The sequence below is a fragment of the Aphis gossypii genome, chromosome X (assembly GCF_020184175.1).
Source record: "Aphis gossypii isolate Hap1 chromosome X, ASM2018417v2, whole genome shotgun sequence".
Classification (NCBI taxonomy): Eukaryota; Metazoa; Arthropoda; class Insecta; order Hemiptera; family Aphididae; genus Aphis; species Aphis gossypii.
This window is the reverse complement of record NC_065533.1, coordinates 49,014,026-49,135,921: the sequence shown is the minus strand read 5'-3', so window position 1 is coordinate 49,135,921 and position 121,896 is coordinate 49,014,026. Positions and strand designations below refer to the sequence as shown.

At 25.6% G+C, this 121,896-nt stretch overlaps 2 protein-coding genes across 3 annotated transcripts; one reads left to right on the top strand and one right to left on the bottom strand.

Annotated features, from left to right (window-relative positions):
- Positions 1-11,822: 11,822 nt before the first annotated feature.
- LOC114124433 (integrator complex subunit 3 homolog) lies at positions 11,823-93,731 on the bottom strand. Of its 2 annotated transcripts, none has more exons than XM_050205571.1 (6): positions 93,564-93,731; positions 89,264-89,608; positions 30,050-30,146; positions 25,322-25,495; positions 19,510-19,896; positions 11,823-13,324 (listed from the first exon to the last, which is right to left on the bottom strand). In XM_050205571.1, the coding sequence occupies exons 2-6, from the start codon at positions 89,273-89,275 to the stop codon at positions 12,207-12,209; spliced, it is 1,788 nt and encodes a 595-aa protein (XP_050061528.1). In that variant the 5' UTR covers positions 89,276-89,608; positions 93,564-93,731; the 3' UTR covers positions 11,823-12,206. The 2 variants fall into 2 exon arrangements, with proteins under 2 accessions (XP_050061528.1, XP_050061527.1); XM_050205570.1 differs by having other exon boundaries at positions 19,504-19,896; positions 93,564-93,730.
- Positions 76,618-80,760, top strand: LOC126551652 (uncharacterized protein DDB_G0289917-like). Its single transcript, XM_050205572.1, has 2 exons — positions 76,618-76,939; positions 77,038-80,760. Exon 2 carries the CDS (start codon positions 77,596-77,598, stop codon positions 78,901-78,903), a length of 1,308 nt encoding a protein of 435 aa, XP_050061529.1. The 5' UTR covers positions 76,618-76,939; positions 77,038-77,595; the 3' UTR covers positions 78,904-80,760.
- Positions 93,732-121,896: the final 28,165 nt, after the last annotated feature.

The window sequence follows — 121,896 nt, the reverse complement described above, 5'->3', positions numbered from 1 at the left end:
TGATAAAAAGAAATGCAAAACCCGTAGCTTGTTAAAATAGTTTTTAAAAATGTATATAAAAATATATACTGAAAATTCATTTAAATCTAATGGTCTTAATTATAATTTTATTTGATACTTTTATGAGGTGTTAATGTAAAAATATTATTTTAACTATGGAACTTGATAATTTCTCTCATATGTATAAATTATTGAAAACCACTGTAAAAAAATAATTTTTATAATTATCTGCCCCAAACGAATATGTTTAATAATAATATTATGTTATAGTTTATAATTTATTATGAATTGACAACAATTATAAAATTGTTTTGTAATTTCTATTTATTGATAAGTGATAATTGTTTCTACCCTTCGCATAGTTATTGACTTAAGAGTGAATAATTTCTTTATTTTATAATTACTGTAAGATAATTATAATCGGTATAATATTATTTATCTTAAACAGAAACTCAATAAATGAATAACTATGATACCTCCAACTAAAATAAGTATAGTAAAGCCTCTTTATAGTGGATAGGGTTAAGAAATTAAAATATATTCATTAATTAGGGGTGGCCGCTATTAGGATGGTTATTTTTCTTTGTATCGTCTATTGTCTACCCTACCCTATTTAAGGAGTTTTCAAAAAAGTTTTGGCTATGTATTTTTTAAATTTTTATACAGCTCAAATCAAAATTCATAAATATAACTGGGTATTAAAAAGTTTAATTTTAATATTTTTATAAACATGTAATTCATTTATTCTAGGTAAGTATGCTAGGTATAGCTGCAGTTGTTATTATTTTCATTATTTAAATTTGGGAATAAAAAATAATATTTTAATATTTTGATATTTTATAAATTATCTATGGATAGATTAAAAGAAAAAATGTATTTATAATATTGCAAATTTAATTTCTTCTATTAGATACAGTCTATGTAAGCATTAAAATACTATAAAGTTAAGTATGTAGTCACCTAAGGCATAGTTTAAAAAATATTTAAATAAATAAAGTAACAACTTTGTTAATTATTATTTTTATTTAGAAAATTTCTGTATGAAATTTTTAAAGCTAAAACCATCTTAAACATTTTTTTCCCAAGTATAACTTGTTATTATATAATTTTATAAAATCAGTAAGTAGATACCTATAACTTTTTTGCTCCTAATTACAATTTAAAATAAAATATTTAGTATTGTACATTTTTCGTAAATAATGTCGTATTACTAAAAATCAAAATGTATAAAAAGTTAAGAATACATGTTCAAAATTAATTTTATCATTAATTTTGTATGTTATTATTTATTTTATATTAATGTATTAATAATGTAATACAATTTAAAAGTTTTAAACCCAATATCTATGTATTGAATCTTTAATCTTTTAAAGTATTATTACTTTTTTGTTTATGATACATTATTATATACCTTGCTAATACTTATAAGTTAAATATATTTAAAAATATGATAATCTAATAATGTGAGTTATTGTAGTTATTACCAATTGTCAATTACTGTGAATATAAAACATTTAAAAAAATTATTTGTGGGTTTTTAAGAAAGAATTAATGATAAAAAACAAAAATCATTTGTATTTCTGACTTCTGTTTAAGTCCAATATAATATAATTGTTATTAACTGTAATATTTTCTAATATTAATTTAGAGCACCAACATAACTAATATGAAATATTGATATATCTATTCTATCTAAAGATTCATATATTATGCACTCTACTTAGCTAGATATTACATCTTGTGAACTTAGAAGGAAAGTTAGTGATCTAATTATTTTTATATGATTTGATTAATGGTATCGTAGATCGCCCTAAATTATCAATGGTTGGCCATCACTCGATTTAGATCAACTTCAGGTTAAATAAATTGTTTTTTGTACCATTTTTTTACATCTAATTATAGCTCAGCATCATATTTTCCTCGAGTATTAATGTTGTCAAACAAAATAGCAAACTTTGTTGATTTTTTTTTTTATATCTCGTGAAGTTTTTAAATCTATAATGTTTTGCCTTAACAAATTGTAATATATAATTTATTTATTTACTGTTTAATTATATGTAGGTACTATTATTGTAATTTAATTATTTTTGTTTAAATCTTTTTTAGTTATTTTTGAAAGTTTTATTTGTATGGTGTATATTATAATACTCAGAATTAACTTATATCCATGTATAATGTAGAGATATTTTGTTAAAGTGTTCACATTAGTTCATCACAAATAAACAACTTGTAGATTTAATCTTTATTTAAAATATAAAATACAATATTCTCAAAAAGAATTAATTATTTATTATAATAACAAAAAATCATTTTATAAACTCTGTTTTTATACCTTTTAGAGAGCTAACCATAATCCGTAGGGCGTAGACTCGTTTGCAGGTACTTGAACCTTGAGGTATTCCTTACATATAGTTTTGATGTATCGTCGATCATTGTCACGTGCAGCTGTAGGCAGATGACTGGTATATTATATCTATGTACTAAATATGAATTTTTTTTTTTTTTTTGAATTGCATAATGAAAGTCTTAAGTTATTTTAACAACTTACTTTTATAATTGAACTTACCTCTTAATTCGATTATTTTTTTATCGATTTTTTAATATTATAAAATCTTGATGGATAGAGTATTTCTGTCTATAATTATTAAGTATTCAAAAAACGATGTAGGTACCTACTTATCCATTGTAATAGATATTAAAAAAAAAAAAAAAAAAATCAGTAGGTAGTATTTATTTTTTATAAAATATTATGCTATTTAAAAAAATGTCTAAATCACTATTTATGATCTAGATAAGACAGCAATATATAATAATAATAAAAAAAATAATTAACTTTTTTTTTATCTGTGTTACGTTAATATTTTTCTTCACTTTAACTTCAAAAGTTAAGAGTTAAATATACTATTTATTCATTAATTACTCATAACTTAACGTTCTTAATGTTAATTTACTTTAACTAACTTATGTTAATTTTTTAACTTGCTCGCATTTGCAAAATAACTGATATATATTTATTTAGACTGTATTCAGCTTACTTTAATTTTTATTTTATAATTCGTATAAGTAGTAGTAAAAAAAAATTATCTCAAACCTGTGACCAGCTCTCATTCTTGGCATGGATAGATCTAGAATAGAACTTCTAACGTAGGTACTACGAAATGTTGATCTATATTTGGTTAGAAATTATTGGGTTTGTTATAAGTTATACTTCAGAGCATGAACAATTATTATCACCCTTTAAAATATCTCTAAATCTTATATTTATAACTATAATTGTTAAATATAGTTTAAATATTTAGCCTTTAATATTTTTTCTTCTTTAGCCTACATGGCATTATTATAATATTCTATACTATATTATATACATTCCTGATTTTTCGTATAGATTACAGTTCACTGTATGAAGTTTTTGATGCAAAAATATGACGTGGTGAATAAAAGTCACTCGGAAAAAGCCTTTAATTATTAATAATAATAAAATGCGTAAAGAAATTTTTTCTTTTATATTACGACCTAATTATTTGAGCTATAGTAGTTTGAAATGCCTGTTCTGTCAACAATAAAACGTTGGTATACTATATTTTTTAACTTTTCTATTTCTTATAAAGCTCTTCCATATCACCTGATGTCAACATGTCAATATATTTGTATAATTCACAATTAGTGTCATTAAAATTTAAAAATAAACAATTTATCATTGATCTGAAAAATTATTTTTGATTAAAATTTCATATTTTTCATAATAATAGGTATTATACTATAAGATCAGTGTAAAATTACATACTGAGAATTTAGTTAATATTAGGAGGTACTTCTGCAGCTATGGTAAAAAAATTTCATTAAAGTTAGTAATTTATTGTATAAGTGTCACACAATTTTTATTTTTGAAAGAATAATAAAAAGCAAGTCACACAAATATTTTTTATTAGCTTACGAAAATTAAATTTTGATGAAATTGGATATTCTTATAAAATAACTCAAACGGTTTTATGATTTTTTTGTGGTAATACAAAAAATTTTAACTATAGGAACTTGAAATATTTAATTGCTACATAAATTATAATTTTTTAACATCAATGAAATTTTAAAAATGTTTAGACTAAATTTAAATTATTTATTGGAATTAGTACATTTTTTTTAAAGTTTTAATTATATTTTTAAGTTTGAGAAAAAAACTTGGTACAATACATTCCACATAAATTGTTCTTGTAGAAACATAAAATATTAAAAATATATAAAATTTTTTTTTTATATAAGCATTTGAAAAAAAATCTTGACTACCTTTTATCAAAGTAAATTATATAAAAAAAAAAGGAATAAAATACTTATTTTTGATAGCTATGAATTGAATGTATAACACAAGAATCCTCATTAGTAATTTACAAGTTCTTACAGAAACTTAAAAAACTTAAAAATGTATTGACTTTTTTATGATTAATCAATGAATTAAAATTTAACAAATTCTTTATAGTGACATACTCAATTTGGAAGTACACGTAACACCTATTGTACAGCGGAGTAGTAAATTACTTGTCTGCTTTTTTAACATACAAAACAAACAAGTATACAAAATAACTAATGATATTTAGAAGGGTTAAATTATTAACTAATGTCATAGAATGTTGTATCTAAAGTAGTCAAAAACCAATTGGACTGTTATGGGAGGTTCATGGAAGTACCTATACAATATATGCTTCCTGTCGGCGAGTTCCTAACAGAACCAATTAGACTTTTATGGGAAATGGTTGGTAGTATGGTTTGCGATATTTATATTAAAAAATGTATTTCCATCGACTTTTATTCGGTGTTTTATTATTTTTCACTAAAACTTTTGGGATCCAATAATCTAATAGTTTCACAATTATTTGTATTTTTGTATAATATTTTTTTTTCTTTTGTATCGAGAGTGTATAATATTTAACATGAACAAATTTAAAAGTTAAGAAAAAAAAAATTAGGTAGGTATAGAAAGTAGGGTAGTAGGTAGTACATACTTATACTAATATGTCATTAGTTAATTACTATTTCAGAACAATATGTTAATATGTAGGTAAGGTATAGATAAAATTCGATGTTGTTATCAAAAAAGTTGTAAGTTAGAATTAAAAATAGATAATATGATTCGTAATATTAGACTGCCTGGAGAGGGGAATTGTAGTTTGGCCGGTATAGCGGTCGTCGAAGGGCGATGATCCATTTTGCGCCTGCCTTCCCGACGAGTTATTTTAAGTTTTATAACTAATATGTTAATTAGTGAAAATATTAATTGTGTTTAATACTTGACAGGCACGTTTTTACGAATACGTATTTCGTTTGAGATTCTATACAATATTATGTTGTAATTATTTATGTCGTACCTATATAAATTATGCATAATATAGTACCTACAGTAGAAATCAAAATACCTTTATATGATGGTGCGGCAGTACAAGATGAAAATAAATTATAATTTTTATTGGAAATGTGATCTTTAATTACGTATTTTATTCATCAAGCCAAAACGTTTGTTTTTATATTTTATCAACAACAAAATCTAAAACAGATTGCCCGTACATCATTATTGTTCATCGCATAGGAAAAGAACTATAGAGTGGTTTTATTGTTATTACATCAAACTATAATATTACAATATATTATAAATTTATAAGTGTACACTTTTTAATCTATAATAGTCTGTCATAATATTATAACTGATTCTTTTTAATATATTAATATTATAATAAAATTAATGTATTATATAATAATAAAATTTAATATCTATATATAATATAATATATATTATTCTTATATTATATACGTATACATTACACATGTGCATTATATGACATTATATAATATGACGTATTGTATTTGTTATATATGTATACTGCTGTACATACAATAATTAAACGAAATATAACAACATTATTCCTGTCGTATAAAACAACAAATAAATATAGGCAGTGTAGCGCATTGTGCATATAATCGACAAACCAACCAAATCACTGAATACATATAATACCTATTTTTTTTTTCACAAGTATAATGTATAGTGAATTTATGAGCTGGATGATTAGAAGTACATACATTCAACATTTCGTTTATGCCTATCACTTAATACTCTACACAGTGCCGCAGCCAGGGGGAAGCTGAAACAGGCTTAAGCCCCCCTCTTCCCCTAATGGAACAGGACCATTAATTTTTTCACACAGTGAACTGAAAAAACGGTTTTTTTTCTTCTGGCCATTGAATATTTGAAGCATTTTCCAATAGAAACAATTTTGGCCACGGCACTATGTACCATATGTATAGATATATACCCACTGCTATAACTATTAACAATCATATTTAAATAACTTAATAATATTTTAAAACAAAATTTAGTTCACTAAACAATTATTATCTTAGTCCTTATTATAATTTTTATTTAACGGTACAACATTTTTTTTTAAATAAAATTATATAATATAAATATAAATATATTATATATTATTTATAATAACATTAAACATTAGGTATACAATATTATCAAAATATCTAATCTATTGTATATTATTTAAATTTATATTTACTGTAATAGTTATAGAAATTATAATTCTAAAACTGACTAAATTAAATTAATTTATTGGTAACTGCGATGATAACAAGTTTAAAGTAAATTTAGACCTTTTGCAATAATAGTTACATTAGCTCAAAGAGATACTGTTCAAATGTACGTCATGCATAAGTAATTACAAACCTCTTGCTTGTAAATTTCGTTGCAAATATTGTGAATGTCTTATGAATTTGGACACTTTTGCTCAAACCAAAAATATTATTTCCTATAGTTTTTTCTCCTTTAATACTGATAGAGTTAGAATATTATAGGTTATTCGTCAATAGGTGAATTAAATTTTAAAGCATGTTTTAATGTCATGTTTAATAAACATTGTTTATCCGTTTACCATCTTTATATTTATATTGATAGATTATTATTGATTAATTTTTACACAATTTTTCGTAGATAAATATAAAACTCCATTTTCTGTTTTTATTATTTTGTATTTGGCATAGAATAAGCTTCCGATCGTCACGCCGATAGCATTGTTTTATTATATAGCATGTTTAATGTGTATAGAATATTACTGGAGTTGACTAAAGCTTCGAGTTAATGACTCAAATTTTTCAAAAAGAAGTGGCGTCAGAATTAAGATATATATATATATATATACCTACTACTTACTAATTAAATTTAACATCATGACAGGCTTTCGATAAAATGTGTTTAAGAACGAGTTGTAGAATACGTTCGTGACAAATTATGTTATTAAAGGATAAGAAAATAAATATTAAAATCGTCAAGATAAAATTTAATGATTGAAATAAAAAAATAAGATGAAAAGTCTAAAATTAAATGGAAAGAAAACAACTGGATTTATAAGATTGAGAGTAGATATTTACAATTAATTAATTTTTTAAACTGTAGAGATAGTAATCATAGTTTTACACATGGATGCGGAGATATAAGTGAAGATGAGATACAGTAATTTAAATGATTATTTCATATTTAATAATCATATACAAGGAACCCAAATAATAATTATAAAATAAGGTACTTCTTGTAAACAAACACCATCGATTTTTAAAAACGAATAAACATTATTAGTTAATATTATTAGGTAGGTACATATATGCAGTGTAATTTTTAAAGAAAGCAAAATGTCTATGAATTTATTAAGATTCAGTTGAATTATTGTTTGCATATTATTGTTTTGTGATTTATATTGATCGATATCAAATAGAAAATGAGTAAAAAATTATTGTAGTACTGTAATTTAGTAAATACTCTAACAGGGATTTTAACTCTTCAAAGTTTACTCCATCTTTCTATTTTAAAATCAATACTTATAGTATATTTAATAAAATAAATCAAAGCCAACCCGAACTAATAATAATTTGGTATTAATGTGATATAATCTACAATTGTTTAAAAGTACATTATACCTATTACCTATATACCCATTCGATTTGCGGATAAAATGGATTGACAACAATATATTTTTTATACACATGTTAATAGTTAAGTATCCATTTTTGGCTCAATATAATAACATTTTTTATAGTTTTAGAATTTTAATAAGGCAAGCACTTACTTAGGTCTACGTGATACTTCGAAAAACAATACTAAATTGCTTGAATATAACCATTATCTCAGATTTATATCTTAGCTGTGACAGATTATAATATGTACCTAGATGTATATATTATAAATATTATTGTAGTTTCTAGTTTGATAAAGTAGATATAATATTTTATACAAGGCAAATGAGAACCATCTTGATTATGATAGTATTTCTTGGAATGAAAAATAGTTTTGTTTGAGCCATGACATTATTTAGGTCTTCATGATTATTCTGCGCAGAATAATGCATAATCTATAACGCAGTATCATTATATAATTTATAATGAACGTTGTTCAAAGCCATAAATGTACGCTAGTAGAGTGTTTCTCCGTGCAAATTTATACAGTTCGCCAAGCCGTATAGATAACTGCCCACGAATGTCAAATTACCTAATTATTTGTTTAGGAAGACTTCGGTATCTCTGTCAAAAATAACGTATCGTTTTTCAATGAAATAACATGTTTGTATTGAGCATGGATCTCAATTTGTTTTTCTACTTAAAATTCCATTTATTTAACTATAGAGAATAACTTTACTATTAGATTACATTGTTACTATTTAAATTTAAATTATGATTTGAGCGGAGGGATTGCACATTAAAATTATTTCCCTGAAATATATTATATAAATATAATAAACTACTTAATATTTTTCCTGTTAATATTTTTTTTTTGTACGACTATAAAAAAATAGCTTAAATATTTGAGTTGTAAGAAATACCGATAATATTACAAAGTATAGTAAAAAATTAGGTTTTGCTGAAAGTTTTTAATATTATTAAAAACCTATTGTGCGCATGGAAACAATTATTATAAACGAATAAATGAGAATTTAAAAGAGTAGGTGTAACGTGACAAAATAATGAAACCCAAAACAGCGAAATAAGTTAGTTAAAAACTAAACAATAGCGATATTTATCATAAAATAATATATAGGTACCTATTTGTTTTATAAAGTTATACATATAATTTGACTGACGTTCGTTGCTAAATTTATAAATAACCAGTAGATGAATAACATTTTTAACTCTCAAATATTTCCAAGAAATAAAATATTCTTTTTTTTTTTAAGGAGAATTTTAAGCATGATGTGAATTTATTGTAGAAAATCTAGAGACCGTAATTCAAATACGCTGAACAATTGTAAATATATAGTATTAATAAACGAATGTACAAAACTACTGAATTACACACAGATTCTTCTGACAAACATTCCAATGTACCAGAGATAACAAATTTCGAATAAAAAGAATGAATTGAACAAACGAAACAGTAAGTTCACAAAATAATCCAGTTAAAATTATATAAAATCCAACAATTACGTTAGATGGTATTTTTGCTTCTTATATTTTATAAATTCTTTTATAATTTTCGTTCGTCTTCTATAATATTTTGCAGAAGTATTAAAAAAAAAATTAAAAATTAAAAACACTTACATTACTTACCTCATAACCTAGCTCAGTGAAACACAAATTATGACTCACGAGTGTGACCTATAATAGTAAAATAGGTAATAATTATTATTATCGCGATTATTTACTTAAGATATTATTGTTTATTCATCTATTTTGGTTTCACTATTTTGACATTGCTACTTACGTCTTGCCATTTTATAGTACACCAACTAAAAATGTTTTTAGGAATCAAAATTTTGTTTTACATCCTCCCAGACAAAACCATCATTTAAAAATGAATTACAAAACCTAAGATTTAGGTGGTTTTAATATTAAATAGTATCTTTCAAATTGCATAGTAGGTACTAAAATCGTAATTTGAACACAATGATCTAATTTTTATCACTTTTGTTACGTGAAATTTGGAAAACTGCATAGCCTTTTTTTTGAAAGGATACAAAATAACTAACAGTTTATTTCTGTTTTCAAAAATAAGGCTTTTGTATAGATCGCAGCAATAACAATTATGTATTGTAATATATTGTATTTAATATTAATATTAATAATAATAATAATAATAATAATCCTTAATAGTAATAATAATAATTATCATAAAAATAATACATACTAATAATAAAAAAAAATCTTATCACCATAATAATAATAATAATAATAATAATATATAAACAATAATATTAATAATAATAATGGTATACGCATAAACGACGTTTAGTTTGTTCGTCAATGTCGGAAAAGATAATTTTTATATAAAATGCGAAGTACGCAATAAGGGAATACTTCTATATAATGTTTCATCTAAACAAATGAAAAACCCTAAGCTGAACTGTCTTTTTAAAAGGACACTGACAGCCTGTTTGTCGGTATCGAAAATAGTACTTCGGGTTAGACGTTTAGTCAAACGTTTTTATTCTTGGTTTTTCCTAACAAATAAAACTCTTATGGCTTGATAAATGTGTGTAATGTATAATATATACGAGTATAAATAATATGTGTGTTTGTGTATTATTTTTATGTGTACACGTATAATAATATGTATGTTGGCAGTCACGACGGCGGTTAGTAATGAAAAAAACAACATATATTATTGGAAACGCATGAAACGAAACCGCGACATCGCGTGTCTGAGGTATCATGATGTGGTAGCAAACCGACAGCGACAAATATAAATACGAAAATGTCGAGTATGACGCTCAACAGGCACAATATCATAAAATAATAATAATATAGGCACACTAATATTATTATCATCATCACGTAGTACAACGATTATTGTAGTACCTATTTGTGTCCGTTTAGGAGTTAATATTACGAATAATAACAATAATAATAATAATAATATAATAATAATAATAATAACAATATAATAAATATTAATAATAATAATGGTATACGCATAAACGACGTTTAGTTTGTTCGTCAATGTCGGAAAAGATAATTTTTATATAAAATGCGAAGTACGCAATAAGGGAATACTTCTATATAATGTTTCATCTAAACAAATGAAAAACCCTAAGCTGAACTGTCTTTTTAAAAGGACACTGACAGCCTGTTTGTCGGTATCGAAAATAGTACTTCGGGTTAGACGTTTAGTCAAACGTTTTTATTCTTGGTTTTTCCTAACAAATAAAACTCTTATGGCTTGATAAATGTGTGTAATGTATAATATATACGAGTATAAATAATATGTGTGTTTGTGTATTATTTTTATGTGTACACGTATAATAATATGTATGTTGGCAGTCACGACGGCGGTTAGTAATGAAAAAAACAACATATATTATTGGAAACGCATGAAACGAAACCGCGACATCGCGTGTCTGAGGTATCATGATGTGGTAGCAAACCGACAGCGACAAATATAAATACGAAAATGTCGAGTATGACGCTCAACAGGCACAATATCATAAAATAATAATAATATAGGCACACTAATATTATTATCATCATCACGTAGTACAACGATTATTGTAGTACCTATTTGTGTCCGTTTAGGAGTTAATATTACGAATAATAACAATAATAATAATAATAATAATAATAACAATATAATAAATATTAATAATAATCAAACGTCGATTGGAACTATTTGAAAACAAATAATAGTTTTTCGTCACAATATTTTTCCCACGGTTTTCAAAACGCTAACCTCGTGGGGGTCAAACAAAACAACCGTGAGTGTATTACGCACTTACTAGGTATGTGTGTGTGTGTGTGTGTGTGTGTGTGTGTGTGTGTGTGTGTGTGTGTGTGTGTGTGTGTGTGGTGTGTGTGTGTGTGTGTGTGTGTGTGTGTGTGTATAGACGACATTTAGGAGGATGTGTATGGGGGTGCAATGGACCCCATACAAGGTATTATTCAAAGGTGAGAAATAGATACCTTTGCCACCACTAGAAAAAAAAGGCACGAGGTGGCAAATGAAACTGTCAGCAGTTGGCTACCTTTTTACCATTCAAATTTCCAAAGTAATTTTTTTTTATCAATGGCAGTTTAATTAACTCGCATTCGTTCATTTAAAATATTGTATTTCTGCACCCTTTACAGTTTGATTTGGTCGCCAAATGTCGCCCACGTTCGTGTGTGTTTGTGTGTGTGTCTGTGTGTGTGTGGGTGTGGGTGTGCGTGTAACAACGTGTGATTTAATAATAAACTGTTTAAATGTTAACCTCTTCGTCGGCTCGACGTCTGTGCTGAGCTCGGTCTTCTCTGCCGGCTCCTCCACCGCCGGCCGCCCCCGCAGGAGCCGCAGACGTGCCGTCAGCTCCGGCGTCGTCGTCGTCGTCCAGCGCTTCCTCGTCGTCCTCGTTGGGCAGCTCCTCGTCGTTCTGCCGGTATCCCGGATGTTCGGATATGCCGTAGTAGTTTCCGTTGTATATGATGCCGTACTCCTGGAGCACGTCGCCCCTGATGGTCGCCTTGATGGTCCAGTTGTAGCAGTCGGTGGCCTCGTAGTCGCGGTCCAACCGCTCGACGTCCACGATTTTCGAGTTGAGCCGTTCCAGTATGATGCCGATGTCCTTGACGGTCAGGTGCCGGTCCTGCTTGTCGACCAGCTGGTCGATGAGCAACAGGAACTTCTCGCTGGTCATCGAATCGTCCTCGATGACGGTGGTCTCGGTCTCGGAATCGGAGCTGTCGGACCGGTGTTGCAGCGGCGGCGGCAGCGGCGGCTGCGGCTGCGAGGGCGGTTGCTGGCGGCGGGTGGGCGACGCGGGCGGTGACGGCGGAAGCAGTGGCGGCGGAGGCATCATCGGCGGCGACCCGGCGGCGTCCAGGAACCGGACGTGGCCCTTGGGCGACGCGCGGCGCGTGCCGTCCGACAGCGAGGACGAAACGGGCTGGCCAACCGACGGCGGCTGCGGCTGCGGCTGCTGCTGCGGCAGCGGCGGCGGCGGCGCGTGGTGGCACTCCTGGATCGGGGACGTGGCCACCGACTTGTTGTGCACGGCGATCCGGCGGCCCTCCTCGTGAAGCGCGCAACAGTGAAAGTCGCACTCGAACCCGTGATGGTCGGCGGCGGCCGCGGACGACTGGTGCATCATCGGCGGCGGCAGCATCCGGTGGTCGGCGGCCTGCAGCTGTCCGCGGGACGGGCTGTTCGACCGCGACGACCCGCTGCCGCCGGCCGAGTGGTGATGCGACGGCGGCGGCGGTATGAATTGCGCGCACTCGGAAGTGTGCACGTGTATGGCCGCCGCGTCCATGGAACTGCTGCCCTGCTTGGACAGCCTGCGCCCCTGCGGCTGATGCTGCTGATAGTGCTGCGGCTGACCTGTCGGACACGACGCGCGGTTTAGAGATAAGCGACGACGATGTTAGCGGTTACTGTAATGCGCCTACGGTCATCTCAGGGGCGGATCCAGGAATGTTTTACGGTGGGGGCGCAAAATTTTATTTATACTTACGACTAAGCTGCCTGCATTGTAACATATAATAAGCAACAATAAACCTATTTTAGGGATTTTATTGGGGGGGGGGGGGGTTATACTTATTACGTTTTACTTAATGTATAACGTATAAATATTTAAAATTTAGATGAGCGTAGTAGGGGACTAACTCGTCTAAACTTTATCTATATACTTATTATAACTCATAAACTATATAGTCGTCAAAAATGTTTAAATTTTATCGAAATTCTTGAACTATAGTTTTTTACAAATAAAAATGAAAAATGCAAATTGTCACAAAAAAATAAAAGCAATAACAATAAAAATATGTTTTTTTAAAGTTATTTAAGAATATATTTTTCTATTTTAGAAAAACATTGTTTTTAAATGATTTAAAAATGTGAAAAAAAAATATTTTCAAAATCGTTAATCATCTTTAAAATAATGAGTATCTTACGTTTAATGAATTACTTCTTATTACAATATTATTTTAATATGCATAACTATAACCTGTGGAGTTCGAACTGGAATAATTACATCTATTTAAAAAAAGTGTTTTAATGATACTGCTGTATATCGAGTATTAAATAGTGAAATAAAATTACATGGAGCGTAAATTCATAAATAATAATTTTTCATATTTTTTCGACTGATTATATTGTGACAGCTTGAAAATCTAATTTTAAAACTATTTAATCAGGTTAAATAATTTTTTGCGAGTACATTTTAAAAAAAGTCAAAGAAAATGGAACAAATCAAATGTTCATTTTCATTTTTTATTGCTGTAAAAATATTAGAATATTAGACTTATCCGTGAAATATAATTTATGTTAAGTAGACTGTTGTATACATATATTTATGTATTTATATTTTATACAGTAGTAATTAACTTCTTTTATTTATTATAACTATAGTCTAAATATTTAATGTCTAAGATTTTTATTTTTTGAATTACAAGAAAATAGTAATTTTATTAAAACTATTGTGTTAAAGGTTTTTTTTGAAAAAATAAAATCTAACCTAACCCTCTTAATTTGGTCTATGAATTAACTAGGTACAATACTAGTCGTTCGTGTGGTCAAAACGGTGGGACTATAATATTTTCGTGTCTCTAAAATTATATTCTTATAATTTTTTTGAACATAAATAATGATTATTAGCATAATTTATTAGATTTAAAATTTCAGTTTTAAATTTAGTAAAAAAAAATAAACTATTAGACGCTGCTAATGAGTAATCGTAAATCAATTATTTTAATAGGAACCATAAATAAGTTCATCAAATTTTAATAAATCCAGGTAATTTTAAGTAATGAACTTAAATCAATGATTCAACCATCATAATTATTGGAAAACCTAAAATGACCAATAGACCACTAATCAATAAATAGCTGTTAGTATTAAAAAAAAAAAAAATTAGTTTAAACGTGAATAAAATGGGCCGCTGTGAACAGTAATTCAAATATAAAATTTAAAGGGTAGGAAATTATAAAAATACCTTATTTATGGTGTAATGTTGATCAGAATTGTAATTAAAAATTATAAACAGTATCTTGAATTTTCAAATATTTTCTTTTATACCCATCAGTCTAACAATACTAGTATTGACGAATTAAAACTTAAAAATGTTTGTAGTTTCTTTATTCATTTTATTTATAATTTTAATGAAACAATTTACTTTTAAATTAAAACTTAATCTTATAAAATTACTGTTTTTACGTATTTGAACACAAAATAATATTGTGCTATCTTTTACCATCGTAATATTATACTACAACATCATATATTAAATGCCAGTAAAGAAGTGTTTCTTTTAACTTTCAACTTCCATTACCCTTCAAACTTCAAGAGCTATTTTAGATTATTTTATTGATATCCCCTAAGGTTAAATAATGATTATTATTTTGATGGTATAACAACTTCTAAGTTAATAATCTTTTATTTCTTTATTATTTTAAATTAATATTGGTTAAGGAAAACGTATTTTCATTATGTCTTTTATAGCTTAAAAATGTATCCGATCGTTTTGATCAGAAAATATTAGATCTAGTTCAGCGTTTCTCAACCTTTTTCCCTCGCGGCGCACTAATCCCAACCCATATTTAGCCGTGGCACATTTGTCAAAGATTTATATATGAATTTAACCAATTACCGAAATTTTAAGTAAATGTTTATTGATAATCGTGAAATTTCGCTACACACCAGTTAGGAAATCCAGATCTAGTTGGTACTTAAGTGTGTTAAAAGTGAAATATTATAAGTAATTTTCAAAATGAGCGGAAAAACAGGAATATTTATATAAATCTAGTTTTTGACAAAATTGATTTTATTATTTTAAAAATAAGTTATCATAGACTTGAAAGGTTCACTTTTATGCTGATTATAGAAATTTGAATTTGATATAACGTAAATCAATAATAACAATTTTCTTTTATTATAATTCTAAAAATATTTATCATTTGTATTTCACCATTATGTAAATATAATTGTTTTTACACAGTGAATGCATAATTTTAAACTATTTATATCCTAATTTCAAGTTATTTATATCATCAACTTATTCATAATACTTATTGACTTAAAAGTGAATTACAATAGTATAATATTATAATTAAATAATTGTTATATAATAAATACGAATTTTTGGTTAAATTCAGTTAAATGTACTGAATAGTAATATAAATAAATTATAAAATATCATTAGAAATTGATGTCGAGTGAGCTACCTATAAAATATTTATCATTGAATTCAAGTTTAATGCTTCCATTACAGTGATCTCTACTCAATGACACATCCGCTTCGGATGTAACAGAGTGACTTTGCCGATTTTTAAATGTGAATTTAATCTTTTTTTTATTTATAATTTTATTTTGAATTTCTTTACATTTTATAAAAGTATATTTAAATAGATTGATCTATATCCATATTTACCAAATATAAAATAGATTTATTTTTTTAATTTTCCATAATAAATTTCCTTTGAAAAAAATTATATTTGGGATACCTACCTATATAATATTATTATCTTATGCAATTGTATTAAATATACATTTAATGAATTCTGTAAATTGTAATAATATATTCGAAATTCTTACTGAATACTTTATGCTAAGTTTAAATTAATTTTTATGTATTCGAATTTTTCTATTAACCTTGGCACCTGAGATCTTATTTCTAAATCTGAAAATGCTGAACACTGTGAATACGTATGAATTACAAAGTTTATTGTAGTTTATTTAAATAAAAATTTTAATTTGATAGTGATATATTTATTAAAATAATTATGCATACAATAAATTGACACAAATAAGTAACTAATAGATCATGATCGGGGTAAGTGGTTACATGCTCTTTATTAATTGTTTATTATATTATACTTATTATACAAAATTGAAAATATATACATTTTGCTATGTATGAATTGATTTTTATCATATATTTATAAGTTTTTATGTGCATTTTTTAGTTAATAATTTTTGGTTCAACAATCGATGGTATTTTTTTTTTTTAATTAATAGTTTTTTTTAACTGTCATATTTAGATATTTGACTAGTTATATTTACATACTACAACCTATTATTAAGTAATAATCTGAAAACTAATCCAAATACGTTTTGGAATGCTCGACGCATAGTAAATAAATTATGTTTTTTTTTTCGTAAAACCTTATTTATTAGAGAAATACTTAATTTTTTTCTAAAATAAACATCGATAGTCATTTATTTTATTTATTTCAAAACAAAAATGTTAAATTTCTAAAATTTCTAAAATGTTTTTTTTTTCATTTAAAAATGTTATGATACATAACATATAAAACGAATTAATACATTAGAATTTTCTAAAACAATCAAAATACTACCATATAATTAGCAAGTGTCAAAAGTAAACCTTCAATAAGTATAGGTTACTGTAATGGATGTGTTTAATTTGAATTTAATAATAAATAAATGTGTAAGTACGAAAAACGAGTTTAAGCTTTTAATTTAATCTATCTATTTGTTCTTCTAAGAATATTTTAGAATAAATTCATATTGCTATTAGAATTGTATTTCTTTATTAAAAATACGGGTTGAACAAACTTTTGTATTAAATAAATCACTTATATTAAATAATACTAAAATATTAAAATAATATTTAATATTATAATATCACCAGCTATTATTAACTTTTAAGTCAATATTGACGTACCGTTGGTCCATAGAACAGTATGAATAGGTTTGTAATATAAATTGCTTTGCTTAAAATGAATATAGATATTTAAAAAATGACATCCTGTGTTGTAAATAATAATACAGTCACTGGAGAAAACTTTCGAGCTCAAACGAATAATATTTTTTTAATTACAGCAAAATAACTTAGATATTTTTATTTTTATTTAAATATTTCAATTTTGTCAAAATTTGAATTTAAATTATCTATGCAAAAAAAACAAAATGTATCACGTACATCCATAATGTTTTTAGGTTATTATAAAATAAACATAAAGAATGTTGTACTTTATTTTTATGTTTGAATTTTTAAAATTTAATACATTTTTAAGTACAAAATATTTTGTACATTTAAATAGTTTTTAAGAAAATTATCCAATTCTTATTTTTAAACAATTATAAAAAAAAAATTGCTAGTGTACTTTGTTTATTTTAAAAACAATTAATGTTAGATATTTTATTAAATTGTAGAACTTTCTAACCGATCCTAATTTATTGAAAATTTTAATTTCATGAAAAATGATAATTTGATTAATAGTGAAGTATTAAAATTTTCTACATTTAATATTTCTTGAATTACAAAAAAAAAAAAAATAAAATAAAATAAATTTTCTTAAGAAGTCGTTATATTATGTGTGAAAAATGTAATATCATCACCACTTTAAACTTAATAAGATATTTTTGGTTCAACTTTTAAACAATTTTATCTTGGATTCAATTAAAAGAAGATTTTGAGAATCCTTACATTACATTTTCAATTATTTCCATTAAATACACATTTTCAATCAATATTTACAGGAGAAAACTAAAATAAAATTAAAAATATTAAATATCTAAAAACAGAAAAAAATGATTTAAAAAATGATTGCGTGTTTAAATAATATCTATAAACACGTGTTAAACATTTTAAGTAACTATTACTACGGTTGTTCATTTTTGAATTCTAATAAAAATCATTTTACCAGACGATTTTGTTCGAAAAATATTCTTTAAATATAAAATGATTTTTTTTTTATACTTTAAAATACAATTGTATTAAATTAATACAATTAGTTATAAATTTTATAGAGAGATTTAAAGTGTTTGATGTTCTTTTTAGCTGAGAGCCTAGAATAAAATTAATTTATAAAACATATTAACAAGTGTGTGTTTTTGTCTTTAAAGTTTAAATAATATGAAAGAAAATCAATTCTTATAAAGGTAGGTGGATAAATTAATAATAATTAATTAAACAGATTTGTTTAAACTATTATACACCAGTTATTATGTCTTAAAGTAATAAAATTAGTAAAATTATCTATTGCTTAATTATGTATTCTTATACTGTTGTTTATAAAAGATGTTATAAAACTTTGTTAGAAATGATAATAACTTCGGCTTTCATGATCAAAGAATAACTTTTTAATCAAAAGAGATGTTAATATTTTTGTAAAATGATAAAAAGTAATTATAAAGGAAAGAAAATGTCAAATATGCGTACAACAGTGAAAATTCCAAGAAAATTATTTCGGATTTCTAAAATTCTTCATGTTCCTAAACAAATTAATTCCAAGATATTATTAAACAGCAGCAAGTTTTGTAATTTATAATAACTAGGTAATGAAAAACCACGCTCATGAATTAAAAATATTATCAAAACTAGGCGCTATATAATTTAGCCGAGTCATAAACGCCATTTAAACGTATATAGGGTAGGTATGTATATAATATACATATATAATAATAATGGGTAAGTAATGATAAAATATTATTATAATAATACCCTTAAGTTATTATTATTATATTGCATTTTAAAGATTTCAAAGAAATTATCATAAATTCAATTATATATAATAATATTATAGTGTCATATTTACTCGAACCGTCGTGCATTGACGGCGGTATGGCGTCGTGATGGATGACCGTGATCTGAGGCGTGGAACCGTGTCGATAAACGTTCGGCACGGGCTGTTGCTGTTGTTGAAACACTTGGTTAGGTTCCCTCTTTAGCGGACCGATATTGTTGTTGTTGTTCTCCATCAGTAGACTACCGCCGACACCATTTTGTTGGTGCGACATCGTTTTCTTGGACGGCGACGTGTCCATACCACCGCTGTTACTAGAACCACGGTAGGTTTGACTACGATGGTCCCAGTGCAACACGACCGTGACTCGGCCTTTGTTGTCCATTATTTTCCACGATGGTGTCTCGTCTTGCAATTCCAATGCATGAATTGTTTCGCAAACGATTTTTGGGATTGCGGCAATCGCTGCAACATTTTCGTTGGTTCAGTTTAATATTATAAGTAGGTACTTGAGTACAACAAGGTGAATCACGAAACACGATGTTCACACCCCTATATGTTTCCTTTTGTTAAAATGATACTTTATTCGAATTCAGATTTTCGACGTTTACGACTGAGCGTCTTAAGGACAATATAATTTACAAAATACCTATGTGAAGTTTTGCATTCCGCTTAAAATGTTAAACAGTGCCGTGTGACTAATATCTAAGCTACATTTATTCAAATAAATCAGTATTTTTTTTTTAACTGTTCATTTTAAAGCATATGCATTTTTCGAAAATGTTTATGTATCTATTGATTCAAGTTCGAAGTGGTAGTATTTGAGTTTTGAATTATTAAAATACCTATGTCCTATACTATATTTATTAAAATTATTATTTCCTAATATTTTATGAAAATATAAAATAGGTGTACCATTGGATCTAGTATTAATAATTCTCGTATAATGTTAATAACACAATTTTATTAATATTAATTACCTACTATAATTTTCAAATTATTTTATCAAAAAACTATATAAGTAATTGTTTGAATTTTGTTTTATATATATATTTATATCAACATTTTGGAATGTTATCTAATTAACATTTATAAAAAAAAGAAGTTTTAGGTATTGCCAATAGACATTCCTTAAATAATATAAAAATATAAATAATTGAAACAATTTCTCAGGTAAATTTATAAATTCCAAAAATCAGAATTTGAATAAATTTATTATCAAAAGAAATATGTTGGTGAACATGCTTGGGAAATCATTTTGTATGATAGTCATGTGTGTCACAATATTGGCGTGCGCGTTAAATCACGAAGAATGAGTTTTTTATCTGAATATTATCTGTGCGCGTGTTTTGGGCGAAGGTACATTTATTTTATTTCACTGTAACGCGTGAACGTGTGAATGTATAGAAATGATGGTGTGAAACATTTATAACTTAAAATATATATATATCAAGTTTGGAACGTTTAGAAACACCTTTGAGACTGTCTATGTAATCATTTACGCACCAAAACCCGCTGTACGGTAGCTACAAAGGGTTTCAAATTTGATTTGACAGACGAATTTCCTGGTCTCTTTATATATCTTAAGCGATTATAACGGTGGTATCAACACAAAAGTTGTTTATATAAATATAAATAGTTTATTATAGCAGCATTTTCCATTTACGTATATGTGTAATCTGTATAGTGTATTTAAAAAATCAGTATATTTCGAATATCACTAATAACAATTTTAGTTCTCTGAGAACAGTAATAAATGTATTATCGTTTACATTGATGGCTTTTTTTTTTGTTTAATGATTTTAAGTTTTAATAACAACGTCTTTTTTGTTGTTGTCAGAAGCGGTCTAAATACTATTATTTTAAACAGCGTTTGGATATTTTTGCCTTTTTTTTTAGATAACAGTTGAACAAATTAAAAAAGAACTGGTATTTAAAATAATTGATTTTTGGTCACTTTAATACGTTTTTGAAAAAAAAAAAATAAATTCTATAAATTTGAAAATTTCCACTGTAATTTATTATTATGTTATATTGTTTGCAGTAAATTATTTTTAAGAGAAGTATAAAACATAATATTATCCAACGTATCTTTAAAATCTTGATTTATTCATTTTTTTTTTTATGTATAACGACTGAGAACGTTCTGAAATAATTGTCAGAAACTAAGCTGAGCTCATAATCGTTTTTAAATGCGATGATTAATCATTATTTTTAAATTAAAAATAATAATATTTCGTTTACAATATCTACGTTAGTTCTGCGTAAAGGGGTTTTAAATATTTATTATATAATGTCTATGATAATATTATTATATGTTGAACCTTCGACCTACGCGTTGCCGGTATAATATTAATTACTTATATTGATTTGTTTAGTGCTGTAGATTATCACGCATTGTAAATGATTTGTTATATTATATCAAGATTAGTTTATTTTTCAATAACTCGATAATCCACTACTCAATTTATACGCTTTTTTTTCGCAAAAAAAATTGTATACAATAATTTCAAGGACGGAATTTCATGGACTTAGAACTCTCAACTATTGTACTTCTTAGTATATAGGTATACGATCTACTGTTATACATATATTATATTTTATTCGCAGTGTTTTAAATAAACGTATTTGTAAATTCAGGTTAATTACGTTGACGTTCAAATTTTTTGAACAAAAACGGCGTGAACGCAAACTATATTTATACTTTTTAAGACATTCAATCGATTTATAAGTAGGTACATTGATTAGATGAAATTCATTTTTAATAATATTGTTTGCTATGTTTTTAATACACCAAAGTTTTACAATATACTATTGTAGTACCTATAAATTCATATTATATTTTGAAATGTTTATAATATTGCACGAGAAATTCGATGAATGATTGTATAAAAGTAAGGCCTCTAATATAATCTATTAGTATAAATAAAAAGTGATATTATGTTTATCAATTAGATTCATTTAATTTTCTATTAGGTACATCTAATAGATAGATCGAACAATATTCTAAAACTTATGCACGTATATTTTAGGACAGAGTAGTTTGCATTGTGATTCGGTTGAACTATATCTCCATAACCTCCAGTAACCTCGGTTAAAGTACGGTAGGTTATCTGTACCTATTTAGAAGTTTGGGTTATCGGTGCGACTGCAGCCACTCTGCTGATTTTAACGATTGTTTTCATAGCCATATTGTACAATTAAACGACAATATTTTATTATATTAGGTATTATTTTAAAATATTATTGACTGTCTTCGGGTGTACCATATTAGTCCAGTTCATATCTATTTTGCCAAATCCCAATTCTAAGACATTCCAGTTTATTGAAAATTAGATGTATTAGTTTATCATTGCCGTCACATTTCCAATATAATTGATAAATCTATTTTTTGAATGAAAATGGATTTAGACAAGCAAGATGAATCATTTTATTTAATTTTTAATGACATGATTTACACCAGTTCGTGATGTGTGGAAAAATTAGCCCACGTATAATGATTGGGCAGTATTGATTCAAATATTAATCTAAGTTTATTATCGAATAAATACTCTTTCGTAAATTGAATTATTTGTCATTAATTCAAAGTATTTAAAAAAAATCTCTCACCTCAGTTCATTGGCTAGCGTTAAAAATAGCAAATCAAATATGTATTTTAAAAACTGTTTAATTTTAAATATCTTTAGATATTTTTGATATTGGAATTGACTATAGTTATAGTTGTAACTGTTAAAATAAGTGCGTGAGAGGAGAACATGGGTTTTGTGTACAGTGACAATTTTTATGAAATGTAGGTTTTTCGTAAAAAATAGGCATTATTTTGGAGTATAATTAATTATAGTGTTATTATATTTGGGATAAGGAAAAACATATCTCACCATGATATTATATGAAAAATTAAAGTACATGCATTTATTTGTGTTTTTATAAAACTCAGGCACGCACGTCGATGGTTCGGGACTTTGGGTTCTATAGTGATTAGGTTGCATGAATCAGTCATACATTTTGTATTTGAATCGTAACCCAAGTAACCTTAGTTGGTGAAAAGGTTACTTATGTGACTGCAGCCGGTCCATATGATTTAATTATTTTATTCATCGACTATGATAATATGATATAATATTAAAGTTTAATAGTTTAATTCTAAAAAAATTACAATTCCGTGAGAACACGTGTATAATAATTATTAAGAGGCACAATCACTCGATTTGGCCAGTCATAAACGACCATTAACAAATTTATGATAGGTATTTGTCAAATATTTGTTTTTCATTAAAACACAAGTACCTTACAGAAAAAACTCAAAAAATTTAAAATCTCCATAAATAGATCAAAATGTTAAAAAATATTTTGAAAATGATACCATGACCAGAAAATTGTTTTGTAAATATTTGATAATAATTCTTAATATCAATTATTATTAGATTTCTTAATTACAAAACAAAAATAACGAAATTTGTTTGTTAAAAATTGTGTTATGTAAATATTTCTATTTTTCCATAATTTGTTTTTGGTTCTTAATTTTAAGAAATATATATATTATTTTTACTTTTATCCTCTCTAGAAGTGGAAAGTTGAAGTAATTCAATTCAAAAAATTCTAAAATAAAAAATACACATACACATAATATATCTTTTAAAACCAAGTTATTAAGCTTAAATCAAAATTTAATAGCTATTATGTATAAAAATACAACCATAGACTATTTTAGAACAACGACCATCTTTGTTTATGGTGTGCAAAATTATATTTTTTAATTAATAATAATTGATAAAAAAAGCTTTATTACCATGTTCCAAGAGTACTTTAGTTATAACAGTAATTGTCTTTAAAAAAAAAAAAATACCATACCTACTTTTCATGATTCTGTTTTTTTTTTCATTCACTAAGTTTGTAAGAGTTATTTTATGATTACAATTGCTTATTTTAAAGAACAAATACCTGTATAAATAATAACATAAACATTTAAAAAACAACACAGCTATATAATTATTTAGGTTCATACAATACTAGTTAAAATCCACTTATTTAATTGTGTTGGATGTAATTTATTCATAATTCAAATAATTTGATATAATAATTATACTTATTTGCATCTACGAGTAGCAGAATTGTACAGAACTTAAAAACGTATTAATGCAATAAATGAAATTTTGTATAAAGAAACTCTTTTGGAATTGGATTTGTTTATTTAATCTTCGCACTTTTATTGATACTGTTCATTTAATACAAATAAAAGTTTTGAACTTCCTTCAGTCTTAAATGTATTGTTTATATATTTTTTATTTAATTTTTATTTATTATATATATTTGTATGAGAAAATATTATACTACATTGTTTATTAGTCATCGCACATACAAACGAATAAACCATCGTAGTTTCATCTTTTGCATTATTCAAGCTATTCAGATAATATGTGAGTGCGCCTTGGGAGAACTGAGTTAAAGTTTATTAAACTGATTTGTAGACCGTATAATTTATCCCATGCACCGGTAAATTCCATTTTAGTCGAATATTACTTATACGATGTATTTTCTTGATTAGTATAACTTAATATTACACGTGGTTGTATCAAATTTAATTTTAGTTTTTATACTCTAGAGTCGATGAAACTCTGTACACTTTTTGCAAACATAAAATTGATTTGATATTATTTTCATAATTATTAGAAATACCTATAATACAACACTTTCTTTATGACGTAGTGGTAGAAAAGGCCATGCACAATACCCTGAAGTCTCTACGCATAGATTGTACTTTATTGGTTATAATAATGGCGTTAATGTTGGTTGAATAATTTGAGTATAGATTTCGCGTACAATTTTCAATAGTTATGCAAATCTTTGATGAATAGTAATACTGATTATGAGTTATAAAATTCATAATTACCTGTTTTAATAGCATCAACTTCAGCTGGGTACCAGTACTCGTCATTCCTGAGCAATAACACAGTAGTATTGTTTGGCAGTGTTTTGAAGTATTCGGGATCTTCGATTTGTGTGCCGTCAGTTTCGAGTACCAATCTAACAGACTCATTCGGCGCAATATTCAGTTTCTCCTTGCCTGTCAAAATACATGCCGTTATTGAAAGATTTAAAAAAAGAGAGAATACAAATTATTCACTCATGTCAAACTATATTTATGGTGTATTTATATAAGTCATAACTCTATGCGTGTGAAGATTAATGTAAACGCAATAATAATAATATGATATACATGATTCATCATGGGAAATTCAATAAAATGCTACTGAATGATTAAAATATATTTTTGATATTTAAGAAAACCTAGAAAAATTTACTTAGTGTTTTAACGTTCTTATGTTGCATAAAATAAAATTAGAATTCAATACTAAATCAATTGCGTTGATATATTGATCGTATACGATCAATTGGATGTTAGTATAATGGATTATTATATTCAATGTGTACCACTATTAAAGTTGTATATCATAATTTCAATATGACATTTGTCACTTAAACAAAACTTGTACTTAATAAGAGTGACTAAATTCTAATGAAATACTATTTTAAATAGGTAAAAAGTTTTTTTTTTTACTATAACATAATTAAGTATGATTGTAGAGATAATACTTTACTAAGTAAATGTTGGTGGCTACATTTACAGCCACTTTAAAAATTGTAGTATATTTGTGTAATTTTTATTTTTTTAAATATACAAACCAAATTTATTTTTAAATACCAATCATATTAAAATATTCACTATAGTATTATATTTTATGTTTTATAAAAGGAATTTTAGTTTAAATAATATACATAAATTATATTTCATTTTATGATTGATTATTTTTAAGTAAATATGAAAAGAATCTCAAATATATCCATTATAAAAGTATTCAGGAATAAAATATACGTCAGCAAAATAACTTGTTACAAATGAAATGTGTAAGTTAATTTTGTAACCTTAATTTAGTTTATATTATTTTAAAATATTTAAATGAAATATTTTTGTTCAACTCGTAGTTATAACTTTCGTATTTATTTTAAATTACTACTTCATAAAGAATTATATATATATATATATATATATAAATAATTATTAGTATTCTTTTTGATTTTTTCTTAAATAACTAATACATTTTGATGTTTTATTTTTTTAATTACTGTCTTAAATTCGATAATAGTTCAATGCCGTCATTGATAATATAAAAACACTGGTATCGTAAAAAAAGAAAATAAAATCTTTACCAACCTGTCATTATACTTATTATATTTCTTGTTAATTTTGAAATGATCAATGTTTTATTTTTTTCATTGAATTTTAAATTATTAAGTGTCGACTATATTACACTCAGCGATTGATGGATAATTTTTAAAAAGGCTAATATTTATATTTTATCTAGATAGGAGATGGAGATGTTTAATTCCAAACGAGCGAAATGGTTGTTTTTATGGAGTCTACTGTCGTTTAAAACTATTCCCAAGAAATTTTATATTGCCGTTTCTTTAATTTAAATACATATTATCAAAATGCAAAATAATAATACAACCATCTGGTTACTATTTATCATGTAGTACTACAGTGTATATGATTATTTTACTTAACAAAATGTATCTATTCTGTTCTATTTCTCTTTGTTTATTTCTCACACCAGATCGTTTACTGTAATGAATTTTTTTTAACAACTATAACTAAAAACACTGTATAAAGTTTTCTTTGATCAGGTTTAGTGTGCATATTATTACTGAATTATATGAAAGTTAATGACATTTCTGCGGTTGAAACTTTCTCTATTTTAAGTTTTTAATCAATTGCCATATCGTATAAATTTGTAAGAATTAATGACTTATATTTTATAATAGTTGATTAATAATATAAGCCAGATCAATTGTAAACAATAAGAATGTCAACCTACAAATTAGAAACGTTAATTTGAAAATATTATAATTTATAATAATACATTTTTTTTTTCATCAACATTTTAATACAGTATAAAAAACTTTAGTTTTGAACAAGAAAAATTCATTTCCATAAAATAATTATTTTAATTTTCTTTATTTTTTAGAAAATTCTGTATAGTATTTACGTAATTATAAAATGTAGGAACTAGTTTATTATTATTGATCGGCATTGAATTGAAAGTTTAGGGAAGTGTGTATATTGTTAAATGTATATTCTATTCTAAAATCCTCCTACTATATCTTAACCTATGAAACTTTTCTTATAGTTTAGTGATCATATTTAAATAAATAAATATTTATCTCTAGATATAAATTACAAATAAAGATTTAGTTTTTAAAATAGATAAATACTAAAAAAAAATCATTATATAGTCTTATAAATTTAAAATTGTTTAAGATTATAATTCGGTTAATGAAAAACCTTAAGATTATTATAAAAAAAAACAATTTTTTTATGTGAAATTACGTTCTCTGAAATATGTATTTTTAAATTTTACCATTGGATATGTTTTAAAAACAATGTTTTTCAAATTCTATTTTACTTAATTTATGTTTTTATTTCAATAGCTATTTTAAATTATATAGTGACAAGTTTAAAATATTTTAAATTGAAGTGTAAAATGTTCATCAAAAATAATTAAATATATAATATCATTATAAATAAATCATCTTAAAGAAATTTGACTACAGTTTAATGGAAGAATTTAAGTAATTTAATTTTTGATTTCAAGTGAAGCAGAGAATGTATGTTTATTTGATAATTTCATACTTATATTTATACATCATTATTTTCCTGGTATTTTTTTTAGAATTTTTTTCCAAAAACAGTGCTCTAAAATTTAGTGTAATTCTTTAGAGTTTAAGTACATATAAAATGGAAATTTAGTCGTTTAATTGAATATTGTAAAATAAAACCAGGTAGATAATAAAAATTCGTTTATGTTATTTTTATATGATTTTAAAATAATCATTTAAAATATATTGATATTATAACCGATTATTTAATTAAGTAAGTATTATTTTATTTAAGGAATCAAACTATTAAATAATTTATAAGCTAAAAAAAAATAAAATAATAATAACAATAATAATAATATAGTCAAACGACATCAGTGAATGTTAAGAATTAGTTTAAAATGCGATAATTAATTTTCGTTGGTTGCAAATTTATAATATGTAATAATATTATTTTTGTATCGTACTCGGGAGTATTTTCGTAACTAAATTTATTGCCCGGCGCATTGTGTAGGCAAAATAGGTACATTATTGCATCGAAGAACATAATATTATTATGTATTATAAAAACGTGCAAAATGTAATATTCTCCAATTTTCCTTGGATTATGTTACATTTTTTGTTGTATGTTTCGTGGAATTGCAAAAAATGTTTAAATCATTGAATAATAAATGTTTTTTTTTCTTTGTATGATATATTATTATTATGTTTTAATTACTAATATGAATTTAAATACAAAATTTAATTTAACCATATTATTTAAAAATCTCCCAATTAAACATTTTTTTTTAAAGTTTAAGTTATGTTTATAGCTTAATAAAAATAATTTGTTGTCTATTATTTTTTTAACACATTTTATATATTTACTAGTTATAATAATAATGTGTTATCTAACTTTAAAAACTACATTTGAATTGTATTTAATACGCAATCTCAAAAATTCTTCAAATGAATTAAATCGTTTGAATCTTTTATGTTAGTTTATTATTACATAATCTAGGTTTCAGAATTTATGAATAAATTAAATATACATTTATACTTATAATAATTATTATAATTATAATATATATTGTGTTTATATTTATGACACAGTTTTGAATTAAACAATAAAAAACAACGAAAAATATACAAATCATATGTAGCTTTAATTACATTTTTTTTTTAGAGTACTCTGTATATGATATTTTAAATATGAAATGTATTTTTTTTTTGCTTCACAATGGCATAAAAAGGTATTTTAACTGTATAATATGAATACTATAAATATAAATAATTAATTGGTCATTTAAATTTTGTTCACAGATGAAAATTGTTAATACATAATAAACTTAATTTTTAAAATAAAAATAACATATAATATAAATAAAAATGAACATAAATATAGATGTAACACTACATTGTAAGGTTAGAACAATTAATTGAAATCCTTTAATTTTTCTGAATTACAACTTAAAAAAGAAACTAAAAATGCATTTTTTATCTTAAAATAGAAAAGTTTAAATAAAATATCTATTGATTAATTACGTCTATACTTTCAATTTTTTTTTTAAATTTTTTTCAAATAAACAAATTATTACTATATTATATATATTTTTTAATTGTAATCACCATAAAACTTTAAAATATTTAATTTGCATCAAAATAATGTTTATAATAATAAAACGAAAAATAATCACGAAATGTTATGAATATTTTGTGTTATAATTTATAAAACAGTTTTATAAAGGTATTTTTTTCTCAGAAATAATTTTTGAAGAACTAAAAGTTCCTCAAAATTTTTATACAACCATTTAGTTAATGGATAATAATATTGTATACTTGAATAATAAAAATAATAGTTGAACATGTTTGTTAAGTTATTGAGAACTTTTAATACAAGAACATAATATTCTTTTATAATTCTAAGGTAACTTATATAGATGCATGCTGATGTTAATTAATAATTTATATTAATACTTACCACGTATCTCTAAGTCTTTTAAGCTGGAGGCCAATAAGCTTTTCCTTATGTTTCTAAAACCATCCCATATTTTAAATGGTCTTTTTCCTCGAGATTCCTAAAAATATAAATTTAATATACATTAATATTGGTTAATTTCTTTTTTTTTTTTAATGTAAAAAAAATACTTAAAAACCTTTTTTTTATAATTTTTTACTTTGGATAGTATCAATAGTTATTCTTAAACTAACTCCGAATCAAAAAAAAAAAAAAAAACTAATAATTTATAAAATTGTATACCTATTTTAATACCAAATACGGTGTAAGTACTTATTTACGTATATTATATTATATATACAAGGATTATTAACATCTTGAAAACGAGTATTATTTTGGGAATTTAGTGTATAAATGATATTATGTATAAACACATAAACGTATATACAATTAATGCATTTGATTTTTCATATTGTTATCTACAATCCTGGATTTTTTTTACCGTGACTCGAGTTATAATTTAATTTTTTTTTACCTTGGATACATTTTTAAGTTGTTCATATTATAAAATATATAAAACTCAATTCAATTAATTTTGAAAATATTTAATTACAAATAACTTTGATAACTAACACACAAATTTTATAAACGTCATAATATCATTACTTGCAAACTGAGCTCAAATCAAAATTATTTTCCGAAATCTATTCCTTTAAACTTTAAATATTAAATAACACCATTATCTAAGTCCTAGGTGAGCAAAATAAGATGAATCCTATAATACCCTGGTATTCTATCCTTTTTAGCTTTTTAATAAATGATGATATTTTTGAGAGATAAATGAAAAAAAATGTGGACATTTTTATTATTTTACCCAAATTAATAGAACAAAAGCAATAAGTGCGTTTTTATGTTAATATTACAAAATCAGATTGTCCTAAGCATGATCTAAAGTTTTTCAATTTCACATAGCACAATCGATAATTTCATTCTTTTGAACTTTCATGGAAAAATGTTAAAAACAACACTCTTTATAGTAATTTCAAAGTGATGGCAAACAGCAAATATATACGTGTTTAAATTCTACCGTCTATGAAACTCTTTTTTTCACGTAAAAGTTAATTTTCTATTTTTTCCCATTTTGTTTGACCTAATTATTTTTATTTTCTCCTTATTTTCTTCCGGTTTTGGTTGTAGATATAATAATTTGAATATTATAAGAAAACTTTTAATATTTTTTCTACAGTCGTCCTTTCAATTTTTAAGGTCTCCGGATTAGAATATTGTTATGTAAGGTTTGATTTATGTTTCTTTTCGTGAGTCTTAAGTTTTATCAAATTTAAATAAATAAAGCATTTTTAAAAACAATATGCTATGAATATTATGATGAAATATGACAATGTTCTATCTATTTATTATGTTCTTTTTTAATTACAACAGTAATTTGTGTGTTTTTTGGGGGAGGGGGGGGGGAATTATGCTTACTTTAAATGATGTTTCGCCTACATTTCTTTAAATAAAAATAAGAAAAACGAGTTAATTAAATTTTACATTGAAATCTGTATTAAATTGATAAAATATAATTCATTTTAATTCATTCTTAATTATTATTTGTTCTTAAATTTACTTAATTAACTTAAAGAAACTTTTAACATTATTCGACTTTTAAACAGTTTTAAATTATTTAAAAACAAAAATAATATTCTAAATATTAGATTTCCTAATTCTATAAGACCATATTTTTTTGTGTGGACAATAGGATATGTATTATATGATATAGAGATTCGCTTTCCAGTATAATTTTTTTAAATCTTATAAAACATATAATATGATTAAAAATGTATAAGCAAATAATTAGATAACTTGTATCATGTTCATAATTTCATCAAACAATTACTAAGTGTATGTATTTTATAATGTTAAGTATACATTTTGAATTTGAATTCTAAGTCTATGTAGTTGGGATTTCATTTTACAAGAAAAATATTGAGGAAATTATACAGTCAAAATGTAATTTTAATGTTAATATCGCTGTAAAATACGTCGATTATGTACTATTTTTTGTAATTACAAAAAAAATATAGTACAATCTGCATAAGTTTGATTTTAGAGGTGATGAAAATTGAACTTGGTTAATAAAAATCAATTAAAAGATACCGTTATAATTTAAAACGTTTTTTTTTTTTTTTGAGAAGTGAAATGTATAAAAAAAATCCTCGAATCACATCTATGATTGATACAGATGTACTAAGTACGTTATTAAAGGTGTATACTATGTTTAAATACATAAATTATCAACTATTGTTAAATTTCATATTTTTCTTTTACGAAAAAAAAATCGAAAAATTTTAAATTAACTTTCAAAATTTCAAATGTACATACGTAGTGCAATTGGTCAAGTATTTATTAAATCCTTGAATTATTTGGACGAGCTGAGACCGATTACAGATTTTAAAAGATATCACCTAATATTATTTTAATGATTTAAAAGTTTACTCGTATAGTCGTATCACAATACTTTTCATACATTTTCGTTAAGAAAAGATATTTTTAATGGATTTACACCTGATCGTATTAAAACAATATTCTTATGTAGAATAATACATTTCTTTAATATAATTTTTTAACTGGAAATTATTGCTTTATTAGATAAATGTTTGTTATTGATGTATCGGTATATGATATTTATAAGTACGGCGAAACTTATATTTAACGAAGTCTCATGGGCAATAAAAAAAAATCGTATTATAAAAGAATTTGTTAAATAGAATTAACGTATGATTAACAATGAAGATAATGGTTCTCAAAAATAATTCGTTAAAATAAATAGAAAGTTTCGTTAAATGGAAGCTCGTTATATGGAAGTGTTACTGTATATTTTTAAGATAAACTTTGTAATATCGTTAATATTTCTCAATATTAGAAGCAATATTGAGATATGTATATGTTTTTTTAATTTGAAAATTAAGTACCGAAAAAAAATTATTTTATTTTATATTTACGAAGACAAAAATAAAATTATACAATACTTGATTTTAATATTTTTTTTTTGCCTAATTTGTAAGAATTATAAAAACATAGAAAGTCTTAAGTTATAATCGTATAGAATATAACTGGTAATTTTCAAGCCCGATAAACCAAAGTGATAATTTTGCTCATTTCCGATCGAGTAACATACGAGTATTAAATTATATAGTATAATATAATATATTTATTAAATATACTTTGTTCAACACTCAATAAATTTAAGAATATTTTCCATTTAATCAATCAATATTGTGCACATTTTAAAAAATAAATCTAAAAACCGGTGACCCATATAGTTATATTATCAAATCCTATTTATATTTATACAAAATAAATATAAATACAGTTCCATTATTGTTGTTTGTATATACTTTTTTACTCAGTCAGATTACTATAGTAGTAGGTGGTCATTGGGTATCGATTTGCTATTTAATTTAGTTAATTTAGATTTAAATTTTACGGTTTGTAATAATAATTAATAATACCTATACCTAAAATATGTACAGCCGTGTATTATTAACATTTTCTAATAACACATGTGGCATATTTAATTTTATAGAAATTCATAAACACCCTTATTCTTTTGAACACGGAGCAAGACTCAGAGTAGGTATCGTTTTCATATTCACTTTTGTGTACAAGTTGTCAAACAAGTTTTAAGCATATCGCGCCACAAAGCGTAAGTCTCCGTTCACCCCTAAGGCAAACAAACTGTTAAAATGTGTCTGGGTACGATCTTCGTCAGATAAGATCACTATACGAGATTGTTATTTTGTTTATTCATTGATTTTTCTTTTAACATATATGTATTGGCATGGTGTATTCTCGGAAAATGTTTTACATAAGTGTTTAAACATATAGTATATTATTTAATTCATGTATTTCAAATTTCAACAGAAATATGTTATTTGTTGTTTGAATATACTATACGATGTCATAAATTATTCTGTTAGGTATGTCTGATTATACAATATAAACGGGATAGCCATAAAGTCACATTTGTCATGGATATGGATGTGGGTACGGAAAATAAATATAAATATTATTCATGATTAAGAAATAGGATAATATTAAAAATTTAAAATAAAAGTCAAATTGAAAATTATCTTATCAAAGTATTGAAAAATTAAAATTAAACATTCAAATACCTTAAAAATATCGATGTCACTCTAATTGGACAATATTTTAATTTAATGACTCGTTTGAAAAACTTTATGCTATATTGGATTTATATTTTTATAAAACATATATATTAAATTTGTCACGTTAACAATAACCACTTATCTATATTATCAAATGTATTTTATTAGAATTATTATCTATAAAAACTAGTAATTTCTTTAAATCTCATTTAGATTAATTTACATACAGTAAATTTGAGAAATATTTGTACATCGATGGAAATTAATAATAAATTACAAATCTGAATAAAAAGGATGGTATTTGTTTTACTGTGTGTGTTTTATTTAAATAAATATATACATAAAGTTTTGAAAATAATTTAGTATGTAGGTATAGTAGGTATAGTAAAAAAATCACTAATGACTTTGATAATAAAAGTTAAATTTCTGTATTTGTATATTTGATTGAAGCTTAAATTAAATTTTTATGTTTTTATTATTATTGGTTTCAAAATTGTTTTGAAGAATTCGTTGCTTATTTGAACTACATAATGCTAAAGGTAATTTAAAATTCGTATTTAAAAAAATATTATTTGTTGACAAAACATATACTATTGGTGCTTCATTTCTTTTTAAGTGTGGTCAATTTTTATTTTCAAGTAAATTTTTTTCAAGCAAGTAAAATATAATTTTACTTTTATTTAGTTATTCAAAATTACTTTTGTATAGTAAGTAATACTCATAACTGAATTTAATATTTTAAAATCCATTTTTTAACTATGTATTTTATTAAAAGCAAAATGTTTGCATAATTTTATTAATTGTTGATTTTGAATTAAACTTATCTAAATTTAGGAATTAATTACCTAGTGATAATTTTTTATCATTATAATATGTACATAATTTACAAAAATACATTGTATCTCTTACTTATTTTTTAATAAAACATTTTTTAATAATATATTATAACGTTACTATGCTTTTTATAGGTATAATAGGTATATATTATTTAGTACACACACGATTTACAATCATGTGAGCTTTTTGTGTGTCTAGTTCTTATACACGCTATATTATGACAGTATTTTGAATAAAAAGAGAACTAAAATTTCATAAACTTGACGGATTATTGGATAAGAATTTGATTTGGATAATGATTTAAAAGTGTTATTTTTGGTAGTTTTATCAATTGTAAGTAAAAAGCTATCCAAAAATTGCAAACTTGTGAAATTTAATGGTGTAAAAATTCTTATCGAAATTGATTTTGGTTATTTTTTGTTATATCATTCTTATGACTTGAAATATTCACCAATTTCTTTGTTCATTTGAGAAATAATATTTTATTTCTACAATGATGGCCTTGATTTCATTATGTCATAAACCCGTGCTAAACATTTGATTGTTTTTTTTTTTTTTTTACAAAACAATTTAATTTAAGATTTTTATTTCATCCAAGACACAACAAGATTTTATGTACTATTTAATAGAATAGCAGTACTTAAAACAAATAGTTAAACTAATCAAAAAAATTCGTTTGTTGGTAAGTACATAGCCCAGTCAATCTTATAGTCACTATTCTTTCTATTTAAAATAAAAAAGTTGAACCGAAATTGTAAAATTGCTATGAATTTATTATTTAACGTACTTTAAATTGAATTATATATGGTAACGCAATGTCAATACGCAATACTTTTTTTATGTTCTTTTATTATATTTGCTATTGAAATAAAAATATGTATATATATACGTCAAACTAAAGCATCTTTAAAAATAAATGTTTGACATTTTATGATTAGCATACTATTTAAATATTATTTAATAACATAACAAAATGTATTGGTAGGTATAACAGTTCTTATAATGCAAAAATAATGTGTATTGTGTACCCGGTGTATGGGATGTTCAGATTTTATATAATATTTTAACATTATTTGAATGTTATTATAATTTTATGAAAGGAAACAAATATAAATAGTACATTATACATAATATATGCTTAGTTGTTATACCTTTAAGTTATTAAACTGTGTTTATACATTTATTTACATAATATTGTATACAATGAACATTTACAGTTTCATTGAATAAGCCAACCAACTAAAATGCACATTTTATTATAATTAGTATAAATATTATAAAAAGTACAACTCATACTCCAACGGTTTATAATAAAGTTATTACTACTAAATTAGTATTTTAATTCTTAGAAATGAGTTCATAATCTCTTACTAAAGTATTAAATGTTGTTAAATATTATTATCTTGAACCATCAATATAGTAGTTACACATATAATATTTATTAAATACTTAAAATTATAACGGAAGAAAATTCATATGAGGTAATTTAATCATGTGTATACAGCTTAGAAAAAAAACGTGTTAGTTTTTACTCTTTATATTTTTTAATTAAAAACACTAATATAACTTTCAAGACTTCGATTTTATAAATTATCAAAGGAAAATTACAGACATAATTAAAAGGGATAAATAGTTTTTGAAAACTATAGTCTCACAAAAAGCCACATACTTCATAATTTAAATATTTTAATCCAACGTATTAATTAAAATATTAATTTTCAATTTTATTTGTTAACTTACTATATTCTTTATTTATAAGAACTTAATACCTTTGTTATCTTTGTAATGTATTAACTTTAAAAATATATATATATAAAATAAAAATGAATGTACTTTTATAAATTACACTATAGTTGCAGTTAAAAAAAAAATTCTGGATTTTTCATACTTTCTATTCTAATATATTTCGACATAATTTTTATTTCTTATTTTCTTCTATGGTGCGTACTCGAGAATAATATAATAAAGAGGAGGGTTGTCCAATTCTCAATAATAAATTTTTTTTATTTGGTGACATGCACATATAATATACGTATACTAGAAATACATACTTGAGTAAGTAGACAACAAACTGGCAAATGTATTTACATTCCAATTAAATATTATTAGAAGAATATTATCTATTGTCATAATATTATCTCATAATAATTACTAGGATCTTGATAGATTTTAAAAATGTAATTATAATATATTTATTTGTTAATATAATGTTATATCCACATGTGTAAGCTATCATCGTCTCATTAACGCATAACATAGCAGATTGTACGTTTAAAATAATCCATTTTACATTGTTATTTTTATTATTAGAGATTTACGAGTGAATTAGACCTATTATCAAATGTAAAGGTAAAATAAGAATATTTAACTAGGAACCCACCCCTTTCGTTTTTAATATTTTAATTCAATAAAATTATGAGCGTTCTAAATGTGTATACAATTTTATTATTATGATATATTTTAATATGCAAAACTTTATTTATTAGACAAAATTTCAATTGTATTAAAAAATTCTTTAAGTTGAAATTTAAATTAAGGTAAAAGCGGATGATACACACCTGAACTCTCTTGATACCCGTACATTCTTTAAAATATGTATTTGCATAATAATATAACGTGTGCATTTATATTGTAGTTTGCGTCAAAATTGTGTAGGTCATGGTTTTATATATTGTATCAAATTGTTATAAAATTAAATTTTCGCAAATAGAATTAAAAAACACTTATAAAATATATTAATTATTAATATATATTAATATTTAATAGAATAATCTTGGCATTATTTTAACTGACAAAAAACAATTTTATTAATTAATCATATCATCATAATCATTATAATATTATACTAACCTTAATTAGTAGATATAAATAACTTTGTGAATATTTCTTAAGCTTTCATTAAATTATTTATGTAGAATGCCATTTTATTACATCTAATATCTTCATGAAGATTTTATTTAGAATAATTTTTAATTTTCATAAATATAAAATTATTTTAAACTCCGTGAGGTTAGGTTTTTAAGTTTTAGAAATAAATTGTACACTGATGGTGGCCGGGAGGAAGTAATGCGAAAACGGTTCCCTCCTGGTCGTCGGTTCAAAATGAAAAAAAAAAAAAGAAATAAATTGTACACTATACCTATACTAAACGTTAGGTTTATAAAATGTACATCTTATTTTTCAACTATTATTGATAACTCAAAATTAACTTTTAAGCATATAGTTTTAATTAGAATTAGGTTTCTGCGTATGACATGTATATAATTGGTTATGGGTGGTTTTTGTCGTCATTTGAATGATTTATTCGGAATATGCATATGCAATATATACAAAACGTACAGCAAGTTTGGTCGACAGCCTGTCAAACAACCACATAGATCAAAAACTTAATTATCATATTGGTAGCTGAATATTACTCATAGTGAAATAGTATACATGTTTTTTTTTTATCACATCGAGAACTACCTAGTTTCAAATAACTTTGCAGACCCTATCTTTTTTTCACAAAAAAATTAAAATTTCAATCAATTAAACTTTGTACGAAATTCTCTATGTATAACTTTAAACACAAAACTCTGGTCTAAAATACGACCATTAGGAAGTTTAAAAAGCAAATCTGAGACATAGTTATTTCTGAGTATTCTGCGAATTCATCAAGTTATTTCAGAAGATAGGTGTCTAAAGTTTCGATTTTCAGAAGAAAATATTAAGTGCAAATTATTTCGTAGAAACTTTTGAAAACTTTGTTTCCCATTTACTAGTAGTTAACCTGGAGCATACATCAACTTTACTCTGACAGAGTTTTAAAAATTCATTATAGTAATTTTTAAATTATAGATGATGGGTATTCGCATTTGAATAGTGTTAATTATTTTCACAATATTCGTTTACCGATGTATAGCATAAATATATACAGTCATATTGAATTTATTTCAAAATTTTAATTATCAATAGTTATTTTTAAGGAAATTTATATCTATAACCGTTTAAATTTATAATAATACACTTTTAATGAATAAGTCATAATCAATTATTTTTTTCCAAGGCGTGCGTGTGATTTATGTTAACACATTAAAAGAGCAAACTGCATGGTTTACGAATGGACATCAAGCACATTGCGTCGTTCGTCCATCTCATCAAGTTTCTCAAACTTCATGACCTGTTTGAAATAAGAAATAGTCACTATATTCAACTACGAACGAGATAAGTATGAGTATAGATGTTTGTATACGTGCGAGAAAATATAATATATTATTATATATAGAGACAGAGGCAGAGAGTCGTGGAAAAAGTGAGCAGCGGGCAAGAAAAATAAATAAACACACACATATACATACTGCATACATACATACATACATACATACATATACACATACATACAGACATATATATAATATATATATATATATACACAGAAAAAAAATAAAAAAGGGAAATTATCGATTAACCGATGGAATACATTTGCAGTTTGGAGTGTTTGCGAGAAGATGAAGAGAGCGGTGTGTCGGCGAGTCATAGGATACTTATAAGAAGAAAGACAGAGTACCCGAGGTGTAGCGTGTAACGTATTATTACCATTATTATTGGACACGTCGAAGCAAACTGGCAAAACTTTATGGGACAGATTTGGTAGATAAAGCGTGGTCGGCGGGATCGAGAGAACCCGAGTGTGGTGGTGTGTGTGGGGGGGGATGGCAAACCAAACCGTGTCAGTTGGGATAAACATCGAGACTAAAGGTGCTTGGGATGGGATAACGGGGAGAGGCAGCAGGGAAGAAGATGAGAACTATTGAGGTTAGGGTGGTCTCTACCAATGCATTCCCAGTTTGTATAGTGTGTGCGCGCGCACTGGCGCTGCGCTCGTGTGTATGTGTGTTTGTGAGTGGCGGTAGAGGGTGCGTTCAAAAGGGTGAGTGAGCTGGTGGAGGAAGAGGGAGGACGCCTTGTCCTTTTGACCTACATTAAAACGGCTCCCATCCACTACTATCCCTTACCCAGCCTAACGCTGTCTACCCTTTCTCGTCCACCGCCATTCCTTGACACCAATCCGACCAGTCGTCTCCTCCACATGGACCATTGCTGCTGCTGCTGCTGCTGCTACTGCTGCAGCTCTCTAGAACCACTCCCACCCTCACCGTCACAGAAGTCACCCCCGTTATCCGCACCACCGTTTAAAATTATGTTACTGGATCACACACCATTCCACAATCGCGGGACCGTACAAATCGTTCGACGCTTGCGACTTTGGCGGGCCCCATGCCATGCCACCGTTGACATCACAAGCGGCGTAACGATAATGCTTCTCATTTTTCCCGTATTATCCGACATCAAAGGGACGACGAATGGCTATTATTTTATATTTATAAACACATTAGTAGCAGGGCCCATCTACCACAAAATATACGCGCGCCGGGAACTAATAAACGTGTTTTGCAATATTTCGTTTGCGAAAAGAAAAATAAACATTCAGAACTAGACAAATAATAACGTTTTGCCGTTTTCATTCATTTTTAAGTAAATATTTAGCTTATAATCACAAGATGTTTTACTAACCGCGATGTGTTGATTCAAATAATGCTGAAATATTTTTATTGAATAGAAAATACTTGTATTGTGTTTATAATATACGTATACGGTATAGACTATACACATTATGTAATCTACGTAAACGTGTATTGTATTATCACATTTTATTCGTTCACTGAAATTATAAAAATTAATCGTTTCACAAGTTGTTTGATTTATATTTCACTGTTGTTTCAATAATTTATTTTTCTAGAACACATATCATAATTGATGTAATTCGATCTTCATAGTTACATTTTTTTAAATGTTAGTTTAACACTTAGATACGTATTTATTTTGTTGTTTCTGTGAATTAAGTTAAATTCAAAACATAAATTGTAGTTTAAAAAATAACTATGAGTTAATAATTTCATGAAGATTTATTAATTTACATTGGGGAAACAGCTAATGGAAATAATTTTCACCAGCACATCAATTTAAATAAGTAAATACTTTTAGGTCACTATAATATGTGTCCGCGTATATTATTTTTAATTCAAAAATATATTTATTCATTACATAGGTAACACTGGAAACCCATTTAACTCACTTTTAACAACATAATATATAATATGATATACGTACCTAATGTGTTCATAAAACCAATTTTAAATCATTCTTATAATACGTTCTTTAGGTATACTTTTACATTTTTATGTAATCATTATGAATTGTAAGGGTATATATAAATGTTTATATTGTTTTTGTGTTCAAAGTTCACTACTACTTTGATTCAAAACACTTCTATATTAGTTTATGAAATTTCTATTTTAAGATATTAAAAAATTAGTCTCAATAACTAAGCAAAAACTATTATAATGGTTTTTTTTTAATCGATTCGTTAAAAATTTCAATGTAAAATGCATCATTATTATCCAATAAAACTGCATAAAATCTCAGATACCACAAACACAGATAGAAAACAATATACGTATTTGATATTTTTTGTATTCAAATGAAATGTTTCGTAAAAATTATTAAAAATATTAAGAATAACCGTTGTAAATAATAATTTTATTTTTAATTTTGTAATATCTCGTAAACTTTATAATAGTAAAATAAAAATTATAGTAAATATTTTTAAAAGTCCTTGGAGAAAAAATAATAGTAATCAAAACAATATGTATAATAAAATTAATGACAATGGTGGTTGAAAATGCTAAATGCACGATAAAAAATAAATACAAGATGTGATAAGAATATTTTTCGAATTGGGACAATATACAGTGTTTACCATAAATTTTATCGTTTAATATTACTATAACTTATAGACAAACTAACGTTTACCATATTCAATATTTGTTCTACTTTATTTTATCATATATTTTCAGCTTCTTCAAACTATTTTATTTATATTTTTAATGCTCAATAGAAGGACGTAATGATGTCATAATTCTTGTGTTAGTGTCATATTTATATATTTTTTTGATTGAAATATGCAGAAATTTAAAAAAAAAAAAATTATAATTATAGAACACTTAAAACAATTTCCTTTTTTTCCTCATCTCTTTTATTAAACAGGTGAACCTCACATTTCTTGTCTCACGATTTTCCACTGAACTGTTGTTGAATATTGTAGATCCACTCAAAATCTAAGAGCATATTTTATTTTGATCTGAAATTTTTTTTTAAAATTAAAATCCAAGAATGTTCAGCGTATATTTTATTAGGATTAATGTAATAGTGGATAACATTATTATATGGATAGCCTTAAATTACCAAAAGTTCTTGGCTGTCTTATTGACATTTTATAATTTTATGCGCCCACATAATAAAAGTCGACTTTTTTAATATTTATATTTTCTTATTTGCGTAAGAGATGTTAATGGTATCAATAAAATATAATGGAAATCGATCGAGCCATATATTATATTGTCACCGTAATATGAACAAGGTTGTATGAAAAACTGGTGACTTTTGGCTACAATTTAATCTCATTTCTTAGTCTTTTAATTCGTTGTTTTATGTCAAAATAATAGTTGGTGCTTCAGTTTAATAGCTTAGAATATAATACGTATAATTATTAAAAAATAAATCCACAAGTTTTGCTTAAATTTAATCATATCAATATTGAGTTGTGAAATTCTTAAACTGTACTTAAATCGTTTAATGTGTGCTGATAATGGATATATTATTTTGAGGAGAAATATATAGCACTAATTATCTTGTACTGACCTAGTTTTATATACTTTTGCCATATTCCTAAAATTTTAAAACAAGTATTTAGAAAATAATCTTCAAAAATGTAGGTCAAATATGCAGTTTGAAATTCTTATACATTAAAATTCTATTAGTTTTTTAGTGATTACTTATGAAAATATACAATTTTTAATAAATTCACATAATACTTAGTATTAAATAAATAAAATTATTTTTTTTTAATAAACAATATCTTTTGATTGTTTATATTTATTTTGTTTCAGAAATTTAATTTCAATTGCTATTATAATATTATATTAAATTGTACAAAAAAATGTATGAATAATATTTTATTTACTCTTATTTTTACATACTATATATATTATAATATACTGAGTGATTTTGGTGTTTGAAATTTTCAGGTATACTTAAAGTCAATATTTTAAATTATTTGAATTTTTATATCATTTTAAAAGTATTCTGCGTCTGCGGTGATACAAAAAAAATATTTTTAAAATTAGAATCAATTTTTTTTTTCAAATTTTTAAGCAAAATAATTATTATTTTTTTTTAATGTTTTAAATCATATTTTTTACGAGTAGTTTCCAAGTTACTACAATAATGTATATAATAATGAAAATAGTTCATAAAATGGTTTTACGAATACATAAAATATATTTATTATTCGATCAAGTATTTATTATTCTTAGAAAATGTTTACAAATTAAAAAATATTAAGAAATTAGTATTGATTATCAACTTATAGTTCAAATCATCATTTTCCCTTACATACCAACTCAAAATTCAATTCCATGAACATTATTCTAAATAAATAAAATTAAATGACTCAAAAACTGCTTTTTCACATTTTTATTTAGATACTAACATAAACATTTTCAAAAAAAGTAAAAAAAAAATTGTCAACACTAATACGAAAAAAATACGTCTGTACGTCACAGGACATTTCTTAAATAACAAATAATTTCTTACTATTTGAAAATATATCGCTCTTGAGTATATTAAAAAGTTTAAAAATCATAATTTGAAATAATTTATTTTTAAAGAAAAAAAGGGAAGAGCATGCTTGATGAAGTATATTATATACTATATAGGTACGTAAACATATATTATCACTAAATATTATAAAAATTTAATCGAGGTTATCATAATAACGCATATGATTAAAATAAACATAATTAAAGTTTATTATTTATATTGATTATATTTGCTTTAATATATATAGTTATAAAATTATTGTTATAGAAGTTTTAGAAAGGTTATTTGAAAATAATAAAAATAAAATGAACATTTATCAAAAAATAAATAAATTGGCAGTAAAAATAAGATACATAAAATATCCCTTAAAATTCATTTATAACAAATATTATTTATCTCATCATTTATAACTATATAATATTATAATATGTTTATGTGTATATATATATACATTGATATATAAATAGTAAATAAATATACATAAAAAACATAAAAATAAATAGATACAATCGTGTTTGATTCAGTCACTTCATTTCTTAATGTGGTTAAAATATTATTTGTAATATTCATAATAAATCAATGCATTAAAAAATTATTTCGAAAATAATTTACTTTAACTAATATGTTTGTAACAAATGTTTTCAACTTCGAGTTGAAAAAAAAATGTATTTTATAAAGTTTCAATGTAATAAATAGCCATATGTATACATATCTATATATATGATTCAAATATATTACGATTAACGTTTTATTCAAGTTTTAAAACTTAGATAATATACATTGAATACATTTATAAAATATAAATCAAATATCATACCATCACCACATAATACAATTTTAACAGAGTTAAAACTATATTATTTTGAATTAGATTTAATAATAATAAGTGAGTTATAAAACGATGATCACCATTTTATATTAAATTTGGCTAGATAAAATTATTTTCTTCAAAATAATAAACATGAATAATAAATATTTATATTTATAATTCAAATTATATTTAAGTGGTTTTTCATACTATTCAACTTTTAAATAATATGCTAAATACTTTGAAAATCGCTTCTAAACAAAATTGTAGTAGTTATTTTTAATTTTAACGTATTTATTAAATATTTCAGAATCTTCTATTAAAGAAAACAACTCAATAAAACAATATGTGTCCATTTTAGATTTTAAGACAAGAGATAAATGTACTAGTTTTATAATTAGTTTTATATTTTTCCTGTGTGAGTGTTAAAAGATATTTTTTGTACTAGGAAAATTATTCAACGTTTAATATAAAGGTTGGTTTATGGTACCTAGTAAATTGGATTAGAAAAATAAATAGATAAAATTACAAAAAACAGAACATTTTACAAAAAAAAATTTAATAATAATTAGTATAGTAGAAAGTTGTTGATACTAATGTAAGTCTCTTTACGATTGATAATTTAATAAGAATTATTCCTAATAAATTAATTTTCAATCAAGAATATATATAATATATATAAAAATTAAAGTCCAAATATTTTCGATGTTATAAACTATAGTTAATTATATTGTTATTCAAAATATTTAATGATTTTTGGAATTTTTAAGTTTACAAAATACTATATTATAAAATAAGTACCTAGTAATAACATAAAATGACACAGTTAAAATGAGTGGCTTTTGAATTATTTTTTTTTTTAATAAAGACAGTGATTATGGGTTTGGATAATTTTATTCTTATTAGTACATATATTTTATATATTTTTGTAAAATCATTTTTAAAGATGATATTGCCCTTAAATATACATTTTAGTAATTAAAAAACTATTTGTTCGAATTTTAATTAATATTGAGGTAGATACCTACACCAACATTTTTAATGAAATTATATTTACTCAGAAATTAACAATAAAAATTATAAATAGTACACAAAAATATATCGTGCAAATGGCATACGAAATCTAAATAATGAAAAATACAGCCCTTAAGTATATAGAACGAAAAGTTCCAAAATCAGAATATAATTAAATTAAGTGTTAAAATAAAAAATGGAGGTGAAAATGCTTAGAAATCACTTTGAATATTATGCTTATTTATTTTTTTTTTTTTTTGTTTGGCGAAAATGTTTTTCAGACGGTACTATTTATTTTTAGGCAGCAAAATTAATTATTATTTATTATTATATTTATTTGATTAAATTATAAAATATCTTTAGAAATAGAAGTTGGCATTCAAAATCGTATTTGTTTATAACGATTTATCATTGAATTCAAATTGAACTTATTCATTACTGTAACCTTCTCAATAATGAGTTACACTCAAACATACTTCCTTATTGTAAATCATACATACTTTTCTGGTTTTTTTTTTTTGCATTTAATTGTTATGAAATAATCTATATAGTAATAATCTATGTATTTGAAATAATTTCGTATCTCTCAAATTGTTTTTGGTAAACAAGAAACCTACCTACGTAATGTTTGACCCAGAAATTAAATATTTTTATTATTTATTCATATTTGTAAGTAAAATAATAATTTGAATATTGAAAATCATAAATTTAAAATTCGAATTTATTATTAAATAAAATAAACACAATTTATTCAAAAAGGGTTTCTTATTTTCATTGTGCCTACATTTCTTTGTTTTTATATTTGTATATACTTTATTTTATGAAATTATTCAAAATGGTTGAATATTTTTTTGTACACACTAAATTATGCTATTTATTTATTTATTTCGTTGGTGTTTTAAAAATAATAATACATTAATAGTTTACTATTATTATTAACTACATTTTTGAAAAGGGCGTTGAAAATAATGAAAATATTTAAACTGAAATAGTAAACATAATTATTTTCAATTTCATAAATGAACATTAAAATTGGTTGTTAATAAAACATATAATATATACATAATATATTTATATATCATTTTATATGTACCTATAGTATAAATAGAATTTATTGCTGATCAAGAATAGTTCTCTGATTAATATAGTTCAGCTTGTTATTCAGATTTATTGGCATTTGGTTCAAAAGGCTTATGTGTGAACTTGAAAATATATTTAAGGTAAAATTAATTTCTTTTGAAAGTTGAACAAAATTATTTAACATCATCGATATGTTTATGACACAGGCAAAATCCCATTACCACTCTCTTCCATTCGTTTTTATGCCATTGTCGTAATTACTGTCACTCAATTTAATATTTTCCCGTGTATAATACTTCACGTTCACGTGACATCTACTACTATAAATACACTGTAGACGAAATGTCAACACTCAACACAATTATGAACTACTCTTCAAAGGTAAAATATATGTGTGCTTAACAGTGACATAAAGCATAATACAAACAATATCAGTATAGGTACTGGTAAATAATATAAGGTAAATGATTAACTGATGAAACTCGGATTATTATCAACTTGACAATTCGCTTTATGATTATTGCATTTTCCCGCATATACAATTTTGACGTTTGAACATACTACTATTATAGAATAATAATTTTAGCATAATTAGAATACATTAATTATAATTCAAAATCCACATTTTTAGTTTCGAATAGAAGTGAACAGAAAATTCACTGTAGACGATACAATATTTAAAAATAAACTATTAAACTATAAACATATAATGCACTTTATGATAGGTATTGAATTACATACATTTTCAAGATATGGGAAATCGTTTGAAAATTTAAACATTCATGTATGAAAATGTGTTTTAATTCTGTCAACTGGAATTTATACATTTATTTTTTTTTTGGAATTTTTCAGTATTTATTCGAGCAGAAAATGTTGAATGAAATTGAAGTATATAAACATCTGGTTTCGATTTTTTACTACAAATGTAACAATACCAAGGAGTCCATTAGCGCAATTACGTGGCGTTTACTGGAGTTTATCATCGATAAATTATTAATTAGCCCGGGAAAATGCATTGCGAACAATATAGTATATAAAAGTAAACAGATATAAATAAGAAAAAATTACATTTTAAAAATATATTTTATCTTGAAATAAAAATGTATTTGATTGTTTTATATAAATATAATTTTATTTAATTTAAATAAGGCGTTGTCATTATTTATTTTATAAAAGCTCGACAATTATTTCAAGTTTATAACAATTGTATGCAAATGTACATTAAATTATTTATTTATTTTGATTTATTTGTGATCGTGAACGATGTACCTATAAAAAATACAGCCAGATGTTGAAAAAATAATAGATTTGTTTAGTTATAACGGTAGATGGATTTATTTTGAATAAATTATTAATAATACAATAATAACTTAAGCTTCATTTTTATTGAATATTTGTTTTATGATATTATCAATAAAATAAAATATAAAGAGCTTTAACAACTACCCCCGCGTTTTATTTTACTCTTTAGATATTTTAATTATACTGCCCTCTGGCTAGGGATCTTATTAAACAATCACTTATATTAACAACGAATTATTATTTTGGAATTGTTGTTGATTATTAATATTTGAAAATCTAAAACTCTATATTAATTACATACCGATTTTTGAATTTTTATTGATTTACAATTTGTCATATTATTTTTTTGAGTAAAAGTTGTTTATTATGTAAGTATAAACATTTAGAGTTGATATTACGATATTATAATAGGTACCTATATTGTATTCAACTTATTTTGATGTTATTAATACGAATTTATTTATTTTAAGATTTAATACGATAAAATATATAATTATAGGTAGGTACAATAAATATTAGTATGTTTACACATAACTAACTATATTTTAAATGTCTTTGATGAATTTAAAAACAAATCATTACTCACATTTCTTTTTTTAGAACACTTTCAATGTTGAAAACGACGTGAACACTATTGTAAACAGAGTTTTCTACAAAATTGCTTTTCGAAAACGAAGATTTATCATTTCTCTCAAATTAAAAATAATAATATAACACTGTCTTACGTTAAGGTGAAAGAATAGAGCTTCCCCTCGCTCTTTGTATTCTACGCGCGTTTTTTTAGTTTTCACGTGTGAAAAGTGTTGTTGTGGCGCTTAATACAAGACACATAGAACAAACAATTTGGTTTTAATACTATAATAAAATAATATGTACATGTATAAAATTATAAGTATTATATAGGTACTAAGAATGCATTTCATTTACACAGTAATTCTTTTAACAAGGAAAAATGAACACATCGGAAATTATTCATTTTTTTTTCTGTAGTTTATTCTTAAAAAAATGTTAAATATACAACAATTATTCTTATTTGTATGCACGTTTATGCGTGTTGTAAAACCACAGTTATTTTTATATTTAAAATGGTTGTAAACTTTTTTAATATCAAAAAATATGAAACTGAATATTTTATTATTATTATTATTATTAATTAAATTCTAAAAGCGTTTTTAAATTTAGTTTAGAATAAATAATACATATTGCCATACGTCCATACCATGCATAGCAACCTTCCAACCTAGCTGTGTACGACATTTATAAATACGATTAAATGTAAATCAAATTTATATAAAATACATTTTAAATCATTTTTACTTTTGATGTAGATGTTTTTTATCTAATAAACGTAACCAACAAAATAAATTGATAATTCTTGTATTTATGTTTGTATATATATTATATACAGACGAAAATACAACTACTTCATGCACGACTAATTCATTTAAATTAAAATATTCCGAAATTTAACAAGTAGCGATATTTAATTATGAATTTATATGTTGAAGTTTATTTAAATTTTGTACGTTTATAATACATTGAATATAAATCGATTACCTCTACTAAATTGAATTATAGATTTTGCTTAATAAGTATATTTATATTAAATTATTAGTTTATAATTTTTTTTCGATGACGACCTGATTTAAAATATATTATAATAATATATACACCTTGTACCTACCATAAATATATGACAATTTTACATTAAAATTACGTTTCAATGTGTTAAAACATTGTAATACACCCTGATATTTTTGTAATAAAAGTACAAATTATTAATTACCAAATATAAAATTATGAAAAAAAAAACTGATTTACGAATACTTTTAGTTCTATATAAAAAATATACCAATTTATAAAATACAAATATAATTATTAATTTTAATTTTCCTATTGTTTTATTTAGTTTGTTGTTGTATGAACACAGGTTAATAATACATTTCATAACTTAATGTATTTTTACAAATTATATTTAATGTATTATAATATGTGAACGAAATAATTTTAGTTCGTTTTACTATTGATTATCAATCTAATAATATTCTGTATAAATATTTTGTAGCACATTAATTACAACTTCAAAGTTTAACCATTTCGCGAAACATATATCAAAAATATCATTATTTCTACGGGTTTTTAAATTTTTTTTCAAGAATTACTGGAAATCGACTGACTTATTGAATTGTCTATAGTACAAACTGTGTTCACTTTCAAATCAATCAAGGGGTTGTATAAAAACTTTTAGAGCACTTAAACTACTCCAAAAAGTATTTTTGAAATAAAAAAAAAAAAATAAATAACAAACAAACAAACAAACAAAACATGTTTGTATGATCAATATTTTCTATATTAACCTATAGGTACCCTTCAAAAATAACATTTTAATTTATATTGTGATATACAAACTAGAAATGTGAAACAGTATTATGTTAATTAAATTAATTAAAAGTTATAGGTTATAGGTATGTGTATGTAATTCAATCAATCAACTGTTCAATCATATAATTAATTTAACATGTATCTGACTGGGTTCGTGTAGTGACACTGCAAAATTAATTATAAATTATATGTTTAATCGTGTCATCTTAAACGGAAAAAAACATCTTTGTCCAATTTGAATTTTGGTATATTGAAAATTATAAAACACATAAAACAGATGTATGTGATCTGATTAATGTTGATTAAAATATAACTTTTAGATCTCAAAAATGTTATGGTTTTAGTTTTAGTTTTTTTCGTGCTTTTATTTTTAACATTTTCTTTTCTCTTCTGCAGAAATACAACTTTTATAATTAAAATAGCGGCTTGTATTATTTTTTTTGTCTATATCAAAAACTAATCCAATACGACAGTTTTGAATTATTGCAATGTATATAAACTGGTAAACACGCTTTAGTAAGACTAATGATTAAAGAAAGTTATTTTTATGAAAACTATTAAAGCAAATATTCAACCTTTGATTCTGCTATTCTTAGAATAAATATTAATAAAATACTATTATTATTGTATATTTATTATATAAGCAGAGAGTAATCATTGTACCTACCTACGTATACGTATTATACGTTTCTTTCAAAATACAATACTTCTATTATTTTTTTTTCACTTAACTTTAAAAATGTCTGAAATTATAAATGGGTAGATGTTTGTATACCAAAAATACATATTCCAGAATATTACGCGCACTCATTATATTAATATTTATCTTGTATTTACAGAACGAAATACGTATAACTAATAAATCGTAGACCGTGAACAATGTTTACATTAAAAATAATTAATACAAATCTAAATCTAAAAATAAAAACTGTTTTAGTAGTTTCAATTTTAGAAAAACATAATATTATAAAATAAATAAACGTATATAAATACATACGTGGGTATAACTGTATAAGTATACAGTAAACCTAATATATTTGCACATTCCTAATATATTTTTATTAAAATATTTCTGTCGAAAATGTTTACAGTAAGAACAACTACAAAGTATAAATTATATAATAAAACAATATATTATATATTAATGTTTCTATTTTTTAATAAATTATTATTTGATTCAATAATTTTTTTAATACGTTAATAAGTTAATTCAGTAATTTTTCCTATCAATGTATCATTTTTAATACTAGTAGAAATATTTTAGTAAAATACAAAGACATAAAAAAAAATAAAATCAATACGGTTTTTAGACAACGCAAAAGGACCAGGTCAGTATTCAATAAAAATTATTTTTTTTATTCTGCATTCGTTTAATTTTTTAATAGATTGTGTTTATGATTAAATATAATAGAATATTCTGATACTACTAAATAATCAAATTCTACGATTTCTTACGCATAGCACAACTATAATATTAATCTGAAATAATTAATTAATATAACTTAATATCATGTAAAGGATATATAATATATATTAACATATATGTCATAATGTTGTAATATAAAGGATATTGACTTAAGAGTTATTCCAACCAAGGTTCACAATAATTTAATTTAAAAGAACCAAATAGTATATTATAAACTATTCAATAGTTCATTATATTATTTTTATATTTATGAATATAAAGTTTACTATTTAAATCTGAACTATAATATAATATGTGCAAAAGAATATTCAGTTTTTAAAAACAATATCGTATTTTATTTCATAAAAGTGTTTGAGGTGTTAAAATATTTTCTTAAAATGCTGATTATTATTTGTCGGTATTTAAAAATAGCAAACGGTTTATTACAAAAATTTAAGTTTAAAAGAATGATAAGAAAATTGGAATATTGGCGATAGCCGTATAGGGTTATTTCACCATCAATGCATTCCCCTTCTACTTATTTTTAATTATTGTATGTAATGTATAAAAAAAATTATAAGGAATTGGTTATCGACACCTATGTCAACATTTTCTAAATTGTGATCTGTACAAAATTTCAAACAAATTATAACATATGTGACCACATAAGTACTATTTATTTAATGTATAATAATTTTAGTAATTACAAATTACTATTTTATAATTATTATTTATTATACATTAAAAATTGTATTCTGTAAGGTTATAAATTAATTTTCTAGGAGGTATTTGTGTTATGTTTTCTTACAAAATCACATGTGTAAATAATAACTAGCTATTTTATATACTCCTACTATCGTACAATTTGTGATAAAATTAATGAACAAATCAATGATACTTTATTCTTAGTCGAGTTACAATTTACTAATCGATATTTTCCTAAACAGTAGAATATATTTATAAAAACTAAATATTCATTCAACTAAACACCTTTTGATTGAATAGTAAAGATATTAATAGGTATGAAGAATATTTACGTATTACTCAGATAGTCAGATTATAATACATTTCTACAAAAAAGTATATTTTATAATAATTTATTTCTGAACTTGTTCATGGAAAAATTAATTTTGATAAGTATAATTATCATACTTCATCGATTAAAATTTCTTTTCAAAAAATGATAATAATTTATGAATTTATGATGAATTATATTATCATTATAATATAACTCAATTATAATACATATTTTAACTGTAATTATCTTATTATTTAATGATTAATGCAAACAGTTCTCAGACGAAACATGATGATGTCAAAAAATAACACGAAAACTACAGTGTTAAATTTTGAAAAACGTAAATATCTATTGAATGTTTAATAATATTACTATCTACTAGATACCCACATATTATTAAATAAACAGTTTGTGAACTTGTTTTTAATAAACACGACTCTATTTATTTGAAATAATGAAATTCAGAAAATCCTATCAAAAAAAAAAAAAAGTAATTTAAAACGATGTTAAGCGAATTCCTGTTTCCGGAAAGTCCTACTATACGTCTTAATGGAATTGAATGTATGGCGAATCGATTATCCTCGGGTATTTGTTTGCAACCTTCATATGCAAAACCAAAACCAATACCAACTAAGACATTTCACAAATAACAGTTGTATTGTAATATACGTGAATAACATTTTCAGGAACAACTATTGCTCAATTTAAACCATTTATATTTAATCAATAATATACCGTTATACCGCCTATTACTTACTTAACATAGTTTACAGTTCAATACTGTTTATATTGTTTATATATGTATATGGTAAATATATATAATATATATAGTACTTAGACTTATATTTCAATTGATATCTACTATGTCAATCAATTAATTAGTATTAAAATGTTATTATGTAAAATAGCATCAACCCTAAAGGATTGCACTTTTATTGTAGTTATAGATATATTAGCAAAATGCATCATTCTTACACGTTTCCTTTACACGACATTGTGGTCCGATTTATTTAGTTAATTAATAATACATACATAAACGGACTTATATTATCAAAGTTAATTTGTTTGAGTGGTGTTGTCGCTAATATTATACCTACTGTCAAAATCAAATTCACCATCTCTCACATAGTGGATACACCTAATTAAGTTATCTGTCAGAAAAAAAAAAATATTGGACATTTCAACTCCTCTATCTTGGACAATTTGATATCCTTTTCATTATAGAAGTTTCATTGTACCAAACAGGGTCTCATTAAAAACCATAAAATTCTTTTATATTTTAAAGTGAATTTATTTACTATTCAAAAATACGACAACTCGTGATTGTTGTCAAGTGAATAACACAAATTGAACATATTTTATAAAATGAAAATAAAATATTCAGCGAATAAAAATGGAAGTTCTGTAGATATTAACATTACAGTTATTACTTTATTACATAACTCACCATTATATATTTATCAAATTAATTTTTTTTTAAATAAAGTTTTTTTTATTTTTAGAAACGTAGTCACTGTGTTGAATTTTCATAAGAAATATATTCAGAATCAATAATATCTATTAATGTGATATTGTTGCGAATATTGGTATTTGTATAATCTATTTTAAACATAATATTGTATTTTTATTACTATTTTTTTTTTTTTATCTATTTATATAATATTATATATGTCTAATACTTAACGAGTATTATAATATATTAATATGTGTATATTCTTTAATAACGACTATTTAGAAATACAGGTTAAGTACATATTATCAATTTTAGTAATTTGTTATCATCTTAAATTGTATATAGGATAAAAAATACAAATTACACTTTATACACCCATGCACCCATGCTATCAATTATAAATAAATTAAAGTGATAAACATTACAATTAAGTAAAGTAGTTAACATTTTGTTTTAATTATTAACCATAGACTTTTTATACTGAAACAGTATAAACAAATTAAAAAAAAAGGATCGAAAAGCGGTGATTTGTTATATTTTTCTTTTTTCTATATCACACGTGCGTTCTAGCTACCCAGACTGTTCATTTTATTATACCCATCGTATGAATAGGTCTATCAATGATTAATATATTGCCATGAAATCTATAGATTTCTCATCAAATTGCCTTATATTTTTTCTATCTTGTCATTATTATTATTATTTTTTAATGACACCCATTTAATTTATATAGTTTGATCAGTATTTTTGAAATATACCAATTTAAATGATACTGAACAATTATTACAAATAAGCGAAATTAGTAAGTTTCGCATGTATTCGAATTTTTATTGAATTTTATTAAATGGAAAAAAAATTATTATAAGGAAACAAACTTGACTTACTATGAAATTAATTTTATAGATAGCTCATATGAATAAAGTTCTTTTTTTTATTTTTTAAATGGTATATACAATCTGTTCATTAGTAACAATAAGAATATGAGATAATAGAAATATAATACATGAAAGTTTGATGGGAGGAGTCACCCAGTGGTAACACTGCCCTTGCTTGGAATAAAAATCTAATTTAATTATAACCCATTATTATTTCTCTATTAAAAATAAATTATTATTGGAGTTTCAGGTTTGTGATTGTTTTTTCTCATTAGAACAGTTTTTACAGTACCATCGATATTTATTTTAGAGTCTAAAGATCATGCTCATTAGTTAAAAATGTTAAAAATAATATAAGTCAATACTTTTAATCGAAAGTGGTTTTTTTCATCTCAAATGGTGTATTAAGTCTTAGGGATCACAAAGCATTATAATATTAAACGTATGCATTATAAATTTATACACCAATTTTACTTTAAAATAAATATATCAAGGACTGGGGAACACTTATAGCTATATTTAAAAAAGTTATCTCATTTCATTTTGGCAGGACAATAAATAAATGTAGTTTTCTTTAGTCACAAGCACATCGTTGTTGTGGTAGTAGTGTAGAAAAAAAAGGAACAATATTTATTTTTTCATACTATCCGTAAGAGTGATGGAATCAGAAATTGTGTCATAATAACGTAGTCCTATATTATATCATACATATCAACTTTCCTTATGTATACACAGGTTAATATATTTATGTATATACGTGTACATAATACAGCACTAGAACAGGTGTTTATACGTACAGACAATAAAAAAGAAAGGACAAAATCCGCAACAGTTTCATTTTTTCAAAACATTTGTTGTACCTATGATTGTCGTAAATAAATATTCGCAAGGCCTTGAAAATAATATTCGTATCGAGCTTAGTTAGAAATCGGGTACGCAGAAAAAAAACTTCTAAATCCCGTAAGACTTCTATGCACTTCTCATCGAGAGCTGATCCAAAAGCTCAGCCTTATAGTTATCATTTTAAACTTGAAAGCGATTATTATAAGATTCTATTAATAGTCAAACTTTCAGAAGAACAATGTTAAACTTGCTCACTTATTTATTTAATTTTTTTTAACGTGTAAGTTTTTAATGTAATAATTAATAATGCATACATAATATGCCTATTCAATATAGTTTAAAACTTGTATAAAATACAATAATTTTATTTTAATTAGGAAACTCCAATAATAAACTCAAAGCAACAAAATTATGATTTTTTTCAGAGTGAATTTGCATTTTTTTTTAAAATTAAAAATAACTAAGGATCTATTTTTCCAGTGTTCATCATATCAAGTACTAGACATTATTTTTTTACATTTTTTTTATTGTATTTAAAAAAATATTTGACTTAAAATATATTTGTAAGATATTATAAATTATTAAATAAATATAAATTTAAAAATAAATAAGATGACCATGATATAATGTTATTTGATTCTAAATTGTTATCTTCGATAAACATCGTACATAGTTTTGTAGTTTATTTGCACAATTTTTATTTATATACATTTTTTTATTTAAGAATAATTTTTTAATAGTCATTTTATTTTATTTTTTATATTCTAGATATTTAAAAATTCTCATACTTTTTAAGTACCAGTATTATATCCATATCAATCATATACACTAAAATTCAAAGTGTTATAGAACATTAATATTATGTTTATTTATTTTTGATTTTCGTCAAAAAATTATAATCAACCGAAATGGATAAAATTTTAAATCATCTAGCATTATTTTTATGCTCATATCCACAAAACATTATGTTCCTAGAAACTTAAAAAATTAACTTATGAACTGAATAAATATACCTACAAAAATATGTTATAATATAGGTAAGTAGTACAAAATATTAATTGATCAGTATAATATTTTGTCTGCATATTGAACTCTTTATCAATGTCCTTCACAAGGTACAAACTTATCATTAAGAAAGGACATAGAGCATTTTATTATAAATATTTAATAATAAAGAAACTTTAAAATATTTCATTTTGGCTATAACTGTAACTTTAAATATATTTGTTGAACTGTGTACTTAATTACCTATGTAAACTGTATATATATATATATACATTAAAGTTACAATATCGCGAAGTATTTTAAAGGAAAATTGTATTTTATGTATCAGGAGTCGGCAACTGGCGGACCGCGGTGTGGATCCGGACCGTAAAAGGCAAAACTCTGGACTCCGTCAACAAATATTGTATTTGATTATTTACTCTAATAGTATATAGTATAATATATTATTATATTATTGTATTATTATTATTAATAGAAAATGTATATTTCATTTCATTTTTAAACTCAGATTATTATAGTTATTAAAGAAAATATTTAATTGGACAGGTAATAATCGGTTTTATTACGATTTCATAAATGTAAATTTAATAGACTCTCACTTTAATGTTAATAAAATGTAATTAATGAAAAAATATGTATATCGTATTTATAATAGATAAAATGTGAACAAACTTTTTTCTTTCTATTTTTTTTTTTTTAATAATATAATATAAAATTATATTCAATTAAAATTAAAATCTCATTTATTGTTGATCATTTTAATGCAAATAAATTTACAAATAAAAACCAGACAAGATAAATCCCTTTTGAAGTTTGTGGGTGAAATGGAATAGAAAAACTAAATAAGGCCTTATCCTGGGATAATCCTTTTTGAACGAGACGCATGGCCTAGCTCGGTTTAATGTAGGTAGTAAAAATAAAATTAAAAAGATTATAATTTTTAATGAATTTATTCATTTTAACTATGAATAATAAATAATAGAGACAAAATTTATATCATTTTATTTAGTTGAATAATTTATTTACTTATAAGTTATAACTTAAAAGTTATAAACGAGGTTAAATAATTTATTTATTTACTTTTTCCTTTGTAATAATAATACCTTAATACATTTTATAATTTTAAAGTATTTATGTTAATGAAACTGTTATAATTTATAGACAATGTTGTTTTATGATAATAAGTTTAATTTAAATTACCTTAAATAAGAAAATAATTGTATTAATTCAACTTAGTTACAAAATATAACAAGAATAAATGTATGAATATCAAAACTTATAATATTTAACTTAAATCTTAAAATAGATTTTTTTTTTTTTAATAATTAAATATCAATTTAAGCATATTATCCATAAATAAATATTGTATGTATTAGGTACCTACTCAATTAAACCAAATCAAGGCAATAAATATAAAATAATTATTAGGTATTTTAGGACTAGTAAATATTTTAAATATACCTGCATATACTCATAAATTAAATTCTATTAGTATCGGTAGGTACTTATATTAATATTTATGAAAATATTAAAAAATTTAAGTTTTTGTAGACAACCAATGAAAATAAATTTGAAATTTATTTGATAGAGTTGTTGTATTTTATGTTATTGTTTGATATATATTTATGTTATTGGTATTAAGACTATCCTAGTTATATAGTTCGGGGTTTTGTATTTTTACTGAAAACAACAAATGTAAAACGTTATTATGTATGACTTTCAATTTAATGCTGCTAAATATGATATTGTAATTCATGGTATAAAATAATAATATAAAATTGGTTTATATACGAGGTTTAGAATATGGACCTTAATGCGATACAGTACGCTCAGCCACTAAATATGGGTTGCCTTAAATAGTTATATAATAATTTAACCAAACATACAATATTAATAATTTATTAATACTTAACTTGAATTAAAACTATCTACATTATTCTTCACCGAAAGAATAGATCTAATATTTTAGTCCCTGACTGCTGCCATCGACACTCAACCTGCGCTCTCAAACTATCTCTGTTTATTTCTATCGACTATCACTAATGCCCGATTATCAGATACAATCATTGAACTACTTCTTTAATTACCACGTCACCGCTAAACTAATACATAATCGCTACAGTTATTAAACGTATATATTATGTACTCGCACACATTATGTATATTGTATATGGTCTTAAAAATCTTAAAAATAAAATAAAATTTGTAAACATAAAGTTATAATTTTATACTACTTATGATATTTGTAAATAGAATCCGATTAAGTGACCTTTATTTCCGTGTATAATTAACTACGCATAATGTGTGAAAAATACTCGCATAAGTTTAACGTAAAATGGTATACATCAGTTTACTTTTAATCTCAACATCAGTAACGTATTTTATACTATTAGTTTTTATTTTTTTCGTAATTATCAAGATTGTTGTATTAATTGTGTACAGTTTTTTATGTTGATGTAAATTTCTAGTGTCCAAGGTGTCATACTGTGTAAAAGGGTCGAATAATGTAACAAATATAAAATATCACCAAACTAAATTTTCAGGAAAAATAAACATAAAAAAGCGGACTGAATACAAAGAATGGGCGTTTCTGAGAACTCGTCTCGCTTCGTTCACCTAGAAGTAAGACATTGTAATATTGTTATTATGAAATTGAAAGCAATGATAAATCATCTCATTCAAAAAAGATTGCGTACGGGGCATAGCAGATTACCACTAGGTTGGTGTAGTTTTTCAAATTTTAAACATTCGCGTGATTAAAATCGCGATCCGAGTTTTTCAAGAATTTCAAATATTACAGTGAAAAAAATGGTACGCCGTATACGAATCGATTGGCATAAGCTGAATACAAAAAAAAAACTTTTATTAAGACCACAAAATTTCAACAACAACAAACAAAAAAACTGTTTAAATCACAATCTGAGTTATGCAGTTTCCAATAACTTATGTAGATGAGACTGTGTATAATTTTTTTGGAGCTCTCTTCCAGTTTGAAAACAAGTCTATACCAATAACGATAAGTGTACACAATATTATGAAAGTAAATATTATTGCAATAATATTTGCCGTCCGCAGACAAGCGAATGTTTTAGTATAAAATAAGTCAAATTAATGCAATTTGTGAGGTACATAGGTAAAATACTTTATTAAACATAGTACAATACTTGCCGTTCATATAAAATTATGCGTATGACTTTATTATTAATATTTCCCTCAATGATTTTTACGTCACTAATTTTATGTAAGTATTTTAGACAACTATTTTTCGAAAACGTTCCAAAAATATCAATATAATTAATTAAAATGAGTGACGTATTGTCTATCACTGAAAGTATTTTATGTTTTTAAGAACTAAATAAATATATCCTTTACCGATTTGTTTAATCTCGTGGAATTCAATTTGGAGATTATCAAATCATTTTAATCCTTTTCATCCATGATTTTAATTTAAACAAACAAAATTCTCAAGTGTACTTATATATATATATGTATAGACCAGAGTTGTTTTATTAGTTAATCTTAAGTATCAACAACCAATAAAGACTATACGTACATATATATAAAACATATATTAAACTTAAAGTAAAAAAAAAAAAAATTTAATATATATATATTAATATATATTTTTTTAGCTTACTTTACTTTATATCTCAATTGAAAATTCGAGGGAAAAATAATCTTATATACCAAAACTATAAGGCTCTAATAATGGAAAACCGCGTACGTGACCTTTCGAAGTTTGCCAACAAAGCGGCTGGATAATGACTGAGATAGGAAAATATAATATGCACTACTGCTGATTATTACAGTGATCTTACCGGGTGGGGTGTTAAGAGATATACCTTCCAATTGCTTTATGTTCTGACTAGTTTATACGTATTATTAGATTAAACGTAAAATAGGTAGGTAGTCAAACTGCAGTACCCACCTACGTAGCTATATATACAAGATTATAAACATATTACCTACATTTTCCCTATTCCATTTCAAATTTCTTTGAATGCAGCTCATTAGTTAGATTAAGTCGCTTTAATTAACTAATAAAAACCTACCTAGTTATTACTGCTTACCGGTGCAGTTTTGTCGAGTTCCACTACTGTTTATTGTTTAGAATTAAAATTTTTAGTACTATATATTATTATGACTGAGCAATTGGTAGATAAAAAAAAATAACAAATGTACTTATACAATATTATGTATTTCAATTTTTATATGTTAATTATTAATATTCCCATTACAACATTTGCAATACAATAAAGTTGAGATATTTTATAAATATGATATTGTTTAATTTTTTATCGTCTATGACTCTATGTGAAAAAAAAAACATTACGATTTTCGTTCAATCAATTGACCCGGTTTTTAATGTATCGTTTAAATATTTTTTCCTAGCACTTTTTTAAAAATTTTAGTTTGATTAATGACATGTTCAAAGTTGAGATTTTTCAAGTATCAAAAAGTTTATTTAATAGTTTATACATTAATTATTAATTAGTTATTATTGATTACTTAATACATTATTATTTTGTTTTTCATTCTAATACAATATTATGTCGTTCGTCAATCTTAAATTGAGATAAAATATAAAATACTAAAAAGAAAACAATAATTTGTATTAAATTATATATGAATAAGTTATAATTTATTATCATCATTACTTAAATCCTATAATACTTTTTAAGTTATAAATCATCACCCAATCGCAAATATTTCTCACATTGCCAACTATTTGAAATATTAATTCAACATCACATTAGTCTTTCTACATAATATGAATTCCCCATTGACGAGAAATATCGTTTCTGTCTAGGTAGATCCACAACAACATATATATTTAGTTACTATGTCATGAATAATTTTTATCAACACTCATAAGTACATATAATCTAAGCCAATTATTCAAGAGCTTTTGATCGTGTTAAACACATTCTCTACTGTCTTATTTAGAATTAAGTTCAGCTTTGATGAACTTTTTCTTTCATAGTTTTTTTCTTACATGTAGTTAATCCGTCATCAATGGGTAAAATTACATGGTTATAACTTAAATATTGTAACTACGTCCTGTGATGTACCTACCACAAAAAGCTTATATTTCCCCTCTATTTTCCTCTTTGTAAACCGAAGTAATACAATCTGACTACATGCTAATCTTCTTATATTTGATAATGATATAAATCTCTTCGTGCTTAGATCTTTTAATCCTACCTTAATCGACTTTTTATTTGTATTGAGTTCTAAGTTATCTCTCTCAATATAGATAAATGCAAATTAATAATATTTTCCTAACTTTAATTGCCGTTGGCCGCGAATCACATTACTCTAAGTACACTATAGCAGTTTCTAGAAGTTCTATTTGTATCTTGGTTTTCTATTTTTTTAATTAAATATTTAATATAAAACCTTCAAAACATTAGTTCATCAAAATTAATCGCTTCAAAATTTAACTGAAATTTCCTCCAAAAACTCATTTCTGCTCCTTATATAGTTAACACTTGACTGATAAATGGAAGTTGTTTTATTGCTGTTAAGCCAATCATGGTTGAACGAATACAATTTAGATATTTATGCCTTGTTTCTTATACGCTTGATGTATACCTTACCCTCGCATAACTTCACTCTTCTTCAACATTCTCTAAATATAATATACCCTAGCTGACAGCAGAACCGCCAATCTCACATTCCTCGCTAAACTTTTAAATAGCTTCATTGATTCACCCACATTGTTATCTCAAATTAATTTAGAGTTTTGTCGAGTCGCACTAGAGCTAATTTTCCGTTTTAAATATTATTCTGTTTACTATTCTTTCAAGTTATAACTATCAATACAATGTTACTTTATCCATATAAAGCTCATAACAAATTAAATCTATTTAAAAGCTTTAATTTATTTACTTTCTATTGGTCATTCATTTTTAAATCATTTAAATTATTTTCTTATTCTAGTCTTTTAATAACTTTCTTATTTACATTTGTATTATAGTTCTGTATTTAATATTTTTTCTTTCAATTTTTTCATGATCTTATTATTATTATTATTATTATTATTTATTTTTTTTGGGGGGGGGGGGGGTCTTGAACTGACTTGGGTCTTGAAACACTAATTAATAAATAACCAAATAAATGGGTATGCATTGTCGAGAGATCTATATACAGTACTGGTTGGCCCGAATCAACCCAATATTAACCAGACCGGATTAGAGTTAAGAGGATGTCAGCGCACTATTTGTTTTCTCTCTCTGGCCCACGCGCAACATAGACAAAACGCATTTACGCAGAATCGTTTTTTCCATGTTTTTAAGTAATCTTAGAGTAAAATCATCCATTACAAAAAAGAAAGATAATAATATTTTTGAGAGAATGACATATCGATTTTATATTTTATTGTTATTTGACTTTCAAAATAAATAAAATAATGTTGTAAATTTAAACGATGTTTAAATTGTTTTGAGACCATATTTTGACAAATCGATGTTTATCGATTTATATTAATGTTTTTAGATTATCAGATCGTGTTGGACTGATAAGTAAAAATGAAAATAAAAATAATCTATTTATATTTTATTATTATTATTTTAATAATTGTGATTAACAATAACTTATAATAACTTATAGTATTTGACTTTAGTAATTTTTAAGAGTAAAAAACTTAATGAGTACCTAAGTAGTAGGGGGGATGATTGTATTTTTAAAAAATCAATTAAATCGCAAAATTATTTTCTAAATACAATTTTAATTTATTTGAAAAAAATATGTTTATAATTCAGAATTTGGCAGGTATTTGCACTCAACAAATATTAAATCTACATATTAAAAAGTAAAAGTGAATATTATATCATTAGCATGTGTTATTTAAAAATGTACAAGTTTATAACATAATATATTAATATTTAGCTGATTGCATTAATTTATGCCGTTAGATTTAATATAAGATTACATCAAATCATTAAACTAATAAAAATTTAAATAATTTATAAACTAAATAAGAATATTTTCTTCATTCGTTAGATACATTTTCTATAATAAATTATGTTGATTTTTAAGTGAATTTGAAATGTGTTATGAATCCTGTTTATACAATATACAGTAATATTTAACTTGACAACATAAAATCAGTTCTGTTAACAGTGAATTTTCTATTCTATGTTTTCAAGACGAAGACTATTTATGCATGTAGGTATAGCTTTCACTTAATGCAAAATATATTTTTCCGTAATATTCCCCCGACACTTCAGGTCAATCCATACTCCGTAACTTTACTTGTTATCAGGTTTGGTCGGATTTTGACAGTTAAATTTAGTTACGGGTTGGGTTAAATCGGATTGTGTTTAATATGTCTTGGGCTAGATCATCGGGTTAGATACAGTTATTATAAGATTGAGTTGAATTCTTTCGAGCTCTTCAAAATATTATATTATGAGTTTCACCGAAAGTTACATTATCTAAATTTAGTAACGGATAAATCGAGCTGTGCATAAATGCTATAATATGTTTCGGTGCTCTTCGGATCGGTTCAAATTTCTATGATAACGTTTCTGATCGGGTCGGGTTGTATTAAGGTGGACCGTCCAGACCACTAACAACCGTATATTTTACGCGCGATATTATAAACTATTATCACCGCTTTTAGTTTACTTAAAAACGATAAGAACCTACAAACATTTACCACTTACATAACTATATCTAAATTATAAAATCGAAAAGTTAAATGTTAAATTATATCTATGTGAACTATATAAATTATGTATATTCATAGCGTACAAATGTCCAATACAGAATAGTCATTGCCTCGTGCTTTATGAACATAATGCTCTTTGGAGAATATTCACCCTTCCCCCTCCACCGTTAAATATGGTTATTAATTATAAACATTAATGTTCGAAACAAATACATACAATTTAATAATGTTTGCTACGTACAGTGTAATGTTCATCCCTAGCGATTGTTATATTTATTCATAGATATTATACTATTATAATATGAGGTTTATGCTTATAAATTTATTGAATACACATGGACACATTGAGAGGGTAGCCGGTAAATACATATAATAGTAATTTCATTAAATTCGTAGTTAAACACAGTTTGAAGTACATATTATACTAAAAAATCACAATTATACACTTTCAGCCCGATTCGATAATTTTATTTAGGTACCTATAGTTAAAAATTAATGAGAACATTTTGTATTTTTCTGTTAGTATACAGAGATTTTTAAAAATATGATGTCTCTCCTTATTCATTTAGTATATCTGCCTCTTTTTAAGGATACACAGATTATAGGCAAATGTATTTTACATGATATTAACGGTTTTTAATAATATCTGAACAAATTTGAAGCACGATAAGCAAAAATTAACAACACCTAAAGGTCGGTTGCCACATTTTAATATTAATTGATGTTTATAAAAAAATTGATTAATTCGTAGACCATAATTTTAGGGAAAACATTTTCGAAAAAACGCTCGATCTACACAATAAGATCTAAAGTTAGAAGAATTTAATATTTTAATTTTATTCTTACCTATTTGATGCTCTTTAATGGAAATTGGGAATTTAAATCGAATTTTTTTCTTAAAATCTATGTCATTTTTTATGGGTTAGGAAGAAGTAAATCATCAGCAGCGTGTACAAACATAAATATATTATACCAATTTTTTTGAATTAAACCACGAGTTTGAAGAAGTCTGATTGATGTTTTTTTTTTTTATTATTATTATTAACTCTATAAGTTACAATTTACTGTGAGGAAATCATTAAAAATAGTATTTTACTGTTAAAAAAATGATGAAATAAATAAATGAATAATTAAACGATTTCATTTTTAATTTCATAACATTTCTACTCATTGCCAAATAATTCTGCTATGTAATATCAAAAACGTATCACAGATTCTGACCACAGTAAAAAATATATATATATACCCCTGTTTTATACGGATCATGCGGTACTATAATGTGAAATATATAGTATAACTGTATGTTATAGATACGTTAACAACATGTAGCTATAGATACTTATTATACACGTTTCGAACATGGCATACAAACTAATTTCCAACATATCAATTTTATGTAGTTATAAGCGAAATGGATTCTGAAAACTAATTTAAATTTGTCACAATAAAGTGACAAGTTGACAAAAAAGGTTAAGATACACAACGTTAACTCTCTCACATTTTAATTTGATCTGTTTTATGTTCTCTAAACAGTTGCAGATAATTATTAAAAATTAGAATTCAACGATTTCCATGTTAAAAATTAGTTGAATTTTGCATCCGATTTTGTGACAGTATAGTAATTATTAATTATTTCAATATTTAGATCTATCGTGATCAAAAAACCGTATACTGTAAGTAACATAAAAATGAACCTATATATTCTCATTAAACTTAGTGTGAATATCATATGGAAAAACTAATATTTTTTTTTACCTTATATTGTTAGTATTATGTTTACTACACTTTTGATATTCAGGAAAAAATTAAAAACAATGCAAATTATCGTGTTCAAATATCACAATCGCGAAAAAAAATACCTAGAACTTGTGCTATATGTGATATAAATTATTATTATTATCTAATTGTATTTTAAATTAATTGTTTGTATACTAATAACATAATATTTTATGCATTTGTAATTTATTTGAAATATTAAAGAAATATTAAAATATAAAAATATTTAATTGAATTTAAAGTAATTTATTGTTTTTTATACATAGCAATATTACTGAATTATTTATAACTGACTACCGCAGTGATCATTATAATATATAATATTCTACATTCTACACAAATTTGAGTGTCGATCAAATACACAAATATTTACGATTAATACAATTTGATCGATCCTAAGACGTTTAATGATACGGAGTACGGCTAAATGGGATATAAAAAATGTCAAGGCACGAACCGTAATTTTATTGATTCTTATTCGGATGAATTTCCGAGGAGACAATTATTATACGACAACAATCCTTTTGAGAGAACCATGAAAGACTTCTCGGGATTTTGGCCCGCAATACAATATGATTGTTTCTGATGCAATAATATTTAACCATAAACTAACTATAAATTATTATTTCCATTAATATTAATTATGATACACGTATTCTGCGTATATTATTCATTAAAATAATAAAAATAAATACTTTTTTATTAAAAATTATATTTTTTAGATAATCTACCAACTGAATACTGACTACAATTTACATTAATCATTATATTTACGTCGTGTATAATATTATTTTACAAGATATGCGTAAGTACTAGCAACTGACGGGTGTATAACAGATAGATAAGCACATTTTATTTAAACTGTTTTTTTTTTTTAAGTTTGTAAATACGACCAAATGTTTGAAGTTCACAGACGTGTAGAAAGTGTACTCGCCATCTTATTAATGTGTCCTTGCTAGTATAATATTTTCATACGATAAAAAATAATTTTTGAACTTAAATATTTAATAATATCATTATTTAGTTACGCTATGAATTTTCTTAAAAAGTACATAATATACATGTAACGTATATCGGGTTACATAGGGGTGAATTCAATAGAGGGCGAATATGGCGCATGCCAAAAAAACTCCTAAAAATAGATTTTTTTTATGACTATTCTGTATACAATATATTGAATTTTTGATTATTTTCGTAATTCATTACAACTATTAACTAGATTACTAGAATATTATACAATTATGAAAAATTAAATAATATCATTTTTTATTTATTATGTAGTCACATGTAGTGTGTAAGTATATATCTGTGTTCCGAATTTTTTTTTTATATTATACGTTCCTGAAGGCCAAGAGCCAACATACTTTTTATTGATTTTACGTATTATGCTTACAATTCAAGCAGCTTAGTCGTATAAGTAAAGGATAATTTTGCGCCTCCTCCGTTAAGCATTTCTGAATCTACCCCTGGGGTTATATAAACATCAAATAAATATAATAAGTTAGTATAGGTAAATACAATTAATTTTTTTGAAAATCATGGCAGAAGTAATAGTGTAATATATTTAATTATCGCTATATGGGCCTATAATCGTAACTGTAAATACAGTTCTACTCACATAGAACTATCAAAGTTTGTTGGAAAATTTACTTAATATATATATATATATAGGTATATGTATAGTGTATATATTAAACACTATACACTATACATGGTGCCCTTAATTTGTAAACTATATATACTGTGAGTATACCTAAATATTCATGTAGGTACCTGCCTATATCATAATGAATAATGATAATGTTATTGTACATTATGTACTTATCACTATACTAAAATGGTTTAATTTAACTTTTTTATTATTTTTGTTAGTAAATAAAAATTTAATCAAACAACTTTTCGATGTTATTAATAAAAACAATTAAAAACTTGTTTATTCTAATATATTCTGAAATATCAACCCTATACTAAACAGCATGCTACAGTAAGTAATGGTACTGTTTAAAATAAAATGGAATAATTTTTGAAAATTAACATTTCGACCCTTTTTAACTTGTCTTTATGTAATCCTATATTATAATATCCCGTGTGTTATAATATTTTTTTCCTTAAGTTTAGATACGGATAAAAGTTAAAAACTAAATTGTATAATATGACTGCCGTCGTAGTTTTTCATTATATTTTCAAATGTATAATATTAGGTAAGCACATATTATCTAATACCATCTAATATATTATTGCATGCCAAAGTTTTCAAGTTACTATTTATAATGTGAACATCTCAATACGACTTAATATAAATGTTAATTTATTGTTCTACGTCAACATAAGTACAACGAAAAGTTCATATAAAATAAATTAATGACAAATCATATATTTTATACGTAAATTTATGGCATCGAAAAATGTCAACAAGCTATGAGCTATGATATTTTCAGGAATTGGCATTCCAAACACATTATTTTCCAACAGATGACATGTTTTTTTATATATTATGTATGCATTAAGTAAAACAATAAAAAGTGTGATGTTTATTTATGTACTTATCCTTCTTACTTAATAGGTATATACTTCAAAAACATTTAAAGTAGGGATTAATGTTAACATACAGCAAGCTATTGTTTATACTGTAGTAATAAGGTTACAATAATAAAATATTAAATGAATAAATTATATATTATGTGTTAAAATTTAATAAAAAATGATATCGATATTTACTAACATCGTTTTTTATCGAACAACTTCATACGTATAAGTCACAAATTATTGAAATATAATGATTTATATACAAAAAAAATTGTAATACAATTTATGCCTAACCTAGCGAAAACATTAGGTACCTATTATATTTACCTCAAAGAATTTTTATTGATAAACGAAATACTTAGTACACGCCTTTGATCTACACGTATTTTTATAGTTACTTTACACAACTGTAACGACTTTTTATTTAATAACATTTAAATTTTTTTTTAAAAAGTAAAAGATACGATATAAAAATATTATTTTTGTAATAATTTGAATGAATATATTCACAATAAAATTATTATTTAATAATTTAATATCAATATTTAATTTATATTTAATTTTTTTTTTTTTGTAATTCTACACGTGTGATAAAAAGAACAAAACCCATCATAAAGGATTTTCACTTGCCTTGATGAAAGTGGTATTAATTTATATTAATTGTCTAATGGTAAATTCCGTTTAAATAACTTTTTAATAAACTTATTTTCGTAGTTGCTTTTTACGTAAAATATGACTATAACCGAATCATAAACAATTATTATTGTGCTAAAAGTTTACAATTTTATATTTTAAGCGATAAAAGTTTGAATTGTCAATAAAAAATGTAAAACACGAACATTTTAGAATAACTTTTTGTTGAGATTAGCAGCAAAATTTCAATTTTTATACTTTGAACATAAAACTTATGCATGATAAAAGATTCTGTTAACATTTTACTTAAGATAGATAACAAAATATGTAAAAACATATTTAGGTTCGTGATTTTTCTTTTTTAAGCGTTTTTAATTATTAACTAAATTGGATATCCGTATTTTTAAACGAAAAATAATTCACAATAACATAATTCAGTTTTTTAAATATTCAGAATAATAAGTTTAAGCTACCTACAACTAACCATAATCAATAATCATACCATTATACGTTTTACTATTTCAGTATTGAACTTATAAGTTTTATCGTTATTATAGGTATACTATGTTTTTGTAATTCAACCTAACAAATTCATAATACTAGTAATAAGATAAAATAAAAAACCTTTATTCTTAAAAGTAGATTCCGACCTTCGCATCTCTTTTACTTAGAATCGTTGTTTAGGTAATGGAATTTAAATTCATCGCATCCATTGCAGTGACCTACCAAACTATTAAAGTTATACTCCAAACATACTATATTGTATAAAAGTGAGTTTCTCTCTCTTTCTTTTATTTATTTTTTATTTATTTATTTTTTTTTTTTGATAATAGAATGCTAATTATTATTAAACAAACACTCCACTATTTCAATAATTTATTTGAATTATTCTATTTCAATAATAAATTGTAATCATGTAATCACTATTCACTGTAATCAATTATTCATCATTCGCACAGCGTTTGTTACGTTAATGTCCGGTTGCTTATATATTCAAAAACAAAACACTTTTTTTTTATAACTACCATGAAATGTAATCGGTTTTACTGACGCATATAATATAGATAACAATCAGTATATCATATACAGTATTAATAATTTTAGAAATTAAAACACGGTCATACGTTTATAAATACATAATATATAATATTATGTATGTATAATATTGTATTATAACACATATTGAATCTTGGCATAAATTTATGCAAACATGATGTACAGTTTCACAACTCGAAATATGAATTATGCACAATTATGCAATGTATTGTGTTATTACATATCGACTGCAATAAAAATATGACGATAAGTCTAAAATGAAGAGTGTAAGTACAACGGTATTTAAAATATTATAATATTCCATATTATATATCTCTTATAAAAATCGTTATTTAATCATTCTGTATACAAACTAATTTATTTATATAGTATTTATTAATTTCTACCGTTTACCGACAGTTTTTATTCGGGTTACATTTTTAACGAATTAAAATAAATTATTAATTACTTCTGAGATATAATTATTGCTCTTTATTAAAATAAACACTTAAATCGATGGATATGCATGTAATCGTACAATATTATGCTTTAATTGTAATACTCGTTTTACTGTAAATACATAATATGCTCATATTAATAATTAATTTGTTTAACGATGTGCACGTGTGAATACACAAGGTTTATCGGTTTATGAAGTTTTACATAAAACGTGAAAAATTTTCTCGTCAATATTACTTAATCCATATTTTCGTATCTATAATAAACTACTCATTAAATAAATATTTCAAAAAAATGTTGATTTTTAATTTTCTTAGCAGTTCGCGTTTGATTTCAACGAATATGATAACGTACAATAATTATTTAGACATCACAAGTAGTATAGATACTAAATATGTCATTAAAGTGTTATGATTTTTTATAAATAGTAAAATTAATTTAAATAATTTTTAAGTATCATATTTAAAGAAAAAAAGAGAGAAATTAGGGAAAGTAGGTAAGTAACTGCTTTGCTATACAGTAGGAATTGAGTATGTCTCGTCCTTGAGTAATTTATTGAAATATATGACGTGTTAAATTTGAATTCAATGATAAATAATTCCATACAACATCCAAGAAAAGAATTCTTAGTAAAGAATATTTGACATCGGATAAAAAAAGTATGTTATTACTTATTAGTATTAAATATTATATTTCATGATATAATTTATTGATATTACTGTTAAAGTAATTATTTAATTTTACTATCAGTATTATTACGGTAGATGGATTTGATTTTTCCTATTTATTATATTAATAATTTTAAATTATTATATTAGTATAAGTATTTATTGTATATTATATTAAATATAATAATAATATCAAAAATATTTTAAACTGCGTTCAATTTTCAAATAACAGTAAAGTAATTAAAATCGTTTTTCTTTGTTTAAATATGCATACTACTATCGTCCAAATTCAAACTTCAAATGACTTTAAAACATCGTGCTTATATATTATTTACATTGTTTGTATTCAAAACTAATAATATTATAATATGAAGAATCTTTATTAAATTTGTATACTTTAACTATAAAAATTAAACATTTTATAATTTATTTTATATTTTACTACAAAATAATTTGAAAATTTTTTCATACCTTTGTTAAAATTTAAATTTTAAGTGAAAATAGTACATATTTATTTTTAAAGAATTAAAGTAGTTTTAGTAATAATATACAAAGAAACTTGTTTTGCACTTAAACACTAAGCAAAAATTTGTTTATCAATAAAATAAAACTAGATTAGTTTTAATCACTATCGACAGTTAAAAAGTGTGTTCTTGTGCAGTTAAATAATTGCGTTTTGGTATAAATAGTAATTTATCATTATTACCTACCCGTGAAAACGTAACGGATGTGAAATATAAAAATCAATCTACCATTTCATATTCTTTATAATAAATCATAATAATTATAACGCATACGTGAATTTACAGAAATGTCGGTCGAGTTCACTGATGAATGGATGAAAAGCGTCGAATTTGCTTAAATGACACTTGATTATTTAAGAGAAACTCGTAAAAGTGCAAATGGTCATAATAAAATTGCGTACTTGTGTATATCAAGAGCTGTATTCTTGTACGTCCATGTCATTCATGTCATTCAAACACAATAGTTATTAGTACACGTCACTCTGTCTGTTTAATATTACCCCTTGTGTTTTGATTACCATCCACAGCTGGTTTGACACGTTCGATTTTCCGGAATTACAGCTCAAGATAACTCAATACGAGGCTCGACGCAAGTTCTGTTTTGTACGTATTTTTTTTTTTCATTAAAATTATATGGTTGATATTATCGTCAAACAAATGTATGATAAAGAGCCATATACGAAGTGTATAATAAACATTTTTCTCTCTCTAAGCTTTCTTGCACACGTTTTAATAACCATGCATTGTAGTTCTCAAAGCATGATCATTTTTCATTTTCAACAAATGATTTTTGAAATTTGTAAATATAGTTAAAAATAAGGCAATTTTTTCGGATTTTTAAAGATCTTTTGCAATACTGAATGTGCGACTTGTGAACATAAATAATGCGAAGAGAAAAATAAATTCAAGTATAATAAATGCTAGGTCTGATATTACATCCATTTCATATTTTTATAAAACCATTTTTAAAGACTATTATTTAATTTGATATCAAAAATTGAGTAACTGAAAAATTATTCGTTTGAATTTTGAATTAGGTACATAAACACATAAAAAAAAATTACAGTAAAAAATGGGAGTTATTTTTTTCAAGTTGATGTTACTACAAAATAATCCTTAAGTTACACGAAAAGAATTTAAAAATATAATCTTCCAAAATTTGAATTTGAATATGTTGTTACACGAATACTTGAGGGCGAACATGCGTATTTCATTCAAACACAATAAACATGTGTTGTGTGTATTATGACAAAAGTATACTTACATAATATATTTAATATATTTTCTAACTATTGGGAATAAAACGCTTAGGTTTATAGTTTTATGTTTAAGTAATATCCAGAATATTAATCTTAAAATGTATATAGGTATTACAGTAGGTGTGTATTCAGAAACATAATATTTTATTCTAAATGCTATTCCCTCGACGTTAGCAAAAGATCTTTGTTCGAAAATCGCGTAGTGTTTGGAAAAATATGTTAGAAATAACATGAGTTCGAAAATGTATTATTATTATTATTATTATTATTATTATTATTATTACTCCAAACGTTCTGACTATATATTTGTTGTATGCGTTAAATCAGTCTCTACGTGCCACTATAGACCATAATTTATTCCCGGTGAAAAGTGGGTTTTTTTTCCTTTAAGACATCGTGGGTCCTGTAGGTCGCAAAAGGTTTATATTTTTTTCTGATAATGTAAGTATTCTTTAAATATTTTGAGAATGCCTGTGTGTTTTCATTATTGGAAAACAGTATTTTTTCCCTGTCTTCATCGACTTAAAATGTTTATTCAATTTTTTTTGTTTCGTTGAATATTATTAAAAGAAACAATATAAATTATCTCTCTTAAAAGAAGAGACGTTACAGTGCTTTCAGATGGTGATAAAACAAATTAAATTCTTTATTTTTCAAACATTTAGTGTATAAACCTTCTGTTTTTAATGTGATATGTATTATATATTTTGACTTTCGAGACTTTAAAAAAAAAACTTAGGTAAGCAAAAAAATAAAATAAGTCATTGGTAGCATATAGTTAAGTGATTTTGCGTAAAATTAATTTGTTTGGTGTTTGAAATTGATATTGCATAAATCTTTACAAATAATTTTCATACCTAGGTACTGAAAAAATTTTGAATACGAACCTGACCTACAATAATGATCTTATGTTTTCTATTTAATAACAAATTCTAACAGATATGTTAAAATACATCCTACAAACAGCATTAGAAATCGTTATTGTTATTATTTTGCATGACAATTTTCACCACAATTAATTATTATGGATACATAGCAGTATAATGAAAAAAAAATTAAAACCTACCTCTAAGCAAACAGATCCCAGTTGGAATTTCACTACTATAATACCCATATAATATAACTATACTGTTGCAACGTGCTCTGATACTTATATTAAATATAAAATATATAAATTACATTCTGTAGCCGACAATAACCACAACGCTAGGGGGCATAACAAACATCCCCATAATTATGCTAAGGGCGAGTAGTTAAGCAAGTAATGATCGAGTATAGACCAACAATTTGGGACCTAAAATGAAAGGTAAAAGATAACTAATCAAAGGTATCATCACACGTATGCTTTCTACCCGCTAGAAATAATGGCTATATGATTGCTATTTGGTGAAATAAGTGGATGCGTAATTACCCACCCGGTAGAATATACTAGGTGCGTAATTACCCACCCGGTAGAATATTATAGATACATAATTGACGCACAACATCGTTCAGATAACGCAAAGCGTGGGAAGAAGCGGATGCAGGTGCAGATGACCATTAGGGACCAGAAGGTACCGCGGGAGTCCCTGTATGATATATAAGGGGGCCCAGATTAGGCACAATTCAGACGTGATCCACCAGAGTTAGCGCAAGCACCTTCACGTCACCCAGTTTAATATTTTATGTCTCCTGGACTTAGAATATTTTCACAAGTTTTATTAAATTAATTAATTGGACTTAGAATAATTTTAAATAAAAAACACTTAGAATAATTTCGAGAGTTCAATTATTTCACAAAACCTTTTCCAAATCGACATCATTCAACTGATTGTACGTGGCACGTTACAAAATTTGGCGCAGTCGGTAGGATTCTTTCAAATAAGAATTCTTTGGACGAACAATTTTAATTTTTTCGAACTTAGAAAATTTTCGGGAAAAATATTTTTTTTCCACTTCGAAAATTTTTCGAAAAAAATTTAAAATATATCCACTTCGAAGAATTCACGGAGGCACATTCGGCAACGAATCACTGTTGAAGAAGACAACTGCAGAACGTCAACTTCAGCGACTCCGAAAGAGAAAGAATCAACAAGTAACACCACGGCTCAGCAATCAAGAAGAATGGAAGCATCAACTCAAACCATCGTTGTGTAAGCATAATTTTTTTTCTTAATGTAGAATAATTTTAAGCGTCTAACTCTGTTCGCGTCTCCTTTGGAATTAAAAACTCCATCGTATAAGTTACTTTTAATTGTGAAGGTGTATATATATATATTCCCCGTGAAACATTAAATAAAATATCTTGATAAAATTAAATAAATAATTTAAAAAGGGAAAAATTTAGAATAAGCAATAATAAAAAATAATAAAAAAAAAAACGCAACGATTAAATAAATTTAATATTTTAATAATACACTTAGATTATTTTTACGCATAAAATTTTTATTCAATAATAAAATAATACAACTTTATTTTAGTTATAAAATATATAAATATTTCAAATATAAATAATTTTTCGAGGAACAAATAAATAAATAAGAATATTTTTTTTTAAGAAAAAAAAGACATAAAAATTTTTTCAAAAAATTAATAAATTAAGAATCTAAAAAAAAAATATATTTTATTATTTCCAAAAGGAAATACAACAAAGTAACATAAAGAACTTTCAGAAAAAATAATAAGTTAAAAAAAAAATCAATCAAAAAATTAATAATAAAAATATTTTATTTTTTAAATATAAATAAAATATTTTGACATAGAAAATTTTTCAGAAAAAAAAATAATACTTTAAGTTTTAAAATAAAATTTTATTTTATTATTTTATTTATAAAATATAATAGCAGAAGAATAAAATTTTTAAAAGAAAATAATAATAATAAATTTTATTTTTAATATAAAAGGAAAGAAAAATTATTTTAATTAATTTAAACATTTTTTTTAATTACGAAAATTAAATTATTTTATTAAAATTAAATATTTTACAAGAAAATTATTTTTTTTATGCGAAAAAATTATTTAAGATAAATATCGTAAGAATAGTATAAATAAATTTATTTTTTTTTAAAAAAAAAAAATAATAAAAAAAAAAAGGAATATATTGTTAAAAAATTTATAATTAAGGGGAAAATATTTTATTTAAAGAAAATTATACGTGAAGAATACGGAAATAAATAATTATAGAAAAAAAAATTATTAGTGAATTATACGTCAAGGAACACGCAAGAAAAAAAAAAAAAGAAAGAGTTATTTTGTGAATTAAAAAGAATATTAATTGAGAATTTTATTGAAGGCAGTTAAGACCTTATTTATTGAATTATTGGGAAGGCAAGTAATAAGTCCTTATACATATTGAATTTATTTAGGCTGAAAAAGTGCCATATTTTAAAAAGTTGATGAAAGGAATTATTTTGGGGCGGATTTGAGCCATATATTGATAAATAAAAGTATTGAATTATTTTAGGCTGAAAAAGTGCCATATTTTAAAAAGTTGATGAAAGGAATTATTTTGGGGCGGATTTGAGCCATATATTGATAAATAAAAGTATTGAATTATTTTAGGCTGAAAAAGTGCCATATATTAAAAGTTGATGAAAGGAATTATTTTGGGGCGGATTTGAGCCATATATATTGTGAATTAAATAATTGTGAATTTTATTGGGCCGAGTAGAGCCGTATATTGAAAAATAATTGTGAATTTTATTGGGCCAAAAAGAGCCGTATTGTGAAAAAATAATTGTGAATTTATTTAGGCCGAGAAGAGCCGTATTTAGCGATTTTAATAATCGGAGATTTTATTAGGCAGAAATAAGCCGTGTTATAATTAAAAGATAATTGTGAATTTTAATGGCGAGAAAGTCCTATCGTGTGAAAAAAAAATTACTTGACGTATATTGTGAATTTTAGAGAGGATAAAAAAAAAAATCCTAGGAAAAAAATAATATAAAAAAATTATATAGATAGAAATAATTGGGGGAATAATAAAAATATTACGAGAATTTTATAATAAAATAATATTGATAAATATTTTAAAGAGATTAATGTTTGATTAATAATTGAAAAAAATATATAATAAAAAAAAATTATTTTAAGAAAATAAAGCGTATTTAATTTAAGTTATAATAAATGAATACACAAATAAACGTATGAATAAGGAAAAAGAAGAAAATAGTTATAGTGAAAACGATAGTAATAGTTCGGAAGAGGAAACAGATATAACAAAAGAAATCGGAACTCAGGTAGAGTTAAATAAAAATATTGAAGTAAATAAATTAGTAAACATAAGTATAAATACGAAAGAGGGTAGCGACTCTACACAGGGAATTAATAAGGAAAAAACAACAGGGAAAAGTTTGTTAGATACTACTGTTAGAGAAGACTCAAATACCGGATTAGAACAAAGATTAATAGGGTTACGTAGTACACCAAATTTAGTCCACTCAGAATTAGGACCAGTAAAGAGGAAGCAAAGAACAAAAATGTCTAGTGTGAAGGCTACAATTGAGCAGGTCACTGCTATGATACCAATTTGTGCCGATGCAAAAGACGTTTGTTCGTTCATACGGGCATGCGATTATGCATGTGAGGCCGTAGATAAAGAAACTATACCTTTATTAGTGAAATTTATTAATACTAGGATTACTGGCAAGGCTTTAGAAGTATGTCGGTATAGGGAAACCAGTGATTGGGAAACTATAAAAAAAATATTAAGGGGGGCTTTTGAACAGCAATTGTCACCACAAACATTACAAATAGGATTAAATTCAGTTCGTATGAAAAATGACGAAGATGTATTAACTTATACGGGTCGCGTAGAACAGCTATATTATAATTTATGTAATGCAACATTGGCAAATAAAACGCCCGAAGAGGCGAGAATTTTAAGGCAAACTCTAAAGGATCAGGCATTAGCAATTTATATAAACGGGTTAAAAATGGATTTACAAACAATATTACGAGCTAGGAACCCAGAAACTTTAGAACTGGCAATGCAAATGGCTAGGCAGTTGGAAATCGAATTTAGTTTTAACAAAGAATTACAAAATAACGAAACTAAAGTAAATCAGAACGGAAATAAAAATAATAACGGAAATCGTTGGTCAAATAACTATCAGGGAAATAATCCAGATGGACAGAAATTCGGTTATAAGCAAAATTATAATCGTGGTCAGAATATACAAAATCCGAATAATTATAATAATTTTAATCGTAATAATAATAGTCAATATAATAATAATTATTATAACAGTAACGTAAAGCCGATAACTTGTAATTATTGCAATAAGATAGGACACGGTAGTGTTAGCTGTTATAGTAAGCAACGGGATGAACGTAATGTAAATCGGACGAGAAATGGTCAAGTGTCGAACGGGAACGGCGTCCGTTCGATCAACCAAATAACGGCCGTAACGGAGGAGTTGTCACTCAACGATGTTTCACAATCGTATCAGTAATTAGTGAAAATCATGTTACATTACAATCACCTAATTTTAAAACAAATACAATAGATCTTCTTTTAGACACCGATAGTGAAATCAATTTAATAAAAATAAATAAATTAACAGGCGAAACATTAGTAAACAAAAAAAAGGAAAAAATAAATTTAAAAGATATTAACGATAAAATAGTAACTACCATAGGCAAAATTACAATAATATTAATATTAAATAATAATAATAAAATAAAAACAGAGTTTCATGTGGTCGATAAAGAATTTCCAATACCGCAAGATGGAATTCTAGGTCACCACTTCCTGTTACAGAATAACGCGATAATAGATGTTGCGAATAATATATTAACAATAAATGATGACACTCGTCGCTAATTAAATAAAATAAAATATGTTTTACATATCTTAAACCACGAACGGAAATGATAATATCCATACCAATAGCTGATCCGATAATGAAAAATAAAAATATTTTAATACAGAAACAAGAATTAATACAGGAGCAACGTATAGAATTAAATGTAATAAAAGAAAGTGATCTATAAAAAACGTAAAATAAAAAAAAAAAAAAGAGAAACGATAAAAATTTAAAAGTTTAAAATATATATATACACTTAGATTTAAGAAAACATACTGTACGAATAAGTTACTATTGGGATATGGAAATAAATTTGAATTGTGGGGAACTTTATAGATTTTGTACTACTAATATATTATAATAAGTAAAAAAAAAAATATTATTTGTATTAATTAATTTACCATATAAGAAACTATTGTAATCAGCACATTATACTAACCACATATTTTATTGGAATTATCAAATTAACTATAATCACTATATTGTACTATTTACTAACACTATATTTTATTGTAATCACAATTATAAATTATAAGAAAACTAACCAACATATTTAAAAATATTTAATCCAACCATATAATCATTAATTATATTATAATCAAAATATTTAATCAAACTATTTAACCATTTGTAGATGTAATCAACCCATATTTAATCAAAATTATATATACAACATATACATCATATATTCATATTATATAACGAAAATACTTTAAATGTAAAAGCATACAGAGAATTGTAATGTATGTCTTATATCAATGACTTGTAATCGATTATTGTAAACACTATAATATTGTAATAATTTGTAATTTAACTATTTTGTACTGAACTTTGAAAGATTTCTGTCTTTGAGACATAAACCTTTTTTTTCGTGGGGAGGTGCAACGTGCTCTGATACTTATATTAAATATAAAATATATAAATTACATTCTGTAGCCGACAATAACCACAACGCTAGGGGGCATAACAAACATCCCCATAATTATGCTAAGGGCGAGTAGTTAAGCAAGTAATGATCGAGTATAGACCAACAATTTGGGACCTAAAATGAAAGGTAAAAGATAACTAATCAAAGGTATCATCACACGTATGCTTTCTACCCGCTAGAAATAATGGCTATATGATTGCTATTTGGTGAAATAAGTGGATGCGTAATTACCCACCCGGTAGAATATACTAGGTGCGTAATTACCCACCCGGTAGAATATTATAGATACATAATTGACGCACAACATCGTTCAGATAACGCAAAGCGTGGGAAGAAGCGGATGCAGGTGCAGATGACCATTAGGGACCAGAAGGTACCGCGGGAGTCCCTGTATGATATATAAGGGGGCCCAGATTAGGCACAATTCAGACGTGATCCACCAGAGTTAGCGCAAGCACCTTCACGTCACCCAGTTTAATATTTTATGTCTCCTGGACTTAGAATATTTTCACAAGTTTTATTAAATTAATTAATTGGACTTAGAATAATTTTAAATAAAAAACACTTAGAATAATTTCGAGAGTTCAATTATTTCACAAAACCTTTTCCAAATCGACATCATTCAACTGATTGTACGTGGCACGTTACACTGTCTTCTTGTATTCAACATTACACATTTTTATAACTCTAGTCTTAAAATGTATTTTTTTTTTAACTTGTTAAGCTAGTATAGAAAAAGGTGAGTAAGTAGGTACCACTCTGCTCTCTGCTACATAATAAGTGTCGAGAGGATCATTTTAATGAATGTATTAGATCGCAATTCAAAGATATATTATTGTTTACGTAAAACGATTCTGAGCGGAGACGATCTGTCAGCTTATATTACTAAGTAGTAAGTACATTTCATGATATGTTTTTTGATATTGCTATTTAATTCATTTATTTTACTTTTAATGATAAGGTAGATTGATTTTCCAAAACATATTTACAATGTGTAATATTTATATACAAAAAGTAAATTTGGTAGCAACAATTTGGTAACCTAATCCATAACATTAATAACGTGATGGAGAAGACCTACCAGTGTGAAAACCTCAGAGTGATAGAAAAGAATTGTTTTCTTTTTAACTAAAAGTATTCACTACTTTTATTATAAGTGGATTTGTATGATTACCTCAATGAGATCAATTGCACTCCGAGTATCGCGTTTCTTATTTACATTTTACGTTAGTTTTTTCTATACACAATGTTTTTATATTATCATACAGGAAATATTGTAATTTTTTATTTTACATCTTTCACATAACTTAATCACTGTGATCCTTTTTATGTGGTACTTATTTTCATAAAACTACATCATTCCCATCAAAAATGATAGTATTTTATTTAAGATGTTTCTTTTATTAAAAAACACTAATTGAGTACACCAATAACTTCAAAAACTGTTACATTTTTTAAACATTTTCTTTTTATTATTTCTTTATTTTAATAATTATTAAAAGAAGATTCACTTATATGTGAAATCTGCGGAGTAACATGATTAACAGACCATATTATAACCTACAGATGAAATGCAATAAATATAAAAAGGAGCTCGAAGAATGTAAAATTCTAAACATCTTAAGTACAATGTTAGAGTATAAACTTTAAAAAAATCAAATTATACGATAAAATTAAAAACGAAAAAACAGTTATACGGTACGTATCGACTTGGACACTGAATTGAAGTGTTCATTTTAAGTTCAATGATATATCTCTGTATACGAAAAATGATTTTGAATGGAGATGGTATGTCGGCTTATATAACTATAAATTTAATGACAATATGTTTTTTAATATTTCTATTAAAATTATTTATTTTACACATTTATTTTACAGTTGGTTGATTTAATTTTTACAAAAAACATTGAATTTATTATATCATTAGTATTAAATTATTTTAATAAAATCAAATATTATATAGGTAATTCTTACTAACTTATGAGTCAATATTATTTTACCGTCATTGTGAAGAGGTTTATGACATAAATATGTAATATATTAAAATAAATGTAAATATTTTGAAAATATTATTGTGTATAATAAAATGTATAATGTACGTAAAAAATTTAAATCCCTCGTGAATGATGTATTTGAATTTTAACGAAATAATATTAACACCGTTATTCATTATTTAATAATATGTAATTTCGTCCAAATTTAAAATTGAATCACTTGTGAGTTATGAACAACATTGAATTAGATACTCAAATTTTAGATATAAAGATTCAATATTTTATAAATTGCCAACTCATTTTTATGGTTTTTATGTATTTTGTCATAATTTAAATTACAATGCTTATAAAATAATTGTACCATGTGTTTTTAATATTTTTACTTTACGATTTATTACTTTAAGTGCGATTTATGATGAAACTTGTACTTCAAATTTAAGATATCTATAATTAAGCTAAATCAAAATTAATTTAAAATAACTAGTACATTATTCATACTAATTTAAATAGCTATAAATGAGACATTTTACGGTAATATCTAATTTTGGAGAAAATTTCAATTATCTACAGTTATTGATTAATTTATTGAATGAAGTAAACAAAATATATAAAAAAAGCTCGTTTGACATGATATAATTCAATATACGATTGAATAAACAATTTCGTAAAAAATAAACTTCAAACGGTTCTATAAAATTAATGAAACTTCTCGTAAAATTAATCTTTTGTTAAAGGTTGAAAAAAATTAAGAGAATCTTGAACTAAACTTTCAAATCTTAGATATAAAATTAAAGAATGCAAAAAGAATACAAAAAAAAAAATACATTGCAATATAATTTGAAATCGTTGGAATTTTAACGAGTTTTTCAATATTGTAACATGAAATACACATAAAATAACTTGTCATATTTTCGATATTTTTTAAATAGTAGATGAACTGTTTATGAGAAACCTTGTATTAGTTGTATTACTTTTTCAAATATTTTGACCTAGCTATACATTTTGACATTTTTAAAATAAAACTATAAAATACTTTGAACATCTAAAGTATTTATAAATAACTCAAAAAGAATCGGAATATTTTTGAAAATTTTATCACGTATAGAAAATGGCATTATAAACATTTGGCAAAAATTTAAAGTACCTACCAACGGTTAGTTTGTTGAATTACGATAAAAAAATCAAAATTTCTGATATCAAGTATTGGTATTGGATAAAAACGCCCATTATTCCATAACTTCATTTATTTTTCTTTATATTTATTTATTTTATAGTATTTTATTGCCCCAAAAAATTATAACAAATAAAAAAATGTATATATGTATATATATATCACTGTAAAATCAATACATTTGTCATTTTATTAAAAATCTAAAACAATTAGTTTAATCAAAACTGTTTATAACTAGTTTCCTATGAAACCAAAGTTTATTTTAGCTCAATAAAAAAAATGTTAAGCTTTTACTTGTTTGATGACAATTGACAACATACATTTTTAATTCTTTATTCCAAAGTAGAATATTGTTCGAAGTACTTCGATACATAAAAACCAGATCTTATACGAATAGTTTATGAGTTACTCATAAGGTTGGGAATATAAGTTATACTACCTATAGGTAACAATTGTAATGGAGAAAAAAAAAAATGTTCTCATAATCGAAAAAAATATACAATATCGCACTTAAAATATTTATTTTATTTTATTTTAAATACGTTTTAAACCAAAATATATTTTTTTACTAAATTTAAAAAAAAATTGCAGAATTATATAATTTCATAATTTGAATCGAAAAAAAAAAATATTATTCTCTTTTATTTTTCCGTCTTCACGCTCAATCTTGATTTTACATCAAACAGATTTATTTGATACAATTGATATATTATAATATTCGATTAGGTAAAAATTTCAATAGAACGTTACAAAATAACTTTTTAAAATAAAAAAATAAAATTTAAAAATTTGATGTGAAGTACATCGAAATTACAGCCCTAGTGCCCTTAGTTATAAGTATTTTAATTTTATAAGGATTATGGACCACTTCACAGCCCCTCTGTAGTATAAACCTTTTATACTCTGTAAAATATTGGAGACTGCTATACTATTCTTCTCAACATAAACTTAATATACTAACTAAACATAATATTCCAAAATTGTTAATTTTTATACATCCAAATATTCCAAATGATATTCTACTTCAGAAAATGCATATTTTCGTTAATAGCTTATGAAACAATAAGTATTTTATATTATTTGAAACACACCATTACGTACATTATACAATATACATGTATATGAAAAAAAATCAACTAAGCAAGAAGTAGTTTTAATGCCTTAATTATCTCCATTACTATTCAATTGGAAATAAAAGATTGATATCAATAGAAGAAATATACTTAGCAGTAAATAATTTTATACAATTACCCTTCAGATAATCTTCCCCAACCCTTTCACCCATAAATAATACCAGTAACCTTCAGGTATGATCTACGTCTATTATAACATGTGCTGGTATTGTAAATATGTACAAATTACCTAGATTGATGCTATGTAGACATGAAAATATTTTGTAAGTAGATTCAAATAAAAGTTCAAGAGACAAGAGTACTAGACAATGAAATATTTTATAGTTGTTTGATGAAAAAATAAGAACTTATTTAAAATTAATCCATAAAGTAAAATATTTAAAAACAATAATTTAACATTTAATTAATTAAATTATATTTACTAAGAATAAAAAAAAAATAAATATATAAATTGAAAATTTCCGTGGCACGCTATAGACTGCCTTCTTATATTTTCAAATTATTTCATGCTATAAATTATTAATTAATAACGTTTTAGAATTTAATAGTTTTTATGTAAATTGAACTGTAAAATAGTTTTGAATGTGATTTCAATGTATAAGAGTAATAATATACGTGTAATAAAATAATAAAAATTAATTAAAATATTTAAGTATATTACAAAAAAATAATTTATTAATCATGTTATAGGTAATTCTATACATATTCACCCAGTTACTTTATACACATTTAAATTTAAATGAATAAAATTATAATACTTCATTTTCAATCAAAATAAGTAATGAATTATTCGTAAACTCTATGATTTATCAAAAATAAACTTAACAGCTTTCATTATTTATAATTATGTTAAAATCATTACAATACCAATATTACGATTAAGAACTTATTATAGGTATTCGTTCAAAAATGATTACTATGTCGAACAATATTCAATCATTGTAAATAATTTCTATAATAATTATCAGTTTTGGAATAATCGGTGGGATTATAAGAAGACATAATATTTAATGTTTTTAACAGTGATTTCAAATTATGCAATACAAACTATAATATAATAAAATTGAACTGTTAAGATACTTACCTGCATTACCTATTTATTTGTTATTACAACTAATACTGTATTTTGCACGGATAATCATTATACAAATAACTAATAAATGTAAGTTAACCGTAATTTACCTACGTTTATGAAATATAATTATGAGGTTTAAGTGCACAGTTAATTAAAATGCAAATATCATCCTTTGGAATCAATTTACCGCATGCCCTTTAATCACGCCAGTCATTAGTTATTTATTGAATCTATATTTACATACTTAAAAAGAACAGTCATGTGTGTATACATATATTAGATACAGAGCGCAGCTTACGTTTTAGAAATATACCGCGCCTCTCCTAAATATTTCATCGGCAAATGAATAATAAATATTTTGAACACGTTTTTTTTTTTTTTTTTTTATCGTACTGCAACACAATCAAAAAATATACTCACCGCCATTAAAAATGGAAAAATAAACCGTTCGAACGTCATCACTGCTTTTGGGAAATCATATAATCTGGGGCGATTGCAGCGTCGCTATTCTATTTCTAATTAGATTCGAAAATAAATATATAAAGTGGAGTGTTAAAATATTATTATACCAAAATTATGATTTTTTTTTTTTATCGTCTGGGTAGTTTAATATTATTTATAGTACTCACAATGTACACACTACACACACGAACGATGTATATGGTACTATTGTAGAGGGCAATGAAGTATACTATAACATTTTATTACATTTATTTATCTTGGTGAGAAATAAAATCCGATATCTTGATATACGAGGCGCTTTTTAATATAACTTTGGAAAACGGCTTTAAGGCGGTAGAGAATTAAAATTTAATCGCACTATATTATTTTGATTTTGTTTATTTTGTGTATTATACAATATTATTAATATAATTGATAGTAAAAATTATTTATAAACTCGCATTTATTTATCATTATATTATATAATCTTACTCCGAGTTATCAGCTACTATTATGATTTAGGAAATTATATTTGAAATATTACAGTATTATAGAATTACGCGGTAACTGTAGTCTGCAAGACTGATTTTAAAATACATAATTTTTTTTTTTAACAAACGTGTAAATAATAGGTAATAGTGGTAATACTGAATTACTGTCTCTTCTTTACAGATTAGGTTATAAGATATTATTATAAGGTATACACCTACGTATATAATACGTAAAGAATATGGTCATTAACTATAAGTTTACTAGTTTAAGTAGACAGTAAAGTTATTTTTTACTTTTTACCTTAACTACTTTCATTAACTGTTAAAATAACTTGGCTTTTTTTGATTAGCTTAAAAATAATCCATCAAGTTAATGTAATTTTTTTTTTTTTTAATTGTTGGTTTTAATGGTCTTTTAATGTGCATTAAATATCGGTATACGCGGTTTTAAACAAAAATAATCTAATTCTACGTATAATTTCTGTTATTTTTTTATTAAAATAATATTATATATAGTTATAGGTAAAAAATATTTACGTGTTCCACAAAATAATCGAAAAATAGATACATTTTTTACTTGATATTTGTTCCCATTTTAAGCTTAGCAAGTTAAATTTATAATTTATTTTTATTTTATTTTTTTACTTCAGATTTAACATTAATTTATAACTTTATTTAAAATAATTATTTTCATTTATTGCCCAACTTTTCACGAACTTTGAAATGATAACAAATAACTTAGGTACCTAATACTATCTACAATGAAATGAAAAATGGGAAGAGAGAATGAACACTTGAAAATATATCGTACATTTTGGATATTATAGGGTAAAAAATATATTTTTGTAATACCGTATTTGCAGGTACCTATGCGTATTATATCGTATTTAAATGAATATTTGACGATTCGATACGATTACGTCGCAACCACGCCACTACTTGTATACAGAATATAATATAGGTAAGAAAAAATCATCAACCATCACGTCACCTTATATTATAATAACTCGGAACCGTTTAAGCACGTGGTTCAAAAATTTAAGCGCGATTCAAAACTCGTCATGTCATATAAAATCCTATTTTTCTGCAGGTTGGCATATCAAAATGTGATCGTAAAAATTTTATTGCATATACTAACGCTATACCAAGATTACCTCGAAATCGAATTTTTTCAAATGTTGATCGTGTGATTTTAAATTCTAGCTAGACTGCTGTTCACTGTTTTCAAAACCGGTAGTGTTCCGCGGACATATTATTAGTGGTCCGAGTATGAAATGCTTTTTTTCTTTTTTAGTTTCACGTTTTTTATTTTATTATTTATTTAGTCTCGCACTCTCAAAAGTTGAAGACTTAAAGTTTTGACAAAATTAAATTCAGTTGATACTGGCCGATTTTAAGTCTTAAAAAGATTTGAATTCAGCGGGAAAATGTCTATAGATCGTACGGAAAACTTTAAAAAAATTTAATCTCAACTATTTGCTCTTAAACTGTAATTGGAAAGTATTGATTTGTGGATTTTATCAAATCATAATGATTGCAATGAAACTAAAAGTTAAAAACGGAAAGCGTCCCCCGTACGGTCTGTGTAGACATTTTTGTGTTGGATTCAAATCGAACAAACACGTTTAACAGGTGACTTTAAAGTTATCAAAACGGTGTAAGACGTGAGTCGGGCCATAAAATTCGAACGGTGAATTGTATAATAGTCGCATTCGAAATTTTTACGACGTAAAAGCACAGATTCCAGGCGGCGGCGGCGACGACGTCGAGATCCGAAATCGCCTAATCGTCGACCCTCAAACAACAGCCATACCGGGCCCCACCCGTTCGACGTGTATTCAATCTTATATAGGTAGGACGTCGACAGTTTTCGTGAAAATCGTTTTCCGCGAGGGATCGGTGGCCGTAAGCACTGATTTACAGTGAAACTTTCAGTGAAATTTTTTATTGAACGAATTCCTCTACAATACGAATAACGTCTACGAGACTTTGTTGAATAGAATAGTTTCATTGTATTAATAAACGGTGACGATTTTATCGTGAATCGAGATAACATTATTATAATAATATCGGAACGGACACGAAACGGACACGCTGCAGTTATTGCAGTAGTGTGCGAGTCCCTTTTAACAAACGGCACCTCGCATCGACAGTTGCGCCGCGTCGTTCGGGTCTTAACCGCTCGAATGACGCGGTAACCGCGGTACAATATTATTATTATTATAATATATAATAATACGAACGCGTCATATATATATATAAAAGACGACGAATGCAAACCACACGACGCGTACCTATATTATAATAATAATAATAATATGTAAACGGTATTACAACAACAACTGCGTACTCGGGTATTGTGTCGTGGGAACGAGCGACAGCGGCGAAATACTATATTATTACCCGACAGCGCGACACAACGGCCCTATAAACACAATATGTACGTATAATAGGTACGACGGGGCCCGACAGCGACCCATACATATATATATATATACGCGCGTCGCGTATAATATTACGATCGTCGCGGCTTGATAACTACGACGTTCTATAGCGATGAGAGCGACGTCGCGGAAGCGGACTTATGTACACCGCACCTCGTCGGCTGCTGCGACCGCCAAACGCGCATGACATAATATTATATTTTAATAATAACAATACGACGGGCGGCGATAATATAATAATAATACAACGCGTATTGTGACGCGACGTTTTTGCACCGGAACCGTAGTATATATATATTGTAAATATACGTATAATATTATGTACTCACTTCCCTCGCCATCACTCCATAGTATCCTCGAGCCACGCGGTTATATCAGGGCCCCGGCCACTCGGCGGCGTGACGTTTGTCCGAGGTCGCGGTCGACGGCGGCGGTACCCATCACATCGCACCACCTCCGATGACGGTCGCCGCGTTGACGGTGGTCACGACGGCGGTGGTGTGCGGTAGCGGTGCCGGTCGTCGTCGTCACGACGATAGTGGTGATGGCGGTGGTGGTGGCGGTGGTGGAGTCGTTTTCACCGCCGTCACCGTCTCTCACACCCGTCCGCGGACCTGCACCGCCGCTTGTGACGTGTGCGTGCGCGTCGTAGGGCGTCGCGAGTGGTGCACCGTCTGCAAACGAGACCGTCACGATGTCGTTCGTTATAATAATAATAATAATAATAATAATAATATATTTATAAATCAGCGCGGTGACGATAACCAAAACAATCGTCCTCGTCGTCGTCGTCGTCGTCATCGTCGTAATAACAACACCGTCGCGGCGCGGAGCGTTACGATGTTATTGGTGAAAATTCGCGCGGGGTTAGGCATTCGCGGTAAGTCTACAATATTATATCGGGACACCGCCCCGCCGCCGCCGGGATCGGGCTCGGGCGATTAACAAAAAAAAAAAAAAGTTAAATATTTGTGTCGTATTATATATGATAATATAATCGCAGGCCGTACGTGAGCTTTTTTAAAGGTTTCGATTTTCATCAAATTTTCACGTCGATTCGTGTGTGTATAGGTAGGTACCCGACGACGATATGACCGTGTGGATATTTGTATATTGTATAGTGTTTACCTACACGTTTAATAAATTTGTATATATATATACATTACAGCGAAGCCCCTTTACAGTGGACGTCCGCGGGGAATTATGAAATGTCCACTATATAGGGTGGTTCTATCGGAAAAAAATTACAAAGTATATAGTACAAAAAAATTGGTTATGCGTATATAGTACACACACACACATCACGATCGGTATTAATTATTACGTAAATGTGTTTATTATGATTATTTATATAAAATAAAAACCGACGTATTATTATATTTACTGTATTCTGTAATAATATTATTTTAATTTTAATTTAATATATGTTTTGCATAATGATAATATTACTGTAAGCATTCGTATTTTATTATAATATTTATACGTTTAATACACGTATTATATTATATAATAGTATAAATGCCAACGGCCAACGCATACCGGGTATATGATCGTATTGAAATTATTATACGAAATTATTATTGTGTTACATCGATAGCACAATGTGTCCCTAGTTATTGGTATTACGGTATTCCGGTGTGTATCGGTTTTACTGCAGCTTTCTGGTACGCATGTATACTGTATTATACGTTTGTATGTGAGTATTGATACACTGTACACGATATAATGTAACAATAATTGAAAACTTAGAAATTTGTTCACACGACATAAATAATTCAATTCTTTTAAGGCGGGTCATTTGGAATTGGCTAACCAGAAACGATCGGTCGTGTTACTAATGTAAGTATAGTGTATTTTATAAGTTCGGGGGTGTGTGTGTATCCTATATATATGCTTACTAAACTAAAACGTTCGAACTGCACTAAAGTTGCAAAACACTTGAAAAGATAATATTTAAACTGCACTCGGTCAATAAAAAGGTATAATGTTATCGTCTTACACTCAATTCGCGCATTTTTTTAGAACTTGTAAATATTAATGTTAGTTGACAACAGCATGTATAAGTAGGGCCGATTTTTTTTTTTTTTTTTTGAAAGAGGAGGAGGTCCCAAGAGGCGCCGGAATACTACAAAATGAGAGAGTCCATATAAAGTGGTTTATATATATAATTATTCAAATATAACACAAAGCTAATATAAATAGGAATATGCACTACAAATTAAAACCATAACTTAAACAAAAATAAGAATAAAAATTTATATTCGATAGTTAAGAACTTGTACAATAATCAATTTTAAAAATGAAATTCATAAAAAATAAATTTCGAACTTCGATGATTTCATGCTATGATAGTATTGTGATGCCATACTCTTTTAAGTACTGAAAGTGACATACTTAAATCATTAAATTTTTCTCAAGTAGTTCAATTTGCAGCAACGAAGTTTAAAAGTGTATTAATTAACTATTTTTAATGTATTATACTTGTATTATATATTTTTTGTGTTAATTATTTTAATAAAATGAACCATACTTTTGATCAAAATATTTTTTCAATACATTTTAGTATATAATTATTAGGTACGTGGAACTGAAAAATAATAGCCATTATTAAGGGTTTAAGGATAGGCTAAGGGCTTTCAAAATACTAAATCCAGCAGTAAGTGTGTATAGGTCGAACGATTTAGTATTACCTACTGCAATAACGTTATTACACAACGTAAATAAATAATTTAGAAACAAACGTTAATATGAGTACATAATATTTCATGTTATTGTTTATACATTTTAATTGGGTACATATTAGGTAATATTTCAGTTTTATATCTCTTTATTAATGTTTTTTTTTTTTTTTTATTTTAAAGAATTCTTTCATATGATTTTTTTATTAGTTTTGAAAAATAAACATATTTGTATGTTTTTATTTTTTTATTTTTAAATTTTAGATATATGTTATAATTATGATATACCTAGGTACCTACATAATGTGAGTAGTCACTAAACGTTACCAGTTTAGCTATTAAAAAATACGAACTATTATTCTCTCGACCGTCAATAATCGTCAACAATTAAATATGTTTTATGTAGTGATCGGAACGAGTGCAATTCAAACATTACCTTTTTTAAACTGAGTAAAAATCGAACATAACCATTTTTGAACTCGAGTGCAATATGAACATTACCTTTTTTCTGTCTCGAGTGCAGCTCGACATAAATAAGTGCAATTCGACCCGTCGTCCGTCACATACTGGTACTGATTCTGATACTGCGATACCGATATCAAATTTAAATACTATAAACCCTACAAAAAGTGTTTAAACTCGGCTAATATAGCTTATATATAAAATATCTATATTGGCATTGTAGCGACTTTTAGATCGGGAACGTATTTAAGGAGGTACTTAAGAGGGTAATTGAAGGTGCTCTAGGTGGAAAATTTCTTTAAAAAAATAGGACCGGTAGCATTCTTTACACGATCTACAACAATCGCTGTTTATCGTCATTTGTCTATCAAAAAACACAAAAATAAAATTTGTAACCATAACTGCTGTTTCGAGTAAAATTCAAAAGTTTATGTTTACTTTATTTATGAAGTATAAAATTCTATTTTTTATCGTGTTTGGTAAAATATTGTTGTTGCGGTCATAGATAATATAGAACTTTTAGGTTGCCACCACTACACAGTTTGAAAATCAAAATAATTTATTTGATTTTACGAATCTAATTTATTATTACAAGTTAGGTACCTATACATAATATATAGGTATCTAATAATTAGTTATTTAGTATAATATATATAGTGTACTATACAACAATATAGTTTGTATTTTGTTTCAAATCATATATTCTGTAAACCACCGTCGTATAACACGCCCGACGTAACCATCCTCGGTGGGTACCCATACATATTATTATATAATATTATGTTAATTTCTTGTTATAGGATGATGCGAATTGCCTACGCCCGACGAGGACCCGTCCTTTCGGTCGTACTTATAATAATAAACTTAATTCTAAATAATACTATGTTAATCTAATAATATTTGTCACAGACCGTACCTAATTTCGGCATATACATTATATACACACGCCTACCAAACCATCATCGTTACGATTACAAATACCGCGTACATACTCGTATATAATAATACGTAATAATAATCGAATATAATAGCGCACGTCGTCGTGCATAATCATATTATTCTGCAGACGCACAATCGTTATATACCATATTATATTATTATTATTATCGTATCGTATCGTATCGTACATCGTTTGTCACGGTATACGACGTATACTCGCAGGGTACTCGAAGCTGGCGTTTTCGAAAAAAAAAAAAAAATTAAAAATATATCCGACGATAGGTTCTGTCGGATCGCGAGAGACGTGCGAGCGAGAGTGCATCGCGGATGATGGTCAAGCGCCAGCAGCCGTGAAGGTCACACGGCCTGCGGTGGTACGATGTGTATACAAATAATAGAACTACGATATAACAATATAATAATATACCTACCTAATATTATATAAGGGTGGTGGCGGTCGAGTGTAAAATTCCAAAAAAAAAAAAAAAAACAAAAAAAAAAAAAGTATATATTTATTTAGGCGGAATAATAGTATTTTATGTGTGCTTACGTTGTGCGTGAGTCGGTCACGGCGCTACGACAACGGCGGCGGTGACATGTGTACCAGCGGCAGTAGCGGCGGCCCAGTAGCAGCAGCAGCGGCGGCAGCCCGAGCAGCACCCGTACAGCAGCCGATTTGTTGGCCGGCCGACGGGATAGCGTGTACTGCGGGGCCGCGGGCCGTGGCCGCCGCGTGTCGAGCGCTCGTCACGGCCGGCGGCGGCGGGGCGGCGCGCGCAAGCTCGGGGGCGCGGTGGTGCCGCAGTGCGGTCACAGGTGACGAGCCAAAAGTTCTCTCTCGGGTCGACCGCTCTCCAAGAGCGTCCGCCGCCGTCTAGATTGTCGTAACCCCTACCGCCGCCGCCGCCGATCGGGCCGCCCGTCACATCCGCCGCCACATCCGCCGCCCGAAGACTGCTGACGAAGATTTTCGCCGCTCATTTTTTCGATTTTGTTGTTTCGCAGTTTTTTTTTTTTTTTTTTTTCGTACGAGTTTTTTCTCATCGCCTTTTCAATACGCCGCGATATTATAATAGCCGCTAAATAACTATAATTAACCGTAATAATAATATTGTTAATATATATATATACCCACCGTCATCGAGTTAACCGATGTAACGGTAATGGATCGAAAAAGTTTTAATAAGCGTAATCGTTTAATTGTATACTTACATTGTGTACACAAAGGTGGGAAGGTGGGCAAGCGAGACGAAAACGAAAATAATTCGAGTCTACTACTACCGGAACGTTATGTTTATAAGTCAATTTAGCAAACAAACAATATATAGATATTATTTAAATCGAAAAGTTTGAGTTGATTTCGAGAAAAATAACACAACTCAGGTAGTTAGAGGAGTGTATTAGTATAATTATTTTTATCATTACACACGTCATAGTGATCGTGCAACTTGAAAATTTTTTAAATTACGGCTAAAAATGTCGTGAACAATGCGTCTTACTGTTCTTTCTTGCAAATTTTTCGTAGTGATTTAGGCAATGTCACATGCAGTATGTTTGTGTCAACTATATTTTTATATTAAGTAATATTTATACTATGTTCATTTTCATTAAAAATCATTGTGAATAGCGATTACAGCGAGATTAAACAAAACAATTATTAATAAATTCGTTTTAATCAGTTATAGTTTCCAGACATAGATAATATAAATAAACATCATTTTTAATTATTAACGTAGGTATTATTTTCTTCGAAATTACGAGAAAAAGCCAAATCATCACAACGGTTATTAACTAGTTTAACTAAGTATTGATATAACGATATTAAATAATTAAGTTACGTTTAAAGAAAATGAACTTTTTAACTCGACTTTCACTTTACAATTAGCAAATGCTATTTTTCCTACTTTTTATAAATATTCAAGTAAAGACACAGACAATTAGGTCGAGGATCGTCCACTATCGTGATTTTAAAATTTGCAATAGCAAAATAGCAATTTTTTTTTTCGATCATTTATTACAAGCCGTTCAGATATACGAATAATAAAATGTAAATTACGTGTTATTTGAGTATACATTTTACAGAACAACTCCTTCACAAAAAATATTTATAAAAATATTATGTAAATGCTTATATAACCTACGATATATTGACAATAACGGATAACGACAGTGAATAACAGTATAATATATTAATATGTAATCACAGGCGTATGTGTATTGCTGAACGGTATTCATGCCGTTATTCGAATCAACGTGTCACCACGGCACCGGGACAGATGACGAACTGACATCGCGGTAGGGGATATAAAATATGTGAATAAAGCATTCCATATTTTATCTCTATATCATACAATACACATTGAGTGTATCTGTAAATATTACAGTTCAAAAACAATAATTTTAAATGAGCAATATTGTCAAATCCACCAATGATATAGATAGGTACAGGTCTAATACAATATTATAATAAACTACCGGAGGCTTTATTCATATTGATACGCACCTTCACCCCTTACGATTAGGCCTGTAGTCATCTACCCTAGCACGATGTCGTAGGAACACGTGAATTCGTAATCAAACGACTTGAATTTCGGTTATCTATATAATATATTACATAATAATAAAAGTAAAAATAATAATAATACAATTGCAAGTACATTTGCAGTCATATTATTCTTTATCATGACAAGGCCGGATTAGAGGAGTGTCTTGCTGAGTAGGATGCGGCTCTGCAGGAACCCCGCAGTTTGTAATTACTTAACGGTAAATACGAAAAAATCAATTGTAAAAAAATTATCGAAGCATTGCTAAATATATCTTCGAGTGGGTCAAAAATTATAGTAAGGCAACGGTCAACGATGTTGATTGGTCATAAACAATTAGATTATTCGAATCAGTTTATTATCAACTAATTTTTATAAATTCAGACGTATTCAGAGGTAGGTAATTCCATGACAAGTGAATTTTTACAAAGTTTATAGTACACAAAAAAAAAAAAAAACGTAAAATATCAAAAGAAAAATAGAAAATGAATATCAAAATTATTTCAAAATTTAAGTAAATTACAGCATTTTTAATAACATTTTATAATATTAGATTTTATGTACATTGGTAATAATTTAAAAAAGTATTATTTAGAAGAATTTTTTTAAGTCCTCAAAATATAATACTAGTCTAATGGTCACTATACGTTCCAAAAGCCAGGATGGCATCGTTTGTCATTAGTATTTAATCATTAACGTTAGTTAAATAATCCTATAACAATATTATATAAATATGTTGTATCATAAATTGAATAATATGCGAAAGAGTTTTTATATACTGTCTTTGATGTTTGGGCATCTAAGATAATAAAAGAAATATACCATTTATAATCAATATTTAAAGGTTAAATCCGGATACTAGGTTAAAGCTGTTCAAGTTAGGGTAGGTATACGTATAGTCATATAGTGTTGGATTAAAAAAACCTTTTCCTTTGAAATCGTGTCATAATTTATAACCATAGTTATAACACACAAAACAGATTATGTTCAGAACTACAGATACTATATTTATACTAACGAATAAATAGCGAGATCTGAAAAAATGTTTTGTTAACACCAGTGGCGCATACTATTGGGTACAGAAGTGTGAGTCGTCGTTTTAGCAACCTTATCAAAATCGGCGGCGGATGGCTGGATAACTGGTAAATTTGATAGATTATACTATTTTATTATGAATTAAATTAATGAGAACCGTTTGATTTTTTTTTATATATATTTAATAGTTGGTAATGTATGTTGCAATAAATATTGCAGAAACTCCTTATAGAAAATAAGTGTGTGTTATACCGGTAAGCACGTCAAGTGAAAGCACAAAACCGGAGAATAGGTTTTAAAGTCAAAATTGTAGTAAATAAATAAATGTATAAATATTTAGTGAAATTTCGTGGATATACTCAAAGCTAACGGTTTACTAACTGTTTACTTATGTACAGCATAGTTTAGACATCGTACTTTGTTCGTTGCCAAAATTAGGTCAATTTCAACAGTCCTAGCTAGTAGCTGTACGTTAGAATTTAACGACAAACAATGACATAATTACAATTTATAAAATAGAAAAACACTCGAGAGTAAATAAAATTATAAAGAGACTTTAAGCCCAGTCTAATTGGAAAGAATTGGACTGTTATTTAAACATTTGAAGATCGATCGCATTCACAAAAAATATGAACTTGTATAGGTCGATGTTAATATTATAAACTTGCTTATTTTAATTGACTTTGGAGTTTGGGTTACTCATAAATGATCAAAATTAATTACCTATCATAATTAAATACTCAGTATGAATAATTAAAAAACCGCAAAAATCGCTCTACCACATAAAAGTCGTCGAAGGGTCGCGGTAATGGAAGTGTTAAATTCAATGTTAAAACGTTGAATACGAAAAACCTTTCTGAGTGGAAACGGTCAGTTGGCTTATATTTTTAAGAATATTTTATTATTAACTATTATGCTATATTATGCTATTATGTTTTTTAAAGTTTTCAAAATATTTTGACTCTTTTTGAAACAATTTTAATACTTTTTTTTTAATTATTAAAAAATAAAAATTTTTACTCGGTCAAACATCTTGAAAGTTTAAGACCCAGTTATTAATAAGTTTTTATTAATATAAACTAAAACAAAAATATATGAGCGTAAATCCATAAAATGCTTTTTTTAAATGTTTGAAGTTGCGAATTTGGTAAAAATTACGAATATTAGCAAATTATTTTGTAGTTAAAATACCTAAGATTTTAAAATTTAATGGAAGTTTCTTTATAAGTTTTTCAACTTTTATTAAAAAAAAAAATTCAACCGGAAAGTCGTATTAATTTTTAATGAACGTTTGAAGTTCAAGTCTTTACTTCATTATATATTCACTGGTTACATAACTATTTTTCCTCGACGGTTTTTGTTGTTTTGTTGTATTTTAAAAACGAATAATTTAAAAATTCCACTAAACTTGTATGTTATTATTTTCTATATTTTTTATAACTATCAAAATATTTACAGGAATGAGCAATTTTCAATTTTTTTTAAAAATGCTGATCAAAAATTATGCGTTGGGTCAAAGTTCTTAAAAATTAGTACAATATTTCTCATATTATGTAATTCATACCGGAACTAAAAAAAATCTGAAAATAAACATAACTATATATGAAGTTTAAATTTAGACGAAATTACATGTTTATACGATGAACCTAACCTACCCAACCTTCTATGTTCATTACTTGTTATGATTTTAAAACATCATTATTTATTCTCGAAAAATGTAAATCTTTTTTTAGATATTAACTATTTGTACCATGAACCAATATTCAGATTGTTATACGATAAAGTGTTATTGACTCGATAATTAATAACAATAATATAATATGGTATAAATATATTTATAAAATAAATATAAATATATACATAATATATTATTTAATAACTACAGATTTTTTGATAAAATTCAAACCGAAATACGATTATATTGTATAATGATAAAACATAATATGTAAATAGCATATTTCAAAAAACATATCTAAATTTAATTAGTGATATTATAGGCAAATATGATAGACCGTCTCTATTCAGAATCGTTTTTCGTGTACAATAACGTATCAATGGATTTAAATTTAACTCATCCATTACAAAGACCCACTCGACTTCAATTATAGATCAGAGCTGTATTCAATTTCCCACTTTCCACTCCACCCAATTAGATTAGGTATTTGAAGTATTTTGAAAATTATTCAGAATGTTTTACTATTATGACCTTTAAAGTATAATAATATTTTAACTATGGGATTAAACACTTTAAGTTAAAGACTGAACTATTTACTGAATCTAAATATGATGTATGACATAAAAAAACACATAATTGTATTACCGTTATATTTATTGATCTGATCCAAATTTAAAACTGTGTACCTATATTATATTAGACAGTTAATATTTCTAACAAAAAATTAGAACTCGGTGTACTGAATAAACTTCGAGCATACCTCTTTATTGAGTGAGTAGGTTGTGGAAAATAATAATGGATGTTCATAATTTATTTTAATTAAATAATTAATAATAAATCATTATTAGCTACAGAACTGTAAATAAAAAATATTCCTAATACTGTTAGAAATTGTGATGTATAATGTCTACCAAATTACTATAAATTCTAAGAACTATTAGAAAATATATTTTCAATATCTAAAAATCCGTGGACTAGCTATTGTAAATCATAATATTGATTAATTGTGTAAAAATTGGAATCATAGAATCAATTATCATGAGCTGGATTTGATCTATCCAATACATATAATCATACTATAATGTTACATCATAACCACACTGTTTCATTCAATTGCACCTACACCTTACAGGAACGAAAAAATTCGAAGGACGTAATAACGTGTCCGAGGACAAATTATTATGAACTTCAGATCCTGAAGAAGATGAACGGGGACGCGACGTATAGTAAGGAAGTCCACAGCACCTTCACACCTCACGCTTTTGCATACACTTAACATACTCGACTATTCAAGATAAATTAAATAAACGTGCTATTTTAATTTACAAATTGATTAAACAATCATTTTGAATTTATGACTACAAGAGACAGAAAGTAGATACTTTACAATAGAATAAAAGCCTTTATTTCTAAAGATATCTTATAATTTATTTATATTACCATGTATTATTAATTTATTAATTATTTTTATATAATAATACTGTAGACTTGACTATTTTTTTTTTAAAACACATCACATAATACTTTAAATCATAATAATTATACATTAGTAAAATTCTAAGTGTTAATACAGCTGTACCATAGAATGATATAAATAGATTCGTGGTATAACTTACTATAAACAACATAAAATCAATGTAAATAGTTTTAATTTTTTTTTTTTATTTTAGTAAAAATAAACTTGCAAAGAACCATTAAAAAATATATAAATATTTAGTTCACATGTATATTACTTTTTAAATTACAAAATAAAATCACAATTGATTTTTTAGACATTTTTCTGTCAATAGCCTTGAAAATAAGTTGAATTTTAATTAAGTATAAACTAAATCCAACAATTTCCTCATAGAAATTACACACAAAAAGTTGAAGATTAGAGCATTGCTTTAACTCTAAAACGTAACGATAGATACAAGACCAGATATGAGTATAAGTTAAGTCAATTTATTATATACTTGTACATTGTTGAATTTAGAATTTAAAATGTATTCATTTCTTACGATTTATATACAAATTTACATACCTAATAATTATGTTATTTTTGGTATTGGAACATTAAAATATATTTTGTTGATATCTTATATATGACGGTAATTTATTAATTCTAATAATAAGATAACTACCTACTTTATAACTTTCTATATATAAATAAAAAAATGTCAATATAATATAACTATAAACTTTAAGTTAATTTAAATAAATTATTGCAAAACAATAATTTTATTTTAATGTAAAACACAGTAAAGTAATCTTGCACAAAATACAAATAATGTGAATTCATAAGATTCCTGCTGAGAACTGAAATATATATATTTTTTTTAATTGGGATGTACAATGTAAATATACGTAATTTTATTTATTTTATTTTTTTTGTGGGGATGAATAAATGTATGCCAACTGACCCATGATGAGCGAAACACCCACACCACCCTTCAACTAACCGTTAACCACTTTAAAAATGTTTACATTTTACAAAATTTTTACGCGACGTTTTATTGGTATATTGTTATGATTACTGAGCCCTATCCAATGGGTGAATGTAAGAGTTGTCGCCAACATAATATCTACAACAAAATAAAATACAATTCCAAATAAGAAACGATAAGAAAATAGCGTTAACTAAAATCAAAAAGAAAATATCCATTAATGGATGATACCACGAATTAAGACAATATTTTATTAATAAGACGTCAACACACTATCTTTTGTTTTCTCTCTGACCCATGTACAACAATAAAACATAGTCAATTTCCCTGAGCCAATTTTGTGTTGTTATTTTGAGACGAGAGTGAAATAGATTGAACTTTGTAACAATTAAAGTTAAAATTAAAACGTTATCTTTATACGATAAATTATTTTGCGATATTTCAATTTTTCTATAATATAATGAGCATTTTGAATTTTAGTATTTTTAAAGTATTCATAACTTGTATTGGAATTTAAATTTCACAAATTTCATTTTTAAGACAGTTTTTAGATGGCTTTCTAGTTGGAAATAGTTAAGATATTTTGGAAATACCATTCTTAGCCTTGAGTCTTAAACAGATTAAAAAATCTTAACAAAAATCTAAATTTTGCATTGTAAATGTATGTTATTAATTTTTAATTGATTTTATATACTTATCAGTTATCAATATTCAAAGTTTTCAAACAATATGTTTAAAAAAAAAAAATACACTTTTTAAACTAGAGTTGAGAAATGAGTTTTTTCTCCTTCGATAGAATGTGTTATTGCAATATCTCCGAAAATAGTTGTTCACAAACGATTTTAAAAGTTTAAAATAATTTATAGATAAACGAAAATTCATAAAATATATGATTGTATTATTGCCACGATTGAACGCTTCTGGCGTATGCAAACTCTGAAAAATATTTAGACGAAATAACATCTAAATATTTACTGAAAATAATTTATAAACAGGGTTAGATTAACGGGTGGTAGAGGGTTCACCTGCCTCCGGGTGTAAGGGTTTTAAAAGTGTGTATAATTTTATAATATAGTTTAAAGTTTATACGTTATTCTATTATAAATCACTATTATTCACCACGAGTATTATTATTATTATTATTTGTACTAGAATAATTTATTTTATTAACAAGAATATCGTATATTATAGTAATCAATAATTGCTTATTCGGCAATGATGTTATTGTAAGATTTATTATTTCTAATGGCGTAGTTACGATTTTTTTCTGGGGTGTTTTAAAATATATTTATGATACAAATTACAAGTTATTAGTGAAACTAAACGTCATTTTTATTTTGTTATAACCATAAAAAAAAAAAAAAAAAATATGTTGAGGGGAGGCTTTACACCTCTCCCGTAACTTCGCCAATGCGTGTATTAGGTTAAAAATGTAAAAATCGTCTATAATTTTTTGAAATTATAAAAACTTGTCAATATAATACAAGAAACAACAATTATAGTCAATAACATCCGAACATTCGCATCGTTATAATGTTATATACGTTACCAAACAATCGAACCGGAGTGCCGACGAACGAAAGTGCATAATATATTAATCGACTTTAAAAGATTTAATACTTCTTGCAGTTATATAACGGTACTTTCCAAATAAAATATATTGATTTAATATATTTAATTTACTATAGTCTTAAATAATATTATATTCATTTTCACACAACTAATTTCGATATTATAAGTATATTATTTTGAATTTTCATAATAATATTTTAAGTACTATTATTATTGTTAGTCACCGTACAAAATCATATAATATGAATAATATGATACAAAATCCGCATACAAGTTCTTCATCGAATTAAATGTTCAATTATTGAAAGAAATACCTACATTTTATTATTGGAAAAATTTTACGAATAATCAAATACATAGTTCAATCAAAAAAAGTATAATATTATATTATATATGTATATTTTTAAGGTGAAAAAGACCACCTGAAAGTATATGACGAGTACAGAGTAAAAATCGAAATCCTATAAATATAAAATATTATATATATACGGAGGTAATATAAAATATCAATAATTAAGTAAAGGAGTTTTGAAAAATAAACGGATTTGTGAAATCCTAATGTCGGCCGATTGGAATGATAAACGTTTACACATTCTGGCTAGGATAAGGTTAACTGCAACGTTGCTATACCCGTCATCTAGGAGAAATTCTAAATTCTCTGCGACGTATCGTTAGAATTCATTTGCATTTTTGATTTCAAACTATAATCAACCATAGAAAATTTAGATGTTATTAAACTTTATTCCAACAACTCCCATTCAAAAACTGCGATCTATCAACACCATCGGTCGAGGACTTACTGCGAGAAGTCCTCTGCGAAATCGTTATGTCGGTGATGTACGGTGGTATAAAGCAGCGGGTGATACGTCTTCACTGGGGAGCAGGACCGAGCTTGACGACGGTCAAGCTACCAAGCTATACCATTTAATTCGGCGTTGAAAGAGTTTCCAACAGCTTATGACTTATAAATTGTAGTAGGTATTAGGTATTGTAATAGGAAGAACAATTGATACTCCAGTTCCAATAATGATTATTTCCTATACACCTTAAATAATGGAAATTTAAACGGTCTACAGAAGTATCTATTCTAGAATTGATTTAGAAAAAATTAATTGTGGTTATATCGATGATAATGGTGAATCATGCCTGGGAGTTAAAACAAAAAAAACTGTACTGTCCGATTTTCATATTTTTGTCGACGTAATAAACTGGAAAGGTATGTCTTGTTAATTTAGGTAAACCTATTACAGTTTACAAATTAAGCTGTTTTATTATTTCAGGAAATAGTAGTTTAAATTATAGTAGTGAAGCTAGCTCTTCCACAACCTACAATCTCACTAAAAATACATACCACAGATACTATTAGCTTCAGGCAAAATATACGAGTTAAGAGGTGTGGGTTATTTCCGTTGAAGACTAAGTCATCTCAGGACATCTATTGGCCATTATTATGCATGCTATAAAAAAGGACATAAAAAGTGGGAAGTATATGATGACGTTAACAAGAATATTAAATACATAAATCCAGAAACAAAAGTTCCACGTGATTTTTTTATTTATACAATTTAAATAATACAAAATAATAAATATTAACATTATAAAAAATAAGATAGATAAAAGCCAGATTTAATTTTTAATTTTTTTTATTGTAACGTTATTTAAAACATTTAATATTTAATCTTTTATTATGTAATATGTATTATGTTTATTACAATACCTCTAAAAAAGCAATTAAACCAAGATATAACCACATTTATATTGTCTGTAACTAACATCTTAGGTACCTACTCCATGACACAAGATGTTAAATTGTTGAAATCATATGTATATCAATAACTTATTTGAAGGTTCGCACAACTGATGAGCATACCTCTTATAATGTATCTACATAAACAATTAATCACCTATATAGCTCAAATGTTTTTTTCCAATTCAAGTAAATTATATTATAAGTATAGAAATAATGAAATAAAGATGTAATCATGTGCTTAACATAACTTTTTTACCCACTTATTGGAACACGACAACAACAAATTTTTTCTTAAATTAAGTTATAAAAATATGGAATTTTTGTAGTCTAACATGTGAAAATCTGATACATAGATAACACGAGTCATGGATTTATCCTATAATGACCGGATCGCTACCCGACCACCAGTTGATTAAACACAGACGATGTCTGTTTTATTAAACGATACAGTTGAATACATTTTCTTTTTCTCTTTTTTTTTTTACAAAATATTAACACGATTGTATGATTAATAAAAATACGATTTCAAAACGTTTTTTAAAGCGACTATTTGAGTATTTTTTAGAAAATAAAAAAAAATGTAATTTTTTCAAAAACGTTTATGTCGCTCGCAAATCCGAGACCCAGAGACAGAGACGACATTAGAACGTTATACGCGAGTCCTAGTCGCGTTTTCAAAAAAAAAAAATCCCAATTTCCAAAACAATTATATAATCGTATTATATACGCGCCGCACACTCGAGTCATAATATTATCGTCATTATTACGACTATAATTATTATTATCATTATTATTATGCTAAACGGTTTTTATCGTTTACATTATGATAATGGCTCGTGGCACGTTTCCGCAGCAATCACGCGGCGATATTAAATTATTTATACGTGCGTCGCCCGTGTATTTTAATATTCGGCAGCGCCTTAAATCTAATCTGCGGACGCGCCGCCGTGGCGCGAATGATGAATGGATCGATGACGCCGCCGCCGATGCACTATACGATATATTACGTACAAACCGAATATTATTATTTATATACATATTATCAACGTGCACGCGTGTATATAAATCATATAGGCATATATATATACATATCGTGTATAATACGTACAACCTATGTGTACGTACTGCGTATCACTATACGCAGTATAGTGCTCGCGTGAAGTGCTGGCGCCACCGGGACTCGAGGGTTATATTCACACAGCGGGAAACGGCCGTGTGACGTGCTGGCCTACCGTATACGCGTTTAAGAATTATTATTGTTGTTACGCAGAGCGCATTTGTTCATTATAATATTATTATATTATTATACGGATACGTGACGGAGTAATAGGCGCGCATATTATCCGGGTGGACGCGTTTCCAACCCGAACCCGACAATTCTATCGCGCGCGAGATGCGACGACGATCATAATAATTAATAACGTCATCAGCAGCTGCTGTGTGTGACGTATACACTGCAATAGAACGACAACAACGTCCGTGTCCTCGTATCAGCAGTCGCTTATTCGGTGAGATCGGCCGCCAAAATTCAAAACGCGTTCGTTCCCACAAGCCGCGGTTTTTTTCGACGATTTTTTAGCGCGCGTATAGGAATTTTTTTTTTCGGTTTCACTCGACTCAGATAGGCCACACAGTGATCCTGTCGAGTTATGAGAGATTGTATATTTATGCGCCGAGTGACCATCCTCGGGACATGTCTGTGCGCAGGATACCGCTCTCTCGATATCTCGAGTGATCCAGACGTTTTGAATTCGTGCTTACTAATATTTTCAAACAGTACACGACGGTTCTAGTCCAAAAAGTTCTATACGATGCCCGCATAACTTGATTTTTTGGGGATAAATTAAGCGAAGTTTTACTTATAAATTTTAAATTTGTACTTACAAATTACTTTCTAATTATATTGAGGAAACTTTGATAATATACATTTTTAATTCGAACGGCTAACTTTACGGACGGACATTATAATATTATAATGTGTGTGTTACATATTATTATAAATGCATATTATGTATAAATATAAATATTACATCCACGCACGGTCGATCGGCGTACTGCACCTGCATCATTAATGTATGTTACACGGTATACGGTATTATGGTATTATTTTTACCGTCATTCCCATTGACGTTCGTGCGTTGATGTGACAAATTCGCAGGATGGGCTTAAACATAACGTGTTAGTGTGCTGCACGTGCGGCGCTAAGTTCACGTACGTGATGCGTATATAGTGTAATACGTATCCATATTACCTATGTTATACACACATTTATACCTATACAGATTCAACAGAATTTCAGATTTTGTCGATAGCGGAGCGGGACACATATTGATTTTATGTACCATTTATTATATTTTGGCCAAGGGCTGTTATATATTACTATATATACGCGAATACACCACGCAGTGAGAAATCTCAAAAAGCCTCGTTCAGCGACCTTCCAGATTGGAAATTGAACGCGGGTGGTACTCGAGGTCGTTTTCCGAATTTCCTAGTGGTTGAACCGTTGAACGTGGATATCAAACAAAGCTGCTGCCGACAAAACAAAAAAAAAGGATTAATATAAACGATTGCTTGTTTTCTGACAAAATGTTGACCGTTTCCGCGTAAACCTAATCGTTTTTCAAATATAATGATAAATCATTGCCTTATAGGAAGAGAAAAAAAAATCAGTTGCCCGGCACCGTCTCTGGCCACACTGAAATCCGGTATCGACACTTATTAAAATGATATTCTCGTCAATGTAGTTTCAACGGACTTATAATATTATAATTGTAAGTTAGCGCTGCAGATTTATGGAGATTTGTACAAGTAATTGTCGTCTTTATTAATATTGTAGTGCTGCCATATATCTTTATACATACCTGCGTACACTCAACATTTACGAAACTAACAAATAACAATGTTCAAGATCATTAACTATAATAACCTTCTGACTAAATGTACATTATGTTTGAATATATTGTTGTCGTAATATTATAATATATTGTACACTTACAGGCTACAAGTACAAGTTATAACACCATTGTCTATTATAATAGATAGAAAGCTGACGATTTATATGTCCCTCGTTAGTCAAACACATATTATTATTAAAGTTGATTATATCTAAATATTAGTAATTTAAAAACGTCATTTTATGATGTGATGACTCAAAAATAAAATAATTGATAAAATGTTGTCATAGTATGTAAATTGTATGGGTATAATAATATTCTAATTCTGCGGGAGATTGTACTTACGTACTATGTGTTAACGTTTTAAAATTCTGCTATGACACAAGGCAACAAGATTCTAATGAATTAGTCAACTATTGTTCAACTGACTTATGTAAAGGAAGATGTATACTAAACACCACAACTAAATATGAACAATAGAGAATATCCATTGTATTCCCCTAAATTAAGTTACATACAACTAATTTACAACCAAACTGAAGGATCATCGATTCCCTAAATTAATTAATCTGTCTCATACAGCAGTTTACTGTTTGTTTATTGAAAAATGTGCTTTTAGTTAGGAGTAACCTAGAGTAAGTTCAACTTTATCAAAGGAATATTTATCGACTTCTTACTGCTACAAAAAATAAATAATAATAATAATAATAATAATCCAGAAATGTATTACTTTAATATTAAAACAATTTATGCATACTAATATAAGAAATAATATCATTAAATAGTGTAATAATAGAAATTTTATTTCCATTAATATTAACTATACAAATTCAATTGTATATAATGTGACGTTTTTTTAATATATTTTTCAAAATATGAAGTAGCATATCAGTTTATAGTAACATTCTTCCTAGAATATTCGGTCGAAATAATTTTTACTTATCATTCAAACTTGTTCAGTTATAATCAAAACACTTCAATTTTAATTAAAAAAAAAAAAAAAAAAATACCCTCATATTAGATGAGGTAGGTATACTTAAGAGGACGTTCTGGTAACAAAATACGACCGTAAAAACATTTCGTACTTTTTATACCTATTTTTCTCAGCCCTCGTTAGTTGGAAAAACATGATTGTTTCACCAAAATAAACTTGAGAAGTTTTTTTTACACAACTATGTTCCAGATTTTTTTTCAAACTGATTATATTTTAATTTAAAATTTTTAAAAATCATTTAAAAAAGAAAAAATCATATCAAAAATCTGGAATTTAGTTATTTAGAAGAACTTTTCTAAAACTAACGGAGGCTGAGGTAAAAAGGAAATACGATTTGCATTGTATAACCCAACATGTTTTTGGTAGGCAAAACAATTAAAATACCTAAGACAATATTTTTGTTTTCGTCCTATATATTATAATGTAATATGTATTCATACTCTTTTATAACACGAAACATTTTAATTTTTTTTTACTATACTATACATTACACTGTATACAGTATTCATAATAACATTTTCAAAATATTTTGACTCTTTTCGAGTTATTTATAAACATTTAAAATTTTCCTTGTTTTATAAATAACGATAAAAACATTTTCACTGGATACAGATGTTTAAAAATTAAACACAAGATTTATCAAAAGTTCTCCTACCTAGGTATAATATTTAAAAAAAAGTTTACTGAAAAGTACATTAATTTTTTATGAACGTTTAAAGTTAAATTTGTAGGATATTGGATATTGAATATTCGCTCGTATAATACCTATTCCTGCTCAAAATTTTTTAATATTTTGCTTTAATTCAAAAAAAAATAATCCTAGCATAGATAGATGACATTTTTACAAAATGTTTATTTGATTATTTTTTATTTATGATAAAAATGTTCAAATAATTTGAGACTATTTGATTTATTTATAAGCATGAGACATTTTTGATAATTATCATTATAACAAAATTTTGTTCGTTACATAAAAAAGCTTGAAAAATTAACACAAGATTATTTGTAAGTTGTTAAAATTATGTCTTAAAAAATATTAAAAATACATATACACAATTTTTATTAAGTAAAAATAATTCAATATCAATAATATAAAATATACAAAATGGCTCAAGCAATAATTAAATCAATTTATCATAAAATTACAATATTAAGTATTAATTAAACAAATTGTTTGAATAAAAATATCAAAAACACATAATTTCATAAAATATGCTTTTTAATATACCAAATGACCGTCTCTGCTTGGCACTCAGAATTATTTTTCATATACAATTATACATCGTTAAATTCCAATTTAACACATTCGTTACAATGACTCATTGGGTAAATAGTGTACAGCAAAGTGGTAACCACTTGCCCATATTTTTAATGTTTTAATTTACAACGAATATTTTTAATTTGATATCCCAACAGAATTTTTTTCAGATTATATGATTCATAAAAATCAAATTTTGAACGAATACCTACCCAATAATTAATTATTTATACTACTGTTTAAAACTTAGATGATTTTCGAGTAACACTATACAAGCTAGTACTCTCTGCAAAATGTTTGCAGTGTTTCCACACTGCACCACTCATCTAAACTTTAAGTAAATAAATTTATATTGTAACACATTCATTGTAAGTTAATGTAATTTTTTCCGAAAAAAAAATGCATTAATTATAATAGTTAATTTGTATATAATTTATTAATATATATATATATTTATTTATATCAATATTTAGTTATATAAATTTATATAAAAAGTTGTGAATAGGCGGTAATTTAAAATTAATTAATTTAATATTTATGTTATGAAAATGCCAATATGTATATAATACAATGATATACGTACAATGTTACAGCGTATATATTTTTGCTATTACTTAGACATAATCATTTTGTCTTTATGTAAGTTGTTTTGATTTGTATACCCTTTTTATTATTATTATTACATTTTATTTTAGATCTATTAAAAACGTAAAATCATTTTTTAAATATAATAATTCTAAAAACCAACAATTTTCCTAATAATATTCTGAATCTTCTCTAAAAAGAATCATTTAATATTATATTATAACGATGGTTATAAACACGAGAACATATTTACTTTCTTAATACACCCATATTTTTAGACAACCTACCTATGTATATATCTTTTTTTCATTTTTTACCTAGATTCCATACGTGTATAAACAGTCTATTTATTATGGCGTTGGGAATTCATTTTTTTATACAACTTTATTATAATTATTGTCGTATAATAGCCTTTTCGTGTATGTCATTGATAAAGTAAAATCAATACTTTTACATTGTGAAACCTATAAATACAAATATATTATAATAAATAAGGCTATTATTAGAATATCTCATTAATTGGATATGAGTACGTTAGTACGTTAGTATGTTAGTATTAACATTTAGTATGGTTAATTAATATTTAATTTAATTTCTCGTTAACTTCCACGTAACTAGGAGATTATTGATTGTACTCGTATTGTGTAGTTTATCTCGTCATTATACGAACATCGATGCATTGTTATAATAATATCGTAATATGCATTATATTATATAACTTGAGCGTATACAACGAGTGCGGTCGGGGGTTCAATAGTTTGTTTATTATTGTATGACGCCGAAAACCAAAATTATCAATACTCGTCGATTTCTCGTAAGTTGACAAATGTATATTTGTAGTATCTGTACTGAAATAGAAACTATAATTAGTGATCAATAATATTGTATACGTTTATGTGACTTTGATTTCTTAACGCTTTTAAACAGTGTCTATACACTATACAGAGATTGATGCTATACATTTACAGAGGCAACATGAAAATCACTAAACTGCCATGCCGTTCCACTCAGATGCACATATTGTGCAAAGTCGCTCTACACTTTAGTGTATACTGTAGACACACACAATCCGCGTCATTGGTAATAAATTTTAATAATTTTGAATAATAATTATTCAATATACCTCTCTGTTACAAAATGTATAACTAAAAAAAAAAATAAATAAATTTAATTTTTTCTCATGAATAAAACTAGATTTTGATCGTTTAGTTTAGAAATGCTTGAAAATTTTTCATGTATAATAGCTTTTTTTTGTTGAAAAAAAAATAATTACCTATACTTATAGTAACAGCTATAGTTGTTTAAAGGAAAATATTTATAATATTGTACAACTTCGTTATACTATTGTCTATTTTTTAATGTATGAAATTTATGCAAATAATAATAAAAAATTAATTAAGGTAACAAAAAAATACAAAAATTCATATTGTACATTACAATTATATTATGTATTTTCTAACATTTGTTTATTTTTTGTTGTTTAAAAATTGTCTGATATCCTGTTGAACTCTTTTGATAAAATTCATTGTATTTGGGAGGCTGAATATTTATACAGAATCAATTCATTAAATAATTTTTTTTTTTTTAATAGAAATATTTTTAAATAACAACTTCTATGTAACGTAAAAAAATCATTACAATTATGTTTCAGAAGAGGTTTTGTTACATAGAGGTTAAACTAGATTTTTAATATTTCTACTCGACACTGCCAAAACTGTTTACTTTTAAGCGAGACACATTACTCTGACTATAAGTTCCACATTGTTTTTCTTTGATCTAGACTGGCCATCAGACCAATCCAAAATCTTAACACGTGGTATACGAAAATGCCGTGGGAAACGAATTGGTGACGAAACACAATATTATTGTCATGCGTACGTGCCGATGAATTTTTTAAGCCATTTTCACCTCTCTACCCTCCTCATCTCATGGTATGAGGTAGCTGGGTTAAATATAGGATTCAGCTATGTGATATTATTGAATATGTGCTGTAGCAGAAGAATCAAAAATCAAATGTACAGCTGATATCATTCACAGAACGTAATTCCCGTAATTTTTAACACAAAAACGTAGGTGCCATTACCAATATTAACTTAAATCGATGTTAGTCTGTTCTGAGAACTAATATACGACATAATTATAGAAATAGTTTAAACATCTTGTAAAAATAATTTTTTAAATCAAGAAATAAATAATTAAAAATATAGGTGCTACAGTTTAAACCATCTTTATCCTTTCCCGTGAGTTTTATCTTATTGAAAAATTTTATGTTAATAGAAAAAAATGCTTTGAAACAAGTACCTATAAATAGGTATTGAGTTTAATTTAAAAAATAGTAATACAAGACTACAATTTAATGAGACTAGAAAAAGCACTTACTTATCTCAAACTTTCTCATTTATTTTTTTTAATGTTTTCTAGAAGTTGTTCAAACTTCAAAGTATACTTTTGTGCGTTGTTTGATAAAATTAAAATTATTACTTTTTAGTTTTTACCACATCTTGCTCAATAAATTATGAATATTTGATATTATTTAAAATTTTTAATTAGAACAGCATTTTTAATTAAGCTAACAGCTGATAATACCTTACCAGTAATCGGTATTCGGTAATAGTATAAATTGGTATAAATATTAAAATATAATTGTATCTATATAGGTACAGGGTCATTCAAAATGTATGTTTCATTTGTTTCCTTATAATATTATATAATTTAATACTGTCCGATATATTCCAACTTATAATTATAATATTTTACAAATATTAATTAAAAATAAAGTATTACATTTTTTACATTCTATCATGTAATATATAGTTTATATAATTTTTATTTAATGTTTCTTATTTAATCACACTCCCTCGAACACCCACAAAGAAAAAATTAATCGAAGAATGGTTCATTTTTTTATAGTATTATGTAATTATACGACTATAGTTTTAAAATTTATATTAAAAATGTTATCCATTAATTATTATATTCGATCTTGTTTGTACATAAGTTTTGTTTATGAAATAAGTTTACTGCATTAATTCAGCCAAATCATAATATTAAAAATACAATCATACATCATATAGGTACTACATATTTGGTAAAAATTAAAACAACCACTAAAGTTACAAATCAAACTTCTTGCGATATTAACTAATTACATTTTATCTCTATTTAAATTCATGTAAATATTGTAAACCTATAGTTTAATTAATGTTAACGTTTCAAATTCATATTCTACGACAAAAAATAAATGTATCATATATATTTCAATATTTGTAACAATAGAATCCACATTATTGTAGTGAGTAAATTTATACAACATTATTAATTTTAATTTACTTAGTTGGTATATTTTAAGCCGATAAGTTTACAAAAGTTAATGTGTGACCATGCATAAATATAAACATAAAAAAATAACATAACCTACATCATTATACTTAAGATTAAATTTAACAGATTTTTTTTTTTTACAGTACAAGTTTAAGCTCAATCTTATAAAAACAGAGTACTTGATAAAAAAGAAAAATTAATAATAATGAAAAAAATATACTTTTGTTTTATATTATTGACAGAGAATAAAAAATAAATATAAAAGCTAGTGGACCTTAATCTAGTAAATATTTCTTAATTTAAAACGTAGGATGGACTTAAACTAATATTTATGCATATATTAAAAATATAAAATAAAATATTATATTAATAATTACATTCTATCATATCAAAACATATCATTTTTTCATCAACTTAACATTAAATAAAATATTAAAGTCAATACAGACTACAGACATTACAGTACGTTGGAAAAACTTAAAGGTCAATTATCTTTTTTTTATAGTTATATCATGTCTTATAAAGTCCCAAATAATCAATTTTTTAAATTTCAACAAAATCAATATTGTTGAAAACTGCTGTTGCGTAAATATTTCCGATTTTCTCCATTTTTTTTTTCTTTAGTGTTTTTCAATAAACTACCTCCTTCCCCGCAAAACACTAACTGGATCTACCAAAGACTATCTTCAAACTTTAAAATTAAAACATTTTTCCGATCAACATCGTAAATACAAAATAGCACATTATTGTAAGATTGATACATTTATAATTTCGCTAAGAATCTAAAACATAAACATGCGTTATTAACTTATTTTTAATATTCGAATCAAAGTATTGAATAGTACCTATTTTTTTTTTTATTACAAAGAGTGCCTTCCAACACTATAAATACATAAATACACACCTATAATTGTAAATCCAATACTTTTATCATCTCATTCTAAATCTAATAATATCATATAGGTAATTGAACTAAACGCGGTGTCAAAGTAATAAAAATCTTCTCCGACAATTTATGTTTTGCAATAAATATAAATCTAAATAAACAAAAGTAAACCAAATAACATATTGTTCATATGTGTTTTAGAAAAATCTGTTCTTCTATAAATGGCATCGTCTAAAGTCTTATGATATTTTTCAAACTATTGAGAATTCGTAGAAAACGGTTCAAAGAACCTACGTTTATTAAACTATGTGTAAACTATAATATATAAGTAAATACAAAAGAATGGCTGAGTGCTGTTTTTTTAGAACTTTTTCAACTGAAAAAGTATTACCTATATGAAAAAAATAATAATACAAATCATTGAAAAATCAATAACTACCTTATAGGCTTCAGCTATTCGATATCTAATAATCAAAAATATCACTATCTATTTTCATAGTAGAATGACAATGATTGTGTATATCTACTCTAGTAAGTTTTTAAAGTATTTGTATTGATAATGTATAGTAAATATATAAAACCAGACATAAGATATAATTTTTATTAATTTTGTGGTGGATAGATTTTTGAAAAAAAATAGGGACGTAAATTATAATTTACCGATTGTTTATAAAACACATCTCAGGTCACTGATCATTCACAAAATCTCGATATACTATCTCGATACGGTAATACTACAGTTTAACAATTATATCTTATATACGTCCTTACAATCTTTATTCTACAATCATACATATTATGTTTATGACAGAAAAATTGGTTAAGATCTGATAATACAATACGTACACTATGCGTTTTGTATCGAACACGAAAAAAATATAATAACGAATAATCTATTAATTTTCAAGACATCATAATAAAACCAATGTTCAAAGTTTACCTCTATATTATTTTCTATTTAAAATTTCTCTTTAAATAATACAGGATAGCTGCTTTTCTCATTTTATGAATGGAATTAATATTAGTAAGAAAAATACTGTATAATAGTACATTTTGTGAAACGTCAAATATATTCTATTAAACATTAAATAATTCCGTTTTGTTTTTTATTATTTTATACAGTGATTAAATTATAATATATTATATTTCCGCTTCAAGAATGGTTTTGTATTAGTCATTGGCTTGGATAAGTAAATTTAATGTTCTAAAAATTAAATTATATACATCAATGTGCTTGAAAAATTATGCTCTTTAAACATATAAAAACTTTTAAAATATGTAACGTTTTTTTTTACTAATACATTGTTGATGATTTAAGCGCAGAAAGTTATTATAACAACTTTAATTAGAAAAAATATGTATTAATTATGTTAATTATTTCAATCTTTGTAAATTCATTATATTTTTTTCTATAAAATATAAATTTTTGTTAAACTTTATATTTATTGCACAGTCAGTTACTATATTTTGAACAGTAAATGAGTTTCTAAATTCATTAGTTATATGAAAGGTTGATTTTCATCAAAAATATAAATGAAAATAAGAAAGTGTTAATTTTCAATTAATATAATTACTATGAAAAAAACAATAATACTGTTTTTAATTACTAATTTAAACCTAGACTTTCACTGTGTAATTTAGTTCCAATCCATTATTTTAATGTCTCTTAAAAATTCCTCACTACAGTATGATTCATGATTTCAGCCATCTTACTTTCTTTTTTTTTTATCGTATTTGGTATATTTAATATATATACTATGTTTAGTTGTTATCTTTTAGTTTAATCTATTAAAATGGTTGAAGAAATCAAAAATATTTTTTTTCTATAAACATTAAAACATAATAATAAATAATATGTAAATCAGAATTTTAGATTGTCTACCAAACATTTTCTAAAAAATTGTAAACTGTCCAACAAATACAAAAGAAAACGCTCGTCATTGATGAAAAAAACTTTATTTTTTTTTTTTTTTAAACCTAGCTTATCTATACCAGTTAATGATGATTTTTTATAACAATAATTTACATTAGCTTTTAATAGAAAGACACAATAGTACGAATATAATGGCACAACTAAGTAACCGCATTTATTTCACTTATTTATTTATATTTATTTTTAGAATTTATAGTTTATAGTACAATCACTAGAAATTCTTTTACAATTTATGACAAAAAGTTTTAGAAAATTCTTTACAAATCATAATATTTTTAAGGCGTTGGAAATTTATCAATTTTATTTTCACAAAATGTTGATTAAATAAAAAAAAAATACTCCGGTACCTTTAAATTCGTTAAAAATAATTTTAGTTGTAATATTATTATTATATATTTTTATCAAACTAAAAATATTGTAAGCACGGCGATCTGTATAGGCATTTCTTCTACACTTGAGGAATTTTTAAGTACGTATTTCTTCAATATTTTTCACAAATATTGATTATTATTTTTTATATTTTATTATCCATTCTAGTGTTTGATATCCGAGTGTATTTCAGTATATTATCTATAACTAAACACTTTAAATAAGCTCGTAATTTTGAATATTAAAAAATAAAAATAATTATTATTATATTAATGTCCCTTCGATTCCTTTTTATATACCCAAAAATATATATTATATTATTTATTGAGTGCTTTATTTTGATTGAATTTATAATTGATAGTGAAAATAACACTCTTGAAAAACATTAAAATACTAGCATATAAATTATCTACATATTATTCAGCTAGATTTTAAAAGAATTATTTATAATACTTTAATATTATGTACATTATAAACATAAACCTTTGTATACACAAATGTATTATTTGTGTATATGAAATGAGGTCAGAATATGAATTCTCTAATGAACCACTTTTCGTTTAATATTTAATTTTAAACGTAATTCGTATAATGTTTGATACAGGTATGGTATTTTCTGTTGTAGACGTTAATACTATATATTTGAGTATTCCATAAGGATTATTAAATCCGTCGCTTTTAAACTTTGAACATTAATCTAATTGACCCCATAAACTGAAAAAATGTTCACATGTATTAACAATGAAAACTATTAGACACACTTATCAGCATTCAGAAATCATAAAAGCTGAGTATTTATCAATTTGTACATAATTATTATTAAAGCTTATATTTTTTTACTCAACATTTTACTGTATATGAATAAGTACAATCCAAATTTAAAATACTATATAACTATATAACAATACACATCATATATTAATAAGTTAATACAGTCAAATCGGATTATTAATATAAAATATAACATATTTCATTATACTTGTATAATTGAACAGTTGCTATTTTAAGTTATATATCTAGTCTTATACCTAAATTTATTAGGTACTATTATGAGGAGTGCGTACTGTATCTATTATAGTATACTAAAATAGTGTTTAGGTAGTATTAATTATTCTTTTGAAATGAGTAGACGTTGTTTGGGAATATTAGATTACATTAAATAACTCGGTTATTCAAATTATTTTTACCATTTAAAAATTTAAATATACTTAGTGTTATCTACTAAGCTAGATAATCAAATCATAAAATACACTACTTTAATGAGATTTTTAAAATATTAAAATAGTTGTACTAAATTTTTATTACAGCAAAAATATATTTTTAAATCGATCTATGAAACAACATCTTATAAAACAAAAAACATTATACTTTCAGCACATACCATAATATTTTTGATCGATAGAATAGGTACTTACATTAAGCTGTTTAATATAAAAGAAATCTCTTTAAATTTAAATATTATTAAAGTTAATTGTGAAACAATGAGAATTCAAAAAAGTCGACAAGAAATGCTCTTAAAAATTAGCTACCTTGACCAACTGATCTTAAATTAAATGTTAATACTGTTATAATAGTTACTTAAGATGACGCAGTATATTCATATTCTTATGTGTTATTGTCTCCATCTTACTAATTTACATCATAGCAAATTTGTATTTAGCGGAATCCATTTTATGCTTAAGTTTTAATATTTAAATCAATTTACCTATTATTAAACTATTCTCTAAAGAATCATATAGGTATAGAATTTGATTTATATTTTTATTTCAAAGTTATTTATAGCTATGTAAAATATTAAATCTTTAAAATAAAAATATCGATAAATCCATGTGATGCTCTAGATAATAAATACTTATATTCTTATCTGTTATCTTTAAATTTAATTATAGGTAAATTGACTCTAATATTGAAGCAAACAGCATAAAATGAATTCCGCTGAACGCAAATTTGCAATTTTATGTTAGTACAACGGAGACAACGCGTGTGGGTATGTCGACCTCTTAATGCATTTCACAAAATTATTATCATGATAATTTTTTTTATGTTAATATCAATTTATGTATGAATTAATCTAAATGATTGATGTAGCGATTACTCACAGATACTCTGTATCATCCAAACTCTGATATTTTAAGCTATTGGTTAAAGCCAGAAAAACGGCCTCGCCAAAGGCTACACTAAATCACATACCACGAATTCCAATTACAAAAATCAATAAAATATTTTCTTATTATCAGAAAGACCCGTGTTTTGTAGTGACAAACAGAATGTCAGCAATCGGCACTGTGCTATGGTATGTTCCATATTAACGTGTTTTTTGAAAACTCGTGAAATAATTCCGTCTATATAATTAATAGTAAAACTTAAAAAAGAAAAACACGGTCGACATTTTGAGAGACATACCCCTTCATCGAAATATTACCAATACGAAGAGCAATAGGAGCACGCATCTATAAACTGCCTATGAGATAGAAAACTTACATTAAAACTATCGCGGATCAGATTAGATTTTTCATTTTTAGACAGTCATAATTGGTGCGTAGCTTTTATTTCTAACATTCTGAAATTCTAACTTTTATTCTTGCTTCATTTTGTAACTATGATAGTTCAAACATCGTAAATCGTACACTTCCCGTATAGCTGTATCTATTGTTCAATGATGCTAATATAAGTAACAATAATTATAGTCTATAATAATATTTTAGTCGATAATAGTACATATAAATAACTTTTCAGTAATTTTAATTTTGATTTGTACATTAAATATATTGTTATAATGGTTAATAAACTGCTGATCTAGAGCACCTGACAAATACACACGTGTGGTCCGGTAGTTGGTAATTCATTGTTCAAACCACATAACATACTTTATTACAGTCATTTACATTAATTGTTGTGAACTCTTTACACTATATTATATGTGTTTATTTTGTTAGAGAATGAATTACGAAAACCTGTTTAGAATAATCGTACTTGCCAAAAATAGTATAGATAAATATTAAAATGTGTATATTTTAATAATACGAGTATGTAGGTAGCCATATAATAATATTTTATTCATAAAGACAAATATAGACAATAATGTTATGAATATTTCACCTATACAAACATCAAAACATTAATATACATCATGGTCTTAGCCCCGTAAGGTTTTAAATCTACTTTTTAATATTCCAGTATTTTATACGCACATAGATTTAGTTATCATTGCTCCATAATTCAAACTCACAAGCAAACATTTAAGTTACCCGAGTATAAGTAGTACCCAGCAAAATGTTGATTCATTACTCTGCTCATCTAAACTTTAAATATGTATAACAAAATTAACTACTAGTTCAAAATATGTTCTGTTTGTTATAATTTTCAAAAAAAATTTTTTTCACAATATGAAACAAAATAGTTTATTAAAATAAAAAACAAAGATATAATATAAAAATAAATTATAAGAAATTATTTTTCAAAAATGTTCTTTGGCTTTAATAACTTGAAATAACGGAAAAAATTTTTTTTAAAAAACTTAAACACTGACAATGAGCAAGTTCATCACCGTTTTATTCATTTTTTATCTAGTTATTATACCTATAACACTAAATGTAAAATTATTCACACTTTTATTATTTTAACTGTATTCTAATGTTTTTGTTAGACAACTTTTTCTCTGTATAGAACTTGTTTTGGCTTGTACTTTTTTTCCGAAGGTCACATTTTAACCATTATATAAATTCATTAAAAACGCAAAATCATAACATTTTGGTAGAATATAGGTTCATTGCTGATTTTAATTTCATTTTGAATTAAATATAAGGTTAATAACTTTGAAACTTGATTATTAAATTGAAAATTAGTTTTGGAATTGTATACCTACATAGTTATATTAAAACAAAATCGATCGTTTTCCTGCAAAAGACTTTTATAATTTTCACCAGAGGTTATACAAGTTATATCTTAAAATGTTTTCAAACAATTTAGAAATTCGAAACTCTATAATATATATTTAGTTTTCTTATAAAGTTTTTAACATAAAAATATGATTTATTCGTTAACATATGAGCCCGATTTAAAATTGTTTTTTTATTCGATAATTCATCATGATTTCAAATTTAAAACGAAAGCATAAACATCAAACACACCTGCTCAATAACTAGCTACTTAATTATTATTGCAAAATACAAAAGTATAATTCACTTTAAAGTTAAATTTATTACTTATATATGGACCATTAATAATAAATATTATTATAGTTATTGAAATTATTGTAGTTGTTCGAGTTTTGATGATGCACCATAATAAATTATTGTGAAATACTTATATGTATATAATATATTAGTTAAATACTTCCATTAACTTAGTACAATACTGGTGAGCTGTGATTATGTCAAATTCAGTTCAGAATATTTTGATATTGAAAGTTAAATTTCAAAAAAAAGTAGTGCAAATTATTCCTAGTAAGGAATAAAAAAAATCAATTAAGATGACAGCAGTATTTAACGTATCTAATGAGACAAATGAATGTTATTGATATTCCGTACGAATCGCATTCACATCTGGAAGCTTCAAAGACGCCTTAGTCAACTTTGTGGTACTTAATCCTTTATGAACTGTCCTTGCTATTCTCGATATTTTGACTTAAACCACTAAACTGTTTAATACAGAACAGAACGGGAGTATTTGATACAATACAAATAAAAATTGGAGACATCCATGTTTAATTATCTGATTTGGACAGTAACCTATTTTCCTTTGTGAGAATTTCCATCTTTCTAGCCGTTTTTTTCGGCGTAGTTGGAGAATTCCCATTTTATCACTCATTAATCAGACAAAAATCATTTACAGTCGTTAAATGTTCGTTTTAAATTACTTCAATCGGCATAAAAAAAATAAACTATCCGTGCAAGTGTGACAAAATCAAAAAAAAACAATTTGAAGTTTCTATTTAAAATTAACGTTGCTTATAAACTTTTTAATTTACTTATAATATATAAAGTACCTACATTGTATATTGACACATAGTTTATAAGCTTATAACTTACTATACAAAATATTTTATTTTGGTACATCCCATTATTGTTCATTTAATTTAACAAGACATTAAATATTCTAATAAATATACATTAATCACCGGTTGGGTTCAGATGAATTCTTGGTCAAGCGATAAAAAGGCCCTCTTTTGTGTAAATATTGTCGAAAACATTTTTATCAGTATAAAAACATATTGTATATTTTCTAGAAATGCAATTTTGAATACTCGAATAATAAAAAACAAATAATCAAAAAATTTGTTCCTTTTAATTTATTCATTCGTTTAGTTTAGTGCAGTCTATAGAACCATGGAATAATAGATCGTAACATTATTCATATATTATCAAATGTACCTAATTGTTTTAAACATTTTAAATGTTTTTGTTACTGTACTAAAAATAATCTAATAATACAAGCAATTCGTTTTACCAAATTGAAAGAAATTGATTTTGATCTCAAACTAATATAGACTATATTAAATTTTGTATAATAGGATCAGACACGTAGGAAAAATGTCATTCGTGTATAAATGTATAATGTTTAACACTTTGCATCCTTAAACTTTAGAGTTTAGAGTGAAAAGTTTCTTATTTTATTTTAGTTTTTTTTTTTTTGCAACT

Bases quoted from the DNA above. Each gene is read 5' to 3' on its own strand.
- LOC126551652 (XM_050205572.1), top strand. From the start codon at position 77,596: ATGAATAAGGAAAAAGAAGAAAATAGTTATAGTGAAAACGATAGTAAT.
- LOC114124433 (XM_050205570.1), bottom strand. The intron at 25,496-30,049 runs GTAAGTATTAAT...GTATTTTGACAG, and splicing joins AAAAGACTTAGAGATACGTG to GCAAGGAGAAACTGAATATT. The intron at 19,897-25,321 runs GTAATTATGAAT...AAAATGTTGCAG, and splicing joins AGTTGATGCTATTAAAACAG to CGATTGCCGCAATCCCAAAA.